The sequence below is a fragment of the Apium graveolens genome, chromosome 10 (assembly GCF_009905375.1).
Source record: "Apium graveolens cultivar Ventura chromosome 10, ASM990537v1, whole genome shotgun sequence".
NCBI lineage: Eukaryota > Viridiplantae > Streptophyta > Magnoliopsida > Apiales > Apiaceae > Apium > Apium graveolens.
Genome location: NC_133656.1, coordinates 108,797,343 through 108,941,521, shown reverse-complemented (window position 1 = coordinate 108,941,521; position 144,179 = coordinate 108,797,343). Strand labels below are relative to the sequence as shown.

General features: G+C 36.5%; 2 protein-coding genes across 2 annotated transcripts; both read left to right on the top strand.

Moving 5' to 3' along the window:
• Positions 1–37,844: 37,844 nt before the first annotated feature.
• Positions 37,845–41,184, top strand: LOC141688961 (receptor-like protein kinase HERK 1). Its single transcript, XM_074493114.1, has one exon. The coding sequence runs from the start codon at positions 38,285–38,287 to the stop codon at positions 40,787–40,789; it is 2,505 nt and encodes an 834-aa protein (XP_074349215.1). The 5' UTR covers positions 37,845–38,284; the 3' UTR covers positions 40,790–41,184.
• A 3,898-nt stretch (positions 41,185–45,082) lies between these two features.
• Positions 45,083–140,876, top strand: LOC141690844 (uncharacterized). Its single transcript, XM_074495603.1, has 15 exons — positions 45,083–45,110; positions 45,188–45,318; positions 45,845–45,941; positions 46,022–46,108; positions 81,654–81,734; positions 81,838–82,158; positions 82,285–82,481; positions 82,729–82,850; positions 82,932–83,215; positions 138,181–138,639; positions 138,873–139,011; positions 139,112–139,244; positions 139,325–139,611; positions 139,810–140,045; positions 140,482–140,876. Exons 1-15 carry the CDS (start codon positions 45,083–45,085, stop codon positions 140,874–140,876), a joined length of 2,997 nt encoding a protein of 998 aa, XP_074351704.1.
• Positions 140,877–144,179: the final 3,303 nt, after the last annotated feature.

The following is a 144,179-nucleotide window of genomic DNA, read 5'->3' as shown; positions in this document are numbered from 1 at the left end:
GATTGTGGGTGATTCCAGCATGGCATAGCTGAGCTTGCAATTCTTCACAAAGTCCATCATCTTGTGATAATCACCAGATTGCTGAATAACCTTGTTTACTAATGCAGTGAAATTGTTTTTCTCATAAATGAACCCAGTTTGAGACATAATCTTTACAACATGTGCCATTGTTAGAGAATAAGAGCTTGAAGAGAAAGAGAGTAAGTGCTTTGAGAGAGAATGAAATTTGAGCAGTTGAATTGAGAATGATAAAAGAAAAGTGATTGAAATGAAATAAGCTTTTATTATATCTCAAAAATAACTGTTAAAAATAATAAAGTAACCAATAGAAATTTCCTAAAATAGCCGTTTAAAAATAAACTGTAAAAATTCCACCCATTATCCGTCGTGTTATGCTTACAAACTGTAAGTATACTCGATGGATAATGTACAGGGAATTAACGGCTGAGATTAAGAAAATTCGACGGATGAGGATAAACTGTTATCCGTCGTGTCATAAAATATTCCAGAAAAATAATAGATTTTTATTAGCAAATAATATACTGATGGATGATCAAACTCGATGGATAAAGATCATCCGTCGAGATGTAAATTTTGACTTAGCCAAAATTTCATCTAAGACTGAAAAATCAATTAAATTTCTGGCTACATCTCAACTTGCAAATTATCTCATAAAGATTTAAGAATAATTAAGCATACCTAACTCACTTACCAACCTTGAAAAGGTGGATTCATCCAGTGGCTTGGTAAAAATATCTGCAAGCTGCTTCTCACTTGGAATAAAATGTAGTTCCACAGTACCATTCATTACATGTTCTCTTATGAAATGGTACTTGATATCTATGTGATTTGTCCTTGAACGTTGTACTGGATTTTCAGTGATGGAAATTGCACTTGTGTTATCAAAGAAGATAGGAATCCTTTCAACTTGCAAACCATAGTCTAGCAATTGATTTTTCATCCATAAAATCTGTGCACAGCAACTGCCAGCAGTAATATATTTAGCTTCAGTTGTAGAAGTAGAAACTGAATTTTGCTTTTTACTGAACCAGGACACAAGCTTGTTTCCTAGAAATTGATAGGTTCCTGTTATACTTTTTCTATCAATTCTACAACCTGCATAATCTGCATCTGAATAACCAGTTAGATCAAAACCAGAATCCCTAGGGTACCAAATGCCAAGTTTTGGTGTTCCCTTGAGATATCTGAAAATTCTCTTAATAGCTATTAAGTGAGATTCTCTAGGATCAGCCTGAAATCTAACACATAAACATGTAGCAAACATTAATATCTGGTCTACTAGCTGTTAAGTACAAAAGTGAGCCAACCATGCCTCTATAACTTGAAATATCCACAGACTTTTCAGTAGTGTTTAATTCAAGCTTAGTTGCAGTGGCCATGGGAGTTTTTGCAGATGTGTAATCCACTAGATCAAACTTCTTTAAAAGATCAAAAATGTATTTAGTTTGACTAATGAATATTCCATCATTGACTTGCTTAACTTGTAAACCAAGAAAATAAGTTAGTTCTCCCATCATACTCATTTCATACTTACTTTGCATCAATTTGGCAAACTTTTTGCAAGTTTCTCATCTGTAGAGCCAAAAATAATATCATCTACATAAATTTGAACAAGTATACTAGAGCCATTAACATTTCTGAAAAATAAAGTTTTATCTACAGTACCTCTTGTGAAGTGATTTTCCAAAAGGAACTTTGATAAAGTGTCATACCAGGCTCTAGGTGGTTGCTTCAGTCCATAAAGTGCTTTCAAAAGATAATAGACATGTTCTAGAAAATTTGGATCTTCAAAACCAGGAGGTTGACTGACATAGACTTCCTCCTCCAAATCTCCATTCAGAAAAGCGCTTTTGACATCCATCTGATAGACCTTGAAATTGGCATGAGCTGCATAGGCTAAGAAAATTCTGATGGCTTCAAGTCTTACAACAAGAGCATATGTTTCATCAAAATCTTTTCCTTCTTATTGACAATAGCCCTTAGCAACCAATCTAGCTTTGTTCCTGACTACTATACCATTTTCATCCATCTTGTTTCTGAATACCCATTCGGTGTCTATTGGATTCTTTCCTTTAGGTTTGGGCACCAGCTTCCATACATTATTCCTTTCAAATTGGTTTAGCTCCTCCTGCATAGCTAAAATCCAATCAGGATCCAACAAAGCTTCTTCTACCTTCTTTGGTTCTTCCTTGGAAAGAAAGCTGATGTATAGACATTCTTCTTGAGTTGCTCTCCTTGTTTGAACTCTAGAAGATACATCACCAATTATGAGCTCAAAAGGATGATCTTTTGTCCATTTTCTTTATTGAGGTAGAGTAGCTCTAGATGAAGAGGCCTCATTGTTGTCTTGATGTGTGATTGAGTTTTGATTATTAGAAACTCCCCCTGAGTTTATGGATCTTTGATTTGAGAAAGGGGAACTTTTTATAGGTGATCTATCTTGACTTCTTGCTCCTTTTGATAACTCGACGGATGGTGAATTTTGAGTACCGACGGATGAAGCTGGTTGTCTCCCGACGGATAATGCATATTGCCTCCCGACGGATGAAGCATTATGCAACTCGACAGATGTTGAGTTTTGTGCTTCATTGGTAGTAGACTTTTCTGCATTATCCTTAGATACTGTTTCTTGATCACTTTCATCATCACTGTCATCACTAACCATCTCCACATTATCAAATTTGAGGCTCTCATGGTAATCTACATCTTACAGTCCTTCAATCTTTTTATCATCAAACACAACATGTATTGATTTCACAAGAATGTTGGTTCTTAGATTGTAGACTCTATATGCTTTACCAACAGCATATCCAACAAAAAATCCTTCATCTGCTTTAGCATCAAACTTCAAATTTTGATCAGTTTGATTTCTCAGAATATAGCATTTGCAACTAAAGACATGAAGAAAATTTAGAGTTGATTTCTTGTTCTTGAACAATTGATAGGGAGTCATGCATCTTACTTGATTAACCAGTGAAATATTCTGAGTGTAGCATGCAGTATTTACAGCTTCAGCACATAAATATGTTGGCAGTTTAGATTCTTCAAGCATTGTCCTTGCAGCTTCAATAAGTGATATGTTCTTCCTTTCCACTACTCCATTCTGTTATGGAGTTCTTGTTGCTGAAAACTCATGCAGAATCCCATTTTCTTCACAAAATGCTCTCATGACAGAATTCTTGAACTCAGTTCCATTGTCACTCCTGATTCTTCTAACCTTGAAATCAGGGTGATTATTGACTTGTCTTATGTGATTCATGATGATTTCACTAGCCTCATCTTTAGACTTTAGGAAATATGTCTAAGAGAACTTTATGAAATCATCTACAATTACTAGGCAAAATCTTTTCCTTGAGATAGACAACACATTTACTGGTCCAAACAAATCCATGTGTAGCAGTTGCAAAGGTTCTTCAATTATTGAATCAAGTTTCTTCCTGAATGATGCTTTAATCTGCTTCCCTTTTTGGCAGGCATCACACAATCCATCCTTAGAAAACTCCACTAGAGGAATGCCTCTAACCAGTTCTTTCTTTACTAGCTCATTCATGGTCTTGAATTTTAAATGGGATAGCTTCTTGTGCCATAGCCAACTTTCATCCTGACTTGCTATACTGAGAAGACAAGTAACAGATTCTGCCTTAGATGAGTTGAAATCAGCTAGGTACACATTTCATTTTCTCACACCAGTGAGAATCACTTTGTTGCTTCTTTTATTAGTCACAACACAGGCTTCTGAGTTAAAGGTTACTGAGTTGCCTTTATCACAAAGCTGGCTGATACTCAACAGATTGTGTTTGAGACCATCCACTAAGGCAACCTCATCAATGATGACATTGTCCTTTGAAATCAAGCCATAACCCACAGTATAACCCTTGATGTCATCTCCAAAAGTAATACTTGGGCCAGCTCTCTCCTTAAACTCTGTGAGCAGGGTAGAATCAACAGTCATGTGTCTTGAACAACCACTATCCAAGTACCAAAGATTCTTTCTGTTTCCCGGATTACTTGAATAGCTTGTTTATGCTTCATCAAACTTGGCCATTAGGGCTAGATTAACATAGCTGACATCTTCATCTTCATCCAGACCATCTGCTGCCCAGTCATTTTCTTGTGTTATGAAAGCCCTTTCCTTTTGTTTGAGCAGTTCAAAGTATTTTTGCTTAAAATCCACAGGCTCAAACTTTTTCTTACTGGAATCTGACTTCCTATACTCACTGACAAAGTGCCCTGCCAAGCCACATTTGAAACATTTGAATTTTGATTTATCCACCATGTTTCTATTTGGCTTGGCTGCTTCAAAGTTCTTTTGAACTTAAGCTTGGCAAATCTTCTGGAAAGAAATGCTAAATGTTCATCAATGTCTTCCATGTCATCTTGGCTCAAAGAATCTTCACTTTCTACTGCAATCCCCTTGCCCTTGCTTTCACAGACCCTTGAAGTTGACTCAACAGCTTCCATCTTCATCTCCTTCTCTTTCTCTAACTCATCAACTAGTGCAATGGATCCTGCTTTCTTCTTTCCTCTTTCCATCCTCTCATCTTGCTCTATTTCAAGCTCATATGTTTTCAGGATGCCATACAGTCTCTCCAAAGTAAACTCCTTATAATCTTGTGAGTTTCTCAATGAGACTGTCATTGGTTTCCATTCCTTTGGAAGAGATCTAAGGAATTTCAGATTGGAGTCTTTTGTCTGATAGACCCTTCCATGCAACTTTAGAGCATTTAGTAGTTTTTGAAACCTACTAAAAATGTCAGTGAGAGACTCATTTTCTTCATTATGAAAATGCTCATATTGCTGAATCAGGACCTGCATCTTGTTTTCTCTAACTTGCTCAGTGCCATCACAGATGATCTGTATTGTATCCCAAACATCCTTGGCAGTTTTGCAGTTGATAATGTTGTCAAACATATCTCCATCAACTCTATTAAACAGGATATTCATGGCCTTTTTATCCTTCCTGACTTATTCAATGTCAGGATCAGACCATTCATGCCTTGGCTTGGGGACTGATGGCTCGTTTCCTGTTGCAGCTCTCATTGGAACATGAGGGCCTCTTTCTATGCAGTCAATATAGGCCTCATCTTGAGAAAGCAAATGAAGATGCATCTTTACCTTCCAATGATGGTAATTATCTTTATCCAGAAAAGGGATCTTGACTCCAACATCCTTCTTGTTCACCTTGCTGTATTATTTTGATCTTTAAACTCTTTGTAAGGTAAGAGCTTGCTCTGATACCAATTGTTAGTCCCTTAACAATATAACAAGAATTACAGAAGGGGGGTTGAATGGAATTCTTGAAACTTTTTCTTGAAATAAAAATGTTTTAACTCGAATATATACATAAGTGTGAATTGATTAGCACAATGCGGAATAGTTACATAAATAAATCAAAACACAAGTATTTAAAAACAAGAGTCTTTAAAAACTTTCTGGTGGATTTGAATGATTCCACCAGAGATATATAATATATATCGAGAGAACTCTGTGTGCAAAATGCTCACAGCTGCTTACAAATATTGAGCAACTAAGAATACAGAGAAATGCTAAGAATTCTGCTTACAAATGTTTCTCTGCCTGTATCTCTTCGATTGTTCCTTAGTTGCTACTTCTTGGTTTATATATCTCCAAGATTACAAAGTAATGAGACGGGATAATAAAACAAAAAATATCTAGTCTATTACAATGCTACTTCATTACTCTATTCCCGCATCTTTGAATATCTTCATAATAGCATGGAAATGGTTATGCTTCTTTGTTCTCGAAAACCCAGTTGAATAGGCTACCACATTCTATTTGCATCCACTCGACGTATGTGACTGTGTTGTCACTGTCAACAGATATTTGAATTCTTTATTAGTCGGGTTCATGATCATCCGTCGAGTTATTGATCATCCGTCGAGTTATTGATCATCCGTTGGGTTGTTGATCATCCGTCGAATTCATTGTTGTTTATCCGTCAGGTAGCAATCAGGCACTTGACTTCATTTCACTTATGCAGAATTACAAGACATCATCTATGTACAATTAATCAACATATTCTGTATATCTAACTAGAGTCAACATGACTTAAGTACTACTACAGATTCTAAATAATGTGTATACAGAAATATGCTACAGACTTATTGTTACATAAGCTACTCAATGTCATTATCCGTTGGGACTATATTGAGTCATCCGTCGGGACTATAAACCTTATCCGTCGAGTGCTACATAATTTCACTAAGTAAAATCTACCAAGGTGTTTTGTTCATGAAATCATCAAGTACACAACATATACACAACACTTTGCAACTGCTACACATGGATTTGTTTGGACCAGTCAATGTGCTGTCCATCTCAAGGAAAAGATTTTGCCTAGTAATTGTAGATGATTTCTCAAAGTTCTCTTGGACATATTTCTTTAAGTCCAAAGATGAGGCTAGTGAAAATCATCATCAATCACATAAGGCAAGTCAACAATTATCCTGATTTCAAAGTTAGAAGAATCAGGAGTGACAATGGAACTGAGTTCAAGAATTCTGTCATGAGAGTATTTTGTGAAGAAAATGAGATTTTGCATGAGTTTTCAGCAGCAAGAACTCCACAACAAAATGGAGTAGTAGAAAGAAAGAATAGATCATTTATTGAAGCTGCAAGGACAATGCTTGAAGAATCTAAGTTACCAACATATTTCTGGGCTAAAGCTGTAAATACTGCATGATACACTCAGAATATTTCTCTGGTTAATCAAGCAAAATGCATGACTCCCTATCAGTTGTTCAAGAAAAAGAAGCCAACTCTAAATTTTCTTCATGTCTTTGGCTGCAAATGTTATATCTTGAGAAATCAAACTGATCAAAATGGGAAGTTTGATGCTAAAGCAGATGAAGAAATTTTTGTTGGATATGTTGTTGGTAAAGCATATAGAGTCTACAATCTAAGAACCAACATTGTTGTAGAATCAATACATGTTGTGTTTGATGATAAAAAGATTGAAGGACTGCAAGATGGAGATTACCATTAGAGCCTCAAATTTGACAATGTGGAGATGGTTAGTGATGACAGTGATGATGAAAGTGATCAAGGAACAGTATCAAAGGATAATGTATAAAAATCAACTACCAATGAAGCACAAAATTCAACATCTGTCGAGTTGCAAAATGCTTCATCCGTCGGATACAATCTGCTTTATCCGTCGGGAGACAACCAGCTTCATCCGTCGGTATTCAAAATTCACCATCCGTCGGGTCATCAAAAGAAGCTGAAAGTCAGAATAGATCACTTACAGAAAGTTCCCCTTTCACAAATCAAAGATCCATAAACTCAGGGGAATTTCTAACAATCAAAACTCAATTACACATCAAGACAGCAATGAGGCATCTTCATCTAGAGCTAATCTACCTCAACAAAGGAAATGGACAAAGGATCACCCCTTTGAGCTCATCATTGGTGATGTATCTTCAAGAGTTCAAACAAGGAGAGCAACTCAGTAAGAATATCTATATAGCAGCTTCCTCTCTAAGGAAGAATCAAAGAAGGTAGAAGAAGCTTTATTGGATCCTGATTGGATTTTAGCTATGCAGGAAGAGCTAAACCAATTTAAAAGGAATAAGGTATGGAAGCTGGTGCCCAAGCCTAAAGGGAAGAATCCAATAGACACCAAATGGGTATTCAGAAATAAGATGGATGAAAATGGCATTGTAGTCAGGAACAAAGCTAGATTGGTTGCTAAGGGCTATTGTCAACAAGAAGGAATAGATTTTGATGAAACATTTACTCCTGTTGCAAGACTTGAAGCCATCAGAATCTTCTTAGCCTATGCAGCCCATGCCAATTTCAAGGTCTATCAAATGGATGTCAAAAGTGCCTTTCTGAATTGAGATTTGGAGGAGGAAGTCTATGTCAGCCAGCCTCCTGGTTTTGAAGATCCAAATTTTCCAGAATATGTCTACTATCTCTTGAAAGCACTTTATTGACTGAAGCAAGCACCTAGAGCCTGGTATGACACTTTGTCAAAGTTTCTTTTAGAGAATCACTTCACTAGAGGTACTGTAGACAAAACTTTATTCTTTAGAAATGTTAATGGCTCTAGTATACTTGTTCAAATTTATATAGATGACATTATTTTTGGCTCTACAGATGAAAAACTTTGCAAAAAGTTTGCCAAATTGATGCAAAGTAAGTATGAAATGAGCATGATGGGAGAACTAACTTACTTTCTTGGTTTGCAAGTTAAGCAAGTTAGTGATGGAATATTCATTAGTCAAACTAAATACATTTATGATCCTTTAAAGAAGTTTGATCTAATGGATTGCACATCTGCAAAAACTCCCATGGCCACTGCAACTAAGCTTGAATTAAACACTACTGAAAAGTCTGTGGATATTTCAAGTTATAGGGGCATGGTTGGTTCACTTCTGTACTTGACAGCTAGTAGGCCAGATATAATGTTTGCTACATATCTTTGTGCTAGATTTCAAGCTGATCCTAGAGAATCTCACTTAGTAGCTATTAAGAGAATTTTCAGATATCTCAAGGGAACACCAAAACTTGGCATTTGGTACCCTAGAGATTTTTGTTTTGATCTAACTGGTTATTCAGATGCAGATTATGCAGGTTATAGAATTGATAGAAAAAGTACAACATGAACCTGTTAATTTCTAGGAAAGAAGCTTGTGTCCTGGTTCAGTAAAAAGCAAAATTCAGTTTTTACTTCTACAGCTGAAGCTGAGTATATTGCTGCTGGCAGTTGCTGTGCACAGATTTTGTGGATGAGAAACCAATTGCTAGACTATGGTCTGCAAGTGGAAAGAATTCCCATTTTCTGTGATAACACAAGTGCTATTGCCATCACTGAAAATCCAGTACAGCATTCAAGAACAAAGCACATAGACATCAAGTACCACTTCATAAGGGAACATGTAATGAATGGTACTGTGGAACTACATTTTGTTCCAAGTGAAAAGCAGCTTGCAGATATTTTTACCAAGCCACTGGATGAATCCGCCTTTTCAAGGTTGGTAAGTGAGTTAGGTATGTTAAATTACTCTTGAATTCTTTTTAATAATTTGCAAGTTGTATTACAGCCATAAATTTAATTCATTTTTCAGTCTTGGATAAAATTTTGGATAAGTCAAAATTTACATCTCGACGGATGATCATTATCCATCGAGTTTGATCATCCGTCGGTATACATTTTGTTAATAAAATCAATTATTTTTCTAGAATATTTTATGACTCGACGGATAACTATTTATTCTCATCTGTCGAATTGTCTGAATCCTAGCTGTTAATTTCCTGAACATTATCCATCGAGTATACTTATAGTTAGTAAGTATAACACGACGGATAATTGATGGAATTTTTACAGTTTATTTTAAAACGGCTATTTTGAGCAATTCTTATTGGTTGCTTTATTTTACTTTATTATTTTTGACAGTTATTTTTGAGAGAGTATAAAAGCACAATTCATTTTCACTGCTTTTCTTTTATCTTTCTCAAATCATCTGCTCTAACTTCTCTCTTTCTCAAAAGCACTTACTCTCTCTCTGCAAGTTTTTACTCTCTAACAATGGCACCAGTCGTCAAGATAATGTCTCAAACTGGATTTTTCTATGAGAAGAACAACTTCACTGCTCTTGTGAACAAGGGGATTCAACAGTCTGGTGACTACCACAAGATGATGGATTTTGTGAAGAACTACAAACTCAACTATGCCATGCTGGAATCACCCACCATATACTGGGAAGTTGTTGAAGAGATGTGGACGACTGCAACATACAACTCAGCTAATAAGACTATCACTTTCACTATTAAAGGTAAGGCATTATGTGTTAATAGTGACATTGTTAAAGCATGTTTCAAAATTCCTGATAATACCGTAACTTCACCACACACAGACACTGACATTGTTAATATGCTTAACTCCATGGGCTATGCACTCTCTACTTCTAAGTTAAGTGAAATTAGGAGGTTGGGTCTTAGGAAGGAATGGAGTTATCTATGTGATGTAGTTACTAAGGTATTCTCTGGTAAAATCAGTAATTTTGATTCTGTCAATATCTCTATGCCTAACATGCTTTACATGCTAGTTACTGATAAATTTTTCAACTTTAGTGATCTTGTCATATTTGAGTTGGGGTTTAAGTTAGGGGAGTTAAATAAGAGGGATAAAAATGTTTACTATGCTAGATTTTTAATGATGATTGCTAACCACCTCTCTGAGGATATTGTGTTTGAGAACCCAACCAACAAATTAGATTGTTGGGTTCAAGAAAGGAGAATCATTGCAGATTTGAACAAGGAAAACCATCACAAAGAGGTGCCACTCTTCTATTTTCCTGTTATGGAGGCACCTCAGGTAAGTGATGTAAGTTCATCTATCTCTACCCTTCCAGTCTCACACACTTCTTTGCATTCTAGTGTAGTTATGGTAACTTTGTCATTGACCCATCAGTTGCCTACCCAAGCTACCAAATCCAAAATTTCAAAAACCAAGTCAAAGAAAACCCCCTCTAGTGTCTCTCAAAAGATGCCAGTTGTAAAAACCACCAAACCAAAAGAGGGGAGTGTGAAGGTGGGTAAGAAAGGTGAGGGATAGGGTGAACATCAAAGAAACCCTAAGGATAAGGTTGGAGAAGTGAGTGTTTCCCAGCCTAGCCACACTGCAGTTTCCCAACAAACTACAGTGCTTAATAAGGATATAAGCTCATTTCTAGTTACATCCTCCCAAAAGGATGTGACTATTGAACAAAGCTCTCAACCAAGAGCATATGCCAAAAGGGTAAGGGACACAAGCTCACCCCAAACCTATACTAGAAAGAAAAAACCAAAGACCTTTGAGGATACACAGGGTTCACACACTGTGCAAACTGGTGCTAAAGACACAATCACTACACCTTCTCAAATTCAGTTTGATGTGGCTCCAACAAATGTGGAGTCACAGCCAAAATCTCTAACAATTGAAGCCCCTGAAATACCAAACTCTCCCACACACTCCTTGGATGTTGACATGATAAACACATCACTTCCAAATTCTCCATCTTTAACTCTCTTGGAGAAGCCAAAAATCCAAGCAAGTGAGCATCATATTTTAGATGATTTGTTGCCTCACTTGTTATTCCTTTCTGAAACTGTTGAGACATCTGTGCCAAAATTCTCATCAATCTGCACAGAATCCATAATAGTTTCCACTCCAAACACATTCATTTCTACTCACTCGATGGATATTATTCATCCATCGAGTAGTGATTATATCCGTACGGATAAGCTTAACAGCAGTTATACGTCGGATAGTCAACCCACTAACCCGACGGATATCCCTTATCTGTTGAGTGTCTCTGCACAGCTTCAAATTTCATTAATTATCACAAGTGCAGAAGACTTAGTGGTAGTGCAATCACTCCTAGGATTGAGGGAAGGGAGTGAAATGAGTGAGAGTCTGGGTTTCTCCCAGGAAAAAGGAGAGGAAAAGAGTGAACAAATGCAATCCATTTCTTCAGGATTGGAAAAAGTGAGTGTGAAGAGTCCCACCTTAGATGGTGAAGGTGAGGGTGTGAGGGTGGGAAGCCAAGGTGAGACCTTGATGCAACAAAAGAGAGATCAAGAGAGAAATGCAGGTACAGGAGTGATAAGGGTGGAAACCATTGCAAGTGAGTCAATGAGTGTCAATGATGTAGAAAGGAAAAGGCTATTTCAGTAAGAATATCAAGCTGTTCTAGATTCTATTTCCCTGGATGCTGAGACATTTACTCACCCTGTGACAGCTTACCACACTCTAGTTGTACAGGGCAATGAGGAGGCTGAAAGATTGCTGAATTTGGTGCATACAACACAATCTTTACTAAGAGCAAAGGATGCAATCACTGCTATGCCTTCCAACATTGGCAGTGATTTGGAACTGGATGAGACTTCTTTTAGGGAGGATGATGATGATGATGAGGAAGGTAGCATGGACATAGGGGGAGATGCAGATACTCCTACCTGGATGCTCACAAAAGAATGCTCCTACTCACATCTCCAATCAACACTTTTCAAGTTGATTCATGACAATCAAGCAGCCATTCAGGCATCTTCCAATGCTAGCACAAAGCAACTACTCAAAGCACATCTTGAAGCACTCCAGCTGCATAAGATTCAAGCCCTCCAACACAGTTAGAGTGTGGATGCCATCAAGCAGAAAATTTCTGAAGTCAAGCAGGATGTTATAGAAAGGATGGATGCTAGACTCCCTGCAACCACCATGACTAAAATTGCTCACAAACTAAGGAAGGAGGATGATCTAAACAGGAAAGTTGAGGTCATGAACTCAAGACTATCTGCTGTAGAGAAGTCAATGGCCAAGATACTAGACAATTAAGAAGCTCAAACTGCATTACTCCAACAACTGGTGGCAGCTCAACTCCCTCCCACACAACTTGATGATAACAAAAAGGGGGAGAAAGGATCAAGTGAGGGGGAGAAACAGTTTAACATTCAAGTCAGTAAAGTAATTGTGCCTACAATTACTTTCACCAAGCCACCAACAACAAACAGTATTGATCTAATAAATAAAGCAGCAGCCACATTGAGAGTAGCTGAGAAGAAGCAGTAGAGTCCAATCAACTGGGAGAAAATTGATGAGGATATACAAAAGAAATTTGGTTTAGTAAAGAAGCCATAGAAATCAGCCATTCATCACTCTCAAGTCAGGAAAATATCTGTGAATGAAATGAGCATGAAGAATCTGGAAAGAAGACAACCATCCTGCATCAAATCTCCAAAGGCTAAGCTAATTTTGAATCCAAGGGTGAACTATCCAAAATCTTCACTAAAGAACCCCTTGGACACAGTGCATGAGACACCAAAGCCTGATGAAAAGAAGTTGTTGTCCAGGTCCATAGCATTCTACAAGGATCCAGCTGATTCAGTATTGAAAAGAAGAATTGCTAAAGTTTTCAGGAATGGTAAAGAAATTTGTGTGGTGGCTGGACACTATCAATTTGTTGAAGCAAAGAGAGAAGAAAAGGCAAGATTGAAGCAAGAAAAGAAGCAAGCTGCTCTAGATGTTAAAAAGGTCAAACAAAAGAAGGAGCAAGCTGCTATCTTGGCCAAGCTACAAGCTGTGAAACCTACACAACAAGTTTCTGCACAACCATCTGAAACAGTTGAATCTCAAGATCAAGTAATGTAAAATGAACCTCCACAGACAAAGAAGCCAAGGTACAAGCAAAGAATCAAGAGAAAATTGGACTTCAGTGATGAGAAGATGGAAGGGTATTTTCCCAAAGAGTCTATGTCTACAACAACTCAAACATCCATGCCCTTTGTGGCACATGAAGAATTCAAGATAGATCCATCCAAGAACTTTCATGGTGAACCTATCATTCCAAAGGATGAGCCAATAGACTGGGATAGTCTACCAATACCTGAACTCAATTTGCCTCACTTTATGAAGCCAAAGAAGACAAAGATAAGAGCAGTCAAGAAAGTGAAGCCATCAACTCTCAGATCCAAGTCTCTAAGCAAAGCTCAAACCAAAGTCAACAAAGAAGATATCATGTACATCTGTGACATCAAGGAATTCTCAGACTTAAACCTCTATCTAGATGAACTGGAAGAAGTTAGAGGGATTGATGCTTACAGGAATCTGCCTGAAAGGTTAGTATTCAAGTATAAGGGAGGAAAAGAGATACAGTGGCCACTTCACAGGATCCTTCAAGAAAGCCAATCCGTGCTGATAAAGGTTTATTCATCCTTCAAGAAGAACCTTGGATTCAATGTGACAGCTAAAAGACTTGTTTTAAATAAGATTGAAGAACTGAGGAGTATTAGAGCTAAAGATGCACTCCCAAAGACTCTAACTATTCCTTACACATGGAGTAGAGTGCATCTAAGACCCTACTGGCTGATGGAATTCATGGATGACAAAGGAGTTAGAAGATTCTTCATATTAGAAGACCAATTGAGCATCTCTAGTAATGAGACTCTTTTGGAAATGCAAGAAATGCTAAATCTCTCAGAATCTGATGAACTGGAATTCCACAGACAGCTCCAAAATTAGATAAAAGAAAATAACAGAAAGCTTAGAAAGAGATCCAGACCTTCAAGGAAATAGATTAATCTGCTCAGGCTAGAGGAGCACCTTGAAAATGACTGTGAGCAAATTTTTGTACATTTTGATAATTGAAGCACTTAATAGTTCTATCTACTTCCATTTAAATTTGTATTTTTAGGGTGTTTTGTTATCATCAAGTTTCTCTTAATTTATGGCTATAATTCTAGTAGACATAATTTGGGGGAGATTGTTGTGAATATGTTGTGAACTTGATGATTTCATTAACAAAATATCTTAGTAGATTTAACTTAGTGAAAAATGTAACACTCGACAGATAAGGAATATAGTCCCGACGGATGACTCAATATAGTCCCGACGGATGATGATTTATTATCCATCGAGTGAGTAGCTTATGTAACAATAAGTCATGTAGCACATTTCTGCAAACACCTTTGTTTAGATTCTGTAGTAGCACATAAGTCATATTGACTTTAATTAGATATGCAGAATAGGTTAATTAATTGTACATAGATGATGTCTTGTAATTCTGCATAAATGAAATAAAGTCAAGTGCCAGAAAGCTACCCGACGGATGATCAACAATGCTACTCGACGGATGATCAACAAGGCAACCCGACGGATGATCATGTACCTGACGGATAATCAATTCAAACATCTGTTGATAGTGACAACACAGTCACATGCGTCGAGTGTATACAAAAGGAATGTGGAAGCCTATTCAACTGGGTTTCTGAGAACAAAGAAGCATTGCCATTTCCATGCTATTATGAAGATATTCAAAGATGCTGGAATAGAGTAATAAAGTAGCATAGTATTAGACTTGATAGGTTTTGTTTTATTATCTTGTCTTAATACTGTGTAATCTTGGTGATATATAAACCAAGAGTAACAATCAGAACAACAAGAGACTAAGAAAGTAAATTCTCAGAGATACATTTGTAAGCTGTATTCTTAGCATTTCTCTGTAAGTTTAGTTGTTTTCATTTTGTAAGCAGCTGTGAGCTATTCAAGCTTCACAGAGTTCTCTCGATATATATATATATATATATATATATATATATTTTTCTGGTGGATACTTTCTAATCCACCAGAAAGTTTTAAAGACTTGTGTTTTTATTACTTTGTGTTTTGATTCATATTTAACTTGTTATTCCGCACTTTGCAAATCAAAACATTGTCATATATATCTTAAGTTAGAACATTTTTTATTTCTGAAAAAGGTTCAAGAATTCCATTCAACCCCCTTCTGTAATTCTTGTTGCATTATTAGGGACTAAAAAAGAGACACCAACATTATTCCAAAATATTGCATTTTCTGTGTTAAGGAATGTTGTTGGACCAAGTGTGTGACATCGGTGAGTTCAGATGGTATGATAATAGTCGGTGGCTGCTATGACAGCCAAGTTTCATGAAGTATGAGGATAAGTACTATTGTTATATCTTAAATCATGTACGTATTTCTTGAGACATATTTTGTTTCCCAAAATGATTGTCTGTTTCCTAATAAGTTGCTTATTTATCCGTAAGGAAGTCAAGCTCGAAGCAAGCAACTTAAGGTTCTATTGATTTATTATAAATCAGATTTCCCCTTCTTGTTGTGAATGTTCTACCTAAATATTAATTCGTTTCCCAGTGATTCTACCGGTTGATTGGGGAAAACAATCCATATGATTTGACTATTTATCTGTATGACAAAGGGTCTGATGGGACGCCACTGAACTATATGTTATAAACTATGCGGTACTAAGACTGGCCATCTTATGTACTTGTATGGTTGCCCTCAGTCATATCTATATCTTCTTCATTTTTCCTCCCTTTATAATTGATTCCTTGATTTCGAAATTCCATGCCAATGAATTCTTCAGTAATCTCTGTAGTTAGATAGTCTTGGTTATTGGAGTAAAAGAAAGTTGACAGTCAGGAGGAATAAAAGTCTTATACCAGGTTGTTATTCAAGAATAAGGGTAGCAGCGAGGATTCAGGATCCAATGGTGGAGTTATGGCCTCGGGAAAAGTAATTCAGTGGTTGGTGGACCACTTATAGGTGATAAGAAATCATCCTTAAAGGGATGGTTGGTTGAAATTTGGACTATGGTGCCTAGTAGAGTCAGTATTCCTTAAGTTTGACTTGATTTACCAGTTTGCTCTACATAGTTATGGCTGATATAGCCAGCCAACCTTTGTTGTATATAAGATCAGTTTAGCTATTGTACTTGAGCAGTGATGGGAAGTTAGTCAGTTGCTGTTGTATTGAGGAGCCATACTACGGTGTATAGTTTCTTTATATTTCAGTTTTTCTGTACTGTTTTTGATTCTGCTACTGTCACTTTTGCTATTGTTGCTAGTGCTGTTAATCTAGATCTCATTTATAAATGGATCCTGATATTAAAGGCATCGATATTTTGATTAGGCGGCATTTTCTAGATACAGGTGCACCGTTTAAACGGTGATAGAAATAAATTAGTAGACAAGATTATAGAAATAAACTTGCATAAATAGATAATATCTCTGAAAAACGGGACTTGCATTCTTTAGATGCTCGTACTTAAATAAATTAGTAGAGAAGATGATAGAAATAAACTTGCATAAATAGATAATATATCTAAAAAACGGGTTCAACCCTTACATAAGATGGTTTCGTCGACCTTATTCATAAACTTAATACTAAGTACCAGGAACATATCACAAACATCCTAAACATAATAAACCTTTAGGTTTGAAGCGTGTCAAGTGCGGGGAATTTCATCACCGTTCATGGTCTCCAACTTGCAGGATCCTCGTCCTAATGTCTTCCTGACCTTATAAGGCCCTTCCCAGTTGGGGGCTAGCTTTCATATCTCCCCGACTTTTGATGCCTCAATCTTCCTTAAAACCAAGTCTCCTTGCTAAAAGAACCTTTCCTTAACCCTTCTATTATAATAGAGGGAGGTTCTTCATTGATGTTCTGCATTTCGGGCATTGGCCTTGTCTCTGACCTCGTCAATGAGATCGAGAACTAGTCGCATGCCTTCTTCATTGCTTTCTGGTTCATAAGCTTTGACCCTAGGTGATCCATGGGTGATCTCAAGGGGCACCACAGCCTCGGCTCTGTAAGCTAGCATAAATGGGATAACTTCAGTTGTCACTTTGTAGGTGGTGTGATATGCCCATAGTATAAGCAGCAACTCATCTTCCTAAGTGTTCCTTGAGCATTCAACACTTTTCTTAAGTCCATCAAAGATGATTCTGTTAGCAACTTTTGCCTGCCCGTTTTACTGTGGGTGTGCAACTGAGGTGAAGCTAAGCTCTATGTTGTTATCGTTGCAATACTCTCTGAACTCTGCATTATCAAATTGTAAAGCCATTATCCATGACAAGGATGCATGGGATCTCAAATCATCATATCACATTCTCCTAGAAGAATTGGAAAATTTGCTTGATGGTTATCTTGGCTAGTGCCTTAGCCTCAATCTACTTTGTGAAGTAGTCTATGACTACTAAAATGAACTTCATCTATCCCGATGCTATAGGAAATGGTCCAAGGATATCATTTCCCCACATTGCAAAAGGGATGGGTGTATTGATAGATGTAAGCCTCTCTATGGGGCTGTCATACTGTTGGAGCGTGCCTCTGGAACCTGTCACATTTCTTTACATAAGCCTTTGCATCAGCTAGCATCGTTGGCCAGTAGAATCCCAATCGAGTTATCTTGTAAGCGGGGTCCTGCCTCCCAACTATTTTCCACAAATCCCTTCATGGGCTTCTTTAAGCGCCTCATCTGCCTCAAGAGGTTTCAAGCACTTCAAGTATGGAATAAAAAATGATCTTTTGTACAAAAGACCTTCAATCAATGAATATCTCAATGCTCTCACCGACAGCTTGCGTGTCTCCTGGGCATTGTCAGGATGCCATCCAGTCTCAAGGTGGGTTTTGATCGGATCTATCCAACAACTTGCTAGACCAATCGGTGCTGTCAGATTTATGACATGTATATTAGGGGTCTTCAGGACCTAGAAGTAGATAGTTCTCGGATAGTTCTCGATTATAGATGAGGTGAACTGGGATAGGGGATCAGCCGTAGTGTTCTCCTATCTCGGAACGTGCTCTACGTACCATTCCTATCACGATTGTCAAGTACTTGGCCATAGTATCATCCCTAGACTCAAACTCTCCATTGAATTAAGAAAATACAGGTCTTGAGTCTCCACAGACCTTAAGATTTTTAGCCCTCACGGCTCTAGCCAAGCCTAAGCCGGCTATCAATGCTTCATACTCTGCTTCGTTATTCATAGTTGGGAAGTCCAACTACAAAGCATACCCAATTATGAACCCATCGGTGCTTTGGAAAACTAGGCCTGCACCACTAGATTTTGTTTTGGACACTCCGTCAAAATGGAGAACCCAATACTCTTTCAGAGTCGTATCTTTATATTTCTCTTTCTCTCCTCCTTTCGGGGTTACTTATTCTTGTCCCTGACTTTTTGGTCATTAATGGTGCATTCGACCATGAAATCTGCTAAGGCCTGAGCCTTGATGGCTGTTCGAGGCTTGTACTTGATGTCAAATTCTCCTAACTCAATTGCCCACTTAATGAGCCTTCCACTAGCCTTCGGGCAATGAAGAATGTTCCTTAAAGGTTGGTTCGTCAGGACTTCGATCTTGTGATCCTGGAAGTATGGTCTCAACTTCCTCGAGGCTGTGATGAGGGCAAGTGCAAATTTCTCTGTGGTGGAGTAATTCAACTTTGCTCTGTGGAGCACCTTACTTACATAGTACAGGCTTCTGGAGTTTCTGTTCTTCCTTTATCAGGACTGCACTCACGGCTTGCTCAGATACCGCGAGGTACAAATAAAGGGTGTCCTCTGGACTTGGTTTGGCCATCAACGGGGCTTTAGTCATGTACTTCTTTAGCTGTTCAAAGGCCTCTTGGCTTTTAAATGTCCATTCAAATTTCTTCACCTTCTTAAGGGTTTTGATAAAGGGCAGGCATTTATCTCCAAACTTGGAGATGAACCTCCCTAGAGCTGCGATTCTTCATGTTAGCTTTTGAACATCCTTGATGGAGCGTGGTGGATCCATGTCCAGGATCACTTTGATCTTGTCGGGGTTGGACTCTATTCCCCTCTTTGAGACCATGTGATTCAAAAATTTTCCAGACCCAGTACCAAAAGCACACTTGGCGGGGTTTAACATCATCTTATGGTGCCTCAGCCCTTCAAATGTCTCTCTGAGGTGACTAATATGATCGGCCTCTCTGAGGCTTTTAACTAACATATCATCAACGTAGACCTCCATGGTCTTCATAATTAGATGGGCAAATATCTTATTTACCAATCTTTGGTAAGTAGCTCCTGCATTTTTAAGTCTAAAAACCATAACAAGATAAAAAAGAAACCAAAGTTAGTTACGAAAGATACCTTGGGGGTGTCATCTTTGTGCATTTTAATCTGATTATAATCGCTGAAGCCATCCATAAAACTTAGCATCTCGTGTCCAGTGGTGGCATCGATTAGGGTATCAATCCTTGGTAGGGGGTAACAATCCTTAAGACAAACATCATTTAAGTCAGTGAATTCGATGCACATCCTCCACTTCCCATTGACTTTCTTGACCATTACGGGGTTGGCCAACCACTCAGGGAACTGCACTTCCTCAATGAATCCAGCTTCTAGAAGCTTCTCGACCTCTTATTTAATGGATTCCATCCTGTCAGGGGCATAAGTTCTCTTCTTCTACTTCACGGCCTTCCGAGTTGGATCGACGTTCAGCTTATGAGTTATGAGGTTAGGGTCAATCCCAGGTATATCAGCTATCATCTGAGAAAACACATCACTATTCCTTTATAGGAAAGTTGTCAATTGGCCCTTTAAGGGCTTGTCTAAACATGCCCCAATATACGTGACCTTCTCCAGGTTTAAAGAGTCTAGGGGAATTGGGACTAAGTCCTCTGTTAGCTTCCCTCGAAGTTCTTCATTATCACAAACAACTATATCTTCTATGGGGAGGACCTTCCCACAGTCCCATCGGACCTAATTGTTGAAACATAGCAACTGCGGGCCATTTTTTGATCTCTTTTCGCCTCTCCAACACCGTTCCTAGTTGGGAACTTCAGTACCATGTGGTAGGTTGAGGGTATAGTCTTAAATGCATGGATCCTTGTTCTACCCATGATGGCATTATAAGTAGAGGTTGTCTTAATAACCTGAAAGTTTAACATCTACGTGGCCTCCCTGGTGTTGTGTATATGTTGTGAACTTGATCATTTTATTAACAAAACACCTTGGTAGATTTTACTTAGTGAAAAATGTAGCACTCGACGGATAAGGATTGTAGTCCCGACGGATGACTCAATACAGTCCCGACTGATGATGATTTATTATCCATCGAGTGAGTAGCTTTTGTAACAATAAGTCTGTAGCACATTTCTGCATACACCTTTGTATAGATTCTGTAGTAGCATATAAGTCATGATTGACTTTAACTAGATATGCAGAATAGGTTGATTAATGGTACATAGATGATGTCTTGTAATTCTGCATAAATGAAATGAAGTTAAGTGCCAAATAGCTACCAATGGATGATTAACAAAGCTATCGATGGATGATCAATATAGCTGTCGACGGATGATCAACAAAGCTGTCGATGGATGATAAACAAAGCCATCGACGGATGATCATGTAATCAATGGATAATCAATTCAAACATCCGTTGACAGTGACAACACAGTCACATGCGTCGAGTTTATGCAAATGGAATGTGGTAGCCTATTCAACTGGGTTTTCGAGAACAAAGAAGCATTACCATTTCTATGTTAATATGAAGATATTCAAAGATGCTGGAATAGAGTAATGAAGTAGCATAGTATTAGACTTGATAGTTTTTATTTTATTATGTTGTCTTATTACTTTGTAATCTTGGTGTTATATAAACCAAGAAGTAGCAAATAGAATGATAACTGAGATTCAAGGAGAGAAACATTTGTAAGCTGAATTCTTAGCATTTCTCTGCATTCTTAGTTGTTCAATACTTGTAAGCAGCTGTGAGCTTTTTGCTACACAGAGTTCTCTCGATATATATTATATATCTCTGGTGGATACATTCAAATCCACCAGAAAGTTTTTAAAGACTTGTGTTCTTAATTACTTGTGTTTTGATTCATTCAAAGTTATTATTCCGCACTCTACAAATCAATTCACACTGATATATATATTTAAGTTAAAACAATTTTATTTAAGAAAAAGTTTCAAGAATTCCATTCAACCCCCCTTCTGTAATTCTTGTTGAATTGTTAAGGGACTAACAATTGGTATTAGAGCAAGCTCTTGAAGAATAAAGAGTTTAAAGATCACAACAATACAGCAAGATGAACAAGAAGGATGTTGGAGTCAAGATTCCTTTTCTGGATAAAGATAATTACCATCACTGGAAGGTAATGATGCATCTTCATTTACTTTCTCAAGATGAGGCCTATGTGGATTGCATAGAAAGAGGCCCTCATGTACCAATGAGAGCTGCAACTGGAAATGATCCATCTGTCCCCAAGCCAAGGCATGAATGGTCTGATCCTGATATTGAACAAGTCAGGAAGGATAAAAAGGCCATGAATATCCTGTTCAATAGAGTTGATGGTGATATGTTTGACAACATCATCAATTGCAAAACTGCCAAGGAAGTTTGGGATACAATACAGATTATCTGTGATGGCACTGAGCAAGTAAGGGAAAATAAGATGCAGCTGCTAATTCAGCAATATGAGCATTTTCATAGTGAAGAAAGTGAGTCTCTCACTGACATTTTTAGTAGGTTTCAAAAACTACTAAATGCTCTAAAGCTGCATGGAAGGGTCCATCAGACAAAAGACTCCAATCTGAAATTCCTTAGATCTCTTCCAAAGGAATGGAAACCAATGACACTCTCATTAAGAAACTCTCAAGATTATAAGGAGTTTACTTTGGAGAGACTGTATGGCATCCTGAAGACTTATGAGCTTGAAATAGAGCAAGACGAGAGGATGGAGAGAGGAAAGAAGAAAGGAGGATCCATTGCACTAGTTGCTGAGTTAGAAAAAGAGAAGGAGATGAAGATGGAAGCTGTTGAATCAACTTCAAAGGTCTATGAAAACAAGGGCAAGGGGCTGGTAGCAGAAAATGAAGATTCTTTGAGCCAAGATGACATAGAAGATATTGATGAACATCTAGCATTTCTTTCCAAAAGATTTTCTAAGCTCAAGTTCAAGAAGAACTTTGGAGCAGCCAAGCCAAATAGAAACATGGTGGATAAATCAAAATTCAAATGTTTCAAATGTGGCTTGGCAGGGCACTTTGCCGGTAAGTGTAGAAAGTCAGATTCCATCAAAAAGAAGTTTGAGCCTGTGGATTATAAACAGAAATACTATGAGTTGCTCAAACAAAAGGAAAGGGCTTTCATTACACAAGAAAATGACTGGGCTACTGGTCTGGATGAAGATGAAGATGTCAGCTATGTCAATCTAGCCCTAATGGCCAAGTCTGATGAAACAGAGACAAGTTCCTCAAGTAATCAGGTAATTACTACAAACCTTGCACATTTATCTAAAGCTGAGTGTAATGATGCTATAAATGACATGTCTATAGAGTTATATCATTTGCGTGTTACACTTAAGTCTCTTACTAAAGAAAATGCTAAAATCAAAGAAAACAATTTATTTTTAAGTGAGAGGAATAATGTGCTAGAGTCTCAGTTCATTGATTTTGAAAAATTAAGAATTGAGTGTAAGATTGCCAAGTAGGAATTAACTGAGTCTTTGAAGAAAGAAGAAATTTTGAAGAAGCAGCTTGAACGTGAACAGGAGGTGATTAAGGCATGGAAAACATCTAGAGATGTTCATGCTCAAATCACCAAAGTACAAGGGATCGAGTCCTTTTGTGATGCAGCCTGGAAGAAGAACAAGGAGAAGCTAGAACCAAATTTGGTGGAAGGAGTGCTAACAGATGTAGACTCGACGGAAGATGAGGGTCATCCGTCGGATAACAAAAAGGGTTATCCGTCGAGTGATGTAAATCCTCATCCATCGACTGTGAGCAAGCCTAACAGTAAAGCCAAACTTGTTAAGTTAAATGAAAAGTATGGATCAGTTTCCTAAAATTTTGTTACAGGAGAATCGAGTCAAGTTAAGAAAAGGAAAAAGGGTAATGTTGGTCATATGACTGTCAAGCAATTGAGTGACAGACTTGAAAAGATTGAGGTTAAAATAGAGGCTAAAAGGAAAAATAATAGAAATGGTAAAGTAGGGATTAACAAACACAATAACTACACACCTGGTAAATATGCTCCAAGAAAAATCTGTATCAAGTGTGGTAGCGTAAATCATTTGTCTGTTAATTGCAAATCTGCCACGCCTACTTCCATATCTGTGCCACCTCACTTTCCTAACATGAATGCCATGCCTCCTATGCCTATGAATGCTATGTCTACACAGAATATGAATGCACAGTTTGCTAATATGCCATTTGTACCTAATCCTTATTATGCTGCATTTAGTATGCCACAAATGCCATTTAGCATGCCTTACTGGAATAACATGTTCACTAGTAGCATGACATTCCTTATTAATCAAAGTATGCATGATAATTCTGTTATGATGAATGGTTTCAAAGGCCCAACTCAAATGACTAAGGATGAATCTGATATCCTTAAGTCAAATGAGATAAAGCCTAAGAAACAGAAAAAGAAAGCTAACAAGGCAGGACCCAAGGAAACTTGGGTACCAAAATTAACTTGATTTAATTTTGATGTGTGCAGGGAAACAGAAAGAATCTATGTTACTTGGATAGTGGTTGTTCAAGACACATGACTGGAGATTCTACCTTGCTCACAGAGTTTAAGGAGAGAGCTGGCCCAAGTATTACTTTTGGAGATGACAGCAAGGGTTATACTGTGGGATATGGCTTGATTTCAAAAGACAATTTCATCATTGAGGAGGTTGCCTTAGTGGATGGTCTCAAGCACAATTTGTTGAGTATCAGCCAGCTTTGTAATAAAGGCAATTCAGTAACCTTCAACTCAGAAGCCTGTGTTGTGACTAACAAGAGGAGCAACAAAGTGGTTCTCACTGGTGTGAGAAAAGGAAATATGTACCTAGCTGACTTTAACTCATCTAATGCAGAATCTGTTACTTGTCTTCTCAGCAAAGCAAGTCAGGATGAAAGTTGGTTATGGCACAAGAAGCTATCCCATCTAAACTTCAAGACCATGAATGAGCTAGTAAAGAAAGAACTGGTTAGAGGCATTCCTCTAGTAGAGTTTTCTAAGGATGGATTGTGTGATGCCTGCCAAAAGGGAATGCATATTAACGTATCATTCAGAAAGAAACTTGATTCAACAATTGAAGAATCTTTGCAACTGCTTCACATAGATTTATTTGGACCAGTCAATGTGTTGTCCATTTCAAGGAAAAGATATTGCCTAGTAATTGTAGATGATTTCTCAAAGTTCTCTTGGACATATTTCCTAAAGTCTAAAGATGAGGCTAGTGAAATCATCATCAATCACGCAAGTCAATAATCATCCTGATTTTAAAGTGAGAAGAATCAGGAGTGACAATGGAACTGAGTTCAAGAATTCTGTCATGAAAGCATTTTGTGAAGAAAATGGAATTTTGCATGAATTTTCAGCAGCAAGAACTCCATGACAGAATGGAGTAGTGGAAAGGAAGAACAGATCATTTATTGAAGATGCCAGAACAATGCTTGAAGAATCTAAATTGCCAACATATTTATGGGCTGAAGCTGTAAACACTGCATGCTACACTCAGAATATTTCTCTGATCAATCAAGCAAAATGCATGACTTCCTATCAATTGTTCAAGAACAAGAAGCCAACTCTAAATTTTCTTCATGTCTTTGGATGTAAGTGTTATATCTTTAGAAATCAAACTGATCAGAATGGTAAGTTTGATGCTAAAGCAGATGAAGGAATTTTTGTTGGATATGTTGTTGGTAAAGCATATAGAGTCTACAATCTAAGAACCAACATTGTTGTGGAATCAATACATGTTGTATTTGATGATAAAAAGATTGAAGGACTGCAAGATGGAGATTACCATGAGAGCCTCAAATTTGACATGATGACAGTGATGATGAAAGTGATCAAGAAATAGTATCAAAAGATAATGTAGAAAAATCCACTACTAATGAAGCACAAAATTCAACATCTATCGAGTTGCATAATGCTTCATCCTTTGGGAGACAATCTGCGTTATCCGTCAATAGACAACCAGCTTCATCCGTCGGAACTCGAAATTCACCATCCGTCGGGTTATCAAAAGAAGCTGGAAATCAGAATAGATCACCTATAGAAAGTTCCCCTTTCTCAAATCAAAGATCCACAAACTCAGGGAGAGTTTCTAATAATCAAAACTCAATTACACATCAAGACAACAATGAGGCCTCTTCATCTAGATCTAATCTACCTCAACAAAGGAAATGGACAAAAGATCACCCCTTTGAGCTCATCATTGGTGATGTTTCTTCTAGAGTTCAAACCAAGAGAGTAACTCAAGAAGAATGTCTATACAGCAGCTTTCTTTCCAAGGAAGAACCAAAGAAGGTAGAAGAAGCTTTGTTGGATCCTGATTGGATTTTAGCTATGCAGGAGGAGCTAAACCAATTTGAGAGGAATAATGTTTGGAAGCTGGTGCCCAAGCCTAAAGGAAAGAATCCAATAGACACCAAATGGGTATTCAGAAACAAGATGGATGAAAATGGCATAGTAGTCAGGAACAAAACTAGATTGGTTGCTAAGGGCTATTGTCAACAAGAAGGAATAGATTTTGATGAAACATTTGCTCCTGTTGCAAGACTTGAAGCCATCAGAATCTTCTTAGCCTATGTAGCCCATGCCAATTTCAAGGTCTGTCAAATGGATGTCTAAAGTGCCTTTCTGAATGGAGATTTGGAGGAGGAAGTATATGTCAGTCAACCTCCTGGTTTTGAAGATCCAAATTTTCCAGAACATGTCTATTATCTTTTGAAAGCACTTTATGGATTAAAGCAAGCACCTAGAGCCTGGTATGACACTTTATCAAAGTTTCTTTTGGAAAATCACTTCACAAGAGGTACTGTAGATAAAAATTTATTCTTTAGAAATGTTAATGGCTCTAGCATACTTGGTCAAATTTATGTAGATGATATTATTTTTGGATCTACAGATGAGAAACTTTGCAAAAAGTTTGCCAAATTGATGCAAAGTAAGTATGAAATGAGGGAGAACTAACTTACTTTCTTGGTTTTCAAGTTAAGCAAGTTAGTGATGGAATATTCATTAGTCAAACTAAATACATTTTTGATCTTTTAAAGAAGTTTGATTTAATGGATTGCACATCTGCAAAAAACTCCCATGGCTACTGCAACTAACCTTGAATTAAACACTACTGAAAAGTCTATAAATATTTTAAGTTATAGGGGCATGGTTGGCTCACTTCTGTACTTAACAGCAAGTAGGTCAGATATAATGTTTGCTACATGTTTGTGTGCTAGATTTCAGGATGAACCTAGAGAATCTCACTTAGTATCTATTAAGAGAATTTTCAGATATCTCAAGGGAACACCAAAATTTGGCATTTGGTACCCTAGAGATTCTGGTTTTGATCTAACTAGTTACTCAGATGCAGACTATGCAGGTTGTAGAATTGATAGAAAAAGTACAACATGAACCTGTCAATTTCTAGGAAACAAGCTTGTGTCCTGGTTCAGTAAAAAGCAAAATTCAGTGTCTACTTCTACAGCTGAAGCTAAATATATTGTTGCTGGCAGTTGCTGTGCACAGATTTTGTGGATGAAAAATCAATTGCTAGACTATGGTTTGCAAGTTGAAAGGATTCCTATTTTCTGTGATAACACAAGTGCAATTGCCATCACTAAAAATCCAGTACAACATTCAAGGACAAAGCACATAGACATCAAGTACCACTTCATAAGGGAACATGTAATGAATGGTACTGTAGAACTACATTTTGTTCCAAGTGAGAAGTATCTTGCAGATATTTTTACCAAGCCACTGGATGAATCCACCTTCTCAAGGTTGGTAAGTGAGTTAGGTATGATTAATTATTCTTAAATCCTTATGAGATAATTTGCAAGTTGTAATGCAGCCAGAAATTTAAATTGATTTTTTTCGGTCATGGATGAAATTTTGGTTTAGTCAAAATTTACATCTCGGCGGATGATCCTTATCCATCGAGTTTGATCATCCATCGGAATACTATTTGCTAATAAAAATCAATTATTTTTCTGGAATATTTTATAACTCGACGGATAACAGTTTATCCTCATCCGTCGAATTGTCTTAATCTTAGCCGTTAATTTCCTGAACATTATCCATCGAGTATACTTATAGTTTGTAAGCATAACACGACAGATAATTGATGGAATTTTGACAGTTTTTTTTAAAACGGCTATTTTAGGCAATTTTTATTGGCTACTTTATTTTACTTTATTATTTTTGGCAGTTATTTTTGAGATAGTATAAAAGCCTATTTCATTTCTATTGATTTTCTTTTATCTTTCTCAAATTATCTGCTCCAATTTCTTTCTCTTTCAAAGCACTTATTCTCTCTCTGCAAGCTCTTATTCTCTAACAATGGCGCTTGTTGTCAAGATTATGTCTCAAACTGGGTTCATTTATGAGAGGAATAACTTCACAACCTTAGTGAACAAGGGGATTCAACATTCTGGTGACTACCACAAAATGATGGATTTTGTGAAGAACTGCAAGCTTAACTATGCCATGCTAGAATCACCCACCATCTTTTGTGAAGTTGTTGAAGAGATGTGGACCACTGCTACATACAATTCAACTGATAAAACCATCACACTCACTATCAAAGGTAATGAATTATATATTAATAGTGATGTTATTAAAGCATGTTTCAAGATTCCTGATAATACTATGACCTCACCACACACAGATACTGATATAGTTAATATGCTTAATTCCGTGAACTATGCTCTTTCTACTTCTAAGTTGAGTGACATTAGGAGATTGGGTCTTAGGAAGGAATGAAGTTTCCTGTGTGATATAGTGACCAAGGTCTTCTCTAGTAAAATCAGTAATTTTGATTCTGTTAATATTTCAATGCTTAACATGCTCTACATGCTAGCTACAGATAAGTACTTTAATTTTAGTGACCTTGTTCTGTTTGAGTTGGGTTTTAAATTAGGAGAGTTAAACAAGAGGGGTAAAAGTGTTTATTATGCTAGATTTTTCATGATGTTAGCTAACCACCTCTCTAAGAAAATTGTGCTTGAGAACCCAAATAACAAATTAGATTGTTGGGTTCAAGAGAGAAGGATTATTGCAGGTTTGAACAGGACAAATCATCACAAGGAGGTGCCACTCTTCTATTTCCCTATAATGGAAGCACCTCAGGTAAGTGAGGTAAGTTCATCCATCCCTACTATTCCAACCTCACAAATTTCTTTGAATACTAGTGTAGCAATCGAAACTGTGTCAATGACCCAACAGTTGCCTACCCTAGCTACCAAACCAATAAAAATTTCAAAATCCAAATCAAAGAAAGCCCCCTCTGGTATCTCTCAAAAGATGCCAGTTGCAAAATCCACCAAAACCAAAGAGGGGAGTGTGAAGGTAGAAAAGGTAGGTGAGGGACAGGGTGAACATAAAAGAAACCCTAAGGATAAGGATGGAGAGTTGAGCGGTTCCTAGCCTAGCCATACTGCAGTTTCCCAACAAACTGCAGTGCTTAAAAAGGATAAAAGCTCATTTCTAGTTGTATCATCCCAACAGGATGTAACTATTGAACAAAGCTCTCAACCAAGAGCATATGCCAACAGGGTAAGGGACACTAGCTCACCCTAAACTTATGCCAGAAAGAAGAAATCCAAAACCCTTGGGGATGCACAGGGTACACACACTGTGCAAACTGGTGCTAAAGACATATTAACTGCACCTTCACAAATTCAGCTTGATGTGGCTCCAATATATGTGGAGTCACAGCCAAAATCTCTAGTGATCGAAGCACCTCAAACACCAAATTCTCCTACAATTTCTCCGGATATGGATATGATAAACACATCAATTCCTGATTCCCCTTCTTTAACTTTGTTGGGGAAGCCAAAATCTAATGCAAGTGAGCATCATCTTTTAGATGATTTGTTGGCTCACTTGCCAATTCTTTCAGGAACTGTTGAATCATCTGTGCCCAAAATATCATCAATCAGCACAGAGTCCATAATAGTTTCTATTCCAAGTTCATTCATTTCTACTCTCTCGATGGATATTACTCATCCATCGAGTAGTGATTATATCTCGACGAATAAGCTTAACAGCAGTTATCCGTCAGATAGCAAAACCACTAACCCGATGGATATTACTCATCCGTCGAGTATCTCTGCACAGCTTCAAACTTCATTTATTTCTAGTGCAGAAGAATTAGTGGTTATACAGTCACTCTTAGGATTGAGGGCAGAGAATGTTATGAGTGAGAGTCTGGGTTGCTCCCAGAAAAAAGGAGAGCAAAAGAGTAAAAATATGCAATCCATTTCTTCAGGATTGGCAAAAGTAAGTGAGAGAAGTCCCACCTTAGATGGTGAAAGTGAGGGTGTGAGGATGGGGAGCCAGGGTGAAACCCTGATGCAACAAAAGAGAGAACACGAGAGAAATGCAAGTGCAGGAGTTATAAGGATGAATGTCATTGCTAGTGAGTCAATGAATGTCCAGGATGCAGACAGGGAGGGACTATCTCAGCAACCTCAAGCTGTTATAGATTCCACCTCCCTTGATGCTGAGGCATTTACTCACCCTGTTCCAGCTTATCAACTTCTAGCTGAACAGGGCAATGACAATGCAAAAAGGATGCTCAATTCGTTGCATACCACTCAGTCAATGCTAAGAGCTAAGGATGCCATCACAGCTTTGCCTTCTACAGCTGGTGATGTGGATTATGAGACTAGTGGTTCAGCAGATTTCTTTGGTGATGAAGGTGGAGATAGTGAAGAAGAGGCATTGGACATAGGGGAGAAGTAGGTTCCAGTTCAAGATCAGGCATGCCATCATGGGCATTTTCAAAGCACTGTGATGAGCACTACTTCAAGACAACCCTGATTCAACTAATCAATCAGACAAATTCTGCCCTTCAAACCACTACAAATGCCAATACCAAGAAGCTCCTTCAAGCACATCTTGCTTCTGTGCAACTACAACAGATTCAAGGCTTCCAACATGCTAGAGATGTTAATACCATCAAGGGTGAAATTGATGAGATGAAGAAGGCCATTTCAGACAAAATGGATTCTAAGCTTCCAGAAGCTACATTGCTTGACATCAAGAGGCAACTAAGGAAAAATTTTGATCTTGCAACAAAGATAGATGCTTTGGATACAAGAATGTCAGCTATGGAAGCATCTCTAACAGCCATTCATCTTCATCAAGCCCAACAGACAAATTTACTTCAGAAACTGGTGGCTGCTCAAACCTCCCCCTCTACTCAAATTGATGATAACAAAAAGGGGGAGAATGGACCAAGTGAGGGGGAGAAGCTTCAAATTCAAATCAGTAAAGTACTTGTGCCCACAATTACTTTCACCAAGTCACCAGTAACAAATAGTATAGATCTGATCAATGAAGCATCAGCCATTTTAAGAGAAGCTGAAAAGGAGCAGTTGAAGCCAATCAACTGAGAGAAAATTGATGAGGACATACAAAGGAAGTTTGGGCTAGTAAAGGAGCCAGTAAAGTCATCCATTCATCACTCTAAAGTCAAACAGATCTCTGTGAATGAAATGAGCATGAACTATCTGGAAAGAGGACAGCCATCCTGCATCAAATCTCCAAAGGCTGAAATTATACTGAAGCCAAGGGTGAAATATCCAAAATCATCATTAAAGAACCCTTTGGATACAGTGTATGAGACACCTAAACCTGATGAGAAGAAGCTTTTGTCAAGGTCAATTGCCTTCTACAAGGATTTAGCTGATTCAGCTTTAAAGAGAAGAATTGCTAAAGTTTTCAGGAATGGGAAAGAAATTTGTGTGGTGGATGGACATCCTCAATTTTCTCAAGCAAAGAGAGAAGAAAAGGCAAGATTGAAGCAGGAAAAGAAGCAAGCTATTCTAAATGCCAAAAAGGCTAAGCAAAAGAAAGAGCAAGCTGCTATCTTGGCCAAGCTACAAGTTGTGAAACCAACACAATATATTCCTTCTCAGCCATCTGAAATCACTGAATCTCAAGATCCAAAGAAGCAAGTTGAATCAGAACAGAAGAAATCTCCAAGATACAAGGAATTGGCCAAAAGAACCAAAAGGAAACTGGATTTTGTTGATAAGGAATTGGAGGATCAGTTTTCTAAGGAATCCACTTCAACTACAACTTAAGCATCAAAAACCTCTGTGGTATTTGAAGACATCAAGGTGGTGGATCCTTACAGGAACATTCATGATGAACCTATTGTGCCTAAGGATGAACCCATAGAATGGGAGAGCCTACCAATTCCTAACTTCAATTTGCCAATCCTTAGCAAGCCAAAAAGAACAAAGTCAAGAGCAGTCAAGAAAGTAAAGTTGTCAACTCTCAAATCCAAATCTCTAGTCAAAGCTCAATCTAAAGTCAATAAGGGAGATTAGATGTACTTATGTGACATCAAGGAATTCTCTGACCTAAATCTCTATCTAGATGAACTAGAAGAAGTGAGAGGGATTGATGCATACAGAAACCTACCTGAAAGGTTAGTTTTCAAGTACAAGGGAGGAAAAGAGATTCAATGGCCACTTCACAGGATCCTTCAAGAAAGCCAAGCTGTACTGATTAAGGTTTATTCATCTTTCAAGATAAACTTTGGGTTCAATGTAACTGCAAGAAGATTGGTTCTAAAGAAGATTGAAGAACTGAGGAGTTTTAGAGCTAAAGATGCACTCCCAAAGACTCTAATTATCCCTTACACCGGGAGAAGAGTGCATCTAAGGCCCTACTGGCTGATGGAGTTCATGGATGATAAAGGAGTGAGAAGATTTTTCAGATTAGAAGACCAATTGAGCATCTCTAGCAATGAGACTCTCTTGGAGATGCAAGAAAAGCTAAATCTCTTAGAATCTGATGAACTGGAATTCCACAGACAGCTCCAAAATCAGATAGAAGAAAACAACAGAAATCTTGGATAGAGATCCAGACCTTCAAGAAACTAGATAAATCTGCTCAGGCTAGAGGAGCACCTTGAAAATGACTGTGAGCTAAACTTTGTACATTCTGTTAATTGAAACACTTTACAGTATTATCTACTTTCTTTTAAAGTTGTATTTTTAGGGTGTTTTGTTATCATCAAGTTTCTCTTAATTTATGGCTACAATTCCAGTAGACATAAATTGGGGGAGATTGTTGTGTATATGTTGTGAACTTGATGATTTCATTAACAAAACACCTTGGTAAATTTTACTTAGTGAAAAATGTAGCACTCGATGGATAAGGATTGTAGTCTAGACAGATGACTCAATACAGTCCCGACGGATGATGATTTATTATCCATCGAGTGAGTAGCTTTTGTAACAATAAGTCTGTAGCACATTTCTGCATGCACCTTTGTATAGATTCTGTAATAGCATATAAGTCATGATTGACTTTAACTAGATATACAGAATAGGTTAATTAATTTTACATAGATGATGTCTTGTAATTCTGCATAAATGAAATGAAGTCAAGTGCCAAATAGCTACCAACAGATGATTAACAAAGCTATCGACGGATGATCAATATAGCTGTCGACGGATGATCAACAAAGCTGTCGACGGATGATCAACAAAGCCATCGACGGATGATCATGTAATCAATGAATAATCCATTGACAGTGACAACACAGTCACATGCGTCGAGTGTATGCAAATGGAATGTGGTAGCATATTCAACTGGGTTTTCTAGAACAAAGAAACATTACCATTTCCATTCTAATATGAAGATATTCAAAGATGCTGGAATAGAGTAATGAAGTAGCATAGTGTTAGACTTGATAGTTTTTGTTTTATTATCATGTCTTATTACTTTGTAATCTTGGTGTTATATAAACCAAGAAGTAGCAAATAGAATGATAACTGAGATTCAAGGAGAGAAACATTTGTAAGCTGAATTCTTAGCATTTCTCTGCATTCTTAGTTGTTCAACACTTGTAAGAAGCTGTGAGCTTTTTGCTACACAGAATTCTCTCGATATATATTATACATCTCTGGTGGATACATTCAAATCTACCAGAAAATTTTTAAAGACTTGTGTTCTTAATTACTTATATTTTGATTCTTTTAAAGTTATTATTCCGCACTCTGCAAATCAATTCACACTGATATATATATATATATATATATATATATATATATATATTTAAGTTAGAACATTTTTATTTAAGAAAAAGTTTCAAAAATTCCATTCAACCCCCATTCTGTAATTCTTGTTGAATTGTTAAGGGACTAACACCTGGGCTCTACCCCAATAGTCACAGGAAGTTGTATTGCTCCTACGACTTTGCATTCCACGTGGTTAACCCATAGATGGGTGGGTCAGATGGAGTTAGTTGAGAATTATTGTAGCCCATTCTTATGAATGTGTCATGGAAAAGAATATCTACAAAATCTCCATTATCCACTAGGACCCTCATAACATGACAATTTTCAATTATCGGGGTGATAATCAGAGGACCATCCTGAGGAAATTTCAAACCTTCAAGGTCTGGGTCACCGAATTCAAGCATCATCTCTGACTTAGAATGCTTAGACGACTCTCCGACTATGCTCATTACCTCTCTCACATAAGCTTTTCGAGAGTTCCTTATAGTCCCAGCTGCTATGGGACCTCCTGAGATCATATTGATCACTGGCCCTCGGGGCTCTGGGTTGCGATCTCTGTCATTACCTCTTCGATCGTTATCTCATCGATCATTGTCTCTTTTTTGGCCTCCAGCCTCTTCACCTTTGATGAAACGCCCGAATTTTCCTCTTCTGATCAAATACTCAATCTCATCCTTAAGTTGCCTAAAATTATCAGTATCATGACCAACATCCTTGTAGTACATGCAATATCGATTCTTGTCTCTTTTCTCGGAGTACACCCTTAGTGGCTTCGACCATTTGAATTCTTTGTCTTTCTCAATTTCCATAAGGATTTGGCTCCTTGGAGCATTAAACCTTGCATACTCAGTGAACCTTGGTTGCTATTTTTTCTTAGAAGAGGAGTCAGAGCCTTCGTCAGTTCGAGGATACTTGTCCTTTACATCGTACTCTTGATCCGTCTTTCGCTTCTTGTTGCCTGCGAGCTCATTATTCACCACTATCTTCTTTATACTTTCCTCTACCTTGATATACTTTCCAGACCTATCCCGGAGCTGCAACATGCTTTTAGAAGGGCGTTTGGCGAGGGACATCTTAAAGAACTCATCTCTTGTCCCTTGCTATAGGGCTATTATAGCTACCTTATCGTCAAGATCCGGGAGCTTCAAGGCCTCTTTCGTGAATCAGTTCAGATAATCTCTAAGGGACTCCTTTGCTCCTTGCATTATGCCCATGAGAGAAACCGAACTCTTCTCATATACTCTACCACTTATAAACTACTTGATAAAAGCTTGACTCAAGTCTTCGAAAGATCCAATCGAGTTTGGGGGCAGGCGGTTGTACCATCTTTGAGCCATACCCGATAGGGTTTGAGGAAAGGCCCGACACTTGATAGCGTTGTTCAAGGGCTGTAAGAACATGGCGTTAGAGAATGTCCTGACATGATTAGCATGGTCTCCAGTACCTTTGTATTCTTTAATGGTGGGCATCTTGAACTTCCTTCAGATGTGGACATTCATTATCTCGTCATTGAATGGTGGGTTCGAATAATCAGGATCTCCTAGGGGCATAAGGTCACTCGGATCATCCCTTGAGACAGCTACCCTTCTTGGTGTTGGACCATCCATATCTATGATTGGGGAAAAATCTCTCTACCTTGCAGCAAGAGGATGTCTTGGGGTCAGGTGCACCTTCATGTCGCATTTCAGCCTTTGGATCTCAGTTTCATGATCCCTGATCCTCTCCTGTACATCTTGGGGAATCATCCCTTGAGTGCTCCTGGGCCTCTCGTTGGTACTAGGCATTGGCTCTTTACCAGCACGACTCCTCCTTGGAATGACCTCGTCGTCCAATGATTCAGAGTCTCTATCAAAGTAGGGTCTAGAGAATTCTCGGTCCTTAAGGATGGGAGCCAAGTCACGTATGTATTGGGGGGTCCGCCCTTGTCCTTCGCCCCGATTAGAGTGTTCACTTCCTCCAACCTCAAGGTATAGAGACATCTTGTAAGGGGGTTAGTGGTCATGATCATTGAGTACTCATATCCAGCGGGTTGAGGGTTTATAGGTGCATGTAGCTGCTAAAATTGAGGATTCGTCCCTTGAGGAGTCGGGGGATTCGTCCCTTGTGGCTAAACCTCAGTTGCCTCTACCGGGGTTTCTCCTTGGGTGGAGGTATAGGTTGATTGCGGTGGTATCTCTACCACTGATGCGATTGTTCACGATGGGAGAGGGTTGTATGTTCCATAATTACAGTTTGCAAAAGCGCAAATAATGATGGCAAAAAATGAGTAGATTGGTCTTCACGTTTACTGCTAAAAAAACTTCTAGCACGAACATCGAATTAGATTTTATTTATTGCATCGTTTGTTGCAGATGTATTATTCTATCGCATTTTTCTTCAGATATAACTTTACTTGCCAAAGTAGAATACTTTATTTCAAAAAGTACAAGTAGGATCTTCCAGAGTCAAATTGAAAAAAGGGGGGAAATCCTAACTGTTTACATTTATCAGCATGCATCAGTTAGTAAATCCAGGCATATTTTGATGGGGACTGGGGGTTATGCTGCATCAAATTTGTTATCTTAATATTCAGAATAGGTGCATTAACTTCCTTGACTTTAAAAGAAAAGATAAGAAAGAAAATGAGATAAATATTCCAATATCTGGATGTGGATAATTACTAGAAAAGAAAAAAACAGACTAGCTATACTATATATGTTAAAATATCTCCCACTCCGTCATTACTAATCTCACTTCCGTTGGGTTGCCACAAATTTTAATGATGGTTGTAATTCAATTTTTCTTAAGAATTTGAGGCCAAAAAAACAAACGAAGTATGTGTGACTCATTTCTCCTATTATGTTAGTAACACTTGTTTTCATTGTTCTTTGTTTCTTTCAGATTCATTGCTTACGGTTTCTTATATATAAGGCAGTATCTGGCGGTAACATGAGAAAACCTGGGGGACTTTTTGGAAATCTTGCATCTGAAATCCCTGCAAATGATTTAAAACTAGGGTGTGTTGGTAATTAATGCTAGGGTTTGTGCGAGCTTTAATGGCCATTCTTGCATTTGGGACTATCGATCATCGCAAGATGCCTACGTATCTTTGTGTGGTATAGAATAAAGCAAAAAATGTAGCTCTAGGTTGAGTGGTAGAGCCCTTTATATAGAGATGAGTCTAGGGTTAGACTTGTGTTGGGAGACTTGGTGGACAAGTCTCCTACTTATATGGTATGGAAAGAAATTCCAAATCTTTCTTTGTAGGACTTTGAGTCCGTTTTGGACACATATCTCCGCTCTTCCAGCCGTATTGGTCCTGGTCCGTGAACAGCTCATGTTTGTGGACCTTGACGACCTCTGCTGATAGGTTTTGACCACTTGGGTCGTCTTGAGTCTGCTAGGAGCTTAGACCAGCCTGGTTAGTATTGGGCTTCTGGACAAGAAGTCCAGATGTAATCAATGTGACATTTGATGTGTTTTTAGGATGTATTTTCTATCTATATCAAGGATCATGAAAATTGAAAATGTGATATTTTGGTGAGAAGCTCTAAAGTGTGAGAATACATAACATTATAAGATAAATGACACTAGTATTTTATCTTGATGTAACTTGTAAAATCATAAATTTTAGTTTATGGTCAGTCTGAGTAAAAAATAAATGTGAATCATTAGTAGGTAATTCAATTATGTTTGAACTCGGCTCAAAATTCAGCTTGATTATTTCTGAGCAAATTCATGTTATGCTTATTTATTAATGAGCCGATCTTAAATATCATTTTTCGTTCATCAAGTATACTCAAATTGACACCTTTTAAAAAAAAAATTAAGCTCAAGTCATTTTTGAATAAACTCGACTCGATTTTGTTATTTTGGAACGGCGGGACTCCGTTTCCATGTTACTTTCTTACTTTTGTTATAAAAAATGTTTTAAAGATATATTGTTTGAAACAATAATTTTCATTAATTTTGTAGTCACTCAAATGGAGTCTATAGAACAATAACTAACTAAGAATCATGTTAAACGAATTGTACTGCTTTATTAGTTTGTGTGTTTTCTCAATCTTAAATTTGTAAATTCAAAAAATTGGAAATTGGGGTTCGTATCGAGTTTTGAATTTTCGATAAAATTTCAGCTCGATATACCTGTTTCAAATTAAAAATATTTTTAAATTTAAAAATTTAATTTCTAAATCCAAATTTAAATTCAGAAATCAGATTCGAAAAATTTAAAAATTCGGTTTTCATCCCGAATAGCCGTTTTGTCATATAATTTTATCATACGTAACTTCAAATTTCACTCTATTTAATAATATCCATTTTAATCGAGGAAAAGACAAGGTGAGTAACTTATCCAAATTAATAGGAGTCCATAATTGCCCTATTTCAACGGGCTTAATTAATTTAAAAACTAGTCCTTATTCAATTCATCCAGAATGGTCACCACCATTAACATATGTTCACACCTCAATGCCTTCAGCTGTTAAATTCTTCTTGACCCCTTTTCAGTTACATAAACACGTACATAATTTCAACCAGTATCTAACTACTACCCTCTATTTTATTCCTTCCATTTGTCTAAAAAACACACTCAAAAGATTATATGTCAATTTCTCTGCTGGCTGGCTGGCCGAGTTAACTAGCTGGCTCCCAAATTTTCACTCTGGCACTCAAAATTATTTTTTATATATTTATCACTCAACACAAATAAAATTTGTTAAAAATCTCGAAACCCTTTATTTTTCAGACTGTTTCTTTTCTGGGTTTCTCTCTATTTCAGCTCAAACGGTCTAAAAGGTGCCATCTTTCTCATCTCATCTTTATCTACTAATCTTTAGTGGGTATTTTTTATTTTAGTCTTTTTGGTTTAATATTGCTGAATCTTGGAAAATCTTGGGTTTTGAGGTCTGTTTTTAGCTCAAGATTTCATCTTTTAGATCTGTTAAAATGATGCATACTTGTGTGCTTAAGTTGCTCATCTGGGCTTTTCTTGTATTGTTCTATTTTGATTGCTTTTGTTGTGGATTTACTCCTGCTGATAAGTATTATATAAATTGTGGATCAAATGCAAATGTTACTATTGGTAGTCAAGTTTATTTGGCTGATAATTTAGCTTCAAAGTACCTTTCTAGTCCTGATAATATTTTAGGGACTACTACTTCAAATTCCATTCCGCAGACTGATGAAAATGGTCTTTATAGGAATGCTAGAATTTTTACGAAAACTTCGAAATATACCTTTAAGATTAGCCAAAAGGGGAGGGTTTGGATCCGGCTTTACCTTTCGCCGTTTGTGTTTAACAGTTATAATCCAAGTACAGCAAAATTTTCAGTTTCGATTCCCAACCATGTGTTGCTTAATGATTTCAAATCTGGTTCTGTTGCTAAAAGGGAATTTTTAGTAAATGTCGATTCTGATTCACTTGTGATCACTGTTTCGCCTTCCGAGAATTCCTTTGCTTTTTTGAATGCTCTAGAAGTTGTTTCGGCCCCGGATTCGCTTATCGCTAATGATGCGCAAAATGTCAATCCTGCGGTGAAGTTTGAAGGTTTGCTTACACAGGCCTTGCAGACTGTTGCGAGGATTAATATGGGAGGGCCGACTGTCACTGCTAAAAATGATACACTCGGTCGAACTTGGGAACCTGACACGAAGTATCTTTTGGATGTTAATCTTGCTGGAAATGTATCAAAGGTTAATGCTGTCAAGTACCCTCCAGGAGGAGCTACCGAGGATATTGCTCCAAAGACAGTTTATGGAACTGCAACAAAGATGAGATCTGAAGGTGATCCCAGCAGCAATTTTAATGTTACATGGGATTTCCCTGTTGATCAGGGTTTTCAGTATCTTGTACGCTTTCACTTTTGCGATATTGTAAGCCAATCTGCTAATGAGATCTACTTCAACGTTTTCCTTGGTCCCTCAAATGTTTTGCCAGACTTTGACCTGACCATCATAAATCAGAATTTTCTGGCCACTGCAGTATATAGGGATTTTGTTACTTCATCCATATCTACCAGTAAGCTTCGTGTGAGTATTGGTCCATCTTCTGTGAATAACGGTTATCCCGATGCAATTCTTAATGGACTAGAGATAATGAAGTTAAATAATTCTTTTGGAAGCTTTGCTGGGTCGGAGACTGCACCATCTTCGTCAGGATCAGGCTCAAAGTCAAATATCGGAATAATTGCGGGTGTAATAGTTGGGATTGCAATAATTTTGCTGATTGTTGGACTCTTCTTTTATATTCGCAGGAAGAGGAGACTGGAACGTCTTCACCATTCAAAAACATGGGTTCCTCTGTCTGTCAATGCCTCTTACACCATGGGAAGTAAATTCTCGAATGGAACAGTTACCAGTGCTGGATCTGACTTTGGTTATCGGTGTCCTTTCGTGGCAGTTCAAGAGGCAACTAATAATTTTGACGAGAGCTGGGTTATTGGTATAGGTGGTTTTGGGAAGGTTTACAAAGGAGAGTTCAGTGATGGCACAAAAGTAGCAGTTAAAAGGGGTAATCCCAGGTCTCAACAAGGTTTGGCGGAATTCCGTACAGAAATTGAAATGCTGTCGCAATTCCGACATCGGCATCTTGTTTCCTTAATTGGGTACTGTGATGAAAAGAGTGAAATGATTTTAATATATGAGTACATGGAGAATGGAACTCTCAAGAGTCATCTGTATGGCTCTGGTCTTCCTAGCTTGGGCTGGAAGGAGAGACTTGAGATATGCATTGGATCAGCTAGAGGACTTCACTACCTTCACACGGGATATGCCAAAGCAGTTATTCATCGTGATGTAAAGTCTGCTAACATATTGCTTGATGAGACATTTTTGGCCAAGGTTGCTGATTTTGGTCTATCAAAAACAGGGCCGGAGCTTGATCAAACCCATGTGAGTACAGCAGTGAAAGGGAGTTTTGGGTACCTTGATCCCGAGTATTTTAGAAGGCAACAACTCACGGAAAAATCAGATGTGTACTCATTTGGTGTTGTTCTGTTTGAAGTTCTATGTGCAAGGCCTGTTATAGATCCATCTCTCCCTAGGGAGATGGTCAACTTGGCTGAATGGGCAATGAAGTGGCAGAAGCGAGGACAACTCGATCAAATTATCGATCCTAATCTTGAAGGGAAAATCAAACCAGATTCTCTCCGAAAGTTTGCAGAAACTGCAGAGAAATGTTTAGCTGATTTTGGTGTTGATCGGCCCTCTATGGGAGATGTCCTTTGGAATCTTGAGTATGCACTTCAACTTCAGGAGGCAGTTCTTCATAATGATCCCGAAGAAAACAGTACCAACATTATCCGCGAGCTATCTCCTCAACTCAATAACTTCGGTAATGATGATTCCACCACATCAGCTGGACAGCATGAAATGTCGGTTGTGGCTGATGATGTTTCAGGTGTTTCAATGAGCAGAGTATTCTCTCAACTGGTGAAATCTGAGGGCAGATAGGTTATTGCAAATGGTATGTCATATTCATTCAAATTTTTAAGCTCTCGCATTTTTTTGGGTGTTGAAGTGGCGGCAATGTCAGCTATATCGGAGATTCATGAAGCTTGGGACCAATTATACAGAGTCGGAGTCCACACAAGCATTTTCACCTTTTCAGGCCAACTAAAGCACTATGATAAAGGAATGTAATTGCATTACATTTTCCATTGTCTGGCATAGACAATTTATTTATTCAACGACAATTATATTTATAGTTATAATTTTCTGCAGTTAGTTGTTTGAAAGATGTGAAATAGATGTTTCTTTAGTGTGGAATGCTGATCTTTGGTAGAGTTTAGTTTTGTTATCTATTTTGTTTGTCTTCCTCTATTCAAAAAGTACAGCAATTTGTTTTACCTAATGGTCTCTTAGCATCATTCTTTTCTCAACACATTACACATCTTTTGGTTTCAAGTGGTGTTTCTTGAGCATCTGGACAGGGGTTGTATTATTTTGTTAAATGGTTAAACTTTCTTAACCAAGTGGCCATATGTAGATTAGGTAGTTTATTGTTAGGCCAGGTATTGTTTTATTGCATGTTATATGGTATGTCAGCATATAGACAAACCATGACAGCTGATTGTTATGCCAGGAGAAAACTTCATGTGACCAAGAAAGTGAGGAAACTTGAAAATTGATGGAGAAACCACTATGCATGTGATTAAATTCGATAAAATAACAAATCAATTGTTAGTAACACTGCTTTATGCGGTATATTCTGAGTTTGAGTTTTAGCAGTAGATTTGGGTGACATTGCCAGTTTGCCGCCACCCATGTTTATTGTGGTTCTGGAGAGGGACATAACAACCCCAACCCATTTTCATGTGACGAATAAGTGAGAAATTGACAATACGAAATGATTGCGGAATTGGCTTCTAAGTCTTGAGGTTGGACTATATCATTGGATGATTGGAGCATCGATATTAACAGAAATAATGAACTGTAACCCCACCCAAAAGATGCTCTCCGCGTAGCCATGTGCAACCCCCTAATCTAGATTTACATCAAATCATATATCAAGTCCGTCAGGTTATCTACAAAATCAAATACTTAATCCCTGTCTTTTTGTTTATTAGTAATTTGTAAGTATATACTCCATTACAGTACGACTATTAGATAATAATGAAATTCCAATAACCAAAACTAACACAAAACTAACATAAAAATTCACCATGCTTTACAGATTTTTTTTTTTACTTTTTGAAATAACTATGTTTATAGAATTTGAACATATTTGAAAATGAGGTCATAGTAGATAGGAAGAAGGTTTCTTTTCATTAATCTATTATCTTTACTAGCATAAATCCCGTGCGATGCACGGTTTTCCATTAATATTTTAAATTTTTATTTATCAAGTTATATTATATTTTTAAAATATTTATATAAATATATAATGATTATAAATTTATAATTAAAATAATAAAATAACATGTGGTCGTAATTTAATAAAATAAATAGAATATTTCTAGTATTTTAACAATTTAGTAGTTTAGCAGATATGTAACACTATTATTTATATATTTTAATAATAGGATAAGTTGTATTCGTAGTTTAGTAGGATAAGTATACTATATTTAGTAGTAGTTTAATAATTTAGTATTTTATTAGATATATAACACTATTTATCTATTTTTGTAATAATCAAAATTAGCGAATTATCGTTGAACCAAACCGTTAAACCAAATTATCTCTATTCCGGCTATTATAATATAGTATAGATAATACTGCAACATCAAGTTTTTGGGGAAACATTTTAATCGAAATAACTCTTCTACCCATGTATTTTAATAAATATCAAAAATAGACATCAAGTTTTTGGAGAAATATTTTATTCGAAATTACTCTTCTACCCATGTATTTTAATAAATATCAAAAATAGTTTTGTTGAAGGGAATTGAACCTATGACAAATATTTACAAATTAAACACATCAACCACTTGAGCTAGAGACATATTTAGTTAAATTTTTATAACATTAAGTATTGAGTTAACACTTATTTATTTACACGAGGTGTTTTTCGGGAAACATTTTATTCAAAATTACTCTTTTACCCATGTATTTTAATAAATATCAAAAATAGTTGTTGATGAGAATCGAACCTATGCCAACTATTTGCAAATTAAACACATCAACCACATGAGCTATGGACAAATTTGGTTAAATTTTTATAATATTAAGTATTGAGTTAGAACTTATTTATTTACACGAGATGTCTTGCCTTATATTAAATTTTATATTTATTTTAATATTTATATAAAACATAATGATTTGAGACTTGATTGAATAACTCATTTCGATATGCTAACTTTACACTTATAACAAATACATGACTTCAACTAATTGAGGTTGAAGCTCCTTTGATTATATTTTGATAAAATAAAGTATTGAGTTACATACTTCTTTCTTTATTTTGGGTGACTAAACCTATATAATTCAATATTTATAGAGAATAAAATTATTTTAAGACTTGGGTAATTAGCTGATTACAATATAATAACTTTATACTCATGGGCAACAATGAGATTATAATTTTTTTTAAAATTTATACATTAAATAAATAATTTCTTGTTGATTATATATTATCAATTATATATTATCATAGTAACTTGTTGATAATATCTTATCATATAATAATAATTTATTAATTATCGAAACTCGGATAATTAACTCACATTGAGATACTAACTTTATACTCGTGTAACAACTAAGGGTATAATCAATCCGAGTCGAGTCGAAAACTGTCAAGCTCGAACTCGATTAAAAATGTTCGGGTTCGAGCACGAACTCGAGTTCAACCGAAACTTAAATTTCAAAATCAATATTCAATTCGTAAAAAGTTCTATGGGTTCAAATTTTTTAGGGAAAACATAAAAAAAGGTTTGGACGGCTAAACCTATATAATCTAATATTGATATATAATAAAATTATTCTAAAACTTGAGTAATTAGCTAACTACAATATACTAACTCTATACCCATGTACAACCACGTGATTATAATTATTTTTTATTTAAAAATATTACAAATATTAAAATAAATAACTTGTTGATATTATGTTACCATATTAACTTATTGATAATATATTATCATTTAATTATAGTTTAATAATTATCGAGACTTAGGTAATTAAATCACTTCAAAATACTATCTTTATAACAACTAAGGGTATAATCGAGCCGAGCCGATTCGAAAACTTTTAGACTTGAACTCGATTAAAAATGTTCGGGTTCGAGCACGGGCTCAGTTTCAACCGAATCTTAAATAAAGCATGAAACTCGGGTCGTAAATAGTCCGGTAGCCTAAGTTCGGCTCGAATACTTGAATCAATTTCGCCAAATATTGACAAAAACTCGAAATATGATAGGTTATACTCGAATTCGATTCTAATAAATATATAAAATATTAATAAAATATTAAATATTTATATAAAAATATATTTCAATATGGTAAGAGTGCATTATAAATTTAATGGTAAGAGTGCATATAAATTTCAATATGGTAAGAGTGCATATAAATTTAAAGTATTTTCAATGGTAAGAGTGCACTCTAAACTTTACATTCGCGACACAATATAAATTTAAGGATGTTCATCATTGCAGTAGTCCTTCTAACATGAACCACAAAATATGGTATGAAACAACACACAAATATCGTAAAAGTACACAAAAAATGGCAATATTTTTTATAAATAAAGCTAGTCCGTGCCTTGCACGGGTAATAAAGCTAGTTTATATGAATTGCTCGCGTGAGGTCATTCTCAGGTAAAAAACACCTGACTTTGAAACAAATATCTATATATTCTTAAAGTGTACTCCTTAATTTACCCATTTTCCAAATGGGTAATTTTTTTTACCCATAACCCATATTAAGTATAAAATCACTAGATCCATGGATATATCCACAAAATTTACCCATGACCCATATTAAGTATAAAATCTATATATCCATGGATATATCCATATAAGTTTACCCATTTTTTTACCCATCACAACACTAAACATGGGAATTTTTTGAATTTTAAAATTTAAACATCTTATCTAATGAAAGATTTGGATGATTTTCTCACATCTGTTACAACACTAATTCAATGATAATTATTGGTTTCCTTATTCTCTCTCATTCTTTGCAAGCATGACCTAATTTTTTCATAAAATTCTTGATGAAGATTTGATGTGTATCATGTTCGTCATACAAGTTTACAGAATATGCTGTTCATCTGTTAAAACCAGGTTCATGATTTACTGAATATATCCGGATGGATTCTCGAGGAACAAGTACATCAGGTATTCATCTCCTTTGCCAGTTTACTTATAATAACATCGTTTTGCAAATATCTGATTTGATCATGATTTTCTTATAGGTTCAAAACGACGTGTTCGTGGACGAAATGTTGAAAATATGTTTAAAAATCCATCAGAACCAGAGAATCAAGGTAGTGTACACTTTAATTCCATTTCTGATTCGTTTGTTGAAAGTGATAATGATGTTCATGTATTAATTCAGTTATCAAACGCCGTACGCGTGGGAAGAATGTGGACAAGAATCTCACAAATTCAGCGAACAGAAATGATACACGTAAGCTTTCTCTATAGAATTTCAGATTGGTTGATGTGTATATACGTTTGACAGACCATGTTATGTAGCATACCATGTATCTTCTCCGACTGAGCATATGAGTAATGATAATGTACATTGTTATACATATATTTGATGTGCTTATGTTAATAAAACGAGTCATTCTGTAAGAACTCCGTTATCAATTATTGATCAAAGCGTGACACCAGAACAGGGTATTGGTCTCATTGTTTATCCACCTGATTATTTTTATACATGGATTGATAATTGTGTCCTGAAGTTTCTATTAACATTCAGGAATAAGACATCTTTCGAAAGGTGTGTTTCATAACGGAGTTGCGGCAAATCTGGAAAGTAATAGAATGACATCAGAGTACATCAATGGTATCATTCTTCATCCATTCTGATTGTTAGTATACAGTTTTTGTAATGATGTCTTCAGTTTGCATATATGTGTCGTGTTGCTGTTAATAATAAAATAGGTCATTCTGTAACAACTCCGCAATCAATGATTGATCAAAGCGTGACACCTGAACAAGGTATTTGTATCATTGTTTATCTGTCTGATTCTTTTTATACGTGCATTTATAATTGTGACTTGAAGTTTCTATTAACTCAGGAATAACACAGTTTTCGAAAGGTGTTTTGCATAGCGGAGTTGCAGCAAATCTGGAAAGCAATAGAATGACAGCAGAGTACAATAATGGTATCATTCTTTATCCATTCTTGTAATAACCCCAATTTTTGGAAAATTTTTGAAACCCTTATGAATAGTGTTTTTGCTGAATGAGAAAACTTTTCATGCCACACTAGGTAGGGGTTCTTTTATGGATATTCTGAGATTTTATTGGCACTCTATATGGTATATAAGTGTATGTAAAGATCGTCAGAATCCAATTCTGAACACTTTGATTTTTCCCGGAAATCCACTAGATACGGAAAGAATTGAGTATAAGGTAACATGATAAAAAGGATTTAAATTAAAGGATTATAAGAGAGGATCATAAAAGGATTATAATGTATTGAGAAAGGTTAAGGAAACCCAAGTAATAAGATCCCGGGTATGATCCCTCAAACGATAAACGAAAACGAAAGTTAAGCGAACCGTATAACAGATCAGCGGTCATTAGGCAAACAATTAGGAAGTTAATCAAAGAGATTAGAGGGGATGATGTCATCCAACCAATTAGAAGAGGACAAAGAGGGGAGGATGACATCACATGATGACATAAGCATGACATAGGGAGGAAGGAGATGTGGTTGGTTTATAACCACACAAAGTCAAGGTTAGAAAGGTAATTACCCAAAAACAAAACAAAAAGCAACCAACCAAGCCAAAACATTTCATTTTCATCAAAAAACACAAAACCCCCATTTTCTTCATGAAGCTCTCGGCCCCTTTTCTTAAAAAATGAAGATCCAAGCTCCACCACTTACTATTTAGCAAGGTATTTATCTAAGCTTCCCCATGGATAGTTACATACTTTCTATAAGTTTAAGCTTCTAATTTCAAGCCAATCTTTTTCTATAAATCATGGAAGAAGATGGTGAATAGTACTTTCTTGAAATTAATTTTTGTGTTCTTGATTTCTTTGAAAGAACAAGCTTGTAGGAGGTTAGATTAAGGCTTCCATGGACATTTCAAGGATCTTTCATGGATTAAAAGCTCCAAGGAAGGTATAAACTCCAAACCCTAGCTTTGGTTTTGAGTAATTAGGAATGAATATGATTGATATAGTATATGTGAAGCATGAGGCTTGTTTGTTTAAAGTTTGGTTGAGTTTGTAGAGATTAGTTGGTTTTGTGGTGTTTTTGGAGTTGTAAATCTTGTTAATTAGTTAATGAACTTAAGTATAGCTTTTAGTTCATGTTTGAGGGTAGTATAAAGTTGATAATATTGAGTTGTTGGGGCTGTTGGAGTGTGTTTTGGATGAATATTGGTTGTATGATTGATTTGGGGTTGATTGGTGGTTGTTTTGGAATGGTTTAAATTTGGGAAATCGCGTAAACATAGCCGCCATAATGCCCGATTTACCGTAGACTGTTTTTGTTCTTAACATCAGAACCCTTGAACTCACTGCTAGGTTTTGACCATTGCAATGTTTAGATAGTTCATGTTACGAGCTTCGTTTTGATATGTGGTTCGTTTGATTCCGATGAACGGTTTAGGAGAAACGGCCGTTTTAAGTAACGACGTTTCGCGAACGAACCCTTACCCCTCGCCTTACTTTGAAACATAGGTTAAAGACCTTAAAGGACTAATTGAAGTATGACACATTTATGTAAGGTGTAATAGGCAGTTGGTAAGACACTTGCGAAAGAATCGCCTTAAAACTCATAATGGTTAATTTATTAAAAATGGTGGAGCCGAGGGTACTCGAGTGACTTAAGAGAATCAGTAAGCGCAAAATGAGCGTTAGAGTCTGAGTTGGTTAGAGTATAGATTTACAAGTGACTTTGGTTTAATTCCAACTTACTTGTTGCTTATAGGTTACCAGACTCGTCCCGAGCCATTCGTAACCCCTAGTCGCTCAGGCAAGTTTTCTACCCGTTATATTGTTGTTGTGATGTATATATGTATATGCATTATCTTGTGATAGATGCATGTTGGTTAATTAGCAAATTTTGCGATATATTGAAGCATGCTGATATGGTATATATATGCATGTCTGTTTCGTAATCTGGTTATCTATCTGTTGATTTCAATGCTTATAGTTGCATAATACATATGCTAGAGATAAGCAGTAGTTGCGTATACCCTTAGTATAGGGGACCCAAAGGTGAACATTTTCTAAAACCGGGAGTCGATGTTCCCGAGTATATTATATATATTTATATATATATATATATAGATATAGTTTTCAAAACTATTAATCGAATAAGGTTTATTCGATAACTTTATTTTTATTAATGAATATTATTTTGAATATTCATTCGAGGACTTATGACTCCGTTTATTCTATTTAATGAATATTATTTTGAATATTCATTCGAGGACTTATGACTCCGTTTATTCTATTTAATGAATATTATTTTGAATATTCATTCGAGGATTTATGACTCCGTTATTTTATTTAATGAATATTATTTTTGAATATTCATTTGAGGACTTATGACTCCGCTTATTTACTGAATATTATTCTTTATTTTATTAAAGAATAATGTTTCGATAATCAAACTTATTTTCGATTATTCAAATGAAGATAGTACTTTCGTATAAGTATATCTTTGGTTATTTAATATTCATTTCAAGTATGAGTTTTAAAACTTCTACTTCAAATTGTTTATATAGAGATTATCCTTTTGGGAATATTATTTAAATAATAATATTCAGATATTTTCTAATATATCGGGGCTGATTTATTTCATTAAATCAGCATTACTCCAAACATTCTTAAAAATGTTTTCGAGTCTTCAAAATGATTTTAAAAGTTAGAGCGGATCCCAAAACTCATTTTTATATTTAAGATCTTCCTTTCGAAGGGGATTTAAATACTCGATCAAAACTTGAGGGATCCGGCTCAGTGGTGTATTTTACATTCGCAACGAGGTTGCTGTTTTGATAAATGAATTGATTACTTACCCAACGTTCGGGAAGTAAGTCCATCTATTGAGTCGGCATAAGCAACATGGGCTCAGTGGGCGTCCATGAAAGTGTAAGTGGCTGGGTGGCAGTCCATCAACGCGTAAGAGGCCGAGTGGTGGTCCAGCACAAGGCCCTTATGTGGCCAGGGTGATGACCGGTGGGGGATTCATCCATCTACTAGTAGAAAAGGTTACTTATTGGTATCTTTGCCTGATCAGCAAGATATCAGGTTTATGCCAAAATTCTTTCCTTTCCAAATTTATTGGATATTGCAATTCTGTTCATACTTTACATGACAGAGGTTTTCAGGAAACGTATGTATATATATAGGTGTATATATATATCGGGGCTTAATGAAGTATATCATAACTTCATTTCCTTCAAAATATTTCAAAGATTGAATCTATTCAAGTCTTATCTTGTAGTCTCATCTATGTGATGAACTTTTGAACTAATTATAACTTGAACGGTGGTAGTTCAAGTAGTATTTGGAAAAGATATAAGTATATTGGAGTATCTTGTAACTTCATCTTTTAAACTTATATCTAGTAAATGAATATCTTATGCATGACAAAGATTTTCAGAAAAACGTTGAGACAAGGTTAGATATATGAGATCACCTTACAATGATATTTTTATACAGTTATAAACTGGAACTTTGTGTATATTATACATGGAAGAGGACTTCCAAGATTTTGAAAAGTATATATGTATATATACTGAATATTTTGCGACTTCATCGCATTAAGATATCAAACTTGGTTCATTTCTTTTGACCAAGACTTTCATGAGTACTATGAGAAGGCTCATATACTGTAAATCATTATACATATTATTTTGGTGGGCTTGCGGCTCACCCTTGCTTTCTTCTTTCATCACACAACAACAGATAGAAAAGACGAACATGACCAAGCTCCCGATTCGCAAGCGGTTAGAAAACGTTCCGCAGTTTCTGGAAGCGTTGGTGCCGCCGTAGCTGAGGTAGGAGCTACCAATAGGCTAGGTTTTCAACTATTGATGAACCAGATTTATGTATATTTATGAATTGTAATAATGGCAAGGAATATGTAAATTTATTCAGAACCTTTTTAAGGTGTATTGGCATATATATAAAAATGACTTGTGTTATTTTTGAGTATTCATCTCTGAGACTATAACTTGTGGTGTGTGTGTGTATATTGTGGGGTCACATTACAGAGTAGTTGATTGGTTATTAAGATTGGGTGTTATTAAGGGAAATGGAACTCGTATAACCCGGATCCCCGACCCCGGATTTGGGGGTGTTACAGAAGTGGTATCAGAGCGAAGCGTTATAAACCTCAGAGATGATGTGACGTTAAGATAATAAGTTCACTAAGATAATAAGAACTCTTGCCAAGTTCATAGTCGGACTACCTAACGTAGTACTGACAGTTAAAACCCTTATGGGAACCCTTATAAATATCGTGATAGAAGCGTAGTTTGTTATCATATATGGTAGCGGGACTCCGAACCCTGCGGTTGAGGAGCAAAAACGCGATGATGTTTTATTAGTTATTGGAGATCAGATTGTGGACCCGATAGAGCATCCTAACACGGGACCGGATGATGTTCATATTGAGGATGTAGCGGTTGAGGATGTTGTCCTAGAAGGGAATTATCTCTAAGAAGGATCCTGTGAAGGATCCTGACAAGAATGAATAAAGGACCACTGAGGAATTGATGACCATGGTTAGGTCGACTACCAGAGGTAGGATTGGTCGGTCACTACCGGAGGTTCATTCAAGTTTGTAAAGATAGTAGCCCCCTTTAACGCGGCTTACTCGTAAGACTGAGAAGTTCGAATGGACAGAGAAATACGAGAACAACTTTCAAGAACTGAAGCAAAGATTGGTGACGACCCCTATGATGGCGTTGCCGGATGGAAAAGGAGATTTTGTGATGTGTAGTGACGCTTCGCATAAGGAATTAGGGTGCTTCTTATACAACACAACAAGGTAATCGCGTACGCGTAAAGACAATTAAGGGAATATAAAATTCGATATCCCCACCCATGAGCTTGGGCTCGTGGCAATAGTTTTGCCCTAAAGATTTGAGGCACTACTTGTATGGAGAGAAGTGCGAGAATTACCTAAGCCATAAGTGCTCTAGTATATTTTCATGCAGAAAGAGCTCAACATGCGCCAAATGAGGTGGTTAGAGCTAATCAAGGATTACGATTATGAGATTCTTTATCATTCGGGGAAAGCCAATGTGGTGGCTGATACCCTTAGTAAAAAGGAGAGACTCAAGATGATAATGTCTTTGAGAGAGTTTATAAGAGATTTTGAGAAAATGGAAATAGAAGTGAAGGTAACCGGAGCCGGTACCGAAAAGCTGTTTGAGATTGCAATACAGCCTGAATTATTGGAAAAGAACATATTGTGCCAGAAAAAGTGATGAATGAAGGCAGAGAGCCAACAAATAGATAAGAGATTAATACCGAGAAAGATGATAAGGGAATAATGAGATATTCCTACAGAATTTGGGTTCCAAATGTTCAAGAGCTTAAAGATGAGATCTTTGATGAAAGCTAGTTTGAGGAATAAGATTTAGAGCAAACCCTGAACGTGATAGTCAGGGAGGTCGCCATCAAGATAGAAGGAACCCATAACATGATGAAGTGGAAAATGAAGATTTAAAATATGTAGGATGACCCCGATTATGGGGAGGAGGAGGGAATGTTCAGACTAAGGAAACAGAAGTCGAGTAAGGAAAGGAGACCCGAGACGGTACTCCTATACGAAAATTTATGGACCTGTCTAGACAGAACTTAGACTATTATCCCCAACCACCACCCTGAGGAAACAATGCGGTGAGAAATTCTTTCAGGACCTTTAAGTCGCTAAGCTCTCAGAGTTCCAAGGAACAAGCTGACCCAGTCGAGGCAAGAGCCTGGCTAAAGGAAATATAGGAATCATTTGAGATTCTAAATGATTGACGAATCACAAAAGACTGTTTTATCACTTACCCTCCTAAGAGAGAGGCCACCCGCTGGTGAAAGGCCAAGGAAGGCACGGAGCAAGATATTATAATAAACTGATTTAAGTTCATTCAATTGTTTTTAGGAAAGTACTTCCCAAGGTTATGGAGATAGTGTAAAAGCTTTAGAGCCTGAACAAAGGCAGACGAGTATGATGAATTATGAATCTAAGTTGTAAAAGTTATCAAGATTCGTTCTAAGGACACGAATCCAGAATGACGGGATGTTTGAAATCAATGCTTATGTTGTGTTGGTTCATGAAATAATGATAAGAGAAAGGAAAATAAAAAGAAACTGAAGTGGAAAGGAATATAAAGGCAATAGAGTTTGAGGTATGATAAGGGAGTTGGGTATGAGGAAACCCTAAAGACTCGTAGCAATAGAAATAGAAAAGTATGCATTCGTCAGGATGAGGGTGATTCACCATGAGTTAAAATTGATGGTTGAGGGCATAAGAGATATATATATTTTATCCCATGTAAGTTGGGAGGATTTGAGGAAACCTTGAGATAACTCGAAGGATAAATAATGAGACGCGGATAGACTGAGGAGACAAGGAAGTAAGAAATTAGGAAAATTGGATGAAGGAAGTGACCTTCAAGAATGTGAAGTGTAAGATCGGTGGCTCGATACCCAGAAAGGGAGACGCCAGGTATGAAAGATATCCCAACATTGAGGTGACTGTTGAGATAAACAACAAAAGTAAATAAGGAATTATTAAGAAGAGGTTCACGTTGAACACGACCAATATCTTCCAGAACATCCTTGTTATCGTTACCAAATTAGGCAAGAAAAGCGGATAACCGTTGTTATCTTTTGGAGGCCATATTGATTGACCTCATTTTGAATACAGATGTTATTGTGAAACTAGGCATATACTATCGAGGTGGGAATGATTGAATGAGACACCCTTATCAGGGATATATGACTTGATTTATCCATGGAAGGATGCATGTACCTTTTTAAAGGTGGAATTAAGGATAGAACATCGGTAACTTAAAATGAATCTTAGGGGAATGCATAAAGGTTGGCATTTCACCCTTTATAGGGATAGTTAGAGTTTTGACAGTATGAATTGGAAAGGATTAAGGTAATAACAACCTTTAAGAATCAGTGGAGAAATTTTCAGAAGTATATAGACAATGATTCTGGTATTAATAAATGGTATCTTGATATGCCCTGTATCTAGGGAATACAGGAGGAACGATTCAAGGATAACCTTAGAGGTTTTACAAGGAGAAAGGTAATAATCAAAGTTCTCAAGAATAGACATGTTGATAAAGGAAATATGACGTAATTATAATGATGCCAAGTGGGGCACGTGTTAAACCACGAGAAAGTATGGATCGAACCAGTAATGGTCGAAATTGTTCAGGGCAATTAGGACTTAAGATAAAAGATGTTCTAAATATGATTGAGAGTCAGTCGTGACAGTGATTAACCTCTAAAGACTGAGGCAATAACTTATGGAAAAATGGTGATTTTTTTTTTCTCATCAGATTTAAGGAAAACATCTTCACATAAGCTGTGATTAAAATGAGGTAGAAAATTTATTTGGATGTGGTTAAAATGACATTGACTGTAAGGAAATTTTACTATCAGGAAAGGCCAAAGAGGTGGCCAACACTTTAAAGGTAAGAGGATAATTATAGGCGCTTGTGCCAAAGGAATACAGTGATGATGGTTAAAGCTATGAAGGTTGTATTATGGTTTGGAAGATTGACATTCCTTCTGATGACTGTGCAATACCCAACCGTAATAGTAGTTGGTAAAGGTTTAATTCGTGTAATCGCCATGAGCGGGCTATCTATCTCAGAAGATACTATCTTGAGATAAGCCAGGACCATGTTTCAAAAAGGACTAGACGAACCCTTGAGTTAAGTCTTCTATTTAAGGCATACGATTAAGAATGGTATTAACCTGCTATCGTTGCTTTGACTGAAACTCTTCTGCAATTTTATCTACTTCATGTCATGAAAGTACGTCAAGTTCAGGAGTGTTCTTCATGAATCATGAACGGTGATCATGTTACCTCCTTAGGAGAATTAGATACGAGATGTATGGACTCCGTATGGTTAGATATTAAGATTTCATGGAAAGTGAATGACGACAGTAGGTCAGTGGTGGACCATAGTAATGCAGCAATGATTCTGCGAGTAATGAGCTGATTACAACCGTGAGAGTTGTATTGGAATGGATGTTGAGATTGAGTACCACTAATCGGGTCGTGGTAATGTATAAGTTACCATTGATAGACTAATTAAGTAGAGTATCTACCTATTGAATATTTATTTCTTCTTATGAAAAGAGAGTCGTATTACTATACGAGGAAGGTTGCGGTGCAAGCATAGAATTCTATTAACGATGATGTATAAAATGAGATTCCAGATTCGATTTTCGATGTCGAGGGATTTTTAAAGGTGATTGAGTATAAGCTCGAGGAAGAGCATGGGTCCATAGAATGATGGACGAAATAGCAAAAATATTTAGGCACGTGAAATGCGATGCTATAATACTTGATGTTGATATAAATACATATATGTTTTGTTCTTCTATGACAAACCTCTATAGTTCAGAGGTAGGTTCCAAACCAGATATTTTGTGGCAGTATATTTTTTTTTCATATATACAATTCTCTTCAATTCGTTCTTTTCTCTTCTTTTCATTTTGTATAAGCTGAGAAGAACAACCCTTCCAGAAGGGGAGGTATTGCCGAATGACTATCTATCTGTGTGATAGAAGCCGAGTAGGATACCAGCTATTGTTTAATTGCTTGTCAAGTACTAAAGGCTGGCCACCTTCTGTACTAACTATGCGATATAACAAGTGTTCATGATCATAGTGATCTCTCAACAAATTCCTTTACTTCTATATGATTGATCAAATTTTGGAAAATAGAAACAGCTGAAAAAGGAGTAATAAAGTTGTGGTAGTATTCGGAATGGAAACACATTCGTGATACTAAGGTTGACGAGGTTATTAAAAGGTTATAGAACGCTAGCGAGCAAAAGTATAACCAGTATAATATTAGGAACGGAAGGTAGTAGCGATTACGAACTGGAAAAGAATGGGTATTGAGAAGCAAAAGCTCTAATGCTAAAAGCTATAATGAGAGTCTGTCCAATAGACTTGAAAGAAATTGGAATGATCACTTAACACGGATTGAGTTTTCTTACGACAATAGATCATATGTCAGTATTGAGATATCGCCTTATGAGATCCTTGAGGGAAGACAATGTCGATCTCCCTTATGTTAGGATGAAGTTGTAGAACGCAAGATGCTCGGACCAGCAGTGGTCCAAAGGACCAAAGATATGATAGATCTAATCAGAGGACGGCTGGTAGTAGCCCAAGATGGACATGATAAGTATGTTGATTTGACACGAAAGGACAAAGAGTATAAAATAGGGGACCTAGTAATGTTATAGGTATCCCTTGGAAAGAATTGATGAGGTTCGGAAAGAAAGGAAAGCTAAGTCTACAATTTGTTGGACCCTTGGATATATTAAGACGTTTGGGAAGTTAGCATATGAGCTAGCCCTACCCCCGAACAGGTAGCAAGTCATAACGTGTTTCACGTATCAATGTTAAGGAATTGTAATTCGGATGCCAGATAAATAGGGGCATATGAGCGCATAGGTATGCAACCAGACATAACCTATAGGGAGCAACCAGAAAGGGTTATAGATCGAAAAGGAACAAGTGCTTAGGAGAAGGGTTATCAAACTATTCAGAGTTTGATGGAAGGACCACAATGTGGGAAAATTTACTCGAGAGTTAGAAAGTGCAATGCTAAGAGAGTATCCCTATTCATTTTCTATCTGATTCCGGGACGGAATCCTTTTAAGGAGGGGAGACTGTAATAACCCCAATTTTTGGAAAATTTTTGAAACCCTTATGAATAGTGTTTTTGCTGAATGAGAAAACTTTTCATGCCACACTAGGTAGGGGTTCTTTTATGGATATTCTGAGATTTTATTGGCACTCTATATGGTATATAAGTGTATGTAAAGATCGTCATAATCCAATTCCGAACACTTTGATTTTTCCCGGAAATCCACTAGATACGGAAAGAATTGAGTATAAGGTAACATGATAAAAAGGATTTAAATTAAAGGATTATAAGAGAGGATCATAAAAGGATTATAATGTATTGAGAAAGGTTAAGGAAACCCAAGTAATAAGATCCCGAGTATGATCCCTCAAACGATAAACGAAAACGAAAGTTAAGCGAACCGTATAACAGATCAGCGGTCATTAGGCAAACAATTAGGAAGTTAATCAAAGAGATTAGAGGGGATGATGTCATCCAACCAATGAGAAGAGGACAAAGAGGGGAGGATGATATCACATGATGACATAAGCATGACATAGGGAGGAAGGAGATGTGGTTGGTTTATAACCACACAAAGTCAAGGTTAGAAAGGTAATTACCCAAAAACAAAACAAAAAGCAACCAACCAAGCCAAAACATTTCATTTTCATCAAAAAACACAAAACCCCCATTTTCTTCATGAAGCTCTCGGCCCCTTTTCTTAAAAAATGAAGATCCAAGCTCCACCACTTACTATTTAGCAAGGTATTTATCTAAGCTTCCCCATGGATAGTTACATACTTCCTATAAGTTTAAGCTTCTAATTCCAAGCCAATCTTTTTCTATAAATCATGGAAGAAGATGGTGAATAGTACTTTCTTGAAATTAATTTTTGTGTTCTTGATTTCTTTGAAAGAACAAGCTTGTAGGAGGTTAGATTAAGGCTTCCATGGGCATTTCAAGGATCTTTCATGGATTAAAAGCTCCAAGGAAGGTATAAACTCCAAACCCTAGCTTTGGTTTTGAGTAATTAGGAATGAATATGATTGATATAGTATTTGTGAAGCATGAGGCTTGTTTCTTTAAAGTTTGGTTGAGTTTGTAGAGATTAGTTGGTTTTGTGGTGTTTTTGGAGTTGTAAATCTTGTTAATTAGTTAATGAACTTAAGTATAGCTTTTAGTTCATGTTTGAGGGTAGTATAAAGTTGATAATATTGATTTTTTGGGGCTGTTGGAGTGTGTTTTGGATGGATGTTGGTTGTATGATTGATTTGGGGTTGATTGGTGGTTGTTTTGGAATGGTTTAAATTTGGGAAATCGCGTAAACATAGCCGCCATAATGCCCGATTTACCGTAGACTGTTTTTGTTCTTAACATCAGAACCCTTGAACTCACTTCTAGGTTTTGACCATTGCCATGTTTAGATAGTTCATGTTACGAGCTTCGTTTTGATATGTGGTTCGTTTGATTCCGATGAACGGTTTAGGAGAAACGGCCGTTTTAAGTAACGACGTTTCGCGAACGAACCCTTACCCCTCGCCTTACTTTGAAACATAGGTTAAAGACCTTAAAGGACTAATTGAAGTATGAAACATTTATGTAAGGTGTAATAGGCAGTTGGTAAGACACTTGCGAAAGAATCTCCTTAAAACTCGTAATGGTTAATTTATTAAAAATGATGGAGCCGAGGGTACTCGAGTGACTTAAGAGAATCAGTAAGCGCAAAACGAGCGTTAGAGTCTGAGTTGGTTAGAGTATAGATTTACAAGTGACTTTGGTTTAATTCCAACTTACTTGTTGCTTATAGGTTACCAGACTCGTCCCGAGCCATTCGTAACCCCCAGTCGCTCAGGCAAGTTTTCTACCCGTTATACTGTTGTTGTGATGTATATATGTATATTCATTATCTTGTGATAGATGCATGTTGGTTAATTAGCAAATTTTGCGATATATTGAAGCATGCTGATATGGTATATATATGCATGTCTGTTTCATAATCTGGTTATCTATCTGTTGATTTCAATGCTTATAGTTGCATAATACCTATGCTAGAGATAAGCAGTAGTTGCGTATACCCTTAGTATAGGGGACCCAAAGGTGAATATTTTCTAAAACCGGGAGTCGATGTTCCCGAGTATATTATATATATATTTATATATATATATTGATATAGTTTTCAAAACTATTAATCGAATAAGGTTTATTCGATAACTTTATTTTTATTAATGAATATTATTTTGAATATTCATTCGAGGACTTATGACTCCGTTTATTCTATGTAATGAATATTATTTTGAATATTCATTCGAGGACTTATGACTCCGTTTATTCTATTTAATGAATATTATTTTGAATATTCATTCGAGGATTTATGACTCCGTTATTTTATTTAATGAATATTATTTTTGAATATTCATTTAAGGACTTATGACTCCGCTTATTTACTAAAGAGTATTCTTTATTTTATTAAAGAATAATGTTTCGATAATCAAACTTATTTTCGATTATTCAAATAAAGATAGTACTTTCGTATAAGTATATCTTTGGTTATTTAATATTCATTTCAAGTATGAGTTTTAAAACTTCTACTTCAAATTGTTTATATAGAGATTATCATTTTGGGAATATTATTTAAATAATAATATTCAGATATTTTCTAATATATCGGGGCTGATTTATTTCATTAAATCAGCATTACTCCAAACATTCTTAAAAATGTTTTCGAGTCTTCAAAATGATTTTAAAAGTTAGAGCGGATCCCAAAACTCATTTTTATATTTAAGATCTTCCTTTCGAAGGGGATTTAAATACTCGCTCAAAACTTGAGGGATCCGGCTCAGTGGTGTATTTTACATTCGCAACGAGGTTGCTGTTTTGATAAATGAATTGATTACTTACCCAACGTTCGGGAAGTAAGTCCATCTATTGAGTCGGCATAAGCAACATGGACTCAGTGGGCGTCCATGAAAGTGTAAGTGGCTGGGTGGCAGTCTATCAACGCGTAAGAGGCCGGGTGGCGGTCCAGCACAAGGCCCTTATGTGGCCAGGGTGATGACCGGTGGGGGATTCATCCATCTACTAGTAGAAAAGGTTACTTATTGGTATCTTTGCCTGATCAGCAAGATATCAGGTTTATGCCAAAATTCTTTCCTTTCCAAATTTATTGGATATTGCAATTCTGTCCATACTTTACATGACAGAGGTTTTCAGGAAACGTATGTATATATATAGGTGTATATATATCGGGGCTTAATGAAGTATATCATAACTTCATTTCCTTCAAAATATTTCAAAGATTGAATCTATTCAAGTCTTATCTTGTAGTCTCATCTATGTGATGAACTTTTGAACTAATTATAACTTGAACGGTGGTAGTTCAAGTAGTATTTGGAAAAGATATAAGTATATTGGAGTATCTTGTAACTTCATCTTTTAAACTTATATCTAGTAAATGAATATCTTATGCATGACAAAGATTTTCAGAAAAACGTTGAGACAAGGTTTGATATATGAGATCAACTTGCAACGATATTTTTATACAGTTATAAACTGGAACTTTGTGTATATAATACATGGAAGAGGACTTCCAAGATTTTGAAAAGTATATATGTATATATACTGAATATTTTGCGACTTCATCGCATTAAGATATCAAACTTGGTTCATTTCTTTTGACCAAGACTTTCATGAGTACTATGAGAAGGCTCATATACTGTAAATCATTATACATATTATTTTGGTGGGCTTGCGGCTCAACCTTGCTTTCTTCTTTCATCACACAATAACAAATAGAAAAGACGAACAGGACCAAGCTCCCGATTCGCAAGCGGTTAGAAAATATTCCGCAGTTTTCTAGAAGCGTTGGTGCCGCCGTAGCTGAGGTAGGAGCTACCAATAGGCTAGGTTTTCAACTATTGATGAACCAGATTTATGTATATTTATGAATTGTAATAATGACAAGGAATATGTAAATTTATTCAGAACCTTTTTAAGGTGTATTGGCATATAATTGTGGAATAAAATGACTTGTGTTATTTTTGAGTATTCATCTCTGAGACTATAACTTGTGGTGTGTGTGTGTATATTGTGGGGTCACAATACAGAGTAGTTGATTGGTTATTAAGATTGGGTGTTATTAAGGGAAATGGAACTCGTGACAACCCGGATCCCCGACCCCGGATTTGGGGGTGTTACAATTCTGATTGGCATTATACATTTTTTACAATTTTTCTTCGATCATTTATTATATCTGTTGTGTTGCTGTTAATGATTTAGGCATAATATATTGTTAAGATCATCAATAGGTAAAATAAAGATGGATTTTACCCATTACTACTAATTAACAACTTCATGCAGGTACTGTTTCATCTCAGTTTACACGTTTAAAACAGCAGCGTCAAAGTGTTCTAAAGAGTCCTCTTTCAATATTTGATGAAAATATATCTCCTAATATTTCAGCAACCTCAAAATCAGGTTAATTTTAAAATAGTTTGATCAACATCTTATTCCAGCCTATTAGGAGATGTTTGTCATGTTTCATGCTTCCATTTATTTTCCATCTTCTATGTAGTGCGAAAAGTAAGAATTCGTTCAAAGAATTTGAACAAACAAGATCTCGGTATTTTTCGTAACACCTTAGCAGATGGAGAAAGCAATAGAATGACACCAAAGCACAATAATGGTATCATTCTTACTCCATTATGAGATGTATTATACCTTTTTATAATTGTGCCATCAATTTGCCTATATCTGTTGTGTTTCAGTTAATAATATAGGCCATCCATTGAGAACTCCTCTATCAAGAACTGATGAACGTGTGCCGCATAATATATCGTTAAGATCGTCAAGAGGTAAAATTTAGTTGGATTTATTTCACGATTACTATTTTTAACATCTAATTGCCAGAATTTATAGCGGAGACATGGTTCAGGTGGTATTTCATCTCAGAATTCACGGTTAACACAGCAGACACAAAGTGTTCTGCAGACCTCTCTTGCAGAAAATCTTGAAAGCCACATAATTTGTTCGGAAGAACCTAATGGTATAATTCTTGATATATCTCATTTTTCTGATACATCTGTTATAAAATTGCTTTTGAAATTATGGATTTTGTGGGAATAGTTACAGCAATGAACAATAGATCTATGATGCAGCCTGTTGCAGTAAATAAATCACAATCGTGTCTGCCGAGTCCTCTATCAAGATTTGATCAAAATATATCTCCTAACATTCCATTAAATTCAAAATCAGGTTAATTTTCATTACTTTCATTAACTTCTTATTTCAGTCTATGTATGAGTGTTTATCAGCGCAGATGCTAAAATATGTTTCCAATCTTCTATGTAGTGCATAAAGTTAGGATTCGTCAAAAGAATTTCAACAAAGAAGATCTCGGTGTATTTCGTAACACCTTACAAGATTTGAGAAAAATATCCGGACAATGTACGTCAGCGCCTAATATTCAGTTTTCTTCTGCAACTAATACACAGTTGTTAGGTCACACACACTGTAGAGGGGGTGAATACAGTGTAAAGTACAATCAAATCGAACTTTAATATCTCAAGTAACAGAAAACAAACTTTACCGAAACAATAAACTCTGTTACAGTATAGAACTGTTACCTCTCAGTGATGAACAAATATCACGAGAGCTGCTAGGGTTACTACGAATAATCTTCTCGAATATGATAACACTTATAGTGTAAACCCTATGTCTGTGTTTATATACTACACAGTTACAAGATAATCGCTAATTGATATGGAATATAATTCTGCTTCCTAAAATATATCAATCAAATATCTTTTCTTCCAAGTATTCTATTCTTTATATAATTCCTTCTTCATGCATATCTCTTCTTATGTTTATCTCGATCTTCTTTCTTTTAATCAGCTACTGTCCTTATCTGAACATCCTTCAGCACTTAAGTTCTGATATCCATCTTCTGATGATTATCTCCTGATAATATAAGTACTGATATCCTTAAGTCCTGACTTCCAGTAAGTACTGATTTATCCTGTTTAAGTAAGATCTGAAAACTAAACATAAATCATATTAGCCATGACATTATCAAATATATCTAACAATCTCCCCCAACTTATAAATTAGCATAATATACAAGTTTAACAGATATTTGATGATGTCAAAAACATTAAGTACAAATGCATGAGAATTAGACTAGATAACTACAACTTACAGTCCTTAAAGCTTTACCAACATTTAACATCTGATAACAGCTTCAGTCTGTACAAATATCAAAATTTAATCAGTTGTATATCTTGACTTGGCTTCATCTTCTGATCTCTCTGATATCAGGAGTTGTTCTGAGATAGTTCTTCAACAAACATCTCTCAGCATATCTAAGTTCATCAATCATCCTCCTTTTAGCATCTTTAAGCTCTGCATTATCTTCACCAATTTGAAAGATTACAGCCCTGAGATCATTAATCTTTGCTTTTCTTATATCGTGATCTAGTCTGATCAAATAAGCTTTATCAGACTCAAGATTGAATTCCACAGCCCTGTAACCCAGAAAGGTAGTTATAATTTTAGCAGTGTTGGGCTTCATTTCAACTATATCACCCTTGTGATCTCTGTACTTTGGAACATATGCGCTGTCAGACTTAACAGAATAAAGCCTTTTCTGTCTCTGAATCTGATCCTTCAAATAGTTTGCAGCACTTCTTGTCAATCTGTCATCCACTTGAAATAAGAATAGTACATGCTCCAATTCTTCAAAATACTTCAATGGAATGACATTTTACCTTATATGATAAACCCTACCATCTATCATGAAGTACAACAAGATGTGTTCTTTCAAGTAGGTATGGTAAACCATTTGTACAGATTCCAGTTGATTCAATCTCTCAGGAGTTGCTCCAATACCTGGTTCACTCAAGGAAGTTGGATCATTGGTAGTGTTCTGTATTCTTCTTTCATCAGCACTTCCCAATCCAGTTTTATCTTTTGCTTCCTTTCCAGTAACTACTCTTGCTTCAAAACCACTTACAGCAGTCTTCAAAGGTTGAGTCTGTTTTGCTTTAGTGAATCCTGGTAGGAGTGTCTTTGATCTATCTTCTGATATCAAGTTAACTTGAGCTATATCAGAGGTTACTTGCTTCTTTGAAATATCAAAAATTACTGTCTCTTGACTCTGAACAACTTGAGCCATGTCAGAGGTTGTTTTAAGAACTTTTCTTGAAGTCAGAGCAAGATCATCCTTTTCATCAGTGATTTCTTCATTCTCAGGAGGCACATAAACCTTGATAGGTTCACCAACCTTTTCTTTACCCTTGGATCTTGGATCTATCCGTGGTTGTGATTTAGCCAATGTTGCTTCAGTATTTGTCCTTTCTTTTATCACAATGCCTTTAAGTTTTGGAAGTGTCTTTTTACCAGAAGCTTCAGATTTAGATGTGACTTTCTCTGATTTAAGTCTGGCTTCTTCTTCCATTAAACTCTCCAAGTCCATTCCTGGATTTTCCTGAAGAAATAACTGTCTTGACATTTCTTCATCAAGATCTAAAAGTTCATCAGAACTTATCCTTTTACCAGTAGCAGAACTAATTCTTTTCCCAGTATCAGAACTTGTCCTGTAACTTGTGATTTCAGCTTTTCTTGATGAGAATCCTCTACCTTGACTATGACCTCTACCCATTCCAGGGTTTCCTTGATCATCCTTTTCATCATCCTTCCCTTTCAGTGTCTTGGCAGTCTTGTATTTGGACTTAATTACTCTCTCCCCCTTTTTGGCATCAGCAGGTAGTAGAAGAAAGACAAGCAATTCCACTGAGGCTTGGATTTCAGTAAGTTGGGATTGCTGAGAAGCTTGATTTTTCAGAATATCATCAATCTGAGCTTGTTGTGTCTCTTGAGTCTTCTCAATATAAGCAATCCTGTCAAAGGTAGGTTGGAAGAACTTTTTCTTATCAATCTTTTGAACTTGTTCTTGCTTCATTAGTTCTTTCCTTAAGAGATGTAACTCTGCATGAGTATTTGAATGAAGACCTTGTAAATGTTTAGTATTCAATGCAGTGACGCTAAGCTGTGTTTTGAAATCATCAGTATTTAACATTTCATCAGCTTTTGTCAAGTGCTCAGCCAGATTCTGTGCAGAAGGAGCACAGGTGACTGAGTTCCATTCCTTAGTACACTCCTGTCCTGCAGGAGTTTCACTCCAAGGCACTGGTGCTTCTCTTGTAACAAACTTCCTAACAATTTCAGTTTTAAGAACAGTTTGTTGAGGGGCATGTCCTGAAGGACCTGCTTCATCAGCATCTGCAGTCGGAGCAGCAGCACCAGTATCTCCAGCATTTGCAGCATCAGAACTTACAGAATCAGAATCTTCTGATAGAACAACAGTGTGAGTAGCAATGGAGGCTTCAACATCCTCTAATTACTGATCTGGTTCTAAGTTCTGATCAACAGCCATATCCTGATGCTCACCTATATTCTGATCATCAGCATCTAGATGCAGAGAAGGTGTAGTAGATAACTCTGGAGTTTGAACAGCATCAGTAACAGGTGTTGTTGATGGATTAGTTGTTGTTGGAGCTTCTAAGAGAATTACTTCAGACACAACCAAGTTCTGAACATCAATTTCAATACTGGTGCCTTTATTAACAGGAGATATAGACTTTTGAACAGGAGACATAGATGGTGTGTTGGCCTGTTCAGGAACAGCGTCCTGAGATGGAGTTGATGAAGAAGTAGTGGCTTTAGCAAATTCTTTTTCTTGTGAGATCAGAGATTCCTGATCTCCTTCCTTAGCTGCTGCTTCTTCATCATCTGAAACTGGCCTTTTTGCCCTCTGTTTCTTGTATCTCTTTGTAGATATGGATTCCTTGGGAGTTTCAGGAACAGTCATTCTTCTAAGCCTCTTGAGAAGCCTAGAGCCCCCAATTCCAGAATCCTTCTGAGAAGTCACTTTCTCAGCTTCTTTAACAACAGGTTCTGAAGAAGGAACTTGTTCCTCAGTATCAGATTCATCTCTCAAAGCAATCTTCCTTCTCTTTTGAGGTGTTTGAGGAACAGTCTTTGTCCTCTTTGGCTTGGAAGATGAAGGCTTCACAGTAGATGCTGAGGATGAGGGTTGAACTGTCTGTGAAGTGGAGAGATAGGATTTGATATATTGCCTGAGGGTTGGTTGAGTATAATGAGTGGTATGTTCTGATGGTTGTTGTGAGGTGGTGGTTGGTTGGATATCAGGATAAACAGATCTATAGGAATCAGGATCAATATTTACTAAGATCTGTTTTACAGACTGAGGAATCTGTAAAGGTCTAACCACTGGTTTCTTAGTGTCAGCATTTACCAGGTCATTAAAGTATCATTTTGCAACCTTAAAAGGTGGAGTTAAGGAACTGACTAAGTGAGGTGCATCAGTACAAAAAGTATATATAAGTTGACAGAATCTAGCAAAGTAGACAACATTCCTATCCTCTGTCATCCTATCCCCAATAAAACCTATTATAGCCGTTGCAAAATAAAAATGAGTTTGGTTTATAATGGCATACCCGATGTGCTGACTCATTATAGGGATGACATCAAAATTCGAACACTTGTTCCCAAAAGCTTTAGTGATGCAGTCGAAGAAAAAGCTCCATTCCCTTCTGATATGAGCCCGTTTCAACTGCCCAAGCTTTGCCAAACTCTGTTCATACCCCAAACTGGCCATTAACTCCTGAAGAGCCGATTCCTCTGGAATTGAAAAAGTACATCCATCTGGGAGATGTAGAGCCTTGCGTATTGTACCAGGAGTGACTGTAAATGAAGAATCACCCACTTCGAAAACAATACTAGGAGTACCATTTGGACCACCATTATCAAAGTTTCCAGTCCTCCAAAGTGTCAGAACTTGTTGGCTTGAGAATACTGAAGGTTGGGTCAATGCATACCCGATTTCACTGTGTGCAAGAAGGTCTTGCACAAAATACAATTCAGACGGAGCTTCAGCATTATCAAGAATAGCAGCATAATTATTTGGAACAAATTTAGCTCCATCAATGATTAAATCCTTAGGTGCCATGAAAGTAATTGAGAGGTTTAAGTGCCTGTTAGGTGTTTGATAGAATGTCTATATGAGAAACCAACGTTAGAAGAAGAAAGAGAGTAAAAGCAAGTAGAGAGAAAAAGTATGAAAGGAAATAAAAGATTAAAAAAAATCTTCTCTCTGTCTTACTTATACTTTTGAAAGAAAAAAAATTTAACCGTTGAACACCTGTCAGACATGTAGTAAAAATGAATAGTTAATGGGCACGAGAAAACAGTAATAATTACTTACCCACTTGCAGTTTTTCAAGGAAAAAACCGTTCCACTTACCCAGTTATTCCATTAATCAAGGTGAAACAATTTTAATTCAAAATTGAAACCGTTCCCACTTATTTAATTATTTTTCACTGCAACATCAATATTCTGAAAAAAAAATCGAGTGAAAATGACCATAATAAATTAGATGAGCAAGTACTGATAAAATAAAATCAGAACTTAAGTTAAACCAGAATTTATATGGTCATCAGAATATGAATATGTATCAGGATTTATCAATACATTGCAAAATATCTCAGAGACAAGATCTTGAAACAAAAATAAATTTCATTAATATATCAAGAGAATACATTCATGAAATTTAAATTATATCAGAACTTGTACAAGATTTCCCTAAGCTGCTAAACCTAACGTCAACAGCCTTAGTCCTAACTCAAGAAGCAGGGCAAGGCTGATGATGAAGAAAAATAGGAAGAAGAAAATAAATTATTTCTTCTTCCTACTCTCGACAAACAGAATAGCGAGTCGAATGATTCGCTCTTGCTGGCGGAGAGCTTCCAGCCTTTCCTTCTCCAATCGCTCCAGATGGCGATGGTAGTCCATGTAGAAGAACATGAGGTGGGTAAGTACCTCCTGGGGAACGGAGTCCCATATCTCATCAGGAATGGAAGTGACGTGCCATTCCTACTGCCAATCGGCACAGCTCAGCTCCATGTTGAATGTTTCGTAGTTCAAAAACATATTGTAATTTACCATGGTGTTTTTGATAAAAAAAGTATGAAAGTGAGTTTGTGATAAAAGAGGTGATGGGAAGGCTGATGTGAAGTGGTTGTTTATATAGGCAAGAGAATGCCAGGAGATGCAAAGAAATTTAATGCTGACAGGTGGAATTAATTCCACCTCGTCTCCCCAGACTTGGAAAAAGAAAAACATTCATTGGAAAGAGAAAACATGGTTTAATGCGCACAAGAAGCAAGTAAAAGTTGACTGTTCATGTACGAGTACCATTATCCCTAACTATAGTGACTATTAATCTTCCACTTCAACAATATTCTGGTTTAAACTGAGACTGTTGTCAAATTTCATCCAAAAATAAGTCAAGTAAAGAATCAGACTGTAATATAAGAACTTAGACTTATATCAGAACTTAACAGTCATCAGAACATAATTTCTTAACTCGAAAAAGAATGCCTATTTTAGTAAGTCCTCACACAAATTCTGATTTATATTCTTCAGAACTTAATCATCAGAACATGCAATCAGAACTTGTCCTCAGAATTTGTGCAATGTGACACAATGACTGTTCATCTAGAATAACATAGATCCCCACAGTGATTTTCATCATTCATATGGAGTGGTTAGTGTCTGCATTAAGCTAAATATCAGATAAAGAGAAAAGTCTGATTCACTTCAGTACATCTTAGAAATAAGGCATAACTAAAAACTTTACTAAAAACCTGTCAATATTCTGAAACCTACTATTGAATGAATTCATGCTTGAGTCCACCTCAACTATTTTGTGCTAATTTTGTGCATCTTTTTAAATTCTATTTTACAGTGGCTTCTCAGTGTAAGTGAGTCACGACTGCTTATCAGAACTTATGCTATTATCAGAGTATTTCTCCAGTAATCATAGAGTGTGAAAAGTCACCAAGAAAATATTTTATTTGCTTTTCTGATGCATATTACTTAATACCAGCAATGCACTTGGGTCTTCCCTTCCACATTTTTACTCTAGATCTCAAAGGAGTACCTGATTTTTAATCCTTGTTTCTCTTTCTTTTTCTTTTGATAAGTGAGGTTTATCAACACTTAGTACATTCAACAGATTTACTAGCATCAGAACTTAACAGATGACTAGCATTATTCTAGTTTGTGACTTAGTAATAAGATAGACAAAGTAAACTCAACTAAGCTCAATTATCAGAATTTGCTTGTGTCAATAGATTTCCACAGAAATAATTACTTCTTACATGGGATCCCTTGTTTATTGAAGACTACTAGGTCAGCATCTAGCACAATTATCCTCATAGGATTGAATAGTTACCTAAACAGACATATCACTATCAGAGTTTAGAAACATTGATCAGACAACAGTCAGTACTTAAACATATTTTTCAATAAAGCTCAGAATACACAAAGAGATTGAATTCTGTAAATACTGATCATAAATTCTGATGCAACAGAACAAAACTAAGCAGATTTAGAGAAAGAACCTGAAACCATTCCAAGTTCATTTACCAATCTTGTAAAAGTAGCTTCACACAATGGTTTTGTGAAGATATCTGCTAGTTGTTGATCTGTTGGAACAAAGTGCAATTCCACTGTACCTTCATCTACATGTTCCCTGATGAAGTGGTACCTGATGCTGATGTGCTTTGTCATAGAGTGTTGAACTGGATTACCTGTCATAGCAATAGCACTTTGATTATCACAGTAAATAGGGATTTTGAAATATGTTATCCCATAATCCAGTAACTGATTCTTCATCCAAAGAATCTGTGCACAACAGCTTCCTGCAACAATATATTCTGCTTCTGCAGTTGATGTGGAAATTGACTTTTGTTTCTTGCTAAACCAAGAAACCAATCTGCCTCCAAGAAATTGGCAGCTTCCAGTTGTGCTTTTCCTGTCAATTTTGCAACCTGCAAAATCTGCATCTGAGTAACCTATTAGTTTAAAATCTGATTCTCTGGGATACCATAATCCCAGATCAGCTGTTCCCTTAAGATACTTGAAAATTCTTTTCACAGCTGTTAAGTGAGGTTCTCTTGGATCTGCTTGAAATCTTGCACAAAGACAGGTAGCATACATGATATCAGGTCTACTAGCAGTTAGATAGAGTAGAAAGCCAATCATACCTCTGTAATCAGTAATATCTACTGATTTACCAGTATCCTTATCCAGTTTTGTTGCAGTGGCCATGGGAGTGGATGCACTTGAACAATCTTGCATTCCAAATTTCTTCAGCAAGTTTCTGGTGTACTTAGTTTGACAAATAAAGGTGCCTTCTTCATTTTTCTTGACTTGAAGGCCCAGAAAATAGCTAAGTTCCCCCATCATACTCACCTGATACATTGACTGCATCAGTTTGGCAAACTTCTTGCAAAGTCTGTCATTTGTAGACCCAAAAATGATATCATCTACATAAATCTGGACCAAAAGTAAGTCCTTTCCATGGTTGAGGTAGAACAGTGTTTTGTCTATAGTTCCTCTGTTGAATCCACTTTCCAGAAGAAACTGAGCTAAAGTCTCATACCATGCTCTGGGAGCTTGGTTAAGTCCATAAAGTGCTTTATCAAGCCTGTAGACATAATCTGGATGTTTTAAATCTACAAAGCCTGGAGGTTGTTCAACATATACTTCCTCCTCCAATTCTCCATTGAGAAAAGTACTTTTCACATCCATTTGAAAGACAGTAAACTTTTTGTGAGCAGCATAAGCCAAAAATATCCTTATGGCTTCTAACCTAGCAACTGGTGCAAATGTTTCATAATAATCAATTCCCTCCTGTTGAGAATATCCTTTTGCAACCAGCCTTGCCTTATTCCTTGTAATTATGCCATCACTGTCAGTTTTGTTTCTGAATACCCACTTTGTACCAACAACTGATCTATTCTTTGGTCTTGGCACTAGGGTCCAGACTTTGTTTCTTTAAAATTCATTTAACTCTTCCTGCATTGCTTGCACCCAATCAGCATCTTGAAGAGCTTCTTCCACTTTCTTTGGCTCAGTCTGAGAGAGAAAAGAATTGTAAAGACATTCGTTTGAAGTACCTGTTCTAGTTCTGAAACCTGGATCAGGATTTCCAATTATCAAATCAGGTGTATGTGATTTAGTCCACTTCCTTGCAGATGGAAGGTTTTCTCTAGAACTGGATGCTCCCCCATGATCCATGCTGTCTTCATTTTCATTTTCCGATGCTCCCCCTGAAACTATGCTCTCTGAGTTGGATTCTTCAGAATTTAGATTTTCAGAACTATCAGAACTTGGCTTATCAGAACTTGACGAATCAGAACTTGAAGTGCCAGATGTATGTTCTGATGCTTCTTGAGATGTGGTATGTTCTTGAGTATGCTCCCCCTGCATAGGTGCATCTTCCTTTGGCGTATTCACCACAGTTTCAATAACATCAGAGTTTAATCCATCAGAGTTTACAGTATCAGGACTTAGACTATCAGGATTTTCGGTATCAGAATTTGAGTCTTCATTTTCAAATCTCAGCTGATCATGATCAATAAAATCTTCAAGACCAGTAATATTCTTGTCATCAAAAGAGACATTGATAGATTCCATGACCACTCTTGTTCTCAAATTATAGACTCTGAAGGCTTTTGTGGAAAGTGGATATCCAACAAAGATTCCTTCATCAGCTTTTAGATCAAATTTAGATAGCTGTTCAGGATGAGTCTTGAGAACAAAACACTTGCATCCAAATACATGAAAGTACTTCAGATTTGGCTTCTTTTTCTTCACCATCTCATATGGTGTTTTTCCTTGCTTGTTAATGAGTGTTGCATTTTGAGTAAAACAAGCAGTCTGCACAGCTTCAGCCCAGAAATAGGTTGGAAGCTTTGCTTCTTCAAGCATTGTACGTGCAGCTTCAATAAGAGTTCTATTCTTCCTTTCAACAACTCCATTTTGCTGTGGAGTTCCAGGAGCAGAAAATTTCTGCTTAATTCCATGGTTTTTGCAGAACTCTTCCATTATCAAATTCTTGAACTCAGTGCCATTATCACTCCTTATGGTTTTCACAGAATCTTTGACCAATTTATCCAGATGTTTGACATGATCAATCAAGATAGATGCAGTTTCACTTTTTGTGTACAAGAAATACACCCATGTGTATCTGGTGAACTCATCCACTATGACCAACGCATATTTCTTCTTTGCAATAGACATGACATTCACTGGACCAAATAGATCAACATGTAGTAGATGATAAGGCTCAAGAATTGATGATTCAGTCTTGCTCTTGAATGAAGATTTTCTTTGTTTGGCCTTCTAACAAGAATCACAAAGGCCATCAGGAGCAAATACTGACTTTGGCAGTCCTCTCAAAAGATCTTTCTTGACTAGTTCATTTATATTGTTGAAATTTAAATGAGAGAGTTTCTTGTGCCAATTCCAGCTTTCTTCAATTGATGCTCTACTCATCAGCCAGATTACAGAACCATCAGTACTTGTTGAAAGCTTAGCTTCATAAATGTTACCACGCCTGTATCCTTTTAGAACAACTTTGCCTTTGGAATTACTCACAACTTCACAGTGTTCTTCAAAGAAATCAACATGATAACCTCTGTCACAGATTTGACTTATACTCAGCAGATTGTGTTTAAGTCCTGAGACCAGAGCTACTTCTCTAATGATGACATTCTCAAGATTAATATTGCCATATCCCAATGTTTTTCCAATGTTACCATCTTCATAAGAAACACTTGGGCCAGCTTTCTCCACAAAGTCTGATAGCAGGGCTTTATTTCCAGTCATATGTCTTGAACATCCACTGTCCAGAACTAGAATATTTTTCCTGTTGCCCTTTATTTCAGCAGCTTCAGAACTGCTCTCAGCACTTTCTTTATCAGCATTTGCCATCAACGCATAGTTCTCCTCACTTTCAGAGTCTGAGATGTCTGTCCAGCTTTTCTTCTTTGTGACAAGAGCCTTGCCTTTGTCACCCTTTACTTTCTTGCAATCAGGAGATATGTGGCCTTTCTCACCACAGTTATAGCATTTGACATTGGTATGATCTCCTCTATCAGACTTTCCTCCTCTACCCTCAGATCTTCTGAAATTCTTCTTATCAGAACTTGTGCCTTTCCTGGAAAACTTCTTTCCCTTCCTGAACTTCCTGTATGCAATCTTTGTGATCCCTTTCACCATAAGAGCACACAGCTTCATCATCTCCTCATCAGCATCAGTCTCAGGCAAGCTTTCAGAATCCGAGTCATCATCACTTTCAGAACTTGATGACTCAGTATCAGACCTTGTGAAAAGAGCTTTACCCTTGTCTTTCCTTGAGGTAGCTGCCTTGGGGAATTCTTCTTCAGCCTTAAGAGTGTTGGATTTTTAACGCAGCGGGGGCATGACAAAACACTTTTACACATACAAAATCCAAATAAAAGCATACAGATCATGAATAAAAATTTGAGGGATCGAATCTAACCTTTTAAAATAATTCGGAGACAACGATCAGAGATCCTTAGCAGTTGCTCCTCAAGTGTGAAGTACTCCACCGGTATCCACCAAGAAAACGATGTTAAGGAGGAGGAAGGAGGTGGAGAGAATTGGGTTTTCCAAACTTTTTGGGTTTTTTGGGTTCGATGGGGTTAGCATAAAATTATGGTCTATAATAGTGTATTTATAGGCAAAATTTTCAGCTGAAATTTTCCCATAAATATTATTATTATTATCCCATTTGTTATTCTCATTAATAATTAAAACACCTTTTAATCATTAATCCTTTTTCTAAACACTTTAGAAATAATTCTCTCTCTTGATTTAATTTCCAAAAATTAAATCCTTTAATTAATAATATTAAGAATTTTTCTTAATTAATTTATAATCAATTAAATCTCATTTAATCAATTATTAAATCTGCCAATTAATTATTTATTTCATAAATAAATAATTATCAGCCATTATTAATTAATTCCTCCACCATTAAATCATTCTCTTTTTATGGTGTGAACCTGTAGGTTCAATATTAAGCCAGTAGTAGAAATAAATAATAATAAAACTATTTTATCATTATTTATATAAATTCTCTAATTTATTAAATATGATTATTTAATTAATCACATTTATTCTACATCGTGAGTGATGCTTCTCAACATATCGCGACTATCCGGATAATATGAATTCACTGCTTAGAATACCAAGAACCTGTCAGTGAATAGTTACCGTACAATAAACTCCTTCTACCCTACAATGTCCCGATTAAATACAAGGCATGGATCTCGTGTCAAGCCTATCTAATTTAATCACTTGCTTACCATTTACTATGCATAGTTCTATGCAAATTAGAAACTCCTTTCTAATTTCATTTACTCTGGCCAGAGATTCCTGAACTAGCATAAGTGGATCAGCCTTGAACATTCGCTTCCTTCACTGGAAGGGGTAGATCCTTTATTGATCATACACTATCTTCGTGTATAAATTCCTATACCCAGAAGAGCCCTAATAATTGTCCCTGGAGACTAAGAACTAAACCAAAGCATAGTTCAGTGTACACAACATGACTATGATGACCTCAAGTCTAAGGATACTTGTACAACTATCACTATGTGAACAACTGCTGACACGTGAGTGAACTCCATCAGTTGTTCAGCTGTGCGAGTCATGTTCAGTGAACTTATTCTATAATAAGCACCTACATACTAGCTATAGTGTCACCATACAAATGTCTATGAGTACAGACATCCTTCATAATGAAGAAAGCATAGTATGTACCGATCTTTGTGGATTATTAATTACCAGTTAGTAATCCTATGACCAGGAACTATTTAAGTTTAGAGTTATCATCTTTTTAGGTCTCACTATTATGATCTCATCATAATCCATAAAAAGCTTTACTCTAAACTATGGTATATCTTATTTAAACACTTAAATAGATAGAGCCCGTAATAAAAAGAAAACAAGTCTTTTATTAATATCAATGAAATCAAAACAGATTACATAAAAGTTATTCCTAAATCCTAATACACGATTGGACTTAGGACATATTCCTTTCAATCTCCCACTTGTACTAAAGCCAATCACTCTGGTATCTAATACCCATCTCGTCTTTATGACGATCAAAGTGACTTTCATAAAGTAGCTTTGTGAGTGGGTCTTCTATGTTGTTATGTGTGTCAACTCTAATTCAATACAATACAAGAAATGTTACCGCGCTCCCACTAACCCTTTTGTAGACGCATGGTTCATCTACATTTTTGATAAAATCAAACTCTTTGATTGTCTCATCAAAATGAATGTTCCATCTTTCGAGAAGCTTGCTTTAAACCACATATGGTTCGCAGTAGCTTACACACTAGGTTTTATTTCCCTTGGAAAGAAAACCATCTGGCCATCTGCCAGATTTCATAATCGTAGTAAGCAGCATTCGCAAGCAAAATCCGAACTGATTTTAACAGGGCTACAGGTAAAAAGTTTCATCAAAGTCAATCCATTGCCTTTGTTTGAATCCTTTTGCCACAAGCCTGGCCTTAAGGGTCTCCACCTAGCCATCTGCTCTAATCATTCTTTCGTATACCGTATACATAGATTCCATTCTGGATTTCATGGCACTATGTCATTTCTCTGAGTCAACACTACTCATAGGCTCATTATAGGTCACATGGTCGTCATCATCAATGATCGACAACTCATTATCATTCTCAATGACGAGGCCATATTACCTCTCAGGTTGGCGAGACACTCTCCCTGATCTATGAATGGGCTATTCCACAAAAGGTTGTTCAGTCAGAACAGGAGTTTCCACTCGATCTGTAGTAGTTTGTGCTTTTTGAACTTCATCAAGTTCAATTTTGCTCCCACTGTTTCCTTCAAGGATAAACTCCTTTTCCAAGAAGGTAGCATGTCTGGAGACAAACACCCGATGATCGGTGTAAAAGTAATACCCTAAAGTCTCTTTAGGATATCCCACAAAACTACATTTTACGGATCGATATTCCAGCTTATATGGGTCAACTTTCTTGACATAAGCTGGACATCCCCAAATCTTAACATGTTTAAGACTCGGTTTCCTTTCTTTCCATATCTCATACGAAGTTTGAGGAACAGATTTTGGAAGGCACCATATTCAGTAAATATGCTGAGGTTTCCAATGCATAACCCCATAGGAATACTGGAAGATTTGCATAGCTCATCATGGACCGAACTATGTCTAACAAAGTTCGATTTCTCCTTTCAGATACCAATCTGGAGGAGTCCATTGGGAGACTATACCATTTACTTTGAGATAATCTAGAAACACTCCATTAAAGTATTCACCACCTCGATCTAATCGAAGAATTATAATACTATGTTTGGTTTTTTTCTCCACTTCATACTTATATTCTTTGAACTTTTCAAAGGCCTCAGACTTGTGTTTCATCAAACACATATCCGAATCCAGATCTATCATCTATGAAAGTAATGAAGTATGAAAATCCACCCATGGCTTGCGTAGACATTGGTCCACATACATCTGTGTGTACCATTCCTAGCAAATTTGCAGCCCTCTCTCCATGTCGACTAAATGGAGACTGCAGTGCCACTATAAAGTGAGATTTTCATCATCCCTTTTCTTTTATTAGTTTGTTCAATCTGAAATAAACTATGTCACATTTATACAGACCATTATTTAAAGTACCACGTCCATAAAGAATATTATCTCTAAGAATAGAACATTCATTATTCTCAATAATAAATGAAAATCCAGCCAAGTCTAACATGGGAATAATATTCCTCACAATCGAGGGAACAAAATAACAATTATTTAAAATAATAGTCTTGCCCGTAGGCCTATGTAAATGAAATGATTCTACATCTACAGCAGCAACTCTTGCTCCATTTCTATAAGTAGAATCACCTCCTCTTCCTCAAGAGTCCTACTTCTTCTTGGTCCCTGCAACGAATTGCAGATGTCAGAACCATAGGCGGTATCTAATACCCAAGTAGAAATTTGGCTTAATGACATATTCACTTCTATCATGAACATACCTGAATCAGAAGCGGTAGTCTCACTACCCTTCTTCTTCTTCAATTCTGCAAGGTAAACCTTGCACTTCCTCTTCCAGTGCCCCACCTTGTTATAGTGAAAGCAAACAACTTTGCTCTTGGGGTCTTCAGCTATTGATGGAACCGGCATTTTCTCACCTACTTTCTTCTTCTTGGAAAAATTCCTCTTCCTTTTCTTAGGATTGGAACCTTCACCAATTAGAAGAACAGAACTCTTCTTAGGGGGAAAATTGATTATGCAGTCTTCAACATGTTGTGGAGTTCAGGCAGGCTGACATCCAACTTATTCATGTGAAAGTTCACAACAAACTGCGAGAACGAACTCGGAAGCGATTGCAAGCCCAAATCTTGGCTCAGCTCCCCATCCATGGCAAAACCAAGTTGTCCAAGACGTTCAATCAAATTGATCATCTTAAGTACATGGTCATTCACAGATGATCCCTCAGACATCCTACAACCGAACAACTCCTTCGATATCTCATATCGAGCTGTCCTCCCTGCCACATCATACAACTCTTGTAGATGCATGAGGATAGTGTGAGCATCCATATGCTCATGTTGCTTCTGTAGCTCAATGTTCATGAAAGCTAGCATGATGCATTGAGCAACATTTGCATCATCTATCCACTTACGATACACAATATGTTCATCATTATGTGCATCACTAGCAGGTTCAGTAGGCTTAGGTGAGTCAATCACGTATTCCAGCTTCTCAATCCTGAGAACAATTCTCAAGTTTCGAAGCCAGTCAGCATAATTAGGACCAATCAATTTGTGAGCATCCAGTATGCTCCTGAGTGATAGTGCAGAAGACATAATGTATATTGTAAATCTGTAAATGATAAACACATAACAACACTTAGCAAATATTCGATTTCATTTCAAAACACTATATGAATCGGGTCTTTATTCATAAGTGGCTCCCACTAGTTTACCTAATTTATTCAACCCCCTACGTGAAAAATTAAGCATTCATAATGCTAGTGGGAATAGGGATCCTACATTCCATTACACAACCCCGGCTGTGGCACGAAACGCCATGTAATTTTCAATAGGCAGACAACTCTTGTCAATTACATATAATGTTATTCCCTAATCAAACTTTAGCCTCTTGAATAATTGAGTCACGGCTGTGGCACGACAAACTCAATATTCTAAGTCAAGTATAACCCAACATTCCGTACAATTGAATCAGTCCCCAAAAGCCCACGGCTGTGGCACGTAACGACCTTTAGATTCTTATTCAATGTACACATCTCTATGTAATAGACAAGTATTTCTTACTTCGAAATCAAAGCCCTCGGCTGTGGCACGAAATGACAATGATTTAAAAATAAGAACTACTTTCTATCATGTTGGAAGGCTATGACCGACACAAGCCCGTTGTATCATTGGCCAATTACTACTTGAGATTATTTAATTTTAGAGGGATTATATTACGTTACAATCATAATCATATTATAAAGAGATTCTTCCTTTTAAATTAAATATTTCAAATCAATAATCAATAATCAGATGATTTCCAGATCGGGTGGAACATTGTCAAGAGGCGTCACTTAATAACCCTTTCTTACAGATAGAAATCTGTTGTTGACAGAATCATCCTTTCTCTCATATCGAAAATTCATATTCAATTACGTGTTTCACAAACACAAGAATCTCATGATTGTATTCATAATATTATTCTTAAGGTTATGAAACAATTTCACTATACTAGGTTGTCTAATAAACGCCTTATGTTCATTTAAGTTCACCTAAATCTATCATCGCATGATAAACTAAGCATATATCACATATATCAACATGAATAAACATCAAGCTAGGCATGTTACATCATCTAGCATATTAGTCTAAGCATTATACATCTCTATGTATCATATGAAGCATTTAAAAGTAAATAAAAACAGTCAAAAACATCTTTAAAACACTTCATGAAAATATAAACAGTTCAAAACTTTTATATAAACTACAATTGATCACTCCATTAGATCCGTCTCAGAAAAACGAATCCAACGGTATATTGCACGCCCAAAACGGAGTTACGAAACTCCCAGAAAATTAATTTTAATATGGACAGTCGGGCTGTAACGCATTACAGGAACGCGTTACTAGCCCGTTACTAGCCCTGTAACGCATTCCGGTGATGAATTACACCCCTTTTAAGCCATTAAAGGGTGTAACGCATTCCGTGAATGCGCCACAGGTGTTTAACGCATTCCCGGAATGCGTGACACCCCTATTTTTTTTTTTCGTTTTCGCAGCAGCTGCCGCCTTTTTTCTCAGAATCCGCGCCGCCTGACAGAACCTGTACCTATGTCTGCCTTCTTTCCGTGCAATCAGACATCACAGACAATACAAACAGACAAGCAACAGATATACAAATATATGTATATATATATAAATAGATTTATTTAATTACGAATTTAATTGATACAACTTCAAAAATTCATAATAAAAAATCTATACATCATAAAATTATAAAAAAATACCCAGACGATCTACAACACTTGTAGAACCCAGATCAACATTCAAAATTATTCTGAGAAACGATTTCTCATCAGACAAAATTAATCCATGATATAACTTGTAAAAATCATAATTAATTCATACAAGCACATAAAATTCTGAAATTTTTACCACAGATCTATATGCATACAACCTATGCTCTGATACCAATGTTGGATTTTTAAACGCAGCGGGGGCATGGTAAAACACTTTTACACATACAAAATCCAAATAAAAGCATACAGATCATGAATAAAAATTCGAGGGATCGAATCTAACCTTTTAAAATAATTCGGAGACAACGATCAGAGATCCTTAGCAGTTGCTCCTCAAGTGTGAAGCACTCCACCGGTATCCACCAAGAAAACGATGTTAAGGAGGAGGAAGGAGGTGGAGAGAATTGGGTTTTCCAAACTTTTTGGGTTTTTCGGGTTCGATGGGGTTAGCATAAAATTAGGGTCTATAATAGTGTATTTATAGGCAAAATTTTTAGCTGAAATTTTCCCATAAATATTATTATTATTATCCCATTTATTATTCTCATTAATATTTAAAACACCTTTTAATCATTAATCCTTTTTCTAAACACTTTAGAAATAATTCTCTCTCTTGATTTAATTTCCAAAAATTAAATCCTTTAATTAATAATATTAAGAACTTTTCTTAATTAATTTATAATCAATTAAATCTCATTTAATCAATTATTAAATTTGCTAATTAATTATTTATTTCATAAATAAATAATTATAAGCCATTATTAATTAATTCTTCCACCATTAAATCATTCTCTTTTTATGGTGTGAACCTGTAGGTTCAATATTAAGCCAGTAGTAGAAATAAATAATAATAAAACTATTTTATCATTATTTATATAAATTCTCTAATTTATTAAATATGATTAATTAATTAATCACATTTATTCTACATCGTGAGTGATGCTTCTCAACATATCGCGACTATCCGGATAATATGAATTCACTGCTTAGAATACCAAGAACCTGTTAGTGAATAGTTAATGTACAATAAACTCCTTCTACCCTACAATGTCCCGATTAAATACAAGGCATGGATCTCGTGTCAAGCCTATCTAATTTAATCACTTGCTTACCATTTACTATGCGTAGTTCTATGCAAATTAGAAACTCCTTTCTAATTTCATTTACTCTGGCCAGAGATTCCTGAACTAGCATAAGTGGATCAGCCTTGAACATTCGCTTCCTTCATTGGAAGGGGTAGATCCTTTATTGATCATACACTATCTTCGTGTACAAATTCCTATACCCAGAAGAGCCCTAATAATTGTCCCTGGAGACTAAGAACTAAACCAAAGCATAGTTTAGTGTACACAAGATGACTATGATGACCTCAAGTCTAAGGATACTTGTACAACTATCACTATGTGAACAACTGCTGACACGTGAGTGAACTCCATCAGTTGTTCAGCTGTGTGAGTCATGTTCAGTGAACTTATTCTATAATAAGCACCTACATACTAGCTATAGTGTCACCACACAAATGTCTATGAGAACAAACATCCTTCATAATGAAGCAAGCATAGTATGTACCGATCTTTGCGGATTATTAATTACCAGTTAGTAATCCTATGACCAGGAACTATTTAAGTTTAGAGTTATCATCTTTTTAGGTCTCACTATTATGATCTCATCATAATCCATAAAAAGCTTTACTCTAAACTATGGTATATCTTATTTAAACACTTAAATAGATAGAGCCCGTAATAAAAACAAAACAAGTCTTTTATTAATATCAATGAAATCAAAACAGATTACATAAAAGTTATTCCTAAATCCTAATACACGATTGGACTTAGGACATATTCCTTTCAAAGAGCAATTGTCCTTGACTTTCCTCTTTTCCTCTTGCTTCTTTGTTCCATCTCAAGTTCATGAGTCTTGAGCATTCCATAAATTTCATCAAGAGTTGTTTCATCAAGATTGTAGTTGTCTCTTATTGTTGTTGCCTTCAAATCCCAACATTCAGGAAGAGCTAACAGGAATTTATGGTTTGAATCTTCAAGATCATACTCCTTATCAACCAATGACAAATCATTCAAGAGTTTGATAAATCTATCTTATAAATCAGTCAATGACTCATTAGCCTTTGAGTCAAAGTGTTCATACTCTTGAGTGAGTATTGTCTTTCTGTTCTTCTTAATTGTATCGGTTCCTTGACACCTTGTTTCCAGAGCATCCCATATCTCCTTAGCAGTCTTGCAGTTAATTACCTTATTTGACATTACATTATCAATGGCACTATGCAGTAAGTGTCGTACCTTAGCATCTTTAGCAATTGATGCTATATCTTCAGTAGTATAATCACTCTTCTCCTTTGGTACGGTCTTTGCTGCTTCACCTGCAACTGCAACAGCGAGCTTGGTTGGTTTGTGAGGCGCTTCCTTGATTCTATCAAGATATTCTGGATCTGTTGCTTCCAGGAACATGGTCATCCTCACCTTCCATATGGAATATTCAGATGGTCTTAGTATGAGAACTCTGATGGTCTCATACCGATTTTGAATTTGTATCTTTGGTGGTTCTTCAGTTTTGGTAGGCTTAGTTGGAGTTTCTGTGTCAGACATGATTGTGTTTGAATCTTTAACTGTATGTGCGTTAATAGATAGGCTCTGATACCACTTGTTAGGTCACACACACTGTAGAGGGGGTGAATACAGTGTAAAGTACAATCAAATTAAACTTTAATATCTCAAGTAACAGAAAACAAACTTTACTGAAACAATAAACTCTGTTATAGTATAGAACTGTTACCTCTCAGTGATGAACAAATATCACGAGAGCTTCTAGGGTTACTACGAATAATCTTCTCGAATATGATAACACTTATAGTGTAAACCCTATGTCTGTGTTTATATACTACACAGTTACAAGATAATCGCTAATTGATATGGAATATAATTCTACTTCCTAAAATATATTGATAAATATCTTTTCTTCCAAGTATTCTATTCTTTATAGAATTCCTTCTTCATGCATATCTCTTCTTATGTTTATCTCGATCTTCTTTCCTTTAATCAGCTACTGTCCTTATCTGAACGTCCTTCAGCACTTAAGTTCTGATATCCATCTTCTGATGATTATCTCCTTATAATATAAGTACTGATATCCTTAAGTCCTGACTTCCAGTAAGTACTGATTTATCCTGTTTAAGTAAGATCTGAAAACTAAACATAAATCATATTAGCCATGACATTATCAAATATATCTAACAACAGTCATCAGGTAATTTTTTAAACAATAAAATGCAATTCCGAATGTATCAGTTGATTACGAAATTATGTCAAATTCTAAAAATTTCAGTATTCTAAAAAATATTTTTTCAGGAATGTATTCCTCTTCTCAGACAGCTGAACAATGTAAAAATCAATTTCAACGCATAATATCGCCAAACGTTCCTGTCAAAGGTATCAAATTTTGCGGCTTATTCCTGAATTACAAAACTCTGAAGGATTATTTAAATAATGTGTCATGTTTAATACTCTGCATCTACTAATGTATATCATGCAGAACATAATAGTAAAAATGTAGAAATTCAGAATATTAACAGCAGTGGAAACAGTTCTCTCATATTCTCAATTCCTAAATCCTGTGTGACAACCGTTCACAAACAAAAATGTGTCAAAAAGAAAATTGTTGCTGACAGTGAAGAAGAACAAAATCATTCAAAAAAGTTTTGTGGAAAACTATCACCAGGTCCTTCGTCATTCAATACAGCAAATGTAAAGAGTACATTTGAAAAAGGTGAAAGTTCTAGGCAAAAAAATTTAATGAATGAGTTCAACGATGTTGATGAAAATGTAACCATCGACAGTGATACAACATGTGGAGGTATTAATTATTTGTTTTCGAATAATTTGTTTAATTCTGCAGGACATTAATAATTGTTTTACTGTCTGAAACATCACATACTTTTGCTCAATGATGATTTTTAAAAATTTGCATTTTTTGCGATAGACATGGCAAGTGATATTGAGGATATTGATGAAGAATATTTGAGCAATAATCATTCTATGTGGGACGGATACTTGGATCTTGGAGCTCCTGATAAAATCTGTTCGAAGTGTGATGCTGTCATGTGGAATCACGAAAAAAACAATAAGAGTTCTCCTAATAAGCCACCAACATTTTCTCTTTGTTGTAAAATTGGTCAAGTCTGGATAAGGAGAAACAACCTCCTGAACCTCTGGCTACTCTCCTTACTAGTAATGTTCATTTTAAGCATTTTACACAAAACATAAGGTTTTACAACTGCATGTTTGCCATGAGTTCTACTGGAGGAAAGATTGACCATTCAATAAACAGAGGTTGTGCGCCATATTACTTCAAGGTCCAAGGTGTTAATTACCACAATATAGGAAGTCTAGTCCCAACTGACGATAACACTCCAAAGTTTGTCAGCTTTATATCTATGACACAGAGGACAAAATCAACAACATGATCAATGTAGTTAATGGTGGCAGAGATGCTATTAATGAAGAAATTGTACAATCTTTGTTGCATATATTGGATGAGCATAACAGGTTGGTTAAAGGTTTTCGTATGGCTCGAAAGGGTTAGGCAAATACAGTAGATGAGTTTAAATTGGTTCTGATTTCATCGAGTTCAGTAAGTGGCCGACCAAATCACATTGCTCCATCAAATGAGGTAGCAGGATTGATTGTTACTTCTACTTATGCAAAAGGCTGTCGAGATACTGTCATTGATTATAGAGTTGACAGATTACAGAGGATTTTTGAGGCCGATCCACGTTTCATGCAACTTCAATATCCATTAGTTTTTCCTCATGGAGATATTGGATATTACCGTGAGATCCCATTAAATAGACCTGTGAAGCATTCTAAGAGAGACGTAGAAGTTATCGAATCTGAAGATCCTGACGAAAAAGGTGCTAGAGAGTATATTACAATGAGAGAGTTTTATAATTATAAACTAATGATACGTGTTAGATATATTTGATAATATCATGTCTAATTATTACAATGAGAGAGTTTTATAATTATAAACTAATGATACGTGTTAGATATATTTGATAATGTCATGTCTAATATGATTCATGTTTAGTTTTTAGATCTTACTTAAACAGGACAAATCAGTACTTAACTGAAATCAACACTTATACTGAAGTAAGAACTTAAGTCATCAGTACTTAAGGTTCAGGAGATATTTATCAGAAGATAATATCAGGACTTAAATGAAACGTTTAAATAAGGAAGGCGGCTGATTAAAGGAAAAGAAGATCAAGACAAACGTAAAAAGAGATATGCATGAAGAAGGAATTCTATGAAGAATAGAATACTTGGAAGAAAAGATATCTGATTGATATATTTTAGGAAGCAGAATTATATTCCATATCAATTAGCGATTATCTTGTAACTGTGTAGTATATAAACACAGACATAGGGTTTACACTATAAGTGTTATCATTATCGAGAAGATTATTCATTGTAACCCTAGCAGCTCTCGTGATATTTGTTATCACTGAGAGAGGACAGTTCCATACTGTAACAAAGTTTATTATTTTGAATAAAGTTTGTTTTCTGTTACTTGAGTTATTAGAGTTCGATTTGATTATGCTATACACTGTATTCACCCCCCTCTACAGTGTGTGTGACCTAACAAGTGGTATCAGAGCCTATCTGTTAACACACAAACAGTTTAAGATCCAAAAACAATCATGTCTGAAGTAGAAACTCCAACTAAGCCCACCAAAACTGAAGAACCTCCAAAGACACAAATCCATAGCCGATATGAGGCTATTAGAGTTCCCATATTGACACCATCTGAATATCCCATATGGAAGGTGAGGATGACTATGTTTCTGGAAGCTACATATCCAGAATATCTTGATAGAATCAAGGAAGGGCCTCACAAACCAACCAAGCTCGCTGTTGCAGTTGTAGGTGAAGCAACAAAGTCAGTCCCAAAGGAGAAGAGTGACTACACTGCTGAAGATATCGCATCAATTGCTAAGGATGCTAAGGTACGACACTTACTGTATAGTGCCATTGATAATGTAATGTCAAACATGGTAATAAACTGTAAGACTGCAAAGGAGATATGAGATGCCTTGGAAACAAGATGTCAGGGAACTGATACGATTAAGAAGAACAGGAAGACAATACTCACTCAAGAGTATGAACACTTTGACTCAAAGGCTAATGAGTGATTGACTGATTTATATGATAGATTTTTCAAACTCTTGAATGATTTGTCACTGGTTGATAAGGAGTATGATCTTGAAGATTCAAACCTTAAATTCCTGTTGGCTCTTCCTGAAAGCTGGGATTTGAAGGCAACAACAATAAGAGATAACTATAATCTTGATGAAACAACTCTTGATGAGATTTATGGGATGCCCAAGACTCATGAACTTGAGATGGAACAAAGAAGCAAGAGGAAAGGAGGAAAGTCAAGGACAGTTGCTCTTAAGGCTGAAGAAGAATCCCCCAAGGCAGCCACCTCAAGGAAAGGCAAGGGTAAAGCACTCTTCACAAAGTCTGATACTGAGTCATCAAGTTCTGATAGTGATGATGACTTAGAATCTGAAAGCTTGCCTGAGATGAATGCTGATGAAGAGATGATGAAGCTGCGTGCCCTTATGGTGAAAAGAATAACAAAGATTGCATACAGGAAGTTCAGGAAGGGAAAGAAATTTTCCTGGAAAGGTGCAAGTTATGATAAGAAGAATTTCAGAAAATCTGAGAGAAAAGGAGGAAAGTCTGACATAGGAGATTATACAAATGTCAAATGCTACAACTGTGGTGAGAAAGGTCACATATCTCCTGATTGCAAGAAAGTGAAGAGTGACAAAGGCAAGGCTCTTGTCACAAAGAAGAAAAGCTAGACAGACACCTCAGATTCTGAAAGTGATGAGAATTATGCCTTGATGGCAAATGCTGTTATGGAAAGTGCTGAAAGCAGTTCTGAAGCTGCTGAGTTAAAGGTACCTCAAACTACTTATGCCTTTCATACTGATGATATTAATGAGTTGAGAAGATATCTTAAAACCATGTTCATTAGCTATTGAGATCAAACTTTAACATGTGAAAGATTAACTTCTGAAAATCTTGCTTGTAAAAAGAGAAATGATTATTTAGAAAAAGAGTTAGTCATGTTCCATCAAACTCAGAAAAATAGAGATGATGCTTTCTATGTTAGGGATGAAGTAATTAAAATGAATGAATCTTTAAAAGCTGAGTTAGAAAAGGAAAGAGAGATTATTAGGACTTGTACTAACTCTGGCAGAACAACTCAGAATTTGTTAAGTAGTGAAAACTGGAAAGAGGGCTTAGGTTATGGAGAGGATAAGAATGATAAAGGAACTGTAGATATTAAGCCTATAGTTGTTAAAAAAAAGCCAAAGTTAAAACCTGTTAAGTTTGTAGCTGTAAAGTCTGATACTGAGAAATCAGAAGTTAAAAAGGAATTAACTTCTGACAAACTAAAACATGAAAGGACAACTGAAGTAAACGTAGGCTTAATGACAAAGAAGCAGCTTAAGCATAAGCTGAAAGAAGTTAAGAATGCAAACAAGGTAAAATCACCTAGGAAAAATAGGAATGGAAAGGAAGGTGTGAATAAAAGCAATGATTATAAGCCTGTTCCTGATACTCCTAGAAAAACGTGTCATAACTGTGGAAGTTCTAACCATCGGGCTTCTTTTTGCAGGAAGAATAAGAACATAAACTCCTTACCTTCAAAGTCAGGAGTTAAGAGTCAGTCTGTTAGATATAAGCCACAGAATCCTTGTTTTCATTGTGGTAGTTTATGGCATTCCATTTATACTTGTAAGGAATATCATAGTCTGTACTATGATTATTATCAAATAAAACCTTCTTTAAAGAAAGTTAGCATTGTTCCTTCTAGTGTAAGTTCTGATTCAAAGTCTGATAGTGTAAATTCTGATAAGAAAAATGTTAACATAAACTCTGATGCTAAATTCGCTGCAAATGTTAACAAACTTAATAAGGCCAAAGGATCCAAGCAAGTCTGGGTCCTTAAACCTAATCATTTGTGATCTTTGTGATTACAGGGTAACAGGAAAAACATCCTAGTTCTGGACAGTGGATGTTCAGGACATATGACTGGAAATAAAGCCCTGCTATCAGACTTTGTGGAGAAGGCTGGCCCAAGTGTTTATTATGGAGATGGCAATATTGGAAAAATGTTGGGATATGGCAATATCAATCTTGGGAATGTCATCATTAAAGGAGTAGCTCTGGTCTCAGGACTTAAACACAATCTGCTGAGTGTTAGTCAAATCTGTGACATAGGTTATCATGTGGATTTCTTTGAAGAATACTGTGAAGTTATTAGTAAATCTACAGGCAAAGCTGTTCTGAAAGGATACAGGCATGGTAACATCTATGAAGCCAAGCTTTCAACAAGTACTGATGGTTCTGCAATATGTCTGATGAGTAGAGCATCAATTGAAGAAAGCTGGAATTGGCACAAGAAACTCTCTCATTTAAATTTCAATAATATAAATGAATTAGTCAAGAAAGATCTTGTGAGAGGACTGCCAAAGTCAGTATTTGCCCCTGATGGCCTTTGTGATTCTTGTCAGAAGGCTAAACAAAGGAAATCTTCATTCAAGAGCAAGACTGAATCATCAATTCTTGAGCCTTATCACCTACTACATGTTGATCTATTTGGTCCAGTAAATGTCATGTCTATTACAAAGAAGAAATATGCTATGGTCATAGTGGATGAGTTCACCAGATACACATGGGTGTATTTCTTGCACACAAAAAGTGAAACTGCATCTCTCTTGATTGATCATGTCAAGCAACTGGATAAATTGGTCAAATATTCAGTGAAGATAATAAGAAGTGATAATGGTACTGAGTTCAAGAATTTGATAATTGAAGAGTTCTACAAAGACCATGGAATCAAGCAGGAATTCTCTGCTCCTGGAACTCCACAGCAAAATGGAGTTGTTGAAAGAAAGAATAGAACTCTCATTGAAGTTACACGTACAATGCTTGATGAAGCAAAGCTTCCAACCTATTTCCGGGCTGAAGCTGTGCAGACTACTTGTTTTACTCAGAATGCAACACTCATTAATAAGCAAGGAAATACACCATATGAGATGGTGAAGAAAAAGAAGCCAAATCTTGTAATAACCCCAATTTTTGGAATTTTTGAAACCCTTATGAATAATGTTTTGCTGATTATGCTGAATAAGAAAACTTTTCATGCCACACTATGTAGAGGTTCTTTTATTGATCTTCTGGGATATTATTAGTACTCTATGTGGTATATAAGTGTATGTAAAGATCGTCAGAATCCAAATCCGAACACTTTGATTTTTCCGGAAATCCACCAGATACCGAAAGAATTGAGTATAAGGTAACAGGATAAAAAGGATTTAAATTCAAGGATTATAAGAGAGGATCATAAAAGGAATATAATGTATTGAGAAAGGTTAAGGAAACCCAAGTAATAAGATCCCGGGTATGATCCCTCAAACGATAAACGAAAACGAAAGTTAAGCGAACCGTATAACAGATCAGCGGTCATTAGCCAAGTAATTAGAAGCTAATCAAATAGGTTAGTGGGGATGATGTCATCAAACCAATAAGAAGAGGACAAAGGTGGGAGGGTGACATCACTTGGTGACATAAGCATGACCAAAGCAAGTGTGTTGTTGGTTAAATTAGAACCACACAAAAGTTACCATGGTAAAAGGTAATAATATAAAACAAAACAAATCAAAATCAACCAACCAACAAATCATTTCACCAAAACACAAAGTTATTTCACCATTCTTCATCTTTGCTCTCGGCTTTCAAGGAAAAAGCAAGGAAGAAAAATCCAAAGTCCAAGCTCCACTCAAGCATAAATTCCATGGTTTGTTTAATGGATTCTACATTTCATAACTTAGCTTGGGTATGATTTTAAGCTATTGATTCAAATGGATTCATAGCTAATTAATTCACCAAAGATTAGGGTGAATAGTGTTTTCAAATTTTAACTTTGTGTTTCTTAATTTCATTTGCAAGATCAAGGTTATATAAGGATAGATCAAGGTTCTTTGAGGCTCCCTAGTAACTTTCCACCCTCCAAGAAAGGTATAAACCTTCACACCCTTTAGTAATAAGTTTGAATGTTGAAGTTTGGAGATGGTTTGGATGGATGAGTAGTAATTTGAATGATAAGCATGATTCGAGCTTAATTGTTAAGTAGTTTGGTTGAATTTAGAGGTGTTATAATATATGATTGGATTGAGATCCTTGAGCTTATTATGACTGAAATCAGTAGCATTGATGTGTATCTTGAGTTGCTGTTGATTGTGAGTTGATTGTGAGATGATTTGGAGTGGTTTAAATTTGGGTAATCGCGTAAACATAGCCGTCGTAATGTCCGAGTTACTTTAGGCTGTTTTTGTTATTAACATTAGGACCCGGGAACTCACTGCTAGGTTTTTACCATTGCCATGATTAGATAGTTCATGTTACGAGCTTCGTTTTGATATGTAGTTCGTTTGATTCTAATGTACAGTTTAGGAGAAAGGGCCGTTTTAAGTAACGGCGTTTCGCGAATGAATAATTACCCCTCGCCTTACTTCAAAACATAGGTTAAAGACCTAAAAGGACTAATTAGAGTATGAAACATTTATGTAAAGTGTATTAGGCAGTTGGTAAGGCACTCGCGAAAGAATCGCCTTAAAACCCCTAATGGTTAATTTATTAAAAATGGTGGAGCTGAGGGTACTCGAGCGACTTAAGTGAATCGTTAAGCGCGAAAGCGAACGTTAGGACTCTAAATGGTTAAAGTCTAGTTTCTTAAGCGACCGGGGTTTAATTTCGACTTATGTTGTTGTTCATAGGTTATCGGACCCACTCTAAGCTTAAGTCTATCCGGGAGCACTCAGGCAAGTTTTCTATCCGTTATATTGTTGTTGTGATGTATATATTTGTACATGCATTATCTTGTGACAGATGCATAATGGTTATTTAGCAAATTCTTGCGATATATTGTAGCATGTGATATGGTATATATGCATGCCTGTTTCGTATTCTTGATACACATATCTGCTGATTCAGTTGATAATACCTATGCTAGAGATAAGCGGTAATTTACATATACCCTTAGTATAGGGGACCCAAAGGTGAACATTTTTTTCTAAAACCGGGAGTCGAAGCTCCCGAGTATAATATATATATATATATATATATATATATATGAATAGTTTTTAAAACTATGAATCAAATAAGGTTTATTCGATAACTTTATTTTTATTAATGAATATTATTTTGAATATTCATTCGAGGACATATGACTCCGTTTATTTTATTAATGAATATTTTTTTAAATATTCATTCGAGGGCTTATGACTCCGTATATTTTATTAATGAATATTATTTTGAATATTCATTCGAGGACTTATGACTCCTATTAATTACTAATTATTATTCCTTATTTTATTAAGGAATAATGTGTAGATAATCAAACTTACTTTTGATTATTCAAATAAAGATATTACTTTCGTATAAGTATATCTTTGGTTATTTAATATTCATTTCAAGTATAAGTTTTACAACTTCTACTTCAATTATTTTTATAAAGATTATTCTTTATGAGAATATTATTTAAATAATAATATTCGGATATTTTCTAATAAATCGGGACTGATTTATTTTATTAAATCAGCATTACTCCAAACATTCTTAAAAATGTTTGCGAGCCTTCAAAATGATTTTAAAAGTTAGAGCGGACCTCAAAACTCATTTTTTTATATATTTAAGATCTTCCTTTCAGAGGGGATTTAAATATTCGCTCAAAACCTGAGGGATCCGGTTCTGTGGTGTGTTTTATATTCGCAACAAGGTTGTTATTTTGATAAAAGAGTTTTTGATTACTTACCCAATACTCGGGAAGTAAAATTCTTGGAACAAGTTAATCCATTAACAGGCATCGCCTGGGAAATATCGGTGAGTTTTCCTTTCCAACTAGATACGACTTCTTGGTGGAGCCGTATCAACAAGTTTCTACTTGTGAAAAGGGGGGACGAGCTTTACGTTTCAGAGTCATGGATTTCATCTGAACTAGGAGTGGCGTAAATGGTCGAGTAGCGCCGGCCCAGTCTTATTATATTGGCCCAAATGGCCCGGAAGTTCCGCTAAGAAGGTCCATTCCTTAGGAGTCCAGTGTTCGGTTGACAAGTAAATCCGACAGGTTCTCCTCTACATGTAGAAAATGGTGGGGTTGCACTACTACGACTGATCATCGTAAGTGGTCTTCCTGGCGCGACAAACTCCCGTAATGAGTTCATCATCCAATTGGATATTTCTGCAACACTACCCAGAGCACTTTGATAGAAAGGCTATGGTTGGGTGATTGTTGAGTGTTGGCAGGGTCGAGTTTTCAAAATGATGTTTGCATCGAATGAAGTATCTTGTAACTTCATTTTATTTTGATGATATTTTAAAGATTGATTCTATACAAGTTTTGTCTTGTAGCTTAATCTATGGGATGAACTAATTATAACTTGAACGGTGGTAGTTCAAGTAGTATTCGGAAAAGATATAAGTATATTGGAGTATTTTGTAACTTCATCTTTTAAACTTATATCTAGTAAATGATTATCTTATGCATGACAAAGATTTTCAGAAAAATGTTGAGACAAGGTTAGATATATGAGATCACCTTGCAACGATAGTTTTATACAGTTAAAACTGGAACTTTGTGTACATTATACATGGAGGAGGACTTCCAAGATTTTGAAAAGTATATATACATATATATACTGAATATTTTGCGACTTGGTCGCGGTAAGATATCAAACTTGGTTCATTTTTTTTGACCAAGACTTTCATGAGTACTATGAGAATGCTCATATATTGTAAATCATTATACATATTATTTTGGTGGGCTTGTTGCTCACCCTTGCTTTCTTCTTTCATCACACAACAACAGATAGAAAAGATGAACAAGACCAAGCTTCCAATTCGCAAGCGGTTAGAAAACGTTCCGCAGTTTTCTGGAAGCGTTGATGCCGCCGTAGCTGAGGTAGAAGCTACCAATAGGCTAGGTTTTCAACTATTGATGAACCAGACTTATGTATAATATGAATTTTAATAATGGAAAAGAAATGTAAATTTATTCAGAACCTTCTTGAGGTGTAATGGCTTAATATGTGGAATAAAATGACTTGTGTTATTTTTGGTATTCATCTCTGAGACTATAACTTGTGGTGTGTGTGTGTATATTGTGGGGTCACAGTACTCAGTAGTTGGTTGACTGTTAAGATTAAGTATTGATAAGGGAAATGGAACTCGTGACGACCCGAATCCCCTACCCCAGATTTGGGGGTGTTACAGAAATGGTATCAGAGCCAAGCGTTATAAACCTCAGAGATGATGTGACGTTAAGATAATAAGTTCACTAAGATAATAAGAACTCTTGCCAAGTTCATAGTCGAGCTACCTAACGTAGTACTGACAGTTAAAACCCTTATGGGAACCCTTATAAATATCGTGATAGAAGCGTAGTTCGTTATCGTATATGGTAGCGGGACTCCAAACCCTGAGGATGAGGAGAAACAGCGTGATGATGTTTTATTACTAATTGGAGATCGGATTGTGGATCCGATAGAGCGTCCTAACACAGGACCAGATGATGTTCATATTGAGGATGTAGCGGTTGAGGATGTTGTCCTAGAAGGGATTGTGGCTGAGGAGGATTCCGTGGAGGATCCTGACAAGAATGAATAAAGGACCACTGAGGAATTGATGACCATGGTTAGGTAAACTACCAGAGGTAGGATTGGCCGGTCACTACCGGAGGTTCGTTCAAGTTTGTAAAGATAGTAGCCCCTTTGACGCGGCTTACTCGTAAGACTAAGAAGTTTGAATGGACAGAGAAATATGAGAAAAGCTTTTAACAACTAAAGCAAAGGTTGGTGGCGGCCTCTATGTTGGCGTTGCCGGATGAAAAAGGAGATTTTGTGAATTGTAGTGACGCTTCGCATAAGGAATTAGGGTGCTTCTTATACAGCACAACAAGGTAATCGCGTACGCGTCAATATAATTAAGGGAATATAAAGTTCGATATACCCACCCATGAGCTTGGGCTCATGGCGATAGTTTTGCCCTAAAGATTGGAGGCACTACTTGTATGGAGAGAAATGCGAGATTTACACAAGCCATAAGTGCTCTAGTGCATTTTCACGCAGAAAGAGCTCAACATGCGCCAGAGGAGGTGGTTAGAGCTAATCAATGATTATGATTATGAGATTCTTTATCATCCAGGGAAAGCCATAATGGTGGCTAATGCCCTTAGTATAAAGGAGAGACTCAAGATAAAAATGTTTTTGGGAGAGTTTATAAGAGATTTTGAGAAAATGGAAATAGAAGTGAAGGTAACCGGAGCCGGTACTGAAAAGCTGTTTGAGATTGCAATACAGTCCGAATTATCGGAAAAGAACATATTGTGCCAGAAAAATAGATGAATGAAGGCAGAGAGCCAATAGTTAGATAAAAGATTAGTACCGAGAAAGATGATAAGGGAATAATGAGGTATTCCTACAGAATTTGGGTTCCAAATGTTTAAGAGCGTAAGGACTGGATCTTAGACGAAATCCATAGCTCGAGGAATAAGATTTAGGGCAAACCCCGAATGTGATAGTCAGGTAGGTTGCCATTAAGAAAGAAGGAGCCCATAACATAATGAAGTGGAAAACAAGGATTTTAACGTATAAGATAACCCCAAGTATGGGAGAAGGATGAAACATTTCATACTAAGGAAACTGAAAGTCGAGTAAGGAAAGGAGACCTGAGACGATACTCCTATACGACAATTCATGGACCTGTCTAAAGAGAACTTAGACTATTATCCCCAACCACCACCCTAAGGGGACAGTGCGGTGGGAAATTCTTTCAGGACCTTTAAGTCACTAAGCTCTTAGAGTTCCAAGGAACAAACGAACCCAGTCAAGGCAAGAGCCTGGCTAAAGGAAATATAGGAATCATTTGAGATTCTAAATGATTAACGAATCAAAAAAGACTATTTTGTCACTTACCCTCCTAAGAGAGAGGCCACCCGCTGGTGAAAGACCAAGAAAGGCACGGAGCCAGAGGTTAGAATAAACTGATTAAAGTTCAGTCAATTGTTTTTGGGAAAGTAACTCCCAAGGTTATGAAGGTAGTATAAAAACTTTAGAGCCAGAACAAAAGCGGACAAGTATGATGAATTATGAATTTAAGTTATAAAAGTTGTCAAGATTCGTTCTGAGGACACGAATCTAGAATGACGGGATGTTTGAAATCAATGCTTATATTGTGTTGGTTCATGTAATGGTTGTAATGGAAACGAAAATAAAAGACTGAAAAGGGTAGGAGTATAAAGGAATATAAAGGAAATAGAGTTGAGAAGTGATAAGGGAGTTAGGTATGGGAAACCCTAAGAAACCCTTGCAATAAATATAGAGAAGTGTGTCATCATCAGCGTGATGGTGACTGATCATGAGATAAATTCAAGGTTTGAAGGCGTAGGCGATACGTATAGTTAATTCCCTTGAAGTTGACAGTATTCGATGAAACTTTGAGATAGATCGATTGATTAATAAGGAAACACGGATGGACTAAAGAGTCAAGAAAGTAAGAAATTAGGAAAATTGGATGAAGGAAGAGACCTTCAAGAATATGAAGTGTAAGACCGGTGGCTTGATACCCAGTAAGGGAGACACCAGGTATGAAAGATATCCCAACATTGAGATGACTGTTGAGATAAATAAAAAAAGTAAATAAGGAATTATTAAGAAGAAGTTCACGTTGAACACGACCAATATCTTCCAGAACATCCTTGTTATCGTTACCCAATTTAGGCAATAAAAGCGGATAACCGTTGTTATCTTTTGGAGGCCATATTGATTGACCACATTTTGAATACAGATGTTATTGTGAAATTCGGCATATACTATCGAGGTGGGAATGATTGAATAAGACACCCTTATCAGGGATATATGACTTGATTTATCCATAAAAGGATGCATGTACCTTTTTAAAGGTGGAATTAAGGATAGAACATCGGTAACTTAAAATGAATCCTAGGGGAATGCATAAAGGTTGGCATTTCACCCTTAATAGGGATAGTATGAGTTTTGACAGTATGAATTGGAAAGGATTAAGGTAATAACAACCTTTAAGAATCAGTGGAGAAATTTTTCAGAAGTATATAGACAATGATTCTGGTATTAATAAATGGTATCTTGATATGCCCTGTATCTAGGGAATACAGGAGGAACAATTCAAGGATACCCTTAGAGGTTTTACAAGGAGAAAGGTAATATTCAAAATTCTCAAGAATAGAAATATTGATAAAGGAAATATGACGTAATTATAATGATGCCAAGTGGGGCACGTGTTAAACCACGAGAAAGTATGGATCAAACCAGTAAAGGTCGAAATTGTTCAGGGCAATTAGGACCTAAGATAAAAGATGTTCTAAGTATGTTTGAGAGTCAGTCGTGACAGTAATTAACCTCTAAAGACTGAGGCAATAACTTATGGAAAAAAGGTGATATGTTTTTTACTCATCAGATTTTAAGGAAAACATCTTCATATAAGCAGTGATTGAAATGAGGTAGAAAATTTATTTGGAGGTGGTTAAAATGACATTGACTGTAAGGAAATTTTATTATCAGGAAAGGCCAAAGAGGTGGCCGACACTTTAAAGGTAAGAGGATAATTATAGGCGCTTGTGCCAAAGGAATACAGTGATGATGGTTAAAGATGTGAAGGTTGTATTATGGTTTGGAAGATTGACATTCCTTCTGATGACTGTGCAATATCCAACCGTAATAGTAGTTGGTAAAGGTTTAATTCGTGTAATCGCCATGAGCGGGCTATCTATCTCAGAAGGTACTATCTTGAGATAAGCCAGGACCATGTTTCAAAAAAAAAGGACTAGACGAACCTTTGAGTTAAGTCTTCTATTCAAGGCATATGATTAAGAATGGTATTAACCTGCTATCGTTGCTTTGATTGAAACTCTTCTACAATTTTATCTGCTTCATGTCATGAAAGTACGTCAGAATTTGGAGTGTTCTTTATGAATTATGAATGGTAATTATGTTAACTCCTTAGAAGAATTTGATACGACAGGTATGGACTCCGTATGGTTAGCTATTAAGATTCCAAGGAAAATGAATGACGACAGTAGGTCAGTGGTGGACCATAGTAATGCAGCAACGATTCTTTGAATAATGAGCCGATTACAACCGTGAGAGTTGTAGTGTAATGGATGTTGAGATTGGGTACCCCTAATCGGGTTGTGGTGATGTATAAGTTATCGTTGAATAGACTGATTAAGTAGATTATCTACCTATTGAATATTTATTCCTTCTTATCAATAGAGAGTCGTATTACTATACGAGGAAGGTTGCGATGCAAGCATAGAATTCTAGTAACGACGATGTCTAGAATGAGATCCCAGATTCAATTTTCGATGTCGAGGGAGTTTCAAAGATGATTGAGTATAAGCTCGAGGAAGAGCATGGGTCCATAGAATGATGGACAGAATAGCAAAAATATTTAAGCATATGAAATGTGATGCGATAATACTTGATGTTGATATATATACATATATGTTTTGTTCTCCTATGATAAACCTCTATAGTTCAGAGGTAGATTCCAAGCCAGATATTTTATGGCAGTATATTTTTTTTTATATATACAATTCTCTTCAATTCATTCTTTTCTCCCTTTTTCATTTCATGTAAGCTGAGAAGAACAACCCTTCCAGAAGGGGAGGTATTGCCGAATGACTATCTATCTGTGTGATAGAAGCCTAGTAGGATACCACATGTTGTTTAATTGCTTGTCAAATACTAAAGGCTGGCCACCTTCTGTACTAACTATGCGATATAACAAGTGTTCATGATCATAGTGATCTCTCAATAAATTCTTTTACTTCTATATGAAGGACTAAGCTTTCGAAGATAAAAGCAGCTAGAAAGGAGTAGTATCAGTGCAGGGGTATTCCGAATCTAACGCGTTCGTGATGCTAAGGTTGACGCGGTTATTAAAAGGTTATAGAACGCTAACGAGCAAAAGTATAGCCATAATAGTATTATGTACTGAAGATAGTAACACTTATGAACTAGAAAAGAATGGGTATTGAGAAGCAAAAGCTATAATGCTAGAAGCTATGATGAGATTTTGTGCAATAGACTTGAAAGAATTTGGAATGATCACTTAACGCAGATTGAGTTTTCTTACGAATTTTTTTTTTTGTAAAATCTCGTCTATAATAGATCGTATCTCAGTATCGAGATATCGCCTTATGAGATCTTTGAGGAAAGACAATGTCGATCTCCCTTATGTTAGGATGAAGATTGTAGAGTGCAAGATGCTCAGACCCGCAGTAGTCCAAAGGATCAAGGATATAATAGATCTAATCAGAGGACGGCTGGTAGTAGCCCAAGATGGACATAAGAAGTATGTTGATTTGATATGAAAGGACAAAGAATAGGAAGTAGGGGACCTAGTGCTATCTTAGGTATTCCCTTGGAAAGGATGGATGAGGTTCGGAAAGAAAGGAAAGCTAAGCCCACGAATTGTTGGACTTTTGGATATATTAAGACGTATTGGGAAGTTAGCATATGAGCTATCCCTACCCCCAAACATGTAGCAATTTCAAAACGTGTTCCACGTATCAATGTTAAGGAAGTATAATTCGGATGCCAGACAAATAGGGGCATATGAGCGCATAGGCATGCAACCAGACGTAACCTATATGGAGCAACCAGAAAGGGTTATAGATCGAAAAGGAACAAGTGCTTTGGAGAAGGGTTATCAAACTAGACAGAGTTTGATAGTAGAACCACAATGTGGGAAAATTGACTTGAGAGTTAGAAAGTGCAATGCTAAGAAAGTATCCCTATTCATTTTCTATCTGATTCCGGGACGAAATCCTTTTAAGGAGGAGAGACTGTAATAACCCCAATTTTTGGAATTTTTGAAACCCTTATAAATAGTGTTTTGCTGATTATGCTGAATAAGAAAACTTTTCATGCCACACTATGTAGAGGTTCTTTTATTGATCTTCTGGGATATTATTAGTACTCTATGTGGTATATAAGTGTATGTAAAGATCGTCAGAATCCAAATCCGAACACTTTGATTTTCCCGGAAATCCACCAGATACCGAAAGAATTGAGTATAAGGTAACAGGATAAAAAGGATTTAAATTCAAGGATTATAAGAGATGATCATAAAAGGAATATAATGTATTGAGAAAGGTTAAGGAAACCCAAGTAATAAGATCCTGGGTATGATCCCTCAAACGATAAACGAAAATGAAAGTTAAGCGAACCGTATAACATATCAGCGGTCATTAGCCAAGTAATTAGAAGTTAATCAAAGCGGTTAGTGGGGATGATGTCATCAAACCAATAAGAAGAGGACAAAGGTGGGAGGGTTACATCACTTGGTGACATAAGCATGACCAAAGCAAGTGTGTTGTTAGTTGAATTAGAACCACACAAAAGTTACCATGGTAAAAGGTAATAAAACAAAACAAAATAAATCAAAATCAACCAACCAACAAATCATTTCACCAAAATACAAAGTTATTTCACCATTCTTCATCTTTGCTCTCGGCTTTCAAGGAAAAAGCAAGGAAGAAAAATCCAAAGTCCAAGCTCCACTCAAGCATAAATTCCATGGTTTGTTTTATGAATTCTACATTTCATAACTTAGCTTGGGTATGATTTTAAGCTCTTGATTCAAATGGATTCATAGCTAATTAATTCACCAAAGATTAGGGTGAATAGTGTTTTCAAATTTTAACTTTGTGTTTCTTGATTTCATTTGCAAGATCAAGGTTATATAAGGATAAATCAAGGTTCTTTGAGGCTCCCTAGTAACTTTACACCCTCCAAGAAAGGTATAAATCTTCACACCCTTTAGTAATAAGTTTGAGTGTTGAAGTTTGGAGATGGTTTGGATGGATGAGTAGTAATTTGAATGATAAGCATGATTCGAGCTTAATTATTAAGTAGTTTAGTTGAATTTAGAGGTGTTATAATATATGATTGGATTGAGATCCTTGAGCTTATTATGACTGAAATCAGTAGAATTGATGTGTATCTTGAGTTGTTGTTGATTGTGAGTTGATTGTGAGATGATTTAGAGTGGTTTAAATTTGGGTAATCGCGTAAACATAGCCGTCGTAATGTCCGAGTTACTTTAGGCTGTTTTTGTTCTTAACATTAGGACACGGGAACTCACTGCTAGGTTTTGACCATTGCCATGATTAGATAGTTCATGTTACGAGCTTCGTTTTGATTTGTAGTTCGTTTGATTCTGATGTACGGTTTAGGAGAAACGACCGTTTTAAGTAACGGCGTTTCGTGAACGAATCATTTTCCCTCGCCTTACTTCGAAACATAGGTTAAAGACCTAAAAGACTAATTGGAGTATGAAACATTTATATAAAGTGTATTAGGAAGTTGGTAAGGCACTCGCAAAAGAATCGCCTTAAAACCCCTAATGGTTAATTTATTAAAAATGGTGGAGCCGAGGGTACTCGAGCGACTTAAGTGAATCGTTAAGCGCGAAAGTGAACGTTAGGACTCTAGATGGTTAAAGTCTAGTTTCTTAAGCGACCGGGGTTTAATTCCGACTTATGTTGTTGTTCATAGGTTATCGGACCCTCTCTAAGCTTAAGTCTATCCGAGAGCACTCAGGCAAGTTTTCTATCCGTTATACTGTTGTAGTGATGTATACATTTGTACATGCATTATCTTGTGATAGATGCATAATGGTTATTTAGCAAATTCTTGCGATATATTGTAGCATGTGATATGGTATATATGCATGCCTGTTTCGTATTCTTGATACATTTATCTGCCGATTCAGTTGATAATATCTATGCTAGAGATAAGCGGTAATTTGCATATACCCTTAGTATAGGGGACCCAAAGGTGAACATTTTTTTCTAAAACCGGGAGTCGATGCTCCCGAGTATAATATATATATATATATATATTTATATATATATATATGAATAGTTTTTAAAACTATGAATCAAATAAGGTTTATTCGATAACTTTATTTTATTAATGAATATTATTTTGAATATTCATTTGAGGACATATGACTCCGTTTATTTTATTAATGAATATTATTTTAAATATTCATTCGAGGGCTTATGACTCCATATATTTTATTAATGAATATTATTTTGAATATTCATTCGAGGACTTATGACTCCGATTAATTACTAATTATTATTACTTATTTTATTAAGGAATAATGTGTCGATAATCAAACTTACTTTTGATTATTCAAATAAAGATATTACTTTCGTATAGGTAGTTTTACAACTTCTACTTCAATTATTTTTATAAAGATTATTCTTTATGATAATATTATTTAAATAATAATATTCGGATATTTTCTAATAAATCGGGACTGATTTATTTTATTAAATCAGCATTACTCCAAACATTCTTAAAAATGTTTGCGAGCCTTCAAAATGATTTTAAAAGTTAGAGCGGACCTCAAAACTCATTTTTTTATATATTTAAGATCTTCCTTTCAGAGGGGATTTAAATATTCGCTCAAAATCTGAGGGATCCGGCTCTGTGGTGTGTTTTATATTCGCAACAAGGTTGCTATTTTGATAAAAGAGTTTTTGATTACTTACCCAATACTCGGGAAGTAAAATTCTTGGAACAAGTTAATCCATTAACAGGCATCGCCTGGGAAATATCGGTGTGTTTTCCTTTCCAACTAGATACGACTTCTTGGTGGAGCCGTATCAACAAGTTTCTACTTGGGGAAAGGGGGGACGAGCTTTACGTTTCAGAGTCATGGATTTCATCTGAACTAGGAGTGGCGTAAGTGGTCGAGTAGCGCCGGCCCAGCCTTATTATATTGGCCCAAATGGCTCGGAAGTTCCGCTAAGACGGTCCATTCCTTAGGAGTCCAGTGTTCGGTTGACAAGTAAATCCGACAGGTTCTCCTCTACATGTAGAAAATGGTGGGGTTGGACTACTACGACTGATCATCGTAAGTGGTCTTCTTGGCGCGACAAACTCCCGTAATGAGTTCATCATCCAATTGGATATTTCTGCAACACTACCCAGAGCACTTCGATAGATAGGTACGGTTGGGTGATTGTTGAGTGTTGGCAGGGTCCAGTTTTCAAAATGATGTTTGCATCAAATGAAGTATCTCGTAACTTCATTTTATTTTGATGATATTTTAAAGATTGATTATATACAAGTTTTGTCTTGTAGCTTAATCTATGGGATGAACTAATTATAACTTGAACGGTGGTAGTTCAAGTAGTATTCGGAAAAGATATAAGTATATTGGAGTATTTTGTAACTTCATCTTTTAAACTTATATCTAGTAAATGATTATCTTATGCATGACAAAGATTTTCAGAAAAATGTTGAGACAAGGTTAGATATATGAGATCACCTTGCAACAATAGTTTTATACAGTTATAAACTGGAACTCTGTGTACATTATACATGGAGGAGGACTTCCAAGATTTTGAAAAGTATATTTATATATATACTGAATATTTTGCGACTTGGTCGCAGTAAGATATCAAACTTGGTTCATTTCTTCTTGACCAAGACTTTCATGAGTACTATGAGAATGCTCATATATTGTAAATTATTATACATATTATTTTGGTGGGCTTGTTGCTCACCCTTGCTTTCTTCTTTCATCACACAACAACAGATAGAAAAGATGAACAAGACCAAACTTCCAATTCGCAAGCGGTTAGAAAACGTTCCGCAGTTTTCTGGAAGCGTTGATGCCGCCGTAGCTGAGGTAGGAGCTACCAATAGGCTAGGTTTTCAACTATTGATGAACCAGACTTATGTATAATATGAATTGTAATAATGGCAAAGAAATGTAAAATTTATTCAGAACCTTCTTGAGGTGTAATGGATTATTATGTGGAATAAAATGACTTGTGTTATTTTTGGTATTCATCTGTGAGACTATAACTTGTGGTGTGTGTGTGTATATTGTGGGGTCACAGTACTCAGTAGTTGGTTGACTGTTAAGATTAAGTATTGATAAGGGAAATGGAACCCGTGACGACCCGAATCCTCGACCCCGGATTTGGGGGTGTTACAAATCTGAAGTATTTTCATGTATTTGGATGCAAATATTTTGTTCTTAAGACTCACCCTGAACAGCTATCCAAATTTGATCTAAAAGCTGATGAAGGAATCTTTGTTAGATATCCACTTTCCACAAAAGCCTTCAGAGTCTATAACTTGAGAACAAGAGTGTTCATAGAATCTATCAATGTCTCTTTTGATGATAAGAAGATTACTGGACTTGAAGATTTCAATGATCATGATCAGCTGAGATTTGAAAATGAAGACTTAAATTCTGATATTATTGAAACTGTGGTGACTACGCCAAAGGAAGATGCACCTATACAGGGGGAGCATACTCAAGATACAACCACCTCTCAAGAAGCATCAGAACATACAACTGGCTCTTCAAGTTCTGATTCGTCAAGTTCTGATAAGCCAAGTTCTGATAGTTCTGAAAACTTAAATTCTGAAGGATCCAACTCAGAGAGCATAGTTTCAGGGGGAGCATCAGAAAATGTTGATGAAGATAGCATGGATCATGGGGGAGCATCCAGTTCTAGAGAAAACCTTCCATATGCAAGGAAGTGGACTAAATCACATACACCTGACTTAATAATTGGAAATCCTGATGCAGGTGTCAGAACTAGAACATCTACTTCAAGTGAATGTCTTTACAATTCTTTTCTTTCTCAGACTGAACCAAAGAAAGTGGAAGAAGCTCTTCAAGATGCCGATTGGGTGCAAGCAATGCAGGAAGAGTTAAATGAATTTGAAAGAATCAAAGTCTGGACCCTAGTGCCAAGACCAAAGAACAGATCTGTTGTTGATACAAAGTGGGTATTCAGAAATAAAACTGATAGTGATGGCATAATTACAAGGAATAAGGAAAGGTTGGTTGCAAAAGGATATTCTCAACAAGAGGGAATTGATTATGATGAAACATTTGCACCAGTTGCTAGATTGGAAGCCATAAGGATATTTTTGGCTTATGCTGCTCACAAAAAGTTTATTATCTTTCAAATGGATGTGAAAAGTGCTTTTCTCAATGGAGAATTGGAGGAGGAAGTATATGTTGAACAACCTCCAGGCTTTGTAGATCCCAAATATCCTAATCATGCCTACAGGCTTGATAAAGTACTTTATGGCCTTAAGCAAGCTCCAAGAGCATGGTATGAGACTTTAGCTCAGTTTCTTCTGGAAAGTGGATTTAACAGAGGAACTATAGACAAAACACTGTTCTACCTCAACCATGGAAAAGACTTACTTCTGGTTCAGATATATGTTGATGATATCATCTTTAGTTCTACAAATGACAGACTTTGCAAGAAGTTTGCCAAACTGATGCAGTCAAGATATCAAATGAGTATGATGGGGGAGCTTAGCTATTTTCTGGGCCTTCAAGTCAAGCCGTATGAAGAAGGCACTTTTATTTGTCAAACCAAGTACACCAGAAATTTGCTGAAGAAATTTGGAATGCAAGATTGTTCAAGTGCATCCACTCCCATGGCTACTGCAACAAAACTGTATAAGGATACTGGTAAATCAGTAGGTATTACTGATTACAGAGGTATGATTGGCTCATTACTCTATCTAACTGCTAGTAGACCTGATATCATGTATGCTACTTGTCTTTGTGCAAGATTTCAAGCAGATCCAAGAGAACCTCACTTAACAGCTGTGAAAAGAATTTTCAAGTATCTTCAAGGAACAGCTGATCTGGAATTGTGGTATCCCAGAGAATTAGATTTCAAACTAATAGGTTACTTAGATGTAGATTTTGCATGTTGCAAAATTGACAGGAAAAGCACAAGTGGAAGCTGCCAATTTCTTGGAGGCAGATTGGTTTCTTGGTTTAGCAAGAAATAAAAGTCAATTTCCACATCAACTGTAGAAGCAGAATACATTGCTGCAGGAAGCTGTTGTGCACAGATTCTTTGGATGAAGAATCAGTTACTGGATTATGGGTTAACATATTTTAAAATCCCTATTTACTGTGATAATCAAAGTGCTATTGCTATGATAGGTAATCCAGTTCAACACTCAATGACAAAGCATATCAGCATTAGGTACCACTTCATAAGGGAACATGTGGATAAAGGTACAGTGGAATTGTACTTTGTTCCAACAGGTCAACAACTAGCAGATATCTTCACAAAACCACTGTGTGAAGCTACTTTTACAAGATTGGTAAATGAACTTGGAATGGTTTCAGGTTCTTTCTCCAAATCTGCCTAGTTTTGTTCTGATGCATCAGACTTTAGGATCAGTATTTACAGAAATTACTCTCTTTGTATAATCTGTGCTTAATTGAAAATTGCTTAAGTATTGATTGTTGTTTGATGTGAATTTCTAAACTCTGATAGTGAACTGACTGTTTCTGTGGCTATTCAATCCTATGAGGATAACTGTGCTGGATGCTGACCTAGTAGTCTTTAACATACTAGAGATCCCATGTTAGAAGTAATTATTTATGTGGAAATCTATTGACACAAGCAAATTCTGATATTGAGCTTAGTCACGTTTACTTTGTCTATCTTATTACTAAGTCAAAAACTAGAATAATGCTTCTCATCTGTTAAGTTCTGATGTTAGTAAATCTGATGGATGTACTAAGTGCTGATAAACCTCACTCATCAAAAGAAAAAGTAAAAGAAAAGGGAATAAAAATCAGGCACTCCTTTGAGATCTAGAGTAAAAATGTGGAAGGGACGACCCAAGTGCATTGCTGGTATTAAGTAATATGCATCAGAAAAGCAAATAATTATTTTTCTTGGTGACTTTTCACACTCTATGATTACTGGAGAAATACTCTGATAATAGCATAAATTCTGATAAGCAGTCGTGACTCACTTACACTGAGAAGCCACTGTAAAATAGAATTTCAAAAGATGCATAAAATAAGCACAAAACAGTTGAGGTGGACTCTTGCATGAACTCATTCAAAAGTAAACTTCAGAATAATGACAGATTTTTAGTAAAGTTCTTAGTTATGCCTTATTTCTAAGATGTACTGAAGTGAATCAGACTTTACTCTTTGTCTGATATTTTGCTTAATGCACACACTTACACTCCATATGAATGATGAAAATTACTGTGGCGTTCAATGTTGTTTTAGATGAACAGTTTATGTGTCAGATTGCATAAATTCTGAGGACAAGTTCTGATGGAAGTTATGATAAATAAGTTCTGAAGAACCGAAATCAGAATTTGTGTGAAGAATCACAGAGATAGGCATTCATTTTTCGAGTTAAGAAATCATGTTCTGATGACTGTTAAGTCCTGATATAAGTCTAAGTGCTGATATTAAATTCTGATCCTTTATTTGACTTATTTATGGTTAAAATCTGAAACAGTCTTATTTTAAATAAGAATATGTACGGGTGAGATATTAACAATCAATACAATTAGGGTTAGTGGAACACGTACATGCACAGTAATATTTACTTGTTTCTTGTGCGCATTAAACCCTGTTTTACACTTCCAATGACTGTTTTTCTTCTTCCCAGTGTAGGGAGACGAGGTAGAATTATTTCTACCTGTCAGCATTAAATTTCCTTGTGTCTCTTGGCATTCTATTGCCTATATAAACCAACACCTCAAATCAGCCTACACATCATTTCTTTTCTCACATACTCACTCTCTTTTCCTTCATACCAACACAATCATGGTCAAATACAATATGTTTTTAAACTATGAAAACTTCAACATGGAGTTGAGCTGTGAGGACTGGTGTAATAACCCCAAAATTTTCAACTTTTTGTAACCCTTGTGAATAGTGTTTTAGCTGAATGAGAAAACTTTTCACGCCACACTATGTAGGGGTTCTGTTATGGATATTCTGGGATATTATTAGTACTCTATGTAGTATATAAGTGTATGTAAAGATCGTCAGAATCCAATTCCGAACACTTTGGTTTTTCCCGGAAATCCACAAGATACGGAGAGAATTGAGTATAAGGTAACAGGATAAAAAAAAGGATTTAAATTAAAGGATTATAATAGAGGATCATAAAAAGGAATATAATATATTGAGAAAGGTTAAGGGAACCTAAGTAATAAGATCCCGGGTATGATCCTTCAAACGATAAACAAGAACGAAAGTTAAGCGAACCGTATAACAGATCAACGGTCATTAGGCAAATGATTAGGAAGTTAATCAAAGGGATTAGTGGGAATGATGTCATCCAACCAATAGAAATAGGACAAGGAAGGGAGGATGACATCATGAGGATGACATAAGCATGACATGGGAAGGAAGGAGGTGTGGTAGCTTTGTAACCACACAAATTCAAGGGCAAAAAGGTAATTGACTAAATCAAATACAAAAACCAAGCAACCAAGCCAAGTAAAATCATTTTCATCAAAAATCAAAAAGCAACCAAGGCTTTGTTCTTGAAGCTCTCGGCTTTTCACTATTCAAAAGGCAAGAAGAATTTCAAAACTCAAGATCCAAGCCTCCTAAATTGGTAAGATAATTCCCTAATCATCTTCATGCTTAGTTAGGACTATATCATGAGTTTAAGCCATTAATTCCTTCTCAATCTTCTTCATTTAATCAAAGAAGAAGACAATGAATAGTGTTTTCAAGTTTTTAACTTGAAATTTTTCTTGTTTTTCTTGAAGATCCAAGCATTCTTAAGACTTCTCAAAGCTTCTTAAGGCTTCCTAGCTCCTCCCACCACTTCAAGGAAGGTATACCATCTCCAAACCCTAGATTCCTATATATTATAAGATGATTTTGATTAGTAGGATGATATTGCAGCTTGTTGTTATGATTTAGAGTTTGGGATTTGGAATGGTAGTGAAATGGAATGGTAATTGTTGTGGTTTTGATTTAAAAGAACTTAAGTATGATTAAAGTTAAGTTTAGGCATAAGTATGAATGATTAAATTGAATTGGTTGGGATTGTTATGATGTGATAAGGATGGGTGTTGGTTGTATGTTGGATTTGAGGTTGGTTTGTGGTTGGTTTTGAATGGTTTAAAATTTGGAAATCGCGTAAACATAGCCGTCGTAACGTCCGATTTTCTTTGGACTGTTTTTGTGCATAGCATTAGGACCCGAGAACCCCCTGCTAGAATATGACCACTGCCATGTTTAGATAGCTCATGTTACGAGCTTCGTTTTGATATGTAGTTCGTTCGATTCCGATGCACGGTTTAGGAGAAACGACCGTTTCAAGTAACGGCGTTTCGCGAACGAAACTTTTTCCCTCGCCTTACTTTGAAACATAGGTTAAAGACCAAAAAGGGTTAATTAATGTATGAAACATTTATGGTAAGTGTGTTAGGCAGTTGGTAAGACACTCGCGAAGGAATCGCTTTAAAACACATAAAGGTTAAATTATTAAAAATGGTGGAGCCGAGGGTACCCGAGTGACTTAAGCAAATCAGTGAGCGCAAATCAAGCGTTAGAGTCTAAGTTAGTTAAAGTATAGATTTACAAGTGATTTTGGTTTAATTCCAACTTACTTGTTGTTTATAGGTTACCAGACTCGTCCCGAGCCTTTTATCACCCCAATTCGCTCAGGCAAGTATTCTATCCGTTATACTGTTGTTGTGATGTATACATTTGTATATGCATGATCTTGCGATAAATGCATATTGGTTATTTAGCAAATTCTTGCGATATATTGTAGCATGTGATATGGTATATATGCATGCCTGTTTCATATTCTTGAAATATATATCTGTTGGTTCAGTTGATAATACCTATGCTAGAGAATAGCGGTAACTTGCATATACCCTTAGTATAGGGACCCAAAGGTGAGAATATTTTCTAAAACCGGGAGTCGAGGATCCCGAGTAGATTTTGTATATATGGATATATATATATATATATATTTATATATATATATATATGGTTATAGTTTTCCAAACTATTAATCGAATAAGGTTTATTCGATAACTTTAACTTTTATATTATTTATTGAATAATATTTGAATATTCATTCGAGGGCTTATGACTCTTTTATATTATTTATTGAATAATATTTGAATATTCATTCGAGGGCTTATGACTCTTTTATATTATTTATTGAATAATATTTGAATATTCATTCGAGGGCTTATGACTCTTTTATATTATTTATTGAATAATATTTGAATATTCATTCGAGGGCTTATGACTCTTTTATATTATTTATTGAATAATATTTGAATATTCATTCGAGGGCTTATGACTCTTTTATATTATTTATTGAATAATATTTGAATATTCATTTGAGGATCTATGACTCCGATTATTTGCTGAGGTATATTCTTTATTTTATTAAAGAACAAGGTGTCAATAATCAAACTTATTTTCGATTATTCAAATAAAGATAATACTTTCATATAAGTATATCTTTGGTTATTTAATACTCGTTTCAAGTATAAGTTTTAATACTTCTACTTCAATTATTTTTATAAAGATTATCCTTTATGGGAATATTATTTAAATAATAATATTCAGTCATTTTCTAAATATTCTGGGGACTGATTTACTTCATTAAATCAGCTTTACTCCAAACACTCTATAAAGTGTTTTCGAGTCTTCAAAATGATTTTTAAAGTTAGAGCGGATCCCAAAACTCATTTTTATATTTAAGATCTTCCTTTTTAAGGGGATTTAAATACTCGCTCAAAACCTGGGGAATCCGGCTCTGTGGTGTATTTTATATTCGCAACGAGGTTGCAGTTTTGGTAAATGAATTGATTACTTGCCCAATGTTCGGGAAGTAAGCCCATCTAATTGAGTCGGCATAAGCGACAGGCCGGGGTACGGTCTATTATTGTGTAAGTGGCTGGGTGGCAGTCCATCAACGCGTAAGAGGCCGGGTGGCGGTCCAGCACAAGGTCCTTATGAGGCCAGGGTGATGACCGGTGGGGGATTCATCCATCTACTAGTAGAAAAGGTTACTTATTGGTATCTTTGCCTGATCAGCAAGATATCTGGTTTATGCCAAAATTCTTTTCCTTTCCAAAATTTATTGGATGTTTCAAACTCTGTTCATACTTTACATAACAGAGGTTCCAGGAAATGTTTAAAGAGATATATATGTGGATATATATATATCGGGACTAAATAAAGTATCTCATAACTTTTTCATTCAATAATATTTCAAAGATTGAATCTATTCAAGTCTTAACTTGTGGTCTCATCTATGTGATGTTTTTCTTAAAACTTATAATACTTTGAACGGTGGTAGTTCAAGTAGCTTTATAAATGATATAAGTGTGGTGAAGTATTGGTAACTTCATTCCTTGTTTTTACTTATATCTAGTAAGTAATTATCTTACACATGATAGAGATTCTATTAAGTATCCATTTAGATACTTATATTATTGTTATCACTATGTATTATCTTGCGAGCTGTAAGGCTCACTCTTCCTTTATTTCTTCATCACACAACAACAGTTAGGAGAGATGGCCAGACTCCAGCAGACCCAGCGCAAGCGCGTGGGAAGCGTCCCGCGTCTTCCCGATGATGTTGTAGCTGCTATAGCTGCAGAGGTAGATCCATTGTAGTTCAGACCATCTACTTTTGAGAATCAAATTATGTATAATTATAACTTGTGGCAGATAATGGCAATTAACTGTAAATTTATCAAGTAATCATTTTGGGTTGTAATAACTTTTAAATGGTGGATTCAAAGACTTGTACTTATTTCAATTTCATCTCTGAGACTATAACGGGTTGTGGTGTGTGTTAGTATGGGGTCACAGCATGAGGTTATTTATTATTAATTAAGTGAAGTGATATTGTGGAAAGAAAGACCGTGACAACCCGGATCCCCGACCCCGGATCTGGGGGTGTTACAGAAATGGTATCAGAGCTAAGCGTTATAAACCTCAGAGATGATGCGTCGATATAATAACAAACTCACAAAGATAATAAGAACTCTTGCCAAGTTCATGGTCGGACTACTTAAAGTAGTGCTGACAGTTAAAACCCTTACGGGAACCCTTATAAGTATCATGATAGTAACTTAGCTCGTTTAATGTGTAGGCGCCTGAGATAGAGGACCCTGAGATGTTCGAGCGTGAGCATGATGAGGCATTGCTAGATGTTGAGGATCAGGAGGAGCCTGAGATGGAGGAGGATGAGGAGGACCCCTCAGAGGAGCCTGAGACGGAGGTCATTGCTGTTTCAGATGAGGAGAACCCCTCAGAGGAGTCAGAGACAGAGGTTATTGCTATTCCAGATGAGGAGGACCTGGATGAGGTCCCAGTAGCTGAGGAGCGTGTTGGACCTATGGTAGTGTATGCTGGTACCCCATTACCCACACTTCCGGTGGTCAGAGCCCCTACCCCTCCACCACTATCTTGGATTCCTGATGATGACAGCTCAGAGACCCATACTTCCGAGCCTAGGCAGACCGAGGAGGCACCCTCAGCGGCTCCGGATTCACCACCTCTTGACCCTGCCCACAGGCAGTCTTCGTTAGCTCATGGATATGTTCAGGATGTATTGAGGACCCGAGTGGCTGTTGCCGAGGGCCGACTAGATGAGGCCAGGAGGGAGTTGGATGCAGAGAGGGCGGGTAGGCGTACCCGAGCTTATGAGACTAGGGCTTCTATACCCCGATCCTTGAGGAGGGAGCTTACGGGGATAGAGCTCACATCCCGAGCGAGGCTCAGATCGCTCCAGGGGGACAGTCATGGTAGGATCTCCAGGCGGCAGGCCGACTATATCTTCCGTCGTGCGATGGAAAGGGTTTGGGAGCTGACCCGCTCCGGTGTGTGATTCAGGATTGATGATGGAATAGTCTAGTTGTCTAGTTAGCCGAGGCCTTAGTAAGAGCCAATTTTCCGGGATAGTTGACTTGTATATAGCATCCCTTTTTCTGACTAGACAGATAGACTCTTGTGTATCACTTTTGGGACAGATGACTGTAGCACTGTTGTACTTTTGACCAGATCAAACTATGTATTTCTCGCATTATGTATATATTTGTTTCCTTTCGGTTCAGTTCCATAGTGACGGGATCACTATTTTTATCATTATTATTATTGCACTTCGTATTAGAACTTTCTTAAAATAATAGAATTGCGATATACGTTCTCCCCATTATAAGAGCCGTGCAAGGCACAATGTTGTATATGATTGTCACCTAACGTTGAATTTTCCCAATAATTGTTTTTATTATTATCAGAATCATGCCGCCAAGAAAGATTGGAACTAGGGCGAACCCTGGATTTGAAGACCAGGGAAGCCATAACCAGGATGATAGGAACCAGGAGCACAGTGAAGAGGAAGATGAGGATTATGTGGAACAGGATGACTCCCTGTATGAAGAGGAAGAGGAAACATATGATGTTGAGGGATTTGAGATAGAGGCTGAAGAAGGAGAAACCGAGGTTGAGCAACCAGTACCAAACCCAGGCATGGATCCCATGGGCCAGTTCATGCAACTTCTAAGGCAGAATTTGGAACGTCAACCCAACCCACCCCCTCAAGGAAGTAACAATGCTGTGGCAAACTCTTTCAGGGCTTTTAAGTCCCTTAAGCCCCCTGAGTTCCACGGATCAGCCGACCCAGTTGAGGCAAGGGCATGGTTAAAGGAAATGGAGAAATCTTTTGAGATTTTGAGTACCGAGGAGGCACAGAAGACTGTATTTGCTACCTACCTTCTGAAAGGAGAAGCTAACTACTGGTAGGAGGCCAAGAAAAACATGGAGGCAGATGCTATTATAACCTGAGAGAGATTTAGTCAGTTGTTTCTGGGAAAGTATTTCCCGAGGTTTATGGAAAACCAGATGGAGCTCAAGTTCTTGGAGCTAAAGCAGAATAACTTGTCTGTAGCAGAGTACGAGGTGAAATTTACCGAGTTATCAAGGTTTGTGTCGGAGTTTGTGAGCACCGAGGAAAAGAAAGCTAGGAGGTTTCAGCAGGGACTGAAACCGTGGATTCAGAATAGGGTGGCAATCCTTGAGCTTACAGACTATGCCACTCTGGTGCAAAAGGCAACGATTGTAGAAGTTGGAAGTGAACAGATGCAGAAGGAAAGAGAGAAGAAAGGAATAAAGAGGAAAAGTATGAGCATGGGTGGAGGTTCCGCAGGAAGGAGCTTCCCAACTAGATTTAATCGAGGAGCAGTGTCCCTACCAGGAAGGAACACTGGGTTTAAGCGTCCAATGAGTGTGAGTGTGAGCCAGGGCGGCCAGAAGTCAAGAATGTCCTATTCCAACCAGTCTCGACCCCCATTGCCAGCCTGTAATATATGTGGAAGGAATCACACTGGGGAGTGTAAAGGAAAGCCAGTAACCTGTTTTAAGTGCGGTCGGGAAGGCCACTACTCAAATAAGTGCCCATCATCAACCCCTGCCGTCATTCCAACCGCCACTTGTCATCAGTACGGACGCCCAGGTCATTGGAAGAGGGAATGCCCAATGAACAAACCAGCAGCTTCGGGAGCAAGCAGGGCTGCTTCCAATAAGCCACCTACTGCGAGGACTTTCAACATGACAGTCCAGGATGCTATGAAAGATTCAGATGTGATAGCAGGTACCCTTTCTCTAAATTCAGTCAGTGCAAATGTTTTATTTGATTCGGGAGCAACTAAATCTTTTATATCAAAGGACCTTGCGCGTAAGTTAAAACTTAAGGCTGAACCCTTGATAGAACCCTTACAAGTAGAAATAGCCAATCATGAAATTATTCCTGTTAACCAGATTCACCCCGCCTGTGAGATAGGCATAGGGGAGAAATCTTTCAGTGTTGATCTGATTCCTTTTAAATTAGGGGAGTTCGATGTGATTTTGGGAATGGACTGGCTATCTAGCAACGATGCTCAGATAGACTGTAAAGGGAAGAAAGTTAAGTTAAATATCCCCGGGAAGAAAGAAGTTATATTTAGAGGAAAGGGGCAGACGCAGAAATTTTTGACTATGGCCCAGGCCAAAAGGATGCTACGAAAAGGAAGTGAGGCTTACCTAGCCTATGTGGTGGACACGCAGAAGGAGGTGCCCAACTTACAAGATATTCCAGTAGTCAACGAATTTGAAGATGTATTCCCCCAAGACCTTCCGGGATTACCACCCGATAGAGTGATTGAATTTGCTATTGAGTTGGCCCCAGGGACGGCGCCAGTTTCAAAAGCACCTTACCGGTTAGCCCCATTAGAAATGAAGGAATTAGCTATCCAATTGCAGGAACTCTTGGATAAGGGTATGATAAGACCCAGTGTGTCTCCGTGGGGAGCACCAGTTTTATTTGTTAAGAAGAAAGATGGGAGCATGAGGTTGTGCATAGACTATCGAGAGTTGAACAAGCTAACCATAAAGAACAGGTACCCATTACCTAGAATAGACGATCTGTTCGACCAGCTAAAGGATGCTGTTTATTTTTCCAAGATCGACCTGAGAACTGGATATCACCAACTAAAGATTAAACCCGAAGATATTTCCAAGACAGCGTTCCGTACCAGGTATGGGCATTATGAGTTCTTGGTAATGTCCTTTGGATTAACCAACGCCCCAGCGGCTTTCATGGATTTAATGAATAGAGTATTTAAGAAGTACTTGGACAAGTGTGTGATAGTTTTTATCGATGATATTTTGATCTACTCAAGGACTGAGGCAGAACATGCAGAGCATTTGAGGATAGCTCTAGGAATACTCAGAGAGGAGCAGTTATATGCCAAATTCTCGAAGTGTGAATTCTGGCGGAATGAAGTACAGTTTTTAGGACATGTGATCAATAAAGAAGGAGTATTGGTCGACCCCTCCAAGATAGAGGCGGCCTCAAATTGGGAAAGGCCAACCACACCCACAGAGGTAAGGAGTTTCATAGGATTGGCCGGCTACTATCGTAGATTTGTTCAGGACTTTGCGAAGATCGCAGCCCCTTTGACACGACTTACTCGTAAGACAGAGAAGTTTGAATGGACGGAGAAATGCGAGAACAGTTTTCAGGAATTAAAGAAAAGGTTGATAACGGCTCCGGTATTGGCATTACCGGACGGAAAAGGAGATTTTGTGATATATAGTGACGCGTCGCACAAAGGATTAGGATGTGTGCTTATGCAGCACGGTAAAGTTATTGCGTATGCGTCGAGACAACTGAAGGAATACGAGGTTAGATATCCTACTCATGACCTTGAGCTCGCGGCAATAGTATTTGCTTTAAATATTTGGAGGCACTACTTGTATGGAGAGAAGTGCGAAATTTTCACAGACCATAAGAGCCTCAAGTACATATTTATGCAGAAAGAGCTCAACATGCGCCAGAGGAGATGGTTAGAACTAATCAAGGACTATGATTGTGAGATTCTCTATCATCCAGGGAAAGCCAATGTGGTGGCTGATGCCCTTAGTAGAAAGGAGAGACTCAGAATGATAACGACTTCGGAAGAGTTGATAAGGGATTTTGAGAGAATGGAAATAGAAGTAAAGGTAACCGGAACCGGAGCTGAAAAGCTTTTTGAGATCTCAATGCAGCCAGAGTTATTGGAAAAGATCAGATTGTGCCAGGAGAAAATAATGAATGAAGGCAGAAAGTCAATGACTGGAGAGGAGATCCATACTGAGAAAGATGATAAAGGGATAATGAGGTACTCCTACCGAATTTGGGTTTCGAATGTTCAAGAACTTAAAGATGAGATTTTGGATGAAAGCCATAGTTCAAGGTATTCCATTCACCCGGGAAGTACAAAGATGTATAGGGATTTGAAGGAATATTACTGGTGGCCCAACATGAAGAGGGACGTAGCAGAATGGGTAAACAAGTGTTTGACTTGCCAAAGAGTAAAGGCAGAGCACCAGAGACCCAGTGGACTTTTGCGACCCCTGGAGATTCCCGAATGGAAATGGGAACAGATAGCGATGGATTTTGTTGTAGGCTTGCCAAGGACGAAAGCCAATCACGACGCCATTTGGGTAATTATAGACCGACTGACAAAGTCAGCTCATTTCATTCCTATCAATGAGAGATACACAGTCGATAGACTGGTGGACATTTACCTTAAGGAAATAGTGACACGACATGGAGTCCCAGCGTCCATTGTCTCATACCGAGACCCTAGGTTCAACTCCAGATTTTGGAGGAGCTTTCAGGAATGTGCGGGGACCAAGTTAAATATGAGTACCGCGTACCATCCCCAGACGGATGGACAGAGTGAAAAGACCATCCAGACACTAGAAGATATGTTGAGAGTCTGTGCAATAGACCTTAAAGGAAGTTGGGATGATCACTTGCCGTTGATCGAGTTTTCTTATAACAATAGCTTTCATGCTAGCATCGGAATGCCGCCTTATGAGGCCCTGTACGGAAGAAGGTGTCGATCTCCCTTGTACTGGGATGAAGTAGGAGAGCGGAAGATGCTCGGACCCGAAGTGGTCCAAAGGACCAAAGATATAGTGGATCTTATCAGAGGGCGACTTGTAGCAGCCCAAGACAGACAAAAGAAATATGCAGACCTAGCCCGAAAGGACAAGGAATATGAAGTAGGGGACTTAGTACTGTTGAAAGTATCCCCTTGGAAGGGATTAATGAGGTTCGGAAAGAAAGGAAAACTAAGCCCAAGATACATTGGACCTTTTGAGATATTAAGACGGATTGGAAAGTTAGCTTACGAGCTAGCCCTACCCCCTAATTTGCAACAAGTTCATAATGTGTTCCATGTGTCAATGCTAAGGAGGTATCATCGGGATGCCAGACACATAGTGGAGTACGAGCAGGTGGATATGCAGCCAGATCTAACTTACGTGGAGAAGCCAGTAAGGATTATGGATAAGAAGGAGCAGGTGCTTCGGAACAAAGTGATCAAGCTAGTCAGAGTACTATGGCAGAATCACAACGTGGAAGAATCAACTTGGGAACTAGAGAGCACAATGCTAGAAAAGTACCCCCATTTGTTTTCTGTTTGATTCTGGGACGGAATCCTTTTAAGGAGGGGAGACTGTAATAACCCCAAAATTTTCAACTTTTTGTAACCCTTGTGAATAGTGTTTTAGCTGAATGAGAAAACTTTTCACGCCACACTATGTAGGGGTTCTGTTATGGATATTCTGGGATATTATTAGTACTCTATGTAGTATATAAGTGTATGTAAAGATCGTCAGAATCCAATTCCGAACACTTTGGTTTTTCCCGGAAATCCACAAGATACGGAGAGAATTGAGTATAAGGTAACAGGATAAAAAAAAAGGATTTAAATTAAAGGATTATAATAGAGGATCATAAAAAGGAATATAATGTATTGAGAAAGGTTAAGGGAACCTAAGTAATAAGATCCCGGGTATGATCCTTCAAACGATAAACGAGAACGAAAGTTAAGCGAACCGTATAACAGATCAGCGGTCATTAGGCAAACGATTAGGAAGTTAATCAAATGGATTAGTGGGAATGATGTCATCCAACCAATAGAAAGAGGACAAGGAAGGGAGGATGACATCATGAGGATGACATAAGCATGACATGGGAAGGAAGGAGGTGTGGTAGCTTTGTAACCACACAAATTCAAGGGCAAAAAGGTAATTGACTAAATCAAATACAAAAACCAAGCAACCAAGCCAAGTAAAATAATTTTCATCAAAAATCAAAAAGCAACCAAGGCTTTGTTCTTGAAGCTCTCGGCTTTTCACTATTTAAAAGGCAAGAAGAATTTCAAAACTCAAGATCCAAGCCTCCTAAATTGGTAAGATAATTCCCTAATCATCTTCATGCTTAGTTAGGACTATATCATGAGTTTAAGCCATTAATTCCTTCTCAATCTTCTTCATTTAATCAAAGAAGAAGACAATGAATAATGTTTTCAAGTTTTTAACTTGAAATTTTTCTTGTTTTTCTTGAAGATCCAAGCATTCTTAAGACTTCTCAAAGCTTCTTAAGGCTTCCTAGCTCCTCCCACCACTTCAAGGAAGGTATACCATCTCCAAACCCTAGATTCCTATATATTATAAGATGATTTTGATTAGTAGGATGATATTGTAGCTTGTTGTTATGATTTAGAGTTTGGGATTTGGAATGGTAGTGAAATGGAATGGTAATTGTTGTGGTTTTGATTTAAAAGAACTTAAGTATGATTAAAGTTAAGTTTAGGCATAAGTATGAATGATTAAATTGAATTGGTTGGGATTGTTATGATGTGATAAGGATGGGTGTTGGTTGTATGTTGGATTTGAGGTTGGTTTGTGGTTGGTTTTGAATGGTTTAAAATTTGGAAATCGCGTAAACATAGCCGTCGTAACGTCCGATTTTCTTTGGACTGTTTTTGTGCATAGCATTAGGACCCGAGAACCCCCTGCTAGAATATTACCACTACCATGTTTAGATAGCTCATGTTACGAGCTTCGTTTTGATATGTAGTTCGTTCGATTCCGATGCACGGTTTAGGAGAAACAACCGTTTCAAGTAACGGCATTTTGCGAACGAAACTTTTTCCCTCGCCTTACTTTGAAACATAGGTTAAAGACCAAAAAGGGTTAATTAATGTATGAAACATTTATGCTAAGTGTGTTAGGCAGTTGGTAAGACACTCGCGAAGGAATCGCTTTAAAACTCGTAAAGGTTAAATTATTAAAAATGGTGGAGCCGAGGGTACCCGAGTGACTTAAACAAATCAGTGAGCGCAAATCAAGCGTTAGAGTCTAAGTTAGTTAAAGTATAGATTTACAAGTGATTTTGGTTTAATTCCAACTTACTTGTTGTTTATAGGTTACCAGACTCGTCCCGAGCCTTTTATCACCCCAAGTCGCTCAGGCAAGTATTCTATTCGTTATACTGTTGTTGTGATGTATACATTTGTATATGCATGATCTTGCGATAAATGCATATTGGTTATTTAGCAAATTCTTGCGATATATTGTAGCATGTGATATGGTATATATGCATGCCTGTTTCATATTCTTGAAATATATATCTGTTGGTTCAGTTGATAATACCTATGCTAGAGAATAGCGGTAACTTGCATATACCCTTAGTATAGGGACCCAAAGGTGAGAATATTTTCTAAAACCGGGAGTCGAGGATCCCGAGTAGATTTTGTATATATGGATATATATATATATATATTTATATATATATATGGTTATAGTTTTCCAAACTATTAATCAAATAAGGTTTATTCGATAACTTTAACTTTTATATTATTTATTGAATAATATTTGAATATTCATTCGAGGGCTTATGACTCTTTTATATTATTTATTGAATAATATTTGAATATTCATTCGAGGGCTTATGACTCTTTTATATTATTTATTGAATAATATTTGAATATTCATTCGAGGGCTTATGACTCTTTTATATTATTTATTGCATAATATTTGAATATTCATTTGAGGGCTTATGACTCTTTTATATTATTTATTGAATAATATTTGAATATTCATTCGAGGGCTTATGACTCTTTTATATTATTTATTGAATAATATTTGAATATTCATTTGAGGATCTATGACTCCGATTATTTGCTGAGGTATATTCTTTATTTTATTAAAGAACAAGGTGTCAATAATCAAACTTATTTTCAATTATTCAAATAAAGATAATACTTTCATATAAGTATATCTTTGGTTATTTAATACTCGTTTCAAGTATAAGTTTTAATACTTCTACTTCAATTATTTTTATAAAGATTATCCTTTATGGGAATATTATTTAAATAATAATATTCAGTCATTTTCTAAATATTCTGGGGACTGATTTACTTCATTAAATTAGCTTTACTCCAAACACTCTATAAAGTGTTTTCGAGTCTTCAAAATGATTTTTAAAGTTAGAGCGGATCCCAAAACTCATTTTTATATTTAAGATCTTCCTTTTTAAGGGGATTTAAATACTCGCTCAAAACCTGGGGAATCCGGCTCTGTGGTGTATTTTATATTCGCAACGAGGTTGCAGTTTTGGTAAATGAATTGATTACTTGCCCAATGTTCGGGAAGTAAGCCCATCTAATTGAGTCGGCATAAGCGACAGGCTGGGGTACGGTCTATTATTGTGTAAGTGGCTGGGTGGCAGTCCATCAACGCGTAAGAGGCCGGGTGGCGGTCCAGCACAAGGTCCTTATGAGGCCAGGGTGATGACCGGTGGGGGATTCATCCATCTACTAGTAGAAAAGGTTACTTATTGGTATCTTTGCCTGATCAGCAAGATATCTGGTTTATGCCAAAATTCTTTTCCTTTCCAAAATTTATTGGATGTTTCAAACTCTGTTCATACTTTACATAACAGAGGTTCCAGGAAATGTTTAAAGAGATATATATGTGGATATATATATATCGGGACTAAATAAAGTATCTCATAACTTTTTCATTCAATAATATTTCAAAGATTGAATCTATTCAAGTCTTAACTTGTGGTCTCATCTATGGGATGTTTTTCTTAAAACTTATAATACTTTGAACGGTGGTAGTTCAAGTAGCTTTATAAATGATATAAGTGTGGTGAAGTATTGGTAACTTCATTCCTTGTTTTTACTTATATCTAGTAAGTAATTATCTTACACATGATAGAGATTCTATTAAGTATCCATTTAGATACTTATATTATTGTTATCACTATGTATTATCTTGCGAGCTGTAAGGCTCACTCTTGCTTTATTTCTTCATCACACAACAACAGTTAGGAGAGATGGCCAGACTCCAGCAGACCCAGCGCAAGCGCGTGGGAAGCGTCCCGCGTCTTTCCGATGATGTTGTAGCTGCTATAGCTGCAGAGGTAGATCCATTGTAGTTCAGACCATCTACTTTTGAGAATCAAATTATGTATAATTATAACTTGTGGCAGATAATGGCAATTAACTGTAAATTTATCAAGTAATCATTTTGGGTTGTAATAACTTTTAAATGGTGGATTCAAAGACTTGTACTTATTTCAATTTCATCTCTGAGACTATAACGGGTTGTGGTGTGTGTTAGTATGGGGTCACAGCATGAGGTTATTTATTATTAATTAAGTGAAGTGATATTGTGGAAAGAAAGACCGTGACAACCCGGATCCCCGACCCCGGATCTGGGGGTGTTACAACTGGCAGCAGGAATGGCACGTAACTGTCATTCCTGATGAGATTTAGGACTCGGTTCCCCAGGAGGTTCTCACACACCTCATGTTCTTTTACATGGACTACCATCGCCATCTGGAGCGATTGGAAGAAGAAAGGCTGGAAGCTCTCTGCCAACAAGAGCGAATCATTCGACTCGCTATTCTTTTTGTAGAGAGTCGGAAGAAGAAATAATTTGTTTTCTTCTTCCTGTTTTTCTTCATCGTCAGCTTTGTCCGGCTTCTTAGCTAAGGATAAAAGCTGTTGATGTTGGAGTTTGTAGCTTAGGACAGTCTTGTAATGTTTTGATGTAAATTTCAATTTCATGAATGTATTCTCTTAATATATTAATGGAGTTTTATATTTTTGCAAGATTTTGTCTCTGAGATGTTTTAAATTCTGCTGCATTTTTAAATCCTGATATATCCATATTCTGATGACCATTTTAATTACTGATATAAATTAAGTTCTGATTTTAAAATATCAGTACTTGTTTACTTGATTTATTTTTTTTGGTCATTCTCACACTTGAATATTTTTACAGAATATTGGTTTTGCAGTGAAAATGATTAAATAAGTGGGAACAGTTTAAATTTTGAATTAAAACTGACTTACCTCAATTAATGGGATTACTTGGTAAGTGGAACGGTTTTTCCTTGAAAAACTGCATGTGATAAGTAATGATTACTGTTTTCCCGTGACCATTAACTATTCATTATTGCTGCATGTCTGACAGGTGTCCAATGGTTATTTTTTTAACCTTGTATAAGTAAGAGAGAGAGAAGATTATACAATCTTTAATTTACTTTTACACTTTATCTCTCTTTCTTTACTTTTACTCTCTCTCATCTCCTGACGTTGGTTTTCATACAAACATTTTATCAAATACCTTACAGGCTACCTTAATTCTCAATTTTTTTTTCTCATGGCACCTAAGGATTTGATTATAGATGGAGCCAAGTTCGTTCCCAACAACTATGCTGCAATCTTAAATCATGATGAAGCTCCATCTGAGTTGCACTTTGTGCAAGATCTTCTTGCACACAGTGAAATTGGGTATGCATTGACCCAACCACCAGTCTTTTCAAGCCAACAAGTTCTGACATTTTGGCGGACTGGGCATTTTGATAATGGTGGTGCTACTGGTACTCCCAGCATTATTTTTGAAGTCAATGATGTTGAACATGTGGTAACTCCTGGAACAGTTCGTAAAGCTCTACGTTTACCAGAAGGCTGCATTTTCTTAACACCGGAGGAACCAGTTCTACAGCAGCTCATGGCCAATTTGGGGTATAAGAAGAGTTTGGATAAGCTTGGACAGTTGAAATGAGCACATATCATAAATGAATGGAGCTTTTTCTTCGACTGCATCACTAAAGCCTTCGGGAATAAGTGTTCCAACTTTGATGCCATTCCAATAATGAGTCAGCACATCGGGTATGCTATTATTAACCAAACTCATTTTGATTTTGCAAGTGTTGTGCTAGGTTTTATAGGAGATAGGATGACAGAGGATAGGAATGTTGTCTACTTTGCTAGACTCTGTCAGCTTATATATAATTTCTGTTGTGCTGATGAACCCCAACCTACCACTGACTTATTTCCACCCTTTAAACTTGCAAAACGGGCTTTTAATGACTTGGTAAATGCTGATCCTAAGAAAATGGTGGTTGGACCTTTACAGATTCCTCAGTCTGTAAAACATATCCTGGTAAATGCTGATCCTTAAACCTATAGATCTGTTTATCCTGATGTTCAACCTACCACAACATCCCAAACACCATAACAACCATCAGAATATACCACTCATACATCTATACCTCAATCCTCTATCAGAACACATCTCAAACCTTCACAGATAGCTCAACCTTCATCATCAGCACATACTGTGAAGCCTTCATCTTCCAAGCCCAAGAGGACAAAGACTGTCCCTCAGACACCACAGAAGAGAAGGAGGATTGTCACACCCTCAACTTAAACAGCAAAATAAATATAGCTATTACAATATTTTAAATGAAGAATACACAACCAACTCCAATATCTTACAGTTTAGGGTTTGGAACAACCCAACACTACCAACTATTAAATCTGATTACAAATACCGAGTCCTCACACAACTATTATTACTTATTCTACCTGCGCTCGAACATAAGCATCAGCATCACAGGTCTTACGGGCAGTCTGCTTGAATCTAACCATAGCTGCTAGCTGTAATATCAGGGTAAAGCAAGAAGTGAGCCAAATGCTCAACAAGTGCTAACAGTACGACATAAAACATAAATTGAGATATACTTTTAAGAATGACAATGGAAAGTCATAACCCAAGGTAACGAGAGATAAAAACTATGTGAGATGGCATCATTTTGCTTGCATCAAAACAATTTTAAAATCATGTCTTAATCAAAATCATTTTATGACGCTACGGATTACAGCCGGTGATCAGCCGCGAAGTAATCCCGAACCTCGCTGGGTTCTAAAACATTAATGGGAATCCCTAGGCAACTTTTAAGCCTAATATAAGTATGGAAAGGACTCGCGTCTCAGTCCAGATCCACCATTCAAAGAAAACATTTATCCCCCTTTGGGACTGAGAAATCCACATTTTAATCATTTTAAAAACTGATGCCGATTTATGACAAAATCTCTTTTGACTGTAAACATTTTATCAAGGGATTATAGATCAACTCGAAACACGGGAAACAAGGTACTGAATATCAGAGCCATGATTCACAAAACTATTCTCTATTCAAGTAATTGAATGGTTTTCATATATCAATGATTGGACAAGAGGATTTAGTGAGGCTAATGGATAATATGAAGGGTAATGCCAATTTGGGCTCAAAGCAATGGTTTCTCATCAAGGTTCAAGAAGGTAAGCTTCATGAATACTAAGGGTGTTAAGGTATGAAGAATGATCTTTAACTCAGGACATATCAGAATTGTCAAGCTTTAGGATAAGAAAGAGGGTATCAATCAATGAGGGTTCATCTTGATAAGTTTCTGACTTGCAGGGTTCAAAGTAAGGTTCTATAGGGATTCAAGTATCAGGATGAGATATCAATACATAGGAAACATCAACATGTTAATCAAGAGGATCAATCAAGTAATATGTCAACTCTTCATTTTATCATGGCATTAAACTATCATGAAAGACTTTTGAACTACTTGCTAACTCGAGGGTTCATGGCATCTCTATGTAACTCAAAGATAAATAAAAGATACGCTTGATTTAAATATATCAAAATGACTCAGGATAATTGTATCGATATATATGAACTGTTTATAGTAAATACGAAGGTCAAGTTGAATCACTTGCCTTGAGATAGGCTGGTCTGGTCTGATTGGTAAGAGCAACTGGAGCTTCACTCGACTTTTATGGCAAGTTTTCCCTCGTCTCGAGATCCTACATAAATAATAATAATCCTCATTATAATATATTCTCACCAACTTAACCTATTTACAACTCGAAATTAAACACGGATGGCACTTAGGCCTATATGCACTTAATTTATATTCTCCTTTAAATAATAATTGCACACACATAGCCACATATTAACATATCATATATTAACACCAAATAACACCATATATACCATAATGCAACACTAGGCTTGGATGATCTCGACTCACAACTTAAGTCACTTGGTCGCTAAACTAGACAAGGTCTTCTAATTTTGGCTTCCTAACTCGATGTGCCTTTCCTAAATTATCCAAAACCTATTGACCCTCACTTGTGCCTTTTGCTCTACTGACCTTATACTATCTTAAAACTATGGTGGTCGACCTAATACTCACTTCTAAGTGTTCTAAAACTATGTGATAAGTGATAGTGCTCACTGGTGCAAATTTCAGAATGACAACTATGGTTTCTTGAGTACATTAGACACTCTTAAACTACAAGTTTTCCTTCAAAACTTTTACACAAGACTCTCCTGACCTAAGGGCATCTCACAAGATTGATGTGGCTCAAGGGCCTGGCTTGGGCCTTCTTGGGCCTAAGCTAAAAGTCCAAGGTTCCCCTGTTTTTCTGGGCAGAAAATGCCCTGACTTGAATTAACTTGTGACACATGGTTCTAGCTCATATCCTATGAACTATGGTTGGAAAAACTTCTCTGACATACTCTCTAACTAAGGCCCAATTGGGCCTAATGAGGGCCTACCCATGACATGGTCAAATCTCCCTATTTCTAAGTTAAACTGTCCCCTGCTGGACAGATTTTGTGATTCTACTTGTGCACCTAACCAAATGACATGCAAACCTCCAACCAACTCCTAAAACCTTTTATATACTTCCAATACTAACTTCTCGTAGCTTGGGCCTCAAAGTGCACACCAATGACATGGTCAAAACTCACTCTAAACCTCAGGGTGCTATACTGATTTTTCTGCAGAAACTATAACTCTCATTTTCCAAGGTTTTGACTTGACAAACTCAACTAACAACAACTCAATACTTAAACCAAGACTTATACATGGTAATCTACTGAACTAACTCCCTTATTCTCAAAATAAACTTGGGTGAGATCATCCATGCCCAAAAACAACAACATACAACTAAATATATAACATGCAACTCATGAAAAGCACATAACAAGATTTCGGCTAGGCATAAAGTTGTAAATGCTTGCAAAATCGACTTGTACCTAATATTCATCCTTAATAATCATGAAATATAACTTCTTTTAAGTATTAATAAGAAATTTATCATGAAAACAATCTATTTTAAGCACACATATTTCGAATTTATAGATTTTTAAACATAACTACATGATTTCGAAAAGAGTAGCATGCAAAACATGGTTGATCATCATTTTAATGTCTTAAAACTAACATGCATGGCTAAACATAAATATATAATGAAATTTCAGTAGCATGCAAAGGATTTTAAAGCATGATATCTCCATAAAACACTTAGTTAGCACATATACATAATATATCTCATAGAGAGCTCTTGAATTCACAAGAATCAAGAGTTTCTCTTTGGAGATCACATAAGAACTATACATGCATCCATGGAACTTCAACTTTCAAGTCACAAAACACTTGGAAAGCATATAAGATGAATGTAGGTAAAAGATTTACACTTGGCAAGATGAAGAATGAATTGAAAAATAGAAGGGGGGTGGAGAATTGGCCTTCGACCGAGAGCAATGTGGGAGGGGGATGAGAGAAAATTTATGGGGTGTTGGAGTGTGGAATGAGAATGACTTCTCCCACTTTGATTTCTTTGTTTTATGCTATTTAGTTTACAAATGATGAGTGGAAGTGAGAACTTACAAAAATGTCCCTTGGTTAAAGTTAGGCCATTTTGCATGCAAGGCTAAGGTAGTAATTTGGTAATAATCAAATGAGTTAGTGGGGTTGGAAAAGTCTTGTTTGCCCTTTGAGAGAATAGAAGGGTGATTTGCATGCATGGTCTCTTATGTAATTTGATAAATATGACAACTAAAATTTATAATGATTTATTTGTATAAAATAAAATACAAGTTCAAAAATTATAAAATTTATATCATAAAATAACTTGGATTTTTAGAGACTTTATAAAATCATTTTCAAAATTTGTGAACAAAATACCTTTTAAAAGAAATTTTTTCCAAAGCTTAGAATATTCCTTATAAATCAAAAATAAAGAAATTAAATAAACTCTTGCTTTGAAAAATCATATACTACACAAAGCAAATTTATAATGCAGAAACTTTCACTCACACTAGCGTACAATCATTGAATATATTTTCATTTGACTTTAATATTATACCAATACACAAATAATATTACATAAAATGCCGGTCGTAACATCCTCTCCCCCTTAAGGGATTATGTCCCCAGAATCTAAGAGAAAAGATGAGGATGCCGGGAACGCATATCAGACTCTAACTCCCAAGTCGACTCTTCGACCTTAGGGTTTCTCCAAAGTACTCTTACTAACTTTACTGACTTATTTCTAAGACTCTTTACTTGCTAGTCGAGTATTTTAACCGGTTGCTCCACAAATGACAGGTCTGCCTGAATTTCTATAGGTTCATATTCTATCACATGGCTAGCGTCAGGATTGTACTTCTTAAGCAACGACACATGGAACACATTATGCACATGCCGATACTGAGGTGGTAAGGCCAACTCGTAGGCCACATTTCCCACTTGACTCAAAATCTCAAAAGGACCTATGTATCTAGGTGCTAACTTCCCTTTCTTTCCAAATCTTATCAACCCTTTTCTAGGTGACACTTTCAGCAACACAGTTTCGCCAATTTGGAATTGAACGTCCTTACGCGCTGGATCCGCATACTTCCTCTGTCTATCTTGAGCAGCAAGCAACCTTTTCTGAATTAACTTGACCGAGTCATGCAACTGTTGTACCAAATCCGAGCCGAGAATTCTTCCTTCTCCTAATTCATCCCAACTTGTTGGTGATCTACATTTTCGCCCGTACAAAGCTTCGTATGGTGGCATGCCGATACTGGAATGATAGCTGTTGTTGTAAGAGAATTCAATCAACGGCAAATGGTCGTCCCAACTTCCTGCAAAATCGATTGCACAACTGCGCAACATATCTTCAATTGTTTGAATTGTCCTTTCACTCTGGCCATCAGTCTGCGGGTGGTACGCCGTGCTCATATTCAACTTTGTGCCAAGACATTCCTGAAATTGCTTCCAGAATCTCGGGTTAAATCGGGGATCTCTGTCTGAAACTATTGATACGGGTACTCCATGCCTTAGTATGATTTCGCGCACATACAAATGAACCAACTTGTCCAATGACGACTTCTCGTTTATTGGAAGGAAATGCGCCGACTTCGTAAGACGATCAACTATAACCCATATTGCGTCATGTCCGGATTTCGTTCGCGGTAGTCCTACTATAAAGTCCATAGCGATATTTTCCTATTTCCATTCTGGAATCTTCAGGGGCTGAATTAATTCGCTTGGTCATTGATGTTCTGCCTTTACTTTCTGACAAGTATAGCACTTCACAACCCATTATGCCACGTCTCGCTTCATATTTGGCCACCAAAAGTTCTTCTTTAAGTCTCGATACATCTTGGTGCTTCCCGGATGGATTGAAAATTTCGAATTGTGGGCTTCATGGAGGATCTCATTCTTTAATTCAGGTACATGGGGAATTCATATTCTGGATGAAAACCTTAGTATCCCTTGCTCATCCCTTTGAGTATCAATCTCCTCTCCACATAACTGTTTCTTCTCTTTCTCCATTACTTCTTCTTGACACTTCTTTATCTTTTCCACTAGTGTTGGCTGAAAGGTCATTGCATGACAAACTTCTTCGACTTTTCCATAAGCACAAAGTTCCAATACCAATTTTTCGATTTCTTTAGATAACTCTTTTGATGTTATCATCATATTCAATCTCTCCTTCCTACTCAGAGCATCGGCCACTACGTTCGCCTTTCCAGGATGGTAATTTATCGAGCAGTCATAGTCCTTGATCAGTTCCAGCCATTTCCTCTGCCTCATATTGAGCTCTTTCTGAGTAAAAATGTACTTTAAACTCTTGTGATCCGTGTAGATTTCACACTTCTCTCCATAGAGGTAATGTCTCCAGATCTTGAGTGCGAACACTATGGCGGCTAGTTCCAAGTCATGCGTCGGGTACTTTAACTCATGCGGCTTCAACTGTCTTGACGCATATGCGATCACTTTACTGTGTTGCATCAACACACAACCCAAACCCTTATGTGAAGTGTCACTGAATATTACAAAATTCCCTTGATCATCTGGAAGTACCAACACCGGAGCTGTTACCAACTTCTGCTTTAACTCTTGAAAGCTATCTTCACATTCTGCACTCCATTCAAACTTTTGATTCTTTCTGGTTAACTTGGTCAATGGCGTGGCAATCTTCGAGAAATCCTTGACGAATCTTCTATAGTATCCGGCCAATCCTAGAAAACTTCGCACTTCCGTAGGAGTCTTTGGCCTCTCCCAACTCATAACTACCTCAATCTTTGCCGGATCCACTTTAACTCCCTCATTTCCAATAACATGCCCCAAAAATTGAACTTCCTTTAACCAAAACTCACATTTGGTGAACTTGGCATACAACTTCTCTTGTCGGAGTATCTCCAATGCTATCCAGAGGTGATGCTTATGTTCTTCTTCCGACTTAGAATAAATAAGGATGTCATCAATAAATACCACGACAAATTTATCCAAATACTTCTTAAATACCCGATTCATCAGATCCATAAATGCGGCCGGAGTGTTGGTCAATCCAAATGGCATTACTAGGATTTCATAATGCCCATATCTGGTCCTGAATGCGGTCTTAGGAATATCTTCTTCTTTGATCTTTAATTGATGGTATCCCGATCTCAAATCAATCTTCGAAAAACATTTTGCTCCCTTCAACTGATCAAAAAGGTCATCTATCCTTGGTAGCGGGTAGCGGTTCTTGATCGTCACCTTATTCAACTCCCGGTAATCTATGCATAGACGCATACTCCCATCTTTCTTCTTTACAAACAGAATAGGTGCTCCCCATGGCGACGTACTTGGTCGTATCACTCCTTTATCCAATAATTCTTGTAGCTGGCTCGCCAACTCTTTCATTTCTGCTGGTGCCATCCTATATGGGGCCTTTGAAACTGGTTCCGTGCCTGGAGCAAGGTTGATCTCAAACTCAATTTGTCGATCTGGTGGTAAGCCTGGTAGTTCGTCGGGAAACACATCGGGAAACTCACTAACTACAGGAATATCTTCCATGCTGAGGCTGCCTCTCTCTGAATCCACTACATATTCTAGGAACGACTCACAACCTTTTCTAAGCAACTTCTTAGCCTGAACGATTGTAAGAAATAGTTGCTCTTGCCTCTGCCCCTTAAATACTACCTTCTCTCCACTCTTCGTCTTTAAATACGCTCTCTTGGTCTTACAATTAATCTGAGCGCTATTCTCTCCTAACCAATCCATTCCTAAAATTATGTCAAACTCTCCCAACTTGAAGAGTATCAAGTCGGCTGAAAACTTATATCCCGAAATATCGATCTCACACTTTGAACAAAATTGATTCACAGGAATCTTCTCTTGGTTTGCAATTACCACATTTACTACCTCACTCATAACCATTTTATCACATTGGAGCTTATCAACAAAAGATTCTGATATGAAAGATCTTGTTGCTCCCGAATCAATCAATACTTTAGCTTTGACATTATTGAGTAAAAGTGTACCTGCTATCATCTCAGAATTCTGAACAGCATCTTTCATCTTTAGATCAAATGTCCTTGCTATTGCTTGCGGGGTTGGTGCGGGTGGTGGAGGTAATGCCAATACCTCAGCTGGCACGCTTGCAATGGTACTTGCCACGTTCATCAGAGCTTTGACTGGTCCTGTTGCCTTACACTCCCTAGCCATGTGTCCAGTCTTCCCACACTTGTAGCACGTAACTCCTGGCTTCGGCATCTTGCACTCATTTTCCAAATGTCCCTTCTGATTGCACCTATAACAGGTCATGCTCAGCTTATTGCATACTCCGGGGTGCCTTCTTCCACAGTGCTTGCATTCCGGTCTCTGGAACCTGTTTTCTCCAACTTGCCCTTGGCTTGCCTGGTTGTTTCCTTTTGATTCTTGCCTTTTGCCCAAATTTCCCTTCTTTTGAAAATTTCCGCCCTTCTGAAAACCAATCCTCTTTACATTCCGATCTTGCGAACTTCCAGCTTCAGACTTTTCTCCATAAAATGGAACCTTCCTCTTCTTGTTATCCCTCTCTTTCCTTGACTGCATCCCATTATTCTCAATCAGAGCAGCTTTCTGTACTACTCCCGCATAAGTTTCAAGCTCAAACATAGCCACCCTATCTCTGATCCAAGGCTCCAATCCTTGCTGAAATTTCTTTGCTTTTTCCTCCTCAGTGCTGGTATACTTTGTCACAAACCTTGACAACTCAGTGAACTTCTTCTCATACTCCAATACAGTCATGTTCCCTTGCTTCAACTGAAGAAATTTTAGCTCCATCTGATTCTGCATGTACTTAGGGTAATACTTGTCCAGAAATAACTTTTTAAATCTCTCCCAAGAAACCTGCTGAGTGACTTCCATAGCCTTTACTGATTCCCACCAATAGATAACTTCTCCCTTCAAGAAGTATGTAGCATACGGCGTCTTCTGATCGTCTCCTAACTGTACCAACTCAAAAGCCCTTTCCATCTCCCTGATCCATGTGTTAGCTATCACTTGATCAGTGGTATCATGAAATACAGGTGGATTCACATTCTGAAAAGCCTTGAAAGTGACAATTTGTCTAGGTGGTACTGGTGGTTCAGGTGGTTGGTGTGGCTCACGGTTATCTTGGTTTTCAATTCGTTGTTGAAGAGTTAGTTGTTGTTGAGCTATAGCATTGGTTTGCTGTTGCAAGGTTTCCAGTAGTCGAAGAATATTTGGGTCTGTGGTGAAGGTGGTTGTTGGGTTCTTCTTTTTGGGAGGCATGATCCTGAAATAAGAGTTGTGTCAAAACAGATATGAATGATAAAATGATTCGAGGGTATCGCATGGCATTCTTATTTTCATATGGGGTCAAGTTTCCAAATTAAGCAGATATGATGATAAAAACATAAAATAACAGTTGAGAGCAAATGGAATAATAGCACATAATTATTGAAATTTTAAAGGTCACAATACATAGGATTGGGACATAGTCTGATTCTAAGAATAACAGGCTTATTTAAAGGAAAAACGGAAACAACTGGGGATTCCATAGAGTTTGATAGTACAACAACATGAAAGGTAAATGGAAAGAATTAAGGCTCCACTCCATTTGAACGGGGCTTGGTAGTCTTTCCCTCTCGAAGCGTCTTCACAATGCTCTGGAGCTCATCCGCCACCATCTGAATGACATACTGGCTGGTACAGTCCCAGTGCGCTGGCATCTCCTCAAGCTTAGTGTTGACGTACTGAACCAAGGTCTCAAGTCTCACAGTCATCTGCTCCTTGGGCTTCCCTTCATAGTTTCGGCTGTCCGGATACACGTTCTTCAGTCGGTCTATCAGTCGGTCGTACTTGCCCTGAAGCATGTCGAACTCGCGCCTCAACTCAGCATACACGGAGAAAGCAATAGTGTCATCCGACCCAGAGGATGACGAGGAATGCGCCCTTTGCTGACAACCAATAAGAGGAGTATTAATAATAATTTAATTAACCTACTCTCTCGCATAATATCTATAACCTACACACAAATCCTATAACCTATTTGGGCTGTCCAGGGACTCTAAACCGTAGCTCTGATACCAAAACCTGTCACACCCTCAACTTAAACAACAAAATAAATATAGCTATTACAATATTTTAAATGAAGAATACACAACCAACTCCAAGATCTTACAGTTTAGAGTTTGGAACAGCCCAACACTACCAACTATTACATCTGATTACAAATACCGAGTCCTCACACAACTATTATTACTTATTCTACTTGCGCTCGAACATAAGCATCAGCATCACAGGTCTTACGGGCAGTCTGCTTGAATCTAACCATAACTGCTAGCTGTAATATCAGGGTAAAGCAAGAAGTGAGCCAAATGCTCAACAAGTGCTAACAGTATGACACAAAACATAAATTGAGATATACTTTTAAGAATGACAATGGAAAGTCATAACCAAAGGTAACGAGAGATAAAAACTATGTGAGATGGCATCATTTTGCTTGCATCAAAACAATTTTAAAATCATGTCTTAATCAAAATCATTTTATGACGCTACGGATTACAGCCGGTGATCAGCCGCGAAGTAATCCCGAACCTCGTTGGGTTCTAAAACATTAATGGGAATCCCTAGGCAACTTTTAAGCCTAATATAAGTGTGGAAAGGACTCGCGTCTCAGTCCAGATCCACCATTCAAAGAAAACATTTATCCCCCTTTGGGACTGAGAAATCCACATTTTAATCATTTTAAAAACTGATGCCGATTTATGACAAAATCTCTTTTGACTGTAAACATTTTATCAAGGGATTATAGATCAACTCGAAACACGGGAAACAAGGTACTGTATATCAGAGCCATGATTCACAAAACTATTCTCTATTCAAGTAGTTGAATGGTTTTCATATATCAATGATTGGACAAGAGGATTTAGTGAGGCTAATGGATAATATGAAGGGTAATGCCAATTTGGTCTCAAAGCAATGGTTTCTCATCAAGGTTCAAGTGCTGGATCATCAAGAAGGTAAGCTTCATGAATACTAAGGGTGTTAAGGTATGAAGAATGATCTTTAACTCAGGACATATCAGAATTGTCAAGCTTTAGGATAAGAAAGAGGGTATCAATCAATGAGGGTTCATGTTGATAAGTTTCTGACTTGCAGGGTTCAAAGTAAGGTTCTATAAGGATTCAAGTATCAGGATGATATATCAATATATAGGAAACATCAACATGTTAATCAAGAGGATCAATCAAGTAATATGTCAACTCTTCATTTTATCATGGCATTAAACTATCATGAAAGACTTTTGAACCACTTGCAATACGTACTCGAGGGTTCATGGCATCTCTATATAACTCAAACATAAACAAAAGATACGCTTGATTTAAATATATCAAAATGACTCAGGATAATTGCATCGATATATATATGAACTGTTTATAGTAAATACGAAGGTCAAGTTGAATCACTTGCCTTGAGATAGGCTGGTCTGGTCTAACTGGTAAGAGCAACTGGAGCTTCACTCAACTTTTATGGCAATTTTTCCCTCGTCTCGAGATCCTACATAAATAATAATAATCCTCATTATAATATATTCTCACCAACTTAACCTATTTACAACTCGAAATTAAACACGGATGGCACTTAGGCCTATATGCACTTAATTTATATTCTCCTTTAAATTATAATTACACACACATAGCCACATATTAACATATCATATATTAACACCACATAACACCATATATACCATAATGCAACACTAGGCTTGGATGATCTCGACTCACAACTTAAGTCACTTGGTCGCTAAACTAGACAAGGTCTTCTAATTTTGGCTTCCTAACTCGATGTGCCTTTCCTAAATTATCCAAAACCTATTGACCCTCACTTGTGCCTTTTTCTCTACTGACCTTATACTATCTTACAACTATGGTGGTCGACCTAATACTCACTTCTAAGTGTTCTAAAACTATGTGATAAGTGATAGTGCTCACTGGTGCAAATTTCAGAGTGACAACTATGGTTTCTTGAGTACATTAGACACTCTTAAACTACAAGTTTTCCTTCAAAACTTTTACACAAGACTCTCCTGACCTAAGGGCATCTCACAAGCTTGATGTGGCTCAAGGGCCTGGCTTGGGCCTTCTTGGGCCTAAGCTAAAAGTCCAAGGTTCCTCTGTTTTTCTGGGCAGAAAATGCCCTGACTTGAATTAACTTGTGACACATGGTTCTAGCTCATATCCTATGAACTATGGTTGAAAAAACTTCTCTGACATACCCTCTAACTAAGGCCCAATTGGGCCTAATGAGGGCCTACCCATGACATGGTCAAATCTCCCTATTTCTAAGTTGCAACAAAACTGTCCCCTGCTGGACAGATTTTGTGATTCTACTTGTGCACCTAACCAAATGACATGCAAACCTCCAACCAACTCCTAAAACCTTTTATATACTCCCAATACTAACTTCTGGTAGCTTGGGCCTCAAAGTGCACACCAATGACATGGTAAAAACTTACTCTAAACCTCAGGGTGCTATACTGATTTTTCTGCAGAAACTATAACTCTCATTTTCCAAGGTTTTGACTTGACAAACTCAACTAACAACAACTCAATACTTAAACCAAGACTTATACATGGTAATCTACTGAACTAACTCCCTTATTCTCAAAATAAACTTGGGTGAGATCATCCATGCCCAAAAACAACAACATGCAACTAAATATATAACATGCAACTCATGGAAAGCACATAACAAGATTTCGGCTAGGCATAAAGTTGTAAATGCTTGCAAAATCAACTTGCACCTAATATTCATCCTTAATAATCATGAAATATAACTTCTTTTAAGTATTAATAAGAAATTTATCATGAAAACAATCTATTTTAAGCACACATATTTCGAATTTATAGATTTTTAAACATAACTACATGATTTCGAAAAGAGTAGCATGCAAAACATGGTTGATCATCATTTTAATGTCTTAAAACTAACATGCATGGCTAAACATAAATATATAATGAAATTTCAGTAGCATGCAAAGGATTTTAAAGCATGATATCTCCATAAAACACTTAGTTAGCACATATACATAATATATCTCATAGAGAGCTCTTGAATTCACAAGAATCAAGAGTTTCTTTTTGGAGATCACATAAGAACTACACATGCATCCATGGAACTTCAACTTCCAAGTCACAAAATACTTGGAAAGTATATAAGATGAATGTAGGTAAAAGATTTATACTTGGGAAGATGAAGAATGAATTGAAAAATGGAAGGGGGGTGGGGAATTGGCCTTCGGCCGAGAGCAATGTGGGAGGGGGAGAAGAGAAAATTTGTGGGGTGTTGGAGTGTGGAATGAGAATGACTTCTCCCACTTTGATTTCTTTGTTTTATGCTATTTAGTTTACAAATGATGAGTGGAAGTGAGAACTTACAAAAATGTCCCTTGGTTAAAGTTAGGCCATTTTGCATGCAAGGCTAAGGTAGTAATTTGGTAATAATCAAATGAGTTAGTGGGGTTGGAAAAGTCTTGTTTGCCCTTTGAGAGAATAGAAGGGTGATTTGCATGCATGGTCTCTTATGTAATTTGATAAATATGAAAACTAAAATTTATAATGATTTATTTTTATAAAATAAAATACAAGTTCAAAAATTATAAAATTTATATCATAAAATAACTTGGATTTTTAGAGACTTTATAAAATCATTTTCAAAATTTGTGAACAAAATACCTTTTAAAAGAAAAATTTTCCAAAGCTTAGAATATTCCTTATAAATCAAAAATAAAGAAATTAAATAAACTCTTGCTTTGAAAAATCATATACTACACAAAGCAAATTTATAATGCAGAAACTTTCACTCACACTAGCATACAATTATTGAATATATTTTTATTTGACTTTAATATTATACCAATCCACAAATAATATTACATAAAATGTCGGTCGTAACAAGGATTGTTCTGAGAGATGAGTCTGATAGTGAGGAACAAGTTTCTCCATCAGAACATGTTGTTAAAGAAGCTGAGAAGGTCCCTTCTCAGAAGGATTCTGGAATTGGGGGATCTAAGCTTCTCAAAAGGCTTAGAAGAATTACTTATGCTGAACCTCACAGGGAATCCCCACCTTCAAAGAGATACAAGAAACAGAGAGCTAAAAGGCCAGTTTCAGATGATGAGGAAGCAGCAGCTAAGGAAAGAGATCAGGAATCTCTGATCTCAAAAGAACCAGAATTTGCTGAAGCTACTGCATCTCCCTCTCCATTGTCCCCAACTCAGGAAGCTGCTATAGAAAAGGCAAACACACCATCTGTGTCTCCTGTACATGAAACTGTATCTCATGTAGACCCAGGCACAAGTGCTGAAATTGATATTCACAACCTGGTTGTGCCTGAGGTTCTCTACTTAGAAGCTCCAACAATAATTAATCCATCAATAACACATTTTAATGATGCTACTCAAACTCCAGAATTGTCTACAACACCTTCTCTGCATCTAGATGTTGATGATCAGAATATAGGTGAGCATCAGGATATGGCTGTTGATCAGAACTTGGAAATAGATAAGCACTTAGAGGATGATGCTGAAGCCATAATTGCTTCTCATACTATTGTTTTATCAGAAGATGCTGATTCTGTTAGTTCTGATGCTTCAAATACTGATACTACTGGTGATGCTGCTATAAATGAAGATGCTACTGCAGCTGGTCCATCAGGACATGCACCTCAACAAACTATTCACAAAAGTGAGTTAGTCAAGAAGTTTGTTCGAAGAGAAGCACCAGTTCCTTGGAGTGAAACTCCTAGAGGACAGGAGTGGAATAAGGAATGGAACTCAGTTACCTTTGTTCCATCTGAAAAGATTTTTGCTAAGCACTTGGCAAAAGCTGATGAAATGTTTATTAATGATGATTTCAAGACACAGCTTCGAGTCACTGCATTGAGTACTAGACATCTTCAAGGTCTCCATTCAACAACTCATGCAGAGTTACATAAAATTCAGGAAGAATTGCTCAAGCAAGAAATGACTCAGAAAATTGATAAGAAAAAATTCTTCCAACCTACCTTTGACAGAGTTGCTTACATTGAGAAGACCCAAGAGAAGCAATAGTCTCAGATTGATGATATTTTAAAAAATCAAGCTTCTCAGCAATCTCAACTCGATGAAATCCAAGCCTCAGTGGAATTGCTTGTCTCTCTTCCCTTACCTGCTGATGCCAAAAAGGGGGAGAAAGTAATTAAGTCCAAATGCAAAACTGATCAGACACTGAAGGGGAAGGATGATGAAAAAGATGGCCGGGGAAACTCTGGAATGGGTGGAGGTCATGGTCAAGGTAGAAGTTTCTCATCAAGAAGAGCTGAAATTACAAGTCACAGGACAAGTTCTGATGCTGGAAAAAGAATTACTTCTGCTACTAGTAAAAGGATAAGTTCTGATGAACTTTTGGATCTTGATGAAGAAATATCAAGATAGCTATTTCTGAAAGAAAATCCAGGAATGGACTTTGAGAGTCTGATGGAAGAAGAAGCTAGACTTAAGTCAGAAAAAGTCAAATCTAAATCTGAAGCTTCTGTTGGTAAAAAGAAACTTCCAAAGGCCAAAGGCATTGTGATAAAAGAAAGAACAAATCCTGAAGCAACCAAGGCTAAATCACAATTGCAGATAGATCCAAGGTCCAAGGGCAAAGAGAAAGTTGGTGAACCTATCAAGGTTTATGTGCCTCCTGTGGATGAAGAAATTAATGTTGAAGATGCTGATCTTGCTCTGACTTCAAGAAAAATTTCTAAGACAACCTCTGACATGGCTCAAGTTGTTCAGAGTCAAAATATAGTTAGTTCTGATATCTCAAAGAAGCAAGTAACCTCTGACATAGCTCAAGTTAACTTGATATCAGAAGATAAATCAAAGGAAACCTCTGACATTGCTCATGTTAAACCTTCAAAGTTACTCCTACCAGGATTCACCAAAGCCAAACAAACTCAACCTTTGAAGACTGCTGTAAGTGGTTTTGAAGCAAGAGTGGTTACTGGAAAGGAAGCAAGAGATAAATCTGGATTGGGTAGTGCTGATGAAAGAAGAATACAGAACACAACCAATGTTCCAACTTCCTTAAGTGAACCAGATATTGGAGCAACTCCTGAAAGATTGAATCAACTAGAATCTGTACAGATGGTTTACCATACCTACTTGAGAGAACACATCTTTTTGTACTTCATGATAGATGGTAGGGTTTATCATATAAGGGAAAATGTCATTCCACTGAAGTATTTTGAAGAATTGGAACATGTATTATTCTTACTTCAAGTGAATGACAAAATAACAGAAAGTGCTGCAAACTATTTGAAGAGTCAAATTCAGAAACAGAAAAGGCTTTATTCTGTTAAGTCTGACAACACATATCTTCCAAAGTACAGAGATCACAAGGGTGATATTGTTGAAATGAAGCCTAACTCTGCTAAGATTATAACTACCTTTCTGGGTTACAAGGCTGTGGAATTCAATCTTGAGTCTGACAAGGCATATTTGATCAGACTGGATCAGGACATAAGGAAAGCTAAAATTAATGATCTCAGGGCTGCAATCTTTCAAACTGGTGAAGATTCTGCAGAACTTAAAGATGCTAAAAGGAGGATGATTGATGAACTCAGATATGCTGAGAGATGTTTGTTAAAGAATTATCTCAGAACAACTCCTGACATCAGAGAGATCAGAAAGTGAAGCCAAGTCAAGATCTACAACTGCTCAAATTCTGATATGAATACAGACTGAAGTTGTTATCAGAAGTTAAAGTTAGTAAAGCTTTAAGGACTGTAAGTTGTAGTTATCTAGTCAAATTCTCATGCATTTGTACTTAATGTTTTTGACATCATCAAATATCTGTTAAACTTGTATATTATGCTAATTTACAAGTTGGGGGAGATTGTTAGATATATTTGATAATGTCATGTCTAATATGATTTATGTTTAGTTTTCAGATCTTACTTAAACAGGACAAATCAGTACTTAACTGAAATCAGCACTTATACTAAGTCAGAACTTAAGTCATCAGTACTTAAGGTTCAGGAGATATTTATCAGAAGATAATATCAGGACTTAAAGGAAATGTTTAGATAAGGAAGGCGGCTGATTATAGGAAAAGAAGATCAAGACAAACGTAAGAAGAGATATGCATGAAGAAGGAATTCTATGAAGAATAGAATACTTGGAAGAAAAGATATCTGATTGATATATTTTAGGGAGCAGAATTATATTCCATATCAATTAGCGATTATCTTGTAACTGTGTAGTATATAAACACATATATAGGGTTTACACTATAAATGTTATCATTATCGAGAAGATTATTCATTGTAACCCTAGCAGCTCTCGTGATATTTGTTCATCACTGAGAGAGGACAGTTCCATACTGTAACAGAGTTTATTGTTTTGAATAAAGTTTGTTTTCTGTTACTTGAGTTATTAGAGTTCGATTTGATTGTGTTATACACTGCATTCACCCCCCTCTACAGTGTGTGTGACCTAACAATACGTCTTTTAGAAGGTACAAATTTTCTATTTAACAGAAGTATAATTTCTCATTCAGCTGTTCAACTTTGTGATAATTAGTTTATATTCGATTCATTTATACCTTTTACTGTAACAGGTTTGACACCACATCTTGGAGGTCGTTTATGGCAGCAACATGTTGTGGATGCTTTCACCGCAATTGAGCAGTACAGATTGGACTGGATTAGAGACCATCAAACTACTATAAGATCTGATCTCTACCATAATATCATAGATGCAATGCAAAAGGGAGATAGAAATCCATCCAATATTGGTAAAGCAATCATACTTCCCGCTTCATTCACCGGAAGTAAGCGCTACATGACTCAGTATTTTAAAGACTCATTAGCAATATGTCGAACTTTAGGACATCCTTTATTGTTCCTTACTATGACCACTAATACAAAATGGCCCGAAATTCAGCGCATGTTAAAACATATGTCTGGTGTTGATGTTGCTGATGCACCTGATGTTGTAGCCAGAGTCTTTAAAATGAAGGTTGATCAACTTATAGATATGATTAAAAAGAAAAATTGTTTTGGCAGATGTATAGGAGGTATAATTTTCGCTAAGTTTTTTTATACTCACACAATTATTCCTAAATTGTTCTATCAAAATGCACTTTTAGTATATATTTTGCCTGGTACTAACCGTTTTTCTACAATATTTCCATAGTGATGCATGTAATTGAATTTTAGAAGAGTGGATTGCATCATGCTCATATATTAATTTGGTTGCACCCCGACGATAGACGTAAAACAATTGAGCAAATTGATAAAATGGTATCAGCTGAAATTCCCGATCCAGAAATTCATCCAGTTGGATATAACGCCGTGAGCAATTATATGATCCACAGACCATGTGGTTCTGATTATACTAAATCTCCATGCATGGTCAAAGGCAACTGGATAAAGCATTTTCCTAAGCGGTATTTTCATTAAGATCCTTAAATTATAAATACTTTACTTTGTTAATACCTCCAGTTTTATTACCAGATTTTTTACAGTTTTAAATATGTTTTGTTACAGGTATAATTCTCATACATTTTTTGATGAGTGTGGATTCCCCATATATAGAAGAAGGAGGACTGGAATTACCATTAACAAGAAGGGGGTCAATCTTGATAATCGCTTTGTTGTCCCATTCAATCGCGATCTTTTGGTGCATTTTCAATGGCATATGAATCTGGAGATTTGCAATATTCAAGATCATTAAAGTACCTTTTCAAATATTGTCTAAAGGGTCATGACACGGAAATAATGTGTTTGAGGAAAACACGTACATGTACTTCTGCAACAATCCCAAAAAAAGCACCAAAAGGTCCGATTGATGAGGTGAAACATTATTTGGATGGGAGATATGTTTGCACGTCAGAAGCATCTTGGAGGATATTTGCTTTTGACATTCATTCCCGTTGGCCATCGGTAGAGAGGTTACCGATAAATTTACCAGGCGAGAAGCATGTTTCGTTTAAGGCTGGAGATGTCTTGGAAGATGTTTGCGACAAGTCAATATCAAAAAAAACCAAGTTAGAAGCATAGTTTGATGCAAATCAAACTTTCCCAAATGTGAGGAATTATAGTTATTCTGAATTTCCAAATTAATTTACTTGGCATCCTCGACCTGGTATCTGGAAAGAAAGGAAAAGAGGAGATGTTATTGGGAGACTCTCAGAAGTGCATTCATCAAGTGGTGAACTATTATATCTCCGCATGTTGTTACTTAGGAAGAAAGGTTCTAGGTCTTTTGAAGATCTTAAAACTGTTAATGGACACATCCACGAAACATTCAAAGAAGCATGCGCGGCCCTTGGTCTTCTACAAAATGATAACCAATGGCATGAAGCAATTGCCGAGAACTTCCATACATCATTGCCTCCACAGTTACGTGCAATGTTTGTCAATATTTTGACATATAGTCCTATTTCAGATCCACTTAGACTTTGGGAAGCTAATTGGCAATGTATGTCAGACGATATTCTCATCATCAGGCAACATATGCTTAATGATCCTCATCTATACCTATCAGACGAAGATTTGAAGAATTATGCACTTGCATGTTTATATCTCATTATCATACTACCTGAATAATTAACATAATTCTGTTTTAGATATTATATGTAGTATACTTTTAAACTAACATAACACTTCATATATATTTTTGCCTGCAGAAATTGAAAAATTGTTTAATGACATCGAGAAGAGTTTGAAGGACTACGTGAAAATGCCATTTCCATGTGAAGTTTATTTTAGCAATGCTGTCAACAGAGTACTCCAAGAAGAAACTTCATATAATAAAGAAGAACTGAAAATTTTGCATGAAAAGAATCATGGAATGCTCAACCTTGAACAGAAGAACGTTTACGATTTTATCATATAAAATGTTTATAATAAGGTAGGTGGTGTTTTCTTTGTATATGGAAGTGGAGGATGTGGCAAGACATTTCTATGGAAGACATTATGTTGTCGCCTTCATTCAGAAGGAAAAATTGTGCTTCCTGTTGCCTCATGTGGAATAGTAGATGTATTGTTGCCTGGTGGTAGAACTACACATTCAAGATTCCATATTTCTTTGAAACTTGATCAGGACAGTACAGCCGGAATCAGACATGGAACCGATATTGCAGAATTAATCCAACAAACTGATTTGTTCATTTGGGATGAAGCGCCAATGCAACATCGTCATGCCTTTAAATCTATTGACCGTTCTTTGAGGGATATAATGTCTGCTATTAACAAAAGGAGAGCAAAGAAGCCATTTGGTGGTATCACAGTAGTTTTTGGCGGAGATTAGAGGCAGATTTTACCTGTGATTCCAAAGGCATCCAGAGCTGAAATAGTAGGTTCCACCCTCAATAAATCAAAGATTTGGGAATTTTGCCAAGTATTTTTACTTAAGCAAAATATGTGGCTTCATGCAGGAAATACAGAAATGGAGAATAAGGTTATAGCGGATTTCAGTAAATGGCAGCTTTTAGTTGGCGATGGTAAAGTTGAGAACTTTTGTCCTGATGCAGACACTGGTGAAATGCTAATAAAGATTTCAGATCAATATGTTGTTCATACCACGCAAAATCCTATAGAAAGTCTTTTTGAAATTACTTACCCGGATTTTTTAAGAAACATGTCTTCACATTCTTATCTAAGATCAAGAGCTATTCTAACACCAACTAATGTTGTGGTGGACGATATCAATAAAAGCATTCTTAAGAAAATTCCTAGAACTCTACACACATATCTTAGTCAGGATTCAATTGACGATGCTGGTGATGAAGATAATGAATTAAGATTAGCATTTCCAGTAGAGTACCTGAACTCATTAAATATGCCTTACATTCCTAAGCACGAGTTAAACATCAAGGTTGGCATCGTTGTCATGCTTATGAGAAATTTAAACCAAATTATGGGATTGTGTAACGGCACGCAAATGATTGTGACATCCTGTAAGAAGAATAGTATTGAGTGTGAAATATTATACGGATCCCATATTGGCTCAAAATATTTGATCCCGAGGATAGAGATGATTCCAAAAGATACCAGCTGGCCTTTTGAGTTTAAAAGAATTCAGTTCCCACTCCATATTTGTTATGCAATGACAATTAATAAGAGCTAGGGCCAATCACTTGACACGGTTGGTCTATACCTTCCCAGAGCAGTGTTTTCTCATGGCCATGTCTACGTTGCCATCTCAAGAGTTATAATACCAGAAGGTCTCCACATTCTCATCGACAGTGATGATGGTACCACCACAAATGTTACATCAAATGTAGTCTATGAAGAAGTATTTTACAACCTACCGAGCATAAATGATGAGAATGTATCAGATTAGTTATTTGTATTGCACATTTACAATCCTGACTAAGTTACTCATCATTTTATTATAATTGGTAGTTTGAGAAATTATTTGTTATTAAATTAGAATTACATCAGGTCATATTGGTTATTGATGCTCATATGCGAAGTAAAAGGCAGATTCTCGAATAGTTTTTATGCATATCAAATTCTCAATATAATTAGATGTGATATGTTTTATATTAATAAGGAGACATTATGATAATCAGAGAAGATTATGGGATAAAAATAATATCTATCAGATAATTAACTCATATTTAAATATTTGTTTAATATCACGTTTATGTTACTATTGATCTTCTATTTTAACACAATCTTTTTTCCATGCCAATATTAGTGTAAGCTGTTAAGGATCATCATACAACTCTAATAGATATCTATTGATTGAGATTTTTATGGACTAATTATCAGCCTATCACCTTAACTATAAAGATAGTGTATATCTTTATTAAAAATACAGCCGATTGTCTTAAACGCTCCACACATTCGGATTTTTTTGCTATATATCCAACTCACAAACTAATTTCAGACTTCATATGGCAGAACATCCAACTATAATTACAATTCATTACCTCTTTATTGATATGAACATTTAACATACTCTTTTTTTGATAACATCTATTAACTTTTTCATTACTCAGATATGCAGGACCATCACCATTTATCCAATATGGATGGTAATCATACTGCTTGGACTTTGAAGGTCGGTGTGACAAGAATGTGGGTATTAACTAATCGACAAGGTGTTTTAGTCAGGCACAATCTTATTCTATTGGACTGTGAGGTTTGATTGAATAACTATATGACTTATACCACATCTATGATTGTGTTTTCCGGCCTCTATCCTAAGATTTTCTTTTTCGCAGAATAATCACATACTTGCAATTGTTCCACCAGCTCTTTGGAATTTGTTTTCCTTTATCATTAAACCTGGCACATTATTACATATCAGAAATGTTCATGTTCTTCCAGTTGCTGGGTTTTTGAGGCCTGTACGTTCTGCTAATTACATCATGTTTCTTTCCATCACTGTGGTGGTGTTGGAACCTGAGGAAATTTTGAGTATACCGCGCCATAAATTTGATCTGGTTCCTGTGACGCTCCTATATAATTCTCTTCATTGTTCTGCTCTCGATGAGCTTCCTATTTATTCCACTGGTATTTCGTATTAAATTTTAGAACAAATCGCTTACAATTTGTTGTTTTTAACTTTAAGTTTATTGTTATAGATGTTATTGGAATTGTTGAACTCCTGCAACTAGTACAATATATTATGACAAGATTTGGTGAAAAGGAAATGTTACACTTCAGAATTTCAGATTGTGTGTAAGACTCTTCAATAAAATTTTTGACAATTATAAAAATACTACCATCCTCCAATTTTCATATTTTACGTATTAACACTATTGAACATCCATAAGTGTTTGACACTTTATTATATTCGTTTTAGGAGGGCCATCCCAGTGTGTTTTAGCGGTTCTTTGCCAACAAATTTTGAATCATTGTACCAAGTTACTGAAATTGAACCCAAAATTGTGATTCTGGAATCTGTTAGAGTCTTTATGTATCGAGGTTAATGTCTTATTTTTTATATTAAAAAACTTTAAAATTGTAAACCTTCTCATAAGTTATAGAATTTCTTCTAGCTCTTAAATAATATATATTTTTCGCTCTTAAAAACAGGAAGAGCGCAGATCAACAATATTCCGTCAACAAAGCTTTTTGTCAATCTTGATTATCCATATGTCGTTTATTTGAGGCAGAGTAACTAAATATAAATTATATATTTTTGATTTTTACATCATTTTTTTCATATATACGCTTATAATTTTTACATACTTTGCAATATAGGTTCATGGATATTTGACAAATCCAAATTTGACGCTGCAGAACCATTCCCGTCAACGAAGCTTGAAGACATTTTATTTCTACTGCATTTTTATTAAATTGATGAGACATATCATTTTTCAATTGTTGTAATACTGATAAACTTCCTGATTCAACCGCATTGTCGTATTTTCTTTATTAAACTTATTTACCATGCTATGGATTATTTTATAATTTCTGTGTCAAACATAATTCTCTCAGTATTTTTCTTTATTAAATGTTGGAACAATTTTGATCACATTATCTCAACTCAACAGTTTAAATAAATACATTAATTTAATATGTATATTCTAAAGTTCTAAAAAAGATGTTATAATTCCATTTCGAAAGAATCAAACAGATTCTGTTATAAATATTC

Excerpts from the sequence above, each read along its gene's own strand:
- LOC141690844 (XM_074495603.1), top strand. The coding sequence starts at position 45,083 with ATGGATTCTCGAGGAACAAGTACATCAG. Across the intron at positions 46,109-81,653 it reads GACAGCAGAGTACAATAATG|GAATGTATTCCTCTTCTCAG; the intron begins GTATCATTCTTT and ends ATATTTTTTCAG. Across the intron at positions 81,735-81,837 it reads GCCAAACGTTCCTGTCAAAG|AACATAATAGTAAAAATGTA; the intron begins GTATCAAATTTT and ends TATATCATGCAG.
- LOC141688961 (XM_074493114.1), top strand. The coding sequence starts at position 38,285 with ATGATGCATACTTGTGTGCTTAAGTTGCTCATCTGGGCTTTTCTTGTA.